Genomic DNA, 109559 nt, shown 5'->3' with positions numbered 1-109559 from the left:
AAAAAGTAATGCTGAATATATTGTGAACTGCAACGTCACCATTAATCAAAGCACCAAGTCTCATAAAGTGCCTAACACTGTTTAAGTTATAGCCCTTTAAGTTGTCCACAGTTAATGACTAGGTTGGAGAGCTAAGGCTTTCTTTAATAAATCCACATTGGTCTTTGGGAGTACATTTCGTTACACTTCTCCTGCAGTAATTAAGGTGTTCCGCCCTGTTCATCAGCACTTTTCTCTTGGGCTCATTTGGGTTGCCGCCAACACACCCATGGGGGTTGTGTACAACAGGCATGTGTTTTTTATAAGAGGGCGTGTGTCTGTGAGTGGAAGTGTGTGGGCACTGGGCAAGCTGCACGGCACGCACACTTACTAGTGACTTGTTATTCCGACTTAGGTCATACAAGGAAATAAGCATATTTACTTTCTCTTTCTGATTATACTTCTCTGTAATGCGTGTGTGTGTCTGTATGTGTGTTTGTGTGTGTGTGTATGTGTGTGTGTGTATGTGATTCTTGCGACCAACAATCGTTTTTTGTGGATAATTTGTATTATCAAATTAAGAAAACTGAATAAATTATAAGCATAGCAAGGTTTTACATAGGATGGTATAGTTGCATTATGAAACTTTCACTTTTTTTCACAGGACAAAACGTCTGGGTAGATGTAGCAGTGGATTAGAAGTTAAATACATTTGTAATTAAATTACAGGCTACAGCGACAAAGAAATATATTTTTATATAAACAAATGAGAATATGGGAAATAGTTCACTTTTCTTTCATCTTACTCTTAACCAAAATGTGGTAAACGGTAAACCAATACATTTAAACTCAATAGCTTTTTCTTACTTAGTCCTAAATTCCTAACCCTAGTATTATAACAGTTAGCTGGAGGCAAAGTTTCAGAGACACCAAAACCTCTCTGTTCCGGGGATGGACTTTTTAGGGATTTCAGTGAAAAATGATACTAAATTATTAACATTTAAAAAGCTGTTTCCTGAATCTCTCTCTCTCTCTCAGGATTAGGGATGAGATGCTTTCACACCTCGGGGTTCTCCCAATCTCACTGTTTTATCCGACATGTTAATGAGGTCCACACTCCTCTGCCTTGTGATTGTCCTGCAAAGTGATCCTTTTGCCACACCGCTCTCACCACATACATAAACAAGCAGGCTAGTTTCAGCTAATCCACGGACACACCTCACACACCTGTTTCAGATCCCTCAGCCAATCAGAGCGCAGTGAGTGAAGTTACCTGACGGCTTGAAATAAATCTGGGCCTCCCGATCTGCAGGAATCATAACACTTGACTCATCCACCGTGTGTGTGTGATTCTGCTCTCCTCTGCTAGACTTCTAGACATACTCATATGTGAAGAGAGAGAGAGAGAGAGACACACATTTAAACTCAAGGAACCTACCCTGTTGACCCGGACTGGAGACATGACAAAAGAGACTGAGTAAGTTTATCTATTGATATTTTATCTTTTTGGTTTTAAATTTTCTTTAATTGTTATAGAAATTTTTTTTTTTTTTTTGAATGGTTTCCCACGTAAGCACAAAGGTATATTTGTTTATTTAATGGTGGTGTATTTTTTAGTGGAATGACGCTTACATAGCAGAAGTAGCTTAATATTTTTAGGACTGATGATGTATGGTACTGAGTGTGTTGCAGTAGTAACAGACTGTGAGATACAAGGCCCCCTGCTTCTATTTGCAATGAGACCACCATGTGAAAACTCTGCTGACTAAAGGTTCTCCCTTTGCATGAGAAACTGATACGGACAGAATCTCAGATGGACTTGCACACGCACACACACACAAATGCACACAAATGCACAGACTTACACACACACACACATGGACACAAACACACATAGGTTCGGGGTTCGCGGCTGCAGTAGTTTTTGTTTCAGCTTGCGTTGACACCCACCTAGGGGGCTAGTGAGCACAAAAGGAGCAGGGGAAACATGGATCTCCTCCCGAGGTGTGGAAGGGGAGGAAACGAGGGGCTATGACAGCATGTGCTGCATTGAGTTACACAATGGAGAAACTCTAGACCAAGTTTCCCCCTCCGTCTCTGTCGCTGTCTGTGTGTCTGCCTCTGCACAGCCCTTTCGGAGACAGGCACATGGAGGGAGAGGGGGGAGGGGGGGGGGGGGGAGAGAGAGAGATATTAATCTGAAAGCAGGTTGCTGGCATTAGCGATTACTGTTCAAATAGTTTTAATTACGATCAGTTTGTGTAATAATGTTCAGAGAAAACATGGAGCAAATGTGTGTGATCAAATGTGTGTGTGCGTGTATTCATACGTGTGTTTGTCTGTGTGTGTGTGTGTGTGTGTGTGTGTGTGTGTGTGTGTGTGTGTGTGTGTGTGTGTGTGTGTGTGTGTGTGTGTGTGTGTGTGTGTGTGTGTGTGTGTGTGTGTGTGTGTGTATATTCATGCATGTATGTCTGTGTGTGTGTGTGTGTGTGTGAGTGTGTGTGTGTATTCATGCATGTGTGTTTGTGTGTGTGTGTGTGTGTGTGTGTGTGTGTGTGTGTGTGTGTGTGTGTGTGTGTGTGTGTGTGTGTGTGTGTGTGTGTGTGTGTGTGTGTGTGTGTGTGTGTGTGTGTGTGTGTGTGTGTGTGTGTGAGTTTGTGTGTGTGTGTGTGTGTGCTTGTGTGTGTTTGTGTATTCATGCATGTATGTGTGTGTGTGTGTGTCTGTGACTGTGTGTGCGGGTGTGTGTGTTGGGAATGAGCATGCCGAATGCCTGTGGTCTGCAGCTGCTGTCAGCACATCTCATGAGCTGTTTATCCAGAGTAACAGAGTAAAGCTAAAGCTGTATTTGCTCTGTTCCAACTTCAGTCAGACTCCCGGGGGGTTAGTGAGGTAGCCAGGCTGTTTACACACAGACCCCTGCCCCGCTTCTTATCTGCTTCGCTCGCTTTAATTGAATTGGTCCCTTCAGCGTAAATACCACCCTAAGTTTTTTCATTGATGGCTTTTTAATGTAATATTAAATGTTATGGTAATTTAATTGCGAGCATGGGATATGTGTGTGTGTGTGTGTGTGTGTGTGTGTGTGTGTGTGTGTGTGTGTGTGTGTGTGTGTGTGTGTGTGTGTGTGTGCGCGTGTTGGTGTGTGGCATTTTTCAATTTTTTCAGCTCTGTGGTTTTGCAATCGAAACCCTCTTGCTTTGGAGCAAGTTAGTGCAATGCTACAAGGCTCATAGAGCCTGCCAATAAATCTCAGCTGATCTCTCATTCATAAGCCCCTTACCCGAAAGTAATGATTCGGGTAAGGGGCAAAAATAAAAATAAGCACAATCAAATTCATTGAAAAATAAGAATGTTTTCTGTATAGGGAAATATCATTAAAGAATGTGTGTGATTTTCTGTGTACAGGACTTTGGGGCTGGTTCTGCAGAACGAAAACTTCATCTATAACCGTTACACCAACCACATCATGGACTCCTGGTCCTACATGGACACCCCCATATCCAAACCCAGACTCAACCCAGGAGACGACCTCACAGCTATCACCATGCTGTATGAACAGTGCAAGGTAGCAAACGCCTTGAATCAAAACCCCCAACAGACGATCAGCAGAATGAGCAGGATACCTTTCGACCACTTTGTGTTTTGAATCCTATATATTGATCTCAATCTCCTATTTGTTTCCCCAGAACCAGAAGGAGCAGAAGATGCCTGCCAGTAACTGCAACAATGCCATGTTTAAATCACTTGAGAGGTAAGTGTCTGAGCGGGAACCTGGTTCTCCAGTCTCTCAATGTCCCCAGAAGTGACATGATGAAATACTTAACATTTGTCCAACCCTCCACCTATCCCTTGAAATGTTCCACAAACGGGTCACTTGCTGAGTGCAAATCTCCCCATCACCTCTTTGTCAGTCTCCCCTCTCCTGGCTTTTCTGCCTAACCCCTTTGTTGGCTTGAGGGTGAGAAATGGCCATTGTTGGGGGGCCCTCTGTTGTCCCCTCAAACCTTTTAAACAACCCAGAGAGAAACTCAAACAAAACTAAAAAAAAAATGGATTAGGTGACAAACAGTTCCCACCCAAAACCGTGCCCCTGTCTCTCTCTACACTGGAAGGGAGACTGGCATTAACTCTGGGCCTGTGCGTTTCTGTTTGTGTGTGTGTACTTGTGTGCACGTGTATGCATGTGTCTCTTCAGGGAGACAAAAGAGCTGAACTGATTTTATTGGCCGTCGCATGTTTGCAACCTCTTTGTAACGCCTTCTGTAAGGCCTACTGTAGAAACAACACGGCAGTCAATCACCCAGATAGACTCTTGGCAGTTTGTTTGTCTACAAATCCTGAGAAATAACTGGAAGTTAGTCCAGTATGGTCCATTGCCCCTTTGCTAATACCAATGTCACTTAACAAGTCTTTATATGTACCCCTCACGCTTCAAGGCTTCCAATCAGCCCGTCTCCAGAGCTGGTCTCCATGGAAATGCCCGCCAACCTCATGAAGATGCTGTCCGACAACATTCCCTGCAGTAACCCCCAGGAGGTGCCGCCGTCGTCCATGTGCTCGGCCGTCAAGCTCACCTCGCTGCCCATCTCGTCGGCCCCGGACACCTATGCCACCCTGACCACCGCCAGCATCCCGGCCGACAGCTACGACAAGCAGGACCTCAGCAACATCTTCGACTCCCTGCTGCAGAAGTGGCCCGCGGAGACGTTCCAGGAGACCAGCGCAGAGGTGAGACCCTCGGAGATATGGATGTTTTGTCTCTCGTTTGGCGCTTCTTTGTCCTTTATCCTGTTGTTGTTGTTGTTGTCGTCAACTCCCGGGATTCCTTATTGATCCATCGACGTGGTTTATGGTCTTAACCCTTTATTAAATCCCAGGCCTGTGTCTCTCTGGTGTCCCAGGCTCTTCCCTACTCCGACCCCTTCTGTGAGGAGCAGTACATCTCCTCAGACTCCTACAGCAGCTCCCCTGCGGAGCGGCACCGCAGCGACTTCCAGTTCGCCCTCGGAGCTCCAGTGGCCTCCCCCTACAAGTCTACAGAGCTGCCCATGGTGTACCTGAACAAGGGACAGTTCTACCCCATCACGCTGCAGGGCGTAGACGGCTCCGCCAACCTCACCGCCAGCAAAGTCAAGGTGAGCTTGTGGTTTGGATTGCGTTACTAAGACGAAAAACTAGACCTAGGCTAATAGTTTGATAATATAGAGAAAAAATACATGTCACAGGTAGCTAAATAAATACAAAAATACACTATACAAAATATATTGAACTTAACAAGAAATGTGACACGTTGACAGATAACAACAATTAAGCACACAGATTCCTCCCCAATAGATAAAATCTCCCTGGTTCCAATTTTTCGCTTCCTCCTGCGTAATTTCCCTTCGTGCGTCAGTAAATGCATCTGCTCCTCTAGGCTAAAGTCGTGGAAAGTGTAGAAAGTTTGCGTGACAATGGGCTAACCCTTCCCTAAATCTGGGTCCCTCCCTGGGAGACGGCTCCTTGCTGACTAATACCCACGGCTGAGCTGTTCATACTGAGCTAAGAGCAGTGACACATTGACCTATTGCTTGTCTTATATATTATGGTGGTGGTGGGTGGTGGTGGTGGTGGTGGTGGTGGAGAGGGCGTAAAGTGCAAGAGGCTGAACTATAGAACAAATTCTCTGGCCGTGGTTTGAATGGAGGAAGGAGGGGACATTGAGAAGGTGTGGTTTGATTTTGGTTTTAGAGACGCAGGCGACACTCCCGTTCTTTGTCAGGTGTATAAGCGGATAAGCATATAAACAAATAGGCAGCCTCCCGCCGGGCAGGAGCAGATGACAGAGAGAAAAGGGTGGATTTGGAGTGATGAGTGAAGGGGAGACCGCTCAAAGAGGAGGATTGGCGATCGGGCGAATTCTAAAAAGAATCAACTGTTACCGCCCACACATAAGCAACCAACAAAACCGACAATAACAATAATAACACGTTGTCTTTACGACCTTGTTCTCCACCTCCCCATGCGTTTTGGTTCTTACTTCATCCAACCCTGACCCTGATCTCCCTCCTCTCTCCACACCAGACAGTGGTGATGGCTGTGTTCGAGCACGACAAGAGCCCCGAGATCCAGCTGCGCTGCTGGAACCACTGGCACGGCCGCCAGCCCACCGTCAAGCAGAGGGTCATCGACATAGGTAGGTCCACCTCCAGCCCGGACCCCCGGACCCCCTGCTCCACACACACACAGTTATGACAGGAGAAAGACCTCTTGTGTTGTGAACCATGTTCTGAACCCTGAACCCTCTCTCTCTCTTTCTCTCTCTCTCTCTCTCTCTCTCTCTCTCTGTGTAGCTGACTACAAAGAGGTGTTCAGTGGAATAAGCAACGTGGAGGAGGTGGCCTTCAACGCACTGTCCTTTATATGGAATCCTAATGAAGAGGCTAAGGTAAACACGTAACCACACACACACACACACACAGAAGTTGAGCACACACACACACAGACACAGACACAGACACACACACACACACACACACACACACACACACACACACACACACACACACACACACACACACACACACACACAAGCATAGAGAAGTGCCAGCATTCACAAACCCCCACACACACAAACACACAAACACAAACACATAAACCCCCACACACACAAACACAAACACATAAACACACACACACACACACACACACACACACACACACACACACACACACACACACACACACACACACACACACACACACACACACACACACACACACACACACACACACACACACACACACACAAAAAGTTACGTGCATGCATACACACACACGCTGGCTTTCAAGGCGTGCACTGACTTAGGAGAAAGAAGGACGGTAGAGTGGGAAGGCGTGGTGGAACAGGGAGGAGAAGAATCCTAGATATGTGTTGAGCCCTGGGGCTTCTGGCACAGCCAGTGCACGGCACGACTTCCTCCAACCTCAGAGTCCCCAGGCCTCCAGGGTGGGGCCTCAGAGCTCCTGGAGACGGAGGGAAGGGCCACACAAGCCACCAATAAACGGCGGAATACCTCGCAATAGAAAATATGAATAGAGAGGGGATAAGAACAACGTTTTGGAAGGAAAGGGGAGACAAAGGGGCAGAAACCGACTTGATTTAGAGACAGGAGGACGGAGACACATGGTAATGTGGGAGAACAGGGGAAGGAGACAGAGGCCACGGAGGTTTTATCTCATCAATAGATAAGATTTAGCACTAGAGACAGGAAAACGAGAGCAATAAGTTGGAAGCATTGGTTGGGTGACCTACCACCACTGAGTATCACTCCATCATCAACTGTCACTCAGCTCTTTAAACACTCCAGCTCACGTCGTTCTGCTGTTGACCTGGCAGCGCCACTACCGCTGGCTTGTTTTTGTTTGGCATACGCTCCCGTTTCTCTTCTACAGGCAACAGGCTCGCCACTGTGTCTCACACAGAACAAAGGCTTGCCAGAGCATTAGCTTTAGGTCTAAAAAAACCCCTATTCTCGCATAATGCATGAAATCATATGCCTCGCAACGATTAAAAACAGATGCGATAAACCTCAGGCCTAAGGGGTTACAATACAATGTGAGTCAACGATAGCGGAACCCCTATACTCAATCCCTCGACCTCCCTGTTGCTTCTCCTCTCTAGGTGTACATTGGCATCAACTCCCTGAGCACAGACTTCTCCTCTCAGAAGGGAGTGAAGGGCCTGCCGCTGAACCTGCAGATCGACACGTATGACTTCAGCACGGGCACCAACCGGCTCATCCACAGAGCCGCCTGCCAGATCAAGATCTTCTGCGATAAGGTACGTCGCCTGCCGCCCCGCCGCCCCCCTTGAATCAAAATTGAATCGATTTGAAATTTGAGTCGCGCACCTAAAAAGCTAATTTTAACTTGGACCCGTTGTCATGAGTCGCCCGCTCAATGTTCCTCTTTTATGCGCATGCTCACCTGCAGGGGGCCGAGAGGAAGATGAGAGACGAGGAGAGGAAGAGGACTAAGAGGAGAGGCAAGAACACCAGCGATGCCAGTGGTGAGTCACACAAAGGGGGACGATAGTAGCCGGCTTTGGGCTGTTTCTGAGTGTCGAGTAATCGCAAAACACTTGTCCTAATCCCAACAGCCCCCCCCCCCCTAAAACCTAAAACCCTAATCTGGTGGTTTCCTCTGTTTCCCTTTTAGCTAACAAGGGTTTAGTGAGCAGCTCCATAGCCACTGAATGCACCTTCTTCAAGAGCTTGGAGGACCACATCACCCAGCCCGTGCTGTTCATCCCAGAGACACACCTGTCCACCTTGCAGCGTGGAGGCCTGGTAAGACCCCACACCTGACCCTCGACCCCCAGGCTTACCTCTTCTCTCCAACCCCTCACCCCTTCTCTCCTCACCTCTCTTCTGCTTTATTTGCTTTCCTAACACCTTACATAATTCCCTCTCTTGTCCTCTGACCCGCCTCTCTCTCTCTCTCTCTCTCTCTCTCTCTCTCTCTCTCTCTCTCTCTCTCTCTCTCTCTCTCTCTCTCTCTCTCTCTCTCTCCCTCCCTCCCTCCCTCCCTCCTTCACTCCCTCCCTCCCTCCTTCACTCCGGCGTGTCCCTCCCGGTGCAGGAGTTTCTAGTAGCAGCAGGTGTAGTCGCAACACGATATCTTGAGGCTATGAGAGAGAGGGAGAGGGAGGGAAAATTAGGGAAAAGTGTGGGAAACTATGTATGGGGGGGGGGGGGGGGGGTCAGAGAGCTGTCATTTCAAGCAAGAGGAGTCCCTTAACCCAGATCAGATGAAACTCTGCAAGAGTACGGGCCAACACTGACATTATTCCATGAGGGCTTACCCAAAGCCACAGCACCCCCCCCCCCCTCCACACACACACACACACACAAAAACACACACACACACAGGGTACATGCACACAGTGGTGTGGGGTTCAGGTTGTTGCCATAACGATGTGGGGGTAGTAAGGGATCTATCCATGTAGGTCATTTTTCCCTTGCCGCTCAGTATACATGTACCGAGGTGATTGCATGCAAATGCAAGAGTGAAGAAAAATTTGGTTCAACTCCAGTAAAGCTGAATCTTTCAAATAGTGAACGTTTCCCTAGTTATGCAACACCAGATTCCATCGGCCAACGTCTATGAGTCGGTTATCTCTGATGGAGCAGCCTGATAAAAGACAAGGATGTAGCTGGAGCCCGTATTTAGGGCTGACATCTTGAAACCGATACAAAGACACAAGGGGACATTAGGCAATGTACTTCATCACTCAAGGATTCTGTAAGCACATCAATAATCTAAAGCTTCTCATCTTTTTCCTATTCTCTTCCAGACCACGCCCTTAACCACACTCGACGAGATCGAAAGGTAAGCGACGGTTTCCCTTCATGCCAACTGTGGCCATTTAAAACAGGACAAAAATACAAACACAAATAATAAATCAATGCCAATATTGGGCGAGGCTTCAATGTGACTATGGCCTTTGGTTCTGCTTGTTCAGGATTTCCTTGAAGAGATCTTACCAAGAGACGGGAGACCAGGATAGCCCCCCACCGGGCAAAATCCCCCGGCGAGATGAATCACAGAGAGGTAAACAGATTAACAAACAGGATCATGAATGCGTTTTTTTTGCTTTGCGGGATGGAGCATTTTTGAAGCTCTCCACAAACATGAGTCTCACGAGCGTTTGTCTTCCTATTGTTCAACAGTTCTGTTGTACGTGAGAACGGAGAGCGAAGAAGTGTTCGATGCGCTCATGCTCAACACGCCGACACTGACCAGTCTCCGTGAAGCTGTAAGTCCTGACAAGAGATGTACACACACAGACAGACACACAAAAAGCATGCACGCACGCACGCACACAGGCACGCACACACGGACGCACACACGCACGGACACACGGACACACGCTCACATACACAAACATAGAATCAACTTTAGCAAGTGTCCACGTTAGCATGTATAGCAGAATTAACTTTGCACTCTTGTTGTTCTCAGATTTCTGAAAAGTACGGCATTCAGAAGGACAACATCGGGAAGATGTACAAGAAATGCAAAAGAGGGTGAGTACCTCTTCTTCATAAAAGGCTCCTTTCTCAGTGTCACAATTTGAAGAGCATACAATAAATGGCAGGCTTGGTTGAGGGGTTAAAAGTGGCTCTCTTTGAAGCAAATGTTGTCGGACAGGCTAGGCCAGTTAGCCCTGCGCTCCTCCTTCCGGAATGTGCTAATTGGAGCTCATCCGATCGAAAGACACATGATTGAGAGGATGGAAAACTTTTTCAGAAGAACATACAGGTGACTCATTCATGAGTCGCGTCTTTTCCTTATTTATGTTTTCATAATCTGATGCTTGTCATGATGCTACACCCATTTTTCCTTTATTGATAATGAAAGAGATGACATGTCCGATAACTCTTTTGTTGCTATAGTTTTTGTATTTACTACCAGTACACCACAAGTATTTAAAGATAAGATGCCCTTATTGGCTGTTTGCCTGGCTTTATTTTTAAGAAAGAATAACATCAAACGTAGTTATTGTTACAAGCGACACGACAAAGCTGTTGCACCACAGAGACGTCAATTGTAACCTTAAACCTATTTTTTCCACTAACAAAAGCTTTGAAAATGGGTTGGTTAGAGTTTAAAAACAAGTTATTTTAAGTCAGTTTAAGAATGCTCTTTGTCTCGTACGCTTGGCTTGAAATGTCGGTAAGGGGCAGACATACCCACAGGATGTTCTTCTAGGGACGCGAGCGAACGCTGAAGGCTTAGTGGCGTGTTAGTGGCTAGGCGCTAGGCAACAGGTCGAGTAGCATTCTTTCCTGGGATTGCCCCATTTTATTTTTTTGCCTTTGTCTTCAATCAGCTCTGTCCCCGCAGGCACACAGTGTGACTTGTCGGTTCAGTCATTATCAATTTAAAGATAATTTAGTGTTCAGGTGGCTGACAGTAAAATAATATACAACAGGGCTTAGTTAATACCTTTCAGGAATTCAGGAATATTTAACTTTTCTTCTACAAATTCTTCAGTGTTCTGAATTGGGCCATTATGCAAAACAAGAAACACACCAAGAAACAAAATGGATGTGCTGGTTTAATGGAGCCCTTGTGTGCCAGATGATACAAGTTAAAATCACTACAATGTGACCCATTTCAACTCATTTCAAAACCGTTGTAGCTCTCCGAGTACATTCAATACAACCAGGGATGATTGTATTGATGGTCACTCATGATGCTAACATAATTTTCTCTCTTTTGTTCAGGATTTTTGTCAACATGGACGACAACATAATCAAACACTATAGCAACCAGTCGGCCTTCCTGATCGAGACGACACAGGTCAGCGCTGGACAGTTCCAGATCACTCTCACGGAGCTATGAGGTCGTCCAAGCTATGAGGTCGTCCAATCACAGAAGCTGACGATTTTACACAACCTCTTTCTATTAGCACTGCCTGATCATAAACATTGTCGATTAGATCAGGACCAGGACTTAAATCAAACCTTTCAGGGGGAATTGGATTGGATTCATTGGATTTATTAAATGTCCCCTTTTCAGCTTAAAAGTCCTTTACCCGTTCACTGCCTCTGGGAATATCAGTGATTTATTTCCATATTTCTTTTTAAGTATAAACATTAGAGCAATTATAATTGATATTCTGTAAATATGTATTGTAAATAGAAATTAAGATGAAAAATGTTTTACTGTTTAATGAAACCAGTGGTTTGGATATTGTTATATATTTGCCATGAATTGCTACATATTTCAATCTACAATGTATAGTATAGCATTTTGCTATTTTCAGAAGGTGCCGTTTTTGCTGCTTTAAAACATTTAAAATGTACAGACCATTTTCCATTCTTTTCATATATTTTCTCTAACCTAGAAACCACCATTGACCTTTCTCACTTGTGGCACAGCTCTCTGTCCCTGTGACTTCTCGCTCTCTCCAGACATTGTATTATACCAAACCAACGTGTGTTGCTGTTTGATGCCGCCAAGAGTTTAATTCTGTCTATTATTTCTATAACTATAACGACCCCACCGCGGGTTGTGGTTGTAACTGAATGTCACACATTTCTCCTTTTTGACACAAAGCAGCCTTTGGGGTGGCCATCATTTCTTCAACTGTATTTAATAACCCTTGAGCTGGCGTTCAGTGAGGTTCCGTGGAAGTTTTCATTTGATTTGTTTGCGTAATAACTTTTTTGTTGTTGCGTTATTTCAAGGCTTACATTATCCCTGGAATATTTAAGCTACCATTGCGATTCTGGTTGTATTATTTGTACTTTGCCTTTTTACGGAAAATAAAGAAAATTCAAAATACATGGCATTGTTCAGTTCAGTCATTCCCAATGCATTTTCTGCTCAATTCCGTTTGTGTGTGTGTGTGTGTGCGTGCCCGTGCGCGTGCGCATGCGTGTGCGTGTACAAGTCATAAATTAGTCCTGAATGAGGTATATATATACATGCCAGAGTACCTTTTGGTGTAAATGTGTGAGTGCGTTATGTATGCATTAAACAAATGTATATTACACATGACAAAAAAGTATCATACTTTTTTGCATCATGTTTGTTCAATACAAGGCTCCATTGTGAATATTGTATTCAATAACAACCTTCTGGTGTTATGTTCAAACATGGTTTGTGATGCTTCCTCCTGTGAACTCGATCCCACCTGATATGATTACCTCCGCGTGGAGGTTTCATCATGCAGGAGCAATATATTAACACGCTGATGGTGAAGCAATAGTTTGGTTGTGCAAAGGCACAACCAAATGAAAAACAAGGAAGCAAAAAGACATCAATAGGGGAAGCCCCCCTGCATGAGGTCCAGCACCGACACCATGCCAATACACACACACACACACACACACACAGATTTAGCATCTACACGTTGAGCTGAGTCCAAAGACACCAAGCATGACACTAGCAAATGGTAACATGTATTTTACATGGTACACCTATGGTCTAGGACATGATCTCGGTGTAGCAAGAGGGCGAGCTTGATCTCATTGGACTCAGCTTAACATGTAGATGCTAAATAACATGTAATTTGTCAGAAATCTCCATCGGGAAGCAAATCTATAGCTGGTCATTATCGATAAAGGCCTCCAAAATCGACAGCTAATTACTACCCCGAAACATATTCAAATATGATCATGTGTGGCACTGTTGCAATTGCCTCAAAACGTAGATGTCAAAGCACACCTTGTTTGCCCCGTTACGCCACCGGGAAGAAATTTTCATACTTCTAATGGATTGATTCATATTTTAAGGTTCTCGGAGTGAGACTAAGTGGCTGCAGCAGAAGTGTTGAGACGAAAGATGATATCAAGACATTTATAGAATATTCCCATTCACATGATTCTTCGCACGACCTGCAGGTTGGAGACTGAAATAACCCCCAAAATGAGTAATAATGTAAAAGCAGCCAAGTCCCACAAATTGCGTGAACTATTTATTTCATTCCATTGTTTTGTTGATATGCATCATTGAAAAGTTTCAAGCATATGGATTTAATGCAATATCCAAAAACAGTTCAAAATGGTACCATGATATGCGGTCACAGGTACATAGTTATCACCTGACAAACATGTCACGGGTTGAAATCAAAGGCAGTACAAATAGATAAAAATGTAGCTGAAGTTTCAAATGTCTTGTTTATTGTATCAACCAGTTCATTTCTCTTTTGTGAAAGTCACCAAAAGTCCAAAAAAGTTAAACGCAAGGTCACAGGCTAACAGTGGAGCTGTGTTGGGAACCAGCAGCCAAGAGCTTCCGTGGAAACTTTCTACCCATGTTAAATAGATTTAGTCAGCAGTTCCTTTTCTGCCCATTCTTTTTTAAACTTGTGGAAGCACTTTGCAGTACTGGGAGACACCATTTCTAACGGCAATGGAGCTAGATTCTAAAAATATCAAAAGATGCCCAAACCAAATACCTTCAACCCATAGTTGTGTTTTATCAAATTAAAAAAATTGAGTTTCATTGACCACAAATTGAGCAGAAATATGTTGCATACAAATCTTTAAATAGTTTAACCACATTAAGAAAAATACATTCGTTAATTTTTTTTATTAGTGAAGCCACAAGTTTTGCACATTATCCAAACAGAATACCTGAAATGTTGATATTTTCAGCCCTTTCGGGTTAAAACAAGAGAAAAGGACAACCTAACAAGAGTGAAAAGTTTGGGTTAGGTGACCTATAGTTCAAAGATGTCCCTGGTCAGGTAGACTAAATAAAAGTGTATTCCCAATTGCTCCAGGACATTCGTGTAATTTACTTGTGAGCTCTCCCTCAAGCCTAGAGAGACATCAGTGTTGAACCACCAACTGAAAGGGGGTATTTGCCATTGGTATGAGTGACAACATTTCATGGCTATTAATTTAGTTCATTATATTTAGCCGATTTGAATAGACTTTTCTAGCAGGTGAGGCTGTCAAAGAACTAAATATGGAGCAACTACAAAAAGTAAATTTGCAGCATGACCAAATTATACAAAAAGTATAGGAACTGTTCTAGCAGATGTGTTTTAGAAGTCTCTTTTGATAGGAGGGGAATAATTGTCTTTGTCACCCTGTAGTCATGCCATCAAATCTGTTGGGCAAAATACCGCTACTGATTAATCCAGTAGACTCAGTCAAGTCCCCCTAGTTAGAAAATGGAAGAAACCCAGTTAGTCATGTTAATTATTCTGTCGTTACAAATGAAGACTAACACATTCCACATATTGCGATCCAAGTTACTGGCTGCAGTCTTGGATTTTATAGTTCTATATGAATAGATTCAATTTACTAAACTATTAATCATGCTTCAGAAGAATTAACCTTTCTTGGATGGCAGATCTACCACAAGCCTCCATTGCCACAACCTCCAGATGGCTTACGACCTACGGCAACTCCTCGAGTACTGCAAGCCAACAAATTGGCTCTTGCACACCAGACACGCATTTTTCTTTATTTTAGGTTTTCAAGCATCTTAAAATACCCAAATCATCGCTCCAATACACAAGTCAGCTAATGGCCTACAAGGAAATGCTGAAGCTAGTGTTAGCGATGGCGATAGAAATGGACAAGCTTGCGTGTACAAATATGCAACTAGAATTGCAAGGTTCACAGCCCAGTTGCATAAGTGGTTGCAACCGTTGGATTGTAAGCAAGGGTAAAAAAAGAAAAACTTCCCACAAACTAGTCAACATGGTCAATTGAAAGCCTGTACAAAACGACCCTGGAATAGTCAAATGCAGCTTTACAGCGGATGAATTAAGCCAAATTGCATAAACATCCAATGGTAAACAGTATACAAATGCAATCAAGGTTGCACTCACACTAGGCCATCTGGCCGTCGCAACTGTGGCCTGGCCACGGTAGGCTCTTGTACATACGCCATCACGTCGCTAGCATCCAAACAATTCTACCAAACCTTAACCAACTAGTGAAAAATGGAACAAAACTTTAGCACACACCCAGTGACTAATCACCTTGTCCAGGGGTGTTCCAACGTGGTTTACCAGAGGGCCTTGTGGACTTAAAGTAAGCCACACATTTGACAGACAGCACCGAATGACGTTAAACTAACCTAATCTACAGGTTACCAGTGCTAGTGCAATTACATGAGCATTTTGCACAATATTTGTACTCCAATGCTACGTAAAGCAGGCTTCTTCAGAAACCCTGAGCCTGCTACATTGAAGGGCAACTGTAACAAATCCTGACCAAGACCGAATGATGGCTCTGGAAGCCACTACGGCCCACGCAGCAGATTACTGCGTGGACCGTGGTGGCTTCCAGATCAACCCTTCGGTGGACCAATCATACACATGTATTCCGAGGATGTTTTGAAGACACTGGAGTCCCATGGCACTAGATTCCTTTGAAGACTAAGTTGGTATGGGGGGGCCCAAAGGGGGCCCCCCCATAGATCTTGTCAGTCATCTAACACCTGTTAAGAAAAACACACACACACATCACAAGATACAAATCAGCAAAGCTAGGTTAACAAACAGCGGTGACATGCATGTCAAGGTGCAAAGACCAGGGATACTGATGGCTTGTGTCTGAGGAGACAGCCCAAAAACGTCAACATTTAATAAAGGAAAATAACTTTTACTCACTGCGGTGGTCTGTTTCGAAGTGCCATGTTGGTAGCAATATTTGTCTGGGCTGTTCAGTCAAATGCCCACACAAACAAACACGCAACAACGCATACTTTCAGTTTGTATAAAGTGACAATAGTGATCTGCAATCTAGATCGAAAACTTTCAACCCTCACTAAACTCAACCTCGATTGACACAGGCCGATGCGAAAAGTAAACCAAACACATTGGGTTCACCTATAATAAAGGGGTGCGTGACAGGTGATCTCAATTAAGAGCTAATCAGAAAGAACACACTGATCGGCCATGAGTGACCCGGGGATTCCACCGGACGCGTTACGGCAGCGCAACGCTGCCTTGCGAGCCAGCCGTATTCCCGCGAGATCACGAGATCCCGCGATAATCCTAAACCTAATGTACTCACCTTCCACTCCCAAAACTACTGCAATTAAATGCCAGGCTTTGTCCTTTCTGACATTGTTTTTATAAAAAGGATGATTTGAGACCCTTTGATTGATTGACTGCTGACCTGGTGCCACCGGTCATGGCGTAATAATGTTGGTGTTTTATTTATTGTGTTTTATTTTGAAAATTGACCGGAATGCTCTATGGCTTTTACTTTTTCACTTCCTGCCCTGATCGATCTGCTCTGTTGAAATTGACGCGGTTCAGCAACGGCTTGCGGCAAAAATAGAAATGCTACGGAATGATAGCGCTGCGGCACGGCGAGCCGCTCCTGGGACGTTGCTGAGACGTTCCACAGCCGCGCCCTGTGGAAATGGTCTCATTGATTAGAGTGGAACCTATCTGCTGCGGTGACCGCGGCAGATAGTTTGGATTCGCAAACAAAACTTTTGGATTTGCAAACAAAACTTTTGGGTTTGCAAACAAAACTTTTGGATTCCCATTAATATTTTTTTTATCACATTAATTTATCTTGCAATAAAACATTTTTTGATTGCAGTGTCGATAGTTTTGCTCTCAAATCTATTTTTTGATTGCAGTGTGCAAAGTTTTGCTCTCAAACCATCAAATTATTTTTGTTTGCATAATAAAGACACAAATCTACCTCCGTAGGCCTACTCGCCGTGCCCCAGCGCTATCATTCCGTAGCATTTCTATTTTTGCCGCAAGCCGTTGCTGAACCGCGTCAATTTCAACAGAGCAGATCGATCAGGGCAGGAAGTGAAAAAGTAAAAGCCATAGAGCATTCCGGTCAATTTTCAAAATAAAACACAATAAATAAAACACCAACATTATTACGTCATGACCGGTGGCACCAGGTCAGCAGTCAATCAATCAAAGCGTCTCAAATCATCCTTTTTATAAGCACAATGTCAGAAAAGACAAAGCCTGGCATTTAATTGCAGTAGTTTTGGGAGTGGAAGGTGAGTACATTAGGTTTAGGATTATCGCGGGATCTCGTGGGAATACGGCTGGCTCGCAAGGCAGCGTTGCGCTGCCGTAACGCGTCCGGTGGAATCCCCGGGTCACTCATGGCCGATCAGTGTGTTCTTTCCATGGTCATAATAAAGGATGGACCACGGACTGGCCGCCCATTCACTCCTATGCAAACTGCTCAGTGGCGCATGGTAACATACAGGAGCGATTTGCTTCCGCGTTATGTGGCCAGGACCTCTATGGCCAGGACAAGTGACCTAGTCCGTGACGTACCGGATGCAGAGATCTTCTTCTTCTTCTAGTTTAGTGGCGGATCATAGTTTTTCCCCATATAGGCCTACCGCGACCTACTGGACTACTACACAGGAGTTTGTGACAAGGACGTTGACAAGGACAAGGACGTTGGCAAATCATACTTTAAATCATACAAATAAATTCAAAGAAAAAACCAAACTAACGAAACAAAATAAACAAAATAAAACAAACTAACAAAAGAAATGAATAAAAAAAAAAAATATATATAAAATTCTTCTAATTAGGTTAGTATCTTTTATCTAATTTATCAGCAATTTCATTGCCATATATTCCATGGTGGGCTGGAATCCAACAGAACTGAATAACTAAACCAAGGCTTATAATATTTAAAAGAAGATGCTTTACCTCTATCACCAAATCTTCACGTATTGAATTATTTGTTATAAAACTTAGTATCTACAACCCATAACCAAGAGCGGTTATTATTGTGGCCATCTCAATTGAGTATACTGATAAAGTCACCCACTCTATATCCAAATCCTTTTTCAAATTCTGGAATATATATGCCAATACCACATTGTCCTTTGGGATCTTTAGAACCATCTGTAAATATTTTCAGATATCCATAGAATGAAGTGTTTGAATAACTTGAGCAGGCATTAGCAAAACTTTGCTTGGTGAGATGCTCGCTTTTTCGAAATGGAATAAGATGCAGCTGGGTAGGCGCTGAGAGGTGATGCATGAGGCATGATGGTGGCACGGCAGACAAGTAGAGGAGCATGATGGACTGGGATCTGATGAGGAAACAAAAAAAGATTATCTAACTTAAGATAAAATATACTCTGAAGTTTCCATTTTCTGCAAACAGAAGAGAAGGGGTTTAATTAAGGCTTTGTATCATTAAAAAGATAGACTGTGAATAACAAACGAAAAAATATAAAAGGCCTGGCTTAGTTTAAAGCCCACTCACCACGTCAAGGTGCAGGCCAAGAGTGGGAACATAGAACAAAGACTCACATCACAAACTCAGACAGTCACAACATGTAAAAAACATAAATACATGAAACATGCATATAAATACGAGACCAAAGACTCACATCACAAACTCAGACAGTCACAACATGTAAAAAACATATGAATACATGAAACATGTATATACAAGACCATAGACTCACATCACAAACTCAGACAGTCAAAACATGTATATGAATACGAGACACAATAGAACAAAGACTCACATCACAAACTCAGACAGTCACAACATGTAAAAAGCATAAATACATGAAACATGCGTGCCTGTTCCAGCTATTTCAATGATATGTGTGTTATATATCCGTGTTCAACGCCATTCATGTCAAGTAAAGGACAAATCTCAGACTTTGGAAGTTAATGGAAGTTAATTCGGAATTTAATTTAATTCGGAAGTTAATGGAGCCGTGGACTTCAAAATAGGATCATAGCAAGGAGCCGTTTGTTTCAGTACGGCTCCTTTCAGCTGCGTACCCAAAGTAAACTGCTAATAAAACGCTTGAGGAGGCGTTTTGAAAAGAAAAAACTTACATTTTTTTAGAACAGGGTAGATATATAATTATGAGCCTTTGATTGATAGCCAGACATTTCTTGCGGAGACACAATCCTGTTCCCCACTTGTATTGGAGTGGACGGCGATATCTACTTCTGGGCCGCATGAAATGACGGACCCCCGTCCACTCCCAGCTAAACAGCTGCAATACCAGGCTTGGCCTCTGAGCACGGGTGGATTGCGGAAGTATATGCCTATCCTGGGGGCCTGGTTCTTTCTGATTAGCTCTTAATTGAGATCACCTGTCACGCACCCCTTTATTATAGGTGAACCCAATGTGTTTGTTTTACTTTTCGCATCGGCCTGTGTCAATCGAGGTTGAGTTTAGTGAGGGTTGAAAGTTTTTGATCTAGATTGCAGGTCACTATTGTCACTTTATACAAACTGAAAGTATGCGTTGTTGCGTGTTTGTTTTTGTGGGCATTTGACTGAACAGCCCAGACAAATATTGCTACCAACATGGCACTTTGAAACAGACCACCGCAGTGAGTAAAAGTTATTTTCCTTTATTAAATGTTGACGTTTTTGGGCTGTCTCCTCAGACACAAGCCATCAGTATCCCTGGTCTTTGCACCTTGACATGCATGTCACAGCTGTTTGTTAACCTAGCTTTGCTGTTTTGTATCTTGTGATGTGTGTGTGTGTTTTTCTTAACAGGTGTTAGATGACTGACAAGATCTATGGGGGGGCCCCCTTTGGGCCCCCCCATACCAACTTAGTCTTCAAAGGAATCTAGTGCCATGGGACTCCAGTGTCTTCAAAACATCCTCGGAATACATGTGTATGATTGGTCCACCGAAGGGTTGATCTGGAAGCCACCACGGTCCACGCAGTAATCTGCTGCGTGGGCCGTAGTGGCTTCCAGAGCCATCTTTCGGTCTTGGTCAGGATTTTTTACAGTTGCCCTTCAATGTAGCAGGCTCAGGGTTTCTGAAGAAGCCTGCTTTACGTAGCATTGGAGTACAAATATTGTGCAAAATGCTCATGTAATTGCACTAGCACTGGTAACCTGTAGATTAGTTTAGTTTAACGTCATTCGGTACTGTCTGTCAAATGTGTGGCTTACTTTAAGTCCACAAGGCCCTCTGGTAAACCACGTTGGAACACCCCTGGACAAGGTGATTAGTCACTGGGTGTGTGCTAAAGTTTTGTTCCATTTTTCACTAGTTGGTTAAGGTTTGGTAGAATTGTTTGGATGCTAGCGACGTGATGGCGTATGTACAAGAGCCTACCGTGGCCAGGCCACAGTTGCGACGGCCACGGCCAGATGGCCTAGTGTGAGTGCAACCTTGATTGCATTTGTATACTGTTTACCATTGGATGTTTATGCAATTTGGCTTAATTCATCCGCTGTAAAGCTGCATTTGACTATTCCAGGGTTGTTTTGTACAGGCTTTCAATTGACCATGTTGACTAGTTTGTGGGAAGTTTTTTTTTTTTTTACCCTTGCTTACAATCCAACGGTTGCGACCACTTATGCAACTGGGCTGTGAACCTTTCAATTCTAGTTGCATATTTGTACACGCAAGTTTGTCCATTTCTATCGCCATCACTAGCTTCAGCATTTCCTTGTAGGCCATTAGCTGACTTGTGTATTGGAGCGATGATTTGGGTATTTTAAGATGCTTGAAAACCTAAAATAAAGAAAAATGCGTGTCTGGTGTGCAAGAGCCAATTTGTTGGCTTGCAGTAGTCGAGGAGTTGCCGTAGGTCGTAAGCCATCTGGAGGTTGTGGCAAAGGAGGCTTGTGGTAGATCTGCCATCCAAGAAAGGTTAATTCTTCTGAAGCATGATTAATAGTTTAGTAAATTGAATCTATTCATATAGAACTATAAAATCCAAGACTGCAGCCAGTAACTTGGATCGCAATATGTGGAAAGTATTAGTCTTCATTTGTAACAACAGAATAATTAACATGACTAACTGGGTTTCTTCCATTTTCTAACTAGGGGGACTTGACTGAGTCTACTGGATTAATCAGTAGCGGTACTTTGCCCAACAGATTTGATGGCATGACTACAGGGTGACGAAGACAATTATTCCGTGCCTATCAAAAGAGACTTCTAAAACACGTCTGCTAGAACAGTTCCTATACTTTTTGTATAATTTGGTCATGCTGCAAATTTACTTTTTGTAGTTGCTCCATATTTAGTTCTTTGACAGCCTCACCTGCTAGAAAAGTCTATTCAAATCGGCTAAATATAATGAACTAAATTAATAGCCATGAAATGTTGTCAATCATACTAATGGCAAATACCCCCTTTCAGTTGGTGGTTCAACACTGATGTCTCTAGGCTTGAGGGAGAGCTCACAAGTAAATTACACGAATGTCCTGGAGCAATTGGGAATACACTTTTATTTAGTCTAGCTGACCAGGGACATCTTTGAACTATAGGTCACCTAACCCAAACTTTTCACTCTTGTTAGGTTGTCCTTTTCTCTTGTTTTAACCCGAAAGGGCTGAAAATATCAACATTTCAGGTATTCTGTTTGGATAATGTGCAAAACTTGTGGCTTCACTAATAAAAAAAATTAACGAATATTTTTCTTAATGTGGTTAAACTATTTAAAGATTTGTATGCAACATATTTCTGCTCAATTTGTGGTCAATGAAACTCAAATTTTTTAATTTGATAAAACACAACTATGGGTTGAAGGTATTTGGTTTGGGAATCTTTTGATATTTTTAGAATCTAGCTCCATTGCCGTTAGAAATGGTGTCTCCCAGTACTGCAAAGTGCTTCCACAAGTTTAAAAAAGAATGGGCAGAAAAGGAACTGCCAACTAAATCTATTTAACATGGGTAGAAAGTTTCCATGGAAGCTCTTGGCTGCTGGTTCCCAACACAGCTCCACTGTTAGCCTGTGACCTTGCATTTAACTTTTTTGGACTTTTGGTGACTTTCACAAAAGAGAAATGAACTGGTTAATACAATAAACAAGACATTTGAAACTTCAGCTACATTTTTATCTATTTGTACTGCCTTTGATTTCAACCCGTGACATGTTTGTCAGGTGATAACTATGTACCTGTGACCGCATATCATGGTACCATTTTGAAGCGGAGTGTTTGGAGTGTTTGAAGCGACGTGTGTGGATTGGTCGTTGAAAATCAAGCTCTGGCCAGCAGAGGCGCTATAGAGTATGGACTAAACACTCACACACTTTCAGGTCCCCTCTTGGCGAAAGTTGTGAAAATGCGTCAAAATATTTTAGGCATGTTTTTAGGTTGATTTAAGGCATGACCAAAAGGGGACCTGAAAAATGTCCCCTCTTGGCTCGGAGGTCCCCTGTTGGTGAAGGTGTTACGACGCCGAAGTCCACTGTTGGATAGTTAGGCGAGTACACAGACACAGACACACACACACGCACACACACACCACACACACAGCAGAAAGAGAGAGAGAGAGAGAGAGGCGGTGGAACCATCTGCTGCTCCACAGAGGGAGTGATGTGCTGCTTCGTCCAGAGCAGAGCACGGAGCAGTCGTCACCAGGGCCCCCACCAGCCTCGCGCCAGCACAGCCCCCTGGCAACCCCCCTCCAGCCGGCCCTCTCCCGACAGCGGCAAACAGCTCCCCCACCGTGCACGCTGCTGTCCTTGCGATTGCAAATGTAAATGTTTTGTTCTTGGCTGGAGTAGCATGCACAACTGAATAGCAAACAGTGTGTATATATATATATATATATATATATGTATGTATGTGTGTGTGACTGTTTGTGTGGTGTGTGTGTGTTTATTTGTGTGTGTGATTATATACCTGTGTGTGTGTATGTGTGTGTGCGTATGTGTTTGCGTGAGTTTATTTGTGTGTGTGTTTACATACCTGTTTGTGTGTGTGTGCGTGCATGCGTGCGTGTGTGTGTGTTTTCATACCTGTATGTGTGTGTGTGCGTGTGTGTATGCGCGCGCGTGTGTGTGTGTACGTGCGGGTGTGTGTGCGCGTGTGTGTGTGCGCGTGTGTACGTGCGGGTGTGTGTGCGCGTGTGTACGTGCGGGTGTGTGTGTGTGTGTGTGCTGGAGGCCGTGTGTGGTGCTCCATTTGTTGTTGGTTGATGACACTGTGACATTGGAGAGAATGAGTCTGATGGTGTTTGGGTGGTCCACAGTCTGCACGCAGACACTCCGTCTCTTCCTGTGTGTGAGAGAGAGGGAAGCGCTCCCTGTGATGGAGTCAGCCGCTCCGCTCCACCTCTGTCAGACTAGTCTCAGTCCAGGCTGCTGTATCCTAGCAACAGGAACAAGCATCTCAAGGCTCCGTCTGTTTTTCTTCCTTTTTCTCCGTCCGGCAGCGGGAGCACTGCCGCCAGAGCCACACCTCCCCGTGTTCTCTACCGCCGATCTCGTCATCTCGTCGCTCTCTCGCTTCCCCTCTCTTAAGCTCTCCCAATCTGGATCGTTCTCCCGCTCTCTCGCTCTCTCTCTCTGTATCCCTCTGTCTGTCTGTCTGTCTTCGGTCTGTCCATGTTGGCGTTCCCTCGGCTGAACTTGGCCAGATATGATACTGCCTGGCCATTTCTTGGTGTGCCTCTCTCTTTTCATCGCTCTGAAGTGAAGAGCGTTGAGCTACAACAGACGTCAGTCGTGATGAGGATGAGGTGAACAGGTACGGCCCACACACACACACACACACACACACACACACACACACACACACACACACACACACGTTACACCATTGTCCATTGAATGCTATCGATTGATTCGATCGATTCGGTCTCAGACTATCCTGTTTGTTTTTCCTCTTCTCTAGGGCTTCTCTAGAAACATGTGACATGCAGTGACTTACATAAGTAACTTACTGCATTCAGGATAACCTATATTAATAGCGGCATCTGGTCTGCATACAGAGTAGAGCGGAGATGAACCGTTCCTTCTATCCTTCGAGGATCTCCTACACACACTTTTCGGAATATATATATCTCCTTCAGCAGTCTGCATGCTTCAAGACATCGATCTAAAAACAGCTCTCCCCCGTCAGCGGCTGCGTCTCGACTTTGATCGCACTGTTGTTGTTGTTGTTGTTGTTGTTGTTGTGACGTCTGATCCGCCCAGAGAGCCACCCAGGAGGGACCCCCGCTCGAACCACCCCCCCCCCCCCCCCCGCCGTCATGCACACCCCAGCCACCATGGTGATGGGGATCGTGTTCGCCCCGCTCGGGCTGGTCCTGGTCCTCACCGCCTCCATCACGCCCCAGTGGAGGGAGGGACAAGCCCGCCTGGGCCTGACGGGGCCGGGCTCCCCGCCCCGCTCCAAGGCGCGGGGCGGCGGGGGCCCCCCGGGGCCCCTGGCGGCCGTGGAGACGCTGCTCCTGCTGCGCTCCGACGGCCTGTGGGAGAGCTGCCTGCAGGTGGTCCAGTCGGAGCTGAAGCAGTGCTGGCCCGTCACGGGGGCCTACCGGCGGGACCCCCGGCTGAGGCTGGCCCGAGGCCTGGTGCTGAGCTCCTTGTTCCTGTGCGGCACGGGCATCGTGCTGGCCGGCGTCGGCGTGCGCTGCTGGAGCGACGTGCCCCTGAGGGGCGTGGCCGCCCTGGGGGGCTTCCTGGTGGTGCTGGCGGGGCTGCTGAGTCTGACCGCGCTGGGGGTCTACACACACAACCTGGGGAGGCTGGGCGTGGATAACCCCGGGGAGGGCCCCGGGAGCGGCGGCGGCGGCGGCGGCGGGGGGGCCCCGCGCTACCCTCACCTCACCCTGCGCCCGGCCGGGTCGCTGTACTTCGGGTGGCTGGGCTCCTGCATCCAGGTGCTCGGGGGGGGCGCCTTACTGCTGAGCTTCAAGAGGCCCTGGTGCCCGGCGACGCAGGCCTGCCCCGAGCTGCCCGCCTGCCCCGCCTGCCGGTCCTGCCCCGAGCTCAGCAGCAGTCCGGAGACGGAGGTGTATGAGATGAGCTGCTAGGGAGGACCAGCGCGGCCGGGGCATAACGTCCTCTAACAGGGGACTGTCGGGGTCAATGAGGATCATACTCAATACTTTCCAATCGTTTACAACGGGACCAAATTTATAATGACATTTAAGACCAAATTTTACAAAACTATGAATTACGAAAGAAATACAACAGAGATGTGTTCAACATAGATTTCGATGACGTATTGGATGGGGGATGTATGAAATGCTGAAAGCCCGAACTGAATGCAGTGGTCTGCAGAGACACCTCTAAATGGACTTGCTACCTTAACTGCGAAATTGATATTGTGTATTAGGTTGGCCAAGAGCAGTCTGCCATGAGTTCTGATCTGTACCCGCTTTCGTTTTTGAATGGTTGTTTCTGTTCTTGTTGTGATTGTTTCGGTTAAGAAGAAACTCTGTTCATTGAAAAAAAATAAAAATATTTAGACTAGATGAGTAGATGTTGAAATACGGTGTTGAAATATTGCCCTTAAATGGAATGAAATGTGACTACCTTTTAAATAAATGTAGACATTGCGATGTAAATGTGTGTTAATGATCCATATTACACATCTTCAATTACAACTGTTGTGTTGTTTTATGTGAGCGAATTGCAATTGCACATAATACTCCTTACATAATTATTACTTATTTAATATGCTTATGCAAGTTTTTGTCCCTTTTGGATAAGCAGCAGCGTTTCCAGAATAAAACCGTTTTTTTCACATTAGCTCCATTGTCTCTCAATGAAAAGATATTTCTTCTGCTCTCTGGTCTAGACATGATTTGAGACTATTTGTTATATTGATGAGAAAATTAGAAGAATGTGTTAGCGGTTTGGTTTTGTTGTTAGTAACTCAATTGTCCCCTGCCTTTTCAGTCTTTCGTAATCTGCCAAACATGACAAGTATATGGCAAAAAAAAATAATAGAAAAGCGTTCTGGGACATTATCTCACAAAACTGCTTTATAAAGAATGGGGGCTTCACTTCAACAAAGGCCTTATCTTTCAGAAGAGAGTGACTACATTTCGGTTAGAAATAATGAGTAAAATAATGAAGTGTAAATGTGTGTGAAACTGGCATCAAAAAAGGAATAGCATTTTAGCATTCTTATGGCTAATGAATGTGTTGTTTGAAAGAGGCAGAATGGTCCCTTATAACTAAGAGATCGAAGAGTTTACCGTCTAAATGTCAATGAAGTTTAATGAATTATCTGGGCGATTGCAGTTAAAGGACATTTTAAGATGGCCTTGCAGTCTGTACAATCTTCAGCTTTGAATTTGTGTATTATCATGTTAGGCGCCAGTTGTCGATAACAAAGTACGGGGTTAGGGTTAGGGAAAAAAACACTACATTATTAACTTCTTCTTGGGGGGTTAGTGCTTATGAGTACTTATTAGCGCTCATAAAGCTGCACAAATATAGGCATTAATACCACCCACAGCAGCTTTGTAACCAAGCAGTCGAATTAAGGCCTCAATTAAAAATGATATGTGTTGTGTGAGAGAACTGTATAGGACTGTATAGTGAACGGATGAGGTACAAAGATTTATAGCAGCTTATTCAGACAAGAGCCTGGAAACTGACAACAGACGAGAAGTGTACATGAATTTATTACCATCAACACAATTTGTAATCTCACTTTTACCCAACATTACATTGTTGTAAAATTGTATTTACATTAGAAGAATACAATATAAGACAACCCCATTGTAATCCAATTGGAAGAGCAGTGTACTCATAGTTTCAGTAGATCAGAAGGACAACATTAATACTCTATTTATAAAAAATGAATTCCACTTGGCAATACTAATTCTTAAAAAAGGTAGACAACCAATTTGCGGCATGGTGCTTAAGATGTGTATCTCTATATTATTTAAAGAGAAGATACACACTTCACCCCTCCTGTGAGCTTTCTGACATCCATCACCCTTGGCTACAGTGAATAGCGGTCATTGTATACAAAGTTGACATTTATTTCTGAGTAAAAAAAAAAGCATAATATATCTTTATAACTATCTAGAACTACTTTTCCTTTTTCTCATAAAAAAAAAATAGATTTATCAAAGAAATACTTTTAAATAATCTGTAGTACAAACAATAGTATATCTATACTATTGAATAATTATATGGTATATATGGTATAACTTATTACACTGAGTGACCTTGGGTGTAAGTTACCTTATAAAAATACATTTGAGTCGGAAGGTTTTTAACCTTAAGAGCAGGAGGGACTCACTGATATGATTCAGTGTGTAGCTCCTTATTGAAGTTGATCACATCAATCCCCAATGTCGCAAAACAACAAAAGAGAACGGGAGAAATGTTTGCCAGTCTTCCCACTTAATCTTTGCTCATCTGTTTATGTCAAGTGGGATAGTGATGTGTGTAAAAAAAATACAATAAATGGTAAATGGACTGCATTTATACGGCGCTCTTCTAACCACTGGCCACTCGAAGCGCTTTACAGTATTGCCTAGCACTCACCCATTCAGGCGGAGTCAGCCATGCGAGGCGACAGCCAGCTCAGTCAGGAGCCTTTGGGGTTAGGTTGCCTCGCTCAGGGACACCTCGACCCGCTAGGAGGAGCCGGGGATCGGACTGGCAGCCGTCCAGTAAAAACACCAGCCCACCGGCTCTACCTCCTGGGCCACACGCCGAACCCACTAACGACCCCGGGCGACGCCAGCGTGAGATCCGCCGCCGCCGCCGCTCAGATGTAGAAGTAGTTGTCGGCGGCGGCCGCGTCGTCGTCTCCGCCCGCTAGCATGTCCATCTCGGACCGCTCCGTCTCAGCGACCCCCTGCGGGGACCCCAGGAACAGCTCCATCATGGGGGGGTACTCCCCCCCCCGGTCGCCGGCCATGGCGGGGAACCCGAGGTCGATCTCCAGCAGGCTGTCGTCCACCAGCTGCTCGCCGTCGCTGAGACTCAGCCGTGGCGCGGCCGCGCCCTCCGCGTGATGGGCGACGGACGACCCGTTGTCAGGTTCCACGGCGACCGTTGCCGCCTTGACGTCTGCGGTTACCGTGGCGCCCCGCGGTTCCGCGCCGTCGCCGTCGTCAGGGGCGGGGGGCGCTGCCGCGGCGGGGGACCCCCGGGCGAGGGCAGCCTTCCCGATCTCCAGACAGAGCTCCTCGTTCCGCTCCTTCCACTGGTGGAACTTGGTGGCGGTGAGGTCAGAGTCGTCCAGGATCTTGTTGATCAGCAGCAGCTCGGCCTCTTTGGCCTGCAGAGCAGACAAGGGGGATCACGTGATTGGACGTGTGTTTAATAACAGGTCTTTGTGGTGGTACCCAGCAACCCAGGTCTGAACACTAGGGCCAGGTGAGAATGGTAAAGATTGGGGAGGACTGCGTGGTCGCAGTTGCCCTGGCCTATTGCACTGTGTGTGAGGGCTATGTACGGGTGGACGAGGAAGGTGGAATAGGTGTTACGATGAATGTGTATGGTTAGGGTTCGGGTTAGGCTAACCCTCACTTTATCTAAGGATAATAGGGGATATCATTCAATAGAGAATTCACTCATTAGTAGAACATGTGGGACAAAAGGCCACCTATAAAGGTTCTTAAACTGTTAACCGTATTTTTAACAACGCATTTATAAGAAATACAATTTATTAACATTAACATTAAAAAGAAAAGTGAAAGTATATTCGGCAGAAACCTATTTGTTGTTGAATGGGTCCCGTTGCACCGTTATGAGACAGCCCTCATCAGCGATCAGCCTTTTATTGGTTTCCTGCTCACCTTGAGTGTGCTGTGCAGCGCGCGCAGCGTGTGCACCTTCTCGTTGATCACCGGGTTCTTGTTGCGTTTTATGAACGACCGTCTGAACTGGTCCTGGGTGAAGGGCTGGTCCTGGCCGGTCATGGACACCCCGCCTTCCTTAAGCCCCTTGATCATCACGCCCATCTCGTCGTCCTGGGGCACTGGAGGACCAGAGGGACAGAGACACACAGAGGCCGGGGTTAGACCGTGGCAAAGAGTGGACACCCCCAGGCAAAATAAAAGCTGGCAGGCCAAAAAAAAAAAACACCCGGGGAGGCAGTAGCTCAGGAGGTAGAGCGGGTTGGCTGGTAACCGCAAGGTTGCTAGTTCGATTCCCCGGCTCCTCCTAGCTCCTGAGCATCGAGGTGTCCCTGAGCAAGGCACCTCACCCTAACTGCCCCCGTCGAGCTGGCTGTCGCCCTGCGTTGTTGACTCCGCCGTCGGTGTGTGATTGTTGTATAAATGGGTGAATGTCAGGAATGCAGGCAATTTACCATTCACCTGGGGCAGAACTGGGACATAAGAGCTGTAACAGATGAGCCTGTCCTGGGGAGAGGCCCAGCATGCTGCCAGGGACCGACTGCAGTGGAGAGTGCTCACTGAAGCCGTATGTCCCATAGGGGACCAGAAGGAGCGATGAAAGAGTCTAATGGTTAGGGGGTTGGACTCATAGGACAATAGGTTCTGGGTTGGGTCCCCAATGTCCTCACACACTACTTATCCTTGTGCCACATGTTTAACCTATCCTCTAGAACCTGTATCTGTATTCACTTGTGAGTCATATTGGATAAGAAAGTATTCTAAATGACTAAATTGTAATTAACTGAATTCAGGCACAACATCTAGAGGGGGACAAATAACAAATAGCATCACGTGTTTAGGGAGTGTTTTAAAACGTACTTTAGTGATGACGCAACATTTTGAGACGAGTGTTGTTGATCAGCATGAAATAAAATAGTAGGAATTTCCTTTGTGTTAAGATGGATCGAATACAGAGGGAGGAATGTTGCCTAATGGGTACGGGTCTAAGGGGACAGGGGGGGGGGGGAATGCAGCTGTCTGGTTACCTCCTGCTTTGCTGCCCTCTGGTGGAGGAGTTGGTATAGGCATCTTGGACTTCTTGGGTCGAGGCAACGTGTTGGACTGCATTTTCTAAGATAGCAGAGACGCATTAAAAATACAATGATTCAATGTTGTACAAAACATTTCTTATATGAGTGCCCAGAGTGTTTGTATGTGTAGCATTTGTATTTTTATGTGCAAATGCCGGCTATCTGTAAAACAATGTGTTTGCCTTTGATGTGTGTGTGTGTGTGTGTGTGTGTGTGTGTGCCTGTAGTGTGTTTGTGTGCCAGTGGTGTGTGTGTGTGTGTGTGTTTGCCTGTGGTGTTTGTGTGTGTGTGTGTGGGTTTGTTTGTGTGTGTGTGACTGTGGTGCTTGTGTGTGTGTGCCTGCAGTGTGTTTGTGTTTCCATTTCATGTGTTTCTGTGCCTGTGGTGTTTGTGTGTGTTTGTGTTTGCCTGTGGTGTTTGTGTGTGTGTGTGTGTGAGTGTTTGCGTGTGCGTGCCTGTGGTTAGTGTGTGTGTGTGTGTGTGTGTGTTTGTTTGTCTTATTGAAGCCCTAACCTTATTTCTCCTGCGTTGCGATGGGGAGCCCTCCTCCTCTGAATCGGTCTCACTGCAGCAATCTGTTGAATGAACACACAAAACATCCACCTCAGAATACAACTGAATTTCAGCCACATTACTGCATAAAACTATATATACCACCTAGTGTATTCACATGTAATTGATTGTTTGTGATTGCATTACTTGAACACATGGCACTTACCGGCCTCGCTGTCAGGAAACCCTGTATGGAACTTCCTGTGCTTCTGTATGCCTATGATCAGACAGTTGATCCATCTGGACGATAACAATAATGCAGGTAAAACACATCAGTAATACTCAATTTTTATTTAGCTCAAATTGATTTGAACTCAACTTGATTTAAGAAGAAATGGAAAAAAAGGTTTGCGTCATTTAACTTTTGCTACACACGTCACAAAAATAACCGCCATTGCGTTAACTTTCAAACAAGAGGATTTTGGTCATTTTGTTTCGGAATAAAGGGAGAATTGTTTCCATCATTTTAGCGATGGAAGCCCCTTACAGTTGCTAGGTTGACTTTATAACGTAAATCGGCCTCTAGGGGGCAGTGTAGACTGATATATTCTATAACAGACAACCCATCCATCTGATGCTAGCATACCACTCAGACCTTCTCAGTGTCACAAACTACTTTCACCTATAGACAAATATATAAATAATAATATAATAAATATAATTATCTAGGTCATAATAATTACTCACTTGCTCATGTCATTAAGGTTTTCAGCAGCAAAGATGAACTTTTGAAATCGTTGGTGACACATTTTGAACACACTGTTGAGAATGATAGAGAGAGAGAGAGAGAGAGAGAGAGAGAGAGAGAGAGAAAAATAGGAAAACTTTAAAGGTATCATATGTAATAACAAGCATGAGCATAAAAAGCAAACAAGCATAAAAAAAAAAATCTTCACCACCGTTGACAGTCAAAATACATCTGCCCTTCTCAGAAATCATGTTCAAAGGCAAATTATTGGATTAAAGTTTTATCGACTAAACATTTAGTTTAGTTTATTCAATTTGTTTGATTACATTATAATGAAATAGCAGCATTTCGACGATGTATTACATTAAAGATTTAGGTATTTCTGGCAAACCCCCTCACACTGATTCGTGACCCCCGGATTAATTCTATAAATGAATTCTTCCAGCTGTCTTCTCTGTGGGGAATAGCCATCAACAATCCTTCCTCCCACGCATCATCAAGTTTGATTCAGAGTGTGCAGGGAGGCTAGGGGCCATTTACAGATGGCCCTTTTGTTTACTGTGTGCACATGTTTCATTATGCATTCAAGCTAGCAGGGTCTGCCCCCCAGTCTGTTCTTTATCTGCCAGTTGAGGTATATGTACAGTCTGTTTTCTTAGTTTTCTCTTTATATTTATGTTTGTGTGCCTGTCCCTGCTATTTCCTAAAACATCCAGAAGGGGGCAGTGCAACCCAGTCCTGAGCTGAGCTGAGAAGCTGCCAAATGTGAGTTCCTTACTATTTCCTCTTGTGTTCTCCGGCGCTCTCTATGCTATAGGTGGGAATCTGAACTAGGCCCTCTGCCTTCTCCTCCTGTTCAGACGCAAAACACAGAGATCACAACATCAGTCAGAACAGGAAGTGAAGGGTGGCGGAAATTATAAAATATAAACGTTACAATTATCGGAAAATTGGTGATTAATGTATACCGATGGGTTGTTACAAAATACTAATAGCAACCATACATTTTCCTGTCTAGCAGGAAACCTTTTACAAAAAGACCAACAAATTCATTACATATTACATTACACATTGACCAATTGTCCCCTCTAGCTTAAAGGTGACATATTATTACACCAGGTGTGAATAAGGTGTGATTAGTCGTTATAAGCCATTTTGAAAATTGTCATATCATAAAGGGGTGTGTCCACCTTTTATTGTCTTTACGTAGCTCATAGCCAATCTTATCAATTACACCAGATGACGTATGTAGAGCGACAGAAATTCGATGAGGAAGAAGACGATGAGTGTGTAGTGTAGACGTCGTCATCATCCTGCCGTCCCTCCCCGTTCTGTGATTGGTTCCCCATCTCAGGCGAAATTCGGATCCATGGAAGCAATGCTGCCTAGCAAGGCAACATGGGTATACCCAGGCTACACACCTACTGGGCTAATAACACTCACACCTGGTGGTATATATGTCACCTTTGAGGCGGTCTGGTGCAGCTCGCCCGGTAGAGCAGGGATACGGTCAAGGGATGGACTGCCAACTGAGACCGACCACACACACACAACAACCAACAGTGTGTCTCCCCCTACCTGCGGGCTGTTGTACCAGTAGAGGGACGGTCCTTTGAGCACGAACCAGAGGCGCTGCCACTTATGGGCCAGGAAGACGTTGGTGTCCTTCCTCTTCTTCCACAGCCAGCCGTCGCAGTCAGGCCGGCCCAGCTCGCGACAGGACACCCGCCGCCGGCTCAGAGCGGTGGTTATGCCTGGGGGAGTCCCGACGTGGCATTAGGTGGTAGTGTAAAGATGGGCTATTTACGGCCGAGACTTTAAAGGGGACATGTTTTACCAACAGGTGGGAGTTTGATTAGCCGTTACAAGCCATTTTGAACATCTGCCTCTTCTGACATCACAAGTGGGCGTGTCCCTCTAGATGTGTGACGGATAGTTGAGCAACGTTTGCTACAGTCCACTGGGTCGACTGGTAGACTGATCTATCTGGCACACATCTAGGTGGACACGCCCAATTGTGATGTCAGAAAAGGCTGATTTTCCAAAAAGGCTTGCTACGACTTCAAGAGTGACTCACAGTGTGTTTTTTTATAAGATTATTTAAAAACAATTCTTTACCCTTTGTCGAAGTCTTTTTCGTTTCTTTGTTAGCCTGTGAAAAAAATAGACCAAGGAGATGTTCTATGTCATTGTGTACAGCAGCCGAAGTGCAGTACAGTAAAACACATATGCATGATCCAAAAGATGCCTTTTGATGTTTCCGAACCATTTCGGGACAGGAGCTAACACTGGCTCGGTCGTGGGGGGGGAACATTCTGGAACCCAAAGGGGACGTCGACCGGTCGATCCGGGGGTCCGGGGAGAGTCTGGAAGAACCTACAGGACAACCAGAGTCCCCTGGGTGACACACACATCACCCCCCACACACACACATCATCCCAGGTCAAACCTGCCTTACTGGAGATCTACTGGGACCAGGACCAGTCTATGGACCAGGACCAGGATTCCTTTTATGGCAACGTTGAGAAAAATCGTCAAACATTCAAATCGAATCATTGAAAGCCCTCCAGCGTGCTGCCCTGCAGTATCTACGCCAACACTAAAATTGAGACATTTATTTTCTAGCCAATAGTGCGGAAAGTGGAATTGCAATTAATTTTATTCCCAATAAGTAATTAACCCTATAAAATATTTTTGACCAATGGCCCCAAAAGGTATTGCTTATGCAATCAGCCATTTTAATAAGTCAATTGACATATGAATGAATTATACAACAATCAAACACGAATGATTGGATTTGAACTGTTCTTGCTAATCATTAATCATCTCACCTGAATTGGGGAGAGGTGACAGCCTCCCCTGCTGGTCATTCTGTGAAGTGTTGGTCAGAGTCCCCTCCAGGCCGCGGTCAGAGGAAAGCTCAGACTCCTCCTGGCCCATAGGCCTCGGCTGAACCTCAGGCCCGTGGATGGCCTTCCTGGATGACATTTAACCGAACAGAGACGCATTTCTTCATAATGTCATCGCAGTACACACACCCACAGATAAGGTTACAGCACAGAAATACAAAGGCTTTACGCCGACATCCCAGAACCTGTGAAATCGCATCAAAAGAACAATACGATGAATAAGAACAAAATATTATTCTGAAAATTTATTTCAGATAGAGGAAAAGAGGAGAGCAGTTTTAAGATATGGCAGAGTCGCTGGCTTCGCTGTTTAAGATATCGGCTTTTTAGACATTTTAGAACACAATCAATAGGGAAGCTCTCCTCCAACAGTTAATCATCAGCCCAAAATAATGGTGGGCTATTTCTCCAGCTAGGTCATTTACATGTTCATAATGTTTCTATTGCTCTGCGTGTGTCTTTACTGTTCTGAACTGAAACTCCCATTCTCTGGAACCGTAAGCTTCTTCTTCCCCTCCCTCATCCTAGCTATCCTGTCCGGCCCACACCCGCTTTATCACTCTAAAACCACCACAGATCTCTTTGTCGGCCTGTCTCTCTCTTTATTGGGTCTGTCTCTCGATTGTCTGTCGCCAGTCTCTCTCTCTCTCTCTCTCTCTCTCTCTCTCTCTCTCTGTCTCTGACGCACGGCATATCAATGACACGCCCTCAGGGATATGTCATGGGGACCACGGAGTGGGGAGGTGTGGGCCAGAGAGAATGACATCAGAAGTACGATGCGGTCATCACATTTCTGTCGAGAATGAGATGTTTGTATTGATTTGTATGAATGTACACGTGATGATGACATGGGCACGATAATGACATTTATTTATTAAAGATGCCGGTGGCTTATCGTTGTATGAATGTATGTGTACTTACCTAAAAGATAAAGACCGAACAGATGCAGCCACCCTCTCAAAAATGGAATGTCTCGGATTCCCTTCCTCTTCTTCTTCCTCCTCTTCTTCTTTCTAGAGAGATAATCATGGACATTAAACGTGTGTGCGTGCATGCGTGCGTGCGTGCGTGCGTGCGTGCGTGCGTGCGTGCGTGCGTGCGTGCGTGCGTGCGTGCGTGTGTGCAACTAACCAACTAACTAACCCCTTCACAAACATACAGTCATTTATAAATCTGCTCTGTCAGGCATCTGTGTGTTCTCCCTGCAGGACAAAAACACACTTCTGGTCATGAGGGGCTGGGAACGAAACACACTGCGGTGCCTTTACGGTTCAGCAGCAGCCCAGGGTCGACGCGGTCTGAGAACGTGGTGTACTGAGTGCGTCATGGCAACAACGAAACACAAGCAGGAAGTATAGTGGAGGGGAACCTGCTGAACAAACGTTGTGCTTGGTCGTGCACATTACAGCAACCAGTTAATCTGACTTCATGGGATGAGCTTATCCCAAGGGTATGGTTGGGAGTCAGGGGGAGCCATTAACACACAACACAACAAAACACAACCACGCACAAACACGCTCACATCTCTCAGAATCACAGCAGGCAGCATTTCTGTTAATCAAAATTGCAATGTGTAACATTTCAACTAGCTCTGAGCTTAAAATAACCTGGACATATCTGTAGACTGATCGATAGTGATTTCAATAATGGATTCAATAAAATCACAAATAAAGGATATATTTTTTGAATAAAAAATGCCAGCCAGGTATTGAACAAAAAAAACACCCAAACAGACAGCCAGCCGAGCAACGCTAGTCTATGACACACAGTTGCTGAAAAACTTCTGCCTACTATATTGGAGGGCCTAATCTTACATATCACGTCTTTACCCCCAAACTAATGGAAATGGCAGGAAAAGGGAATTTCAAAAAAGAACAATAGAAAATTGAAATGAAATGAATGACCAAACTTTAACTGTGACGCTTGGGTCATTCTGATTAACATCACAGTAAGCCATTAGCCCGTGAGATGACGGTGAGTTAAAGATCTGAGTGATGTCGGACCTGTGTTGCTGCGGATAAGGAGGACTCAGAGATGCGCTGTTTCCGTCTCGCCGACCCAGGCACCTTCTTCAAAACCAGGGTCACCCCACTCTGGTTCTCCAGCAGCTTCTTCACCAGGTTCTCTCGGCTCCAACCAACCTGATGCAGTCACGACAGTAAAGTCACATGTGTGAGGCCATCAATCGCTGTCGCGGTATCAAACATAATGGAAGCGTAACAAGCAACCATTTGAAGTTTCAGTAACATTGTCAGGAATAGATGAGGTTGTGTGGCCAGGAGTTCAATCATAGTTGTTAGGTAGGTTCAACATGACTACAGACCTGGATGATGCTGTGCAAGTAATATTTTGACCGTGACTTCGATTTATAATCGAAAAACAAAAAAATACAATTGTTTTTCTTCTAAGTATATATTTTTTATTAATTGAATGTTTAATAGAAATTGCAAAACAGCTGGATACATATGTGTACATTATTCCAATTCAAATATTTTCTACTTGAAAATGTTTATTTTTTTAAGGGGAAAGTTCTCAGTTAAAAAGTGTCCTTAAAGATCAACCGAGTAAACCTGTGTATTTTCCTTTTGTCGTTAGAGAGGGGGTTTAGACGTTAACCACAGCGTTTGGAAAACCATACAGCAGATGACATATTTATTGGGCTCGGTGCTAGGGTCATCACTCACCACTATTTGGTCGTTGACCTGAATCACCTCATCCCCAGCAAGGATTTTCTCACAGATATCCGCAGGGGACTGGAAGAAACAGAATTCATCTATCCGTCAAAGTAGCTAACAAACAAACAAATACACACAAGTAATATAATGTAATATGCAATGGTGTGTGCATGTTTGTTGCCCAAACAAAAGTTGGAGAAGACAAGATGAAACCCTTTGGCATTGGCTGTCTGTTTTCAAGGGCTTTGATGTCTCTGACTTTTGGGATGCCTTCAAGTCCAATACCCTGGTAAGAACTCTTGTTCTTACCAGCCTGTAATAATCCTGTCATCATTATAATCCTATCTCTGTGTCATTATTGCTATCATGCCACACAATGGCAATTTATCGTTGTTAGACTGGAGGTTTGCACTTTGTCTGTATGTTCGGTCTAAGTGTGTTGAAAAAAGCCTTTATGTTATATTTTTCCCTTAGAGATTGTTCAGTGTGCGTGTTCTACATCCTCCCTCTTTCTCTCATACATCATTAGCAGTCAGACATATGTATGTGAGAGAGTCTACTGAAAATGACATCATGGATAGGTCTCTGTCTCTCTCTGTCTCTCTCTCTTATCTTTCTCCCTCCCTCCCTCTCTCCCTCAATTAACCTCTCTCCATCGAGCTCTCATCGAATTTTCTCTGCATCTCCCTCAACCCCGCTCCCTCCATCCCTCCTCTCTCTGTGTCCATCAACCCCTCACTTTATCCATCTATATACTCCCCTCCACACTCTTCCTCATTCCCTCTTACGGCCACATTTTGATGGCCGCATATATTTTAATGGTGACATCGTGACTAAATTACAGCTGAATACAAACAACCATTTGTATGGGTGACTTAGTTGCAAGAGGGAGTGAGTGGGAGTGTGTGCCAAAGTGTTTGTTCAACAAGGGCTCTGAGTTGAATTTCATTACGTTGTGAGTGGGCAGAGATAGCAGCGGTGAACGGCAATGCTTTCATAAGAAAAGCAGAGGGATGGCCTATAACATTTCTCCCCACACACTACCCTTCCTCTATTGCTCAGGCCAGATGGAAACGGTTGGACGACGTTCAGGTCAAAGCAGATCTGTCTCAGACTGAGTAGACATAAGGCTAGTGCTGTAGGGCATGTAGACAGCACCATACAGATAACAGCAAAATGTATTAGTCATCATAAGAGTCTGACCTCGGCAACGGTCCCAGTGACAAAGTGGCTGCTGGATCCCGTTGATGCAATGTGAATGCCCTTAGAGGAAGAAGAAGAAGAAGAAGAAGAAGAAGAAGAGGGAGAACAAATATCATGGTTACATATTCAGTCAGAAATACATAGTTAAACAGCCCTGGGAATAGAAACATTGTTTCGGGAATAAAATCTACTTAAAGACACAATGTTGCCTCTGTCAAGCAACACTTCCTTGGATTATTATCTTCTGTTGGCAGTTATGTCAGTAACTGATATACTTCTAGAAAGTTATATATTAACATCCCCTCCATTGTAAAGCTTGACAAAAGGCACCATGCCAGATTGAATAGTCACACAGACAGTACGAAAACAATCAATAAACATATCATGTGAGAAATTACAACTATGAATTAGTTGTGAGTTGTGAAAGACAACAGTTCCTCGCTCATTATATTTCTATAGCTTGCAAAAAAAAACAACATATGCATAGAATTATATCTGACCCGTTTAACTTAAAACTGACATATACATTCACGGTTGCATTATGGCTTTACCAGTTATTCACAATCAATACGCAAACACCACATTGAATGCTTGTATGCAGAAGAAGATCCCTCAATAGAAAAAGGACACAAAGGAAGAAGAGTGGAGGGGGAGAAAGGATAAGATGAGAAGGGAAGACAATATGTCTGTTTAAAGGTCAAATAATAAATCATATCAGATGAATTGCTGAATTACATTGCTCATGAAAAGCGAGCCCAAATCTGCTACCACGCCCGTACAATGACAGACACACACACACACACACACACACACACACACACACACACACACACACACACACACACACACACACACACACACACACACACACACACACACACACACACACACACACACACACAATCACACAATCACAAGAACAAGAACACAATCCCTCTCACACACACAGTTACACCCACACACACACACAGACAATCACATATGATAATGACCACACAGACACACAAGTGTGTAAGTGGGTTTGGGAGGAGAGCAGAACTGGTCCGTAGCACTGGATATTGTGGAATTCACAATAATTGCAGTGGACTAGAAAATGACAAACGATGCAAAGGGAGAGACAGATCAATACACGAGGCTCATGTACACTCCGTGCCCACATTGTGAGCTGTTATTAACACCCAGGTCCTTCAGAGGGAGAGAAAGACAGATCACAATTCCGCAGGGAAAGTTACTCATCAGAACTAGTTGACGACAGCAGAAAGATAGCAGAGGAGACGAGACGAGACAGAAGAGGGTGACTACAATGGTACTTTGATCCTGTGTGGATGGTGATGGCCTCACTTGTGTGAACGTGTGTGTCTGATGGAGAAAGAGATGTCAGTGAAACTGGAGGGGTCTAAAAGGTTTTTTGAGGAGGGTAAAGTGGAGGAACACCTTGTGATGTGAAACTCATATGGTGTCAGTGCCACATAATACTAGTCAACTAGTAGCTTCCTACATGATCTCGGGATACAGACGGGAAATAGGAAATAGTGAAAACAGAAAAGAGTGGGAGATGGTAGACATTTGGAAGGTGAAAAAAACTGCCAAGCCGATTTGCTAGGTTGAAGCAGAGGAAAGAAAGAAGAGAAAATAAGGAATGAAGGAAACATATCCCTCCAAAGTGAGGGAACATCAAAAACAGATTGCTCACACAGTTTGGACAAAGAATAACAGATGGTGTTGAAGTGTGAACAGGTCAAACAGTAGATGGAAAGCGCAAATAACAGCCACTACAAATAAAACAAATATGGTCAATAGTAGTTGACCCTATGAGACCCTGTCTGTTTTGTAGAACTTGATAAAAAACTAACTGTTGCCGTTATTGGAATGTCCTGTTAAGATGGTTTGCATGTAGTAGCCTTCAGAACGATGAGGTTTGAAAACATTGCAGTAAGATTGTAGCCAATCATAATTCAGAACAAGGAGGTTAAAAAACGATGCAGTACAAAAGTAGCCAATCCCAATGGAAAACAATGACGCCTGATTACCAGGTGATCGGCAGGTGAAGCAGGGACCAGGTCGACGGTCTCTAGCTGCACTGAGTTGTTCAGAATCTCTGAAGGGCTTGACTCCAAAATCTCATCACACACTGCCACCAGCTGACGACACTGTAGCATAAAAACGCATAACGTTAGAAAGGTTAATTTATATTCCATTTATGGCATCTGGTTATTAGCAAACTCCTTTTAAAACGCATAAGGCAATATTATAACCGTAATAATAATCTTCTGCAAAAACCATGATGACTGAAGGGTTTAGAGACTAATGAAACTAATGTTATTAACAACGATACAGCATTTTAACCTGTACTTACAATTGGGATGATGTCTTTCTCTTTCTCGTAAACGCTGTTGTTCTGTTGGAGGGGAGACACACACCGCACAGGGGTTTGAGGCGTAGATCACAACAGAAGTATCACGCAATGCAAACGTTCACAGTCATAGAGAAAACAGTAATGAGAATAAACTCCAGCTAACCTGTGCTAACCTCTTTAGCCCAAAATTCAACCATAACGTTTTTGATGTTGTTGTCGATCCACGTCGTTGGTGCGCTTCTTAAAGGATTGCCTTCTTGCCGAACAACATTTAACAAATTATCTTCTTCTACTGAGTGAGTTACTCAGTAAGCCCTCTTACAGTGTATGTGTGTGAGATCTGTGGGCTCAGGCTAATCCACAAGTACACACACACACACACACACACACACACACACACGCACATGCACAGACAGAGACAGAGACAGAGAGGTTTACACGGCAGAACTCCTGCCAACGGGGAGAACCGAGACATCTCCGAGGCGTCGTTTAGTAATGGGATCGATGAGGGGCGGAGGGGTGGAGTTAGAGAAGGGTCAGAGAACCCCGCTTGTGATAGGAATGTTGGACCGGTGAAATCTAGCATGGTAGAATCACATAACAGCGCTGAATTCAAGGGGTATATAAGTGCTATGATGTAAGACTATTAAGAGGTGTAGGACATGTGTGTGAGGGAGAAAGAGAGTGTAGTTGAAAAATGTTTACCGTCAACAAAACACACCAGAAACACCTAAATATAGCCTGCCCTCTAACCTTGATCCCCTCATGATCCAAAGCACTCCTGGCATTGCTCACTAGGGACTTACAGCACACGCACACACACACACACACACACACACACACACACACACACGAACACACACACACACACACACACACACACACACACACACACACACACACACACACACACACACCCGCACACACACACACACACACACACACACACACACACACACACACACACACACACACACACACACACACACACACACACACACACACACACACACACACACACACACGCACACAATCTAAAATTAAACACAAGGGACTGATTCACACCAGCAGATATCAATAGATAGCAACAACCTGGTGAGATTGGGTTCATTCAATGTCATAAAGAAAAGGAAACGTTACACCAAACACAATCCATATTAAACCTACTATTTCAATATAATCTTTTTTTCCATCCAGAGAGAATGCGCTCAATGGTGAAGCTGTAGAAGTTTATCATGGTTTTGGTGACAAGCCAAATTTAGCAAATGTATCCTCAGGAAGTACAGGGGCTTTTGGGAACTGCTTGCCTGGTCTAGGTGAGGCATCTTTGAAGAACACTCACCAAAGCACTCCTTTTGTCGATTAGCCACCCCCAGTTTTGAAGTCCAGTTTGCAGCTGGACTTATGGACAGTATTGCAGCCCGGAGGGGCTCAAGTATTCAGGGTCAGTGCGGAGGAGGTGGGGCGGCCCATTCTCATCACCCCGGGCCTGCCTTTCAGGTTCATCTTTTGGTACAGAGACAATGGTGATCCGTTTGAAGAAGACGTAGGCTAAATACTGAATCGTGGAGAGGAGTGAGGGGCAATATGGAGTAGGTGACAGGTATAATACTTTGCTTCTACATAAAATGGCACTGAGATCCAATATCCCACACCGTGTTTCTACTACATGTTTTACAATTCACGTATCCTGAGGCATTTCCTTTGAAAAGCAAACAATATAACTTCATATTTTTAATGTCCAACAGCATCGAAACAGCATATTACGACAACCAACTTTTTCTTACTGCAGCCATTGCCCTACAAGTACAGAAGTACCAAATAACATGAATAATTGAAGGGGAAGTCCACCACAATATCATTTAACTTTCCAATATAATTTGTAATAAAAAAAGTGTTAAACTTCCACACCTTTTTTTATTTTAAATTTTGCAGCGTCATTGGTATAAGGAAGTAAGACTGCAGAATGATTTTTCTGCAGCTCTGCCCGTACTAGGATTTATGCCAGCATAGACCACGATGCTGCAGTGTACTAAAACTTATATAAACATAACAAAACGCATAACTTATTCAACATATGGTAGCGCATTCGCCACATTTTTCATAAAGTTTTCCAAACCGTCAAGGTGTGACAGAGGCATAACGTGAAACTTAAGCTCAACTTCGTTTGGCTTAGCAAGAGGTACTGATTTTTTCAAAATCTATTTCTACATTCATAGCACCCTGGTCAAATACTTAGATATATGAAATAATCATATTTATTGGTGGATTCTTCTTTAAATACTGTATCAATACAACCGATAGGAAACCCATGGATTCAGAGATACATCCTCCACAAACACAGCCACCCCCCCCTCCCTAATATTGCTAAGTTACTTATTTTTGACATTGCAGTACAACTAATAGCCGCTCAGAAGGTGAATCAGAGCTACCTGTGCGGTAACTACCATGAAGCTAAAAACAGACCAAACACTTTTGCTATGTTTTAAGAAGTTTCAACGATTCCTTATGAATGACTTGACCTCCTCGCCTTACCGTTCAGGTCAGATCAGGTCTAGCTGGATATTGAGGAAATGAGAAGAGAGGAATGGAGAAGAGGGGAATGGAGGGCGGGAAGGAGGGGAGAAAATCCTCAACGTTAGGCTAGGTGCTTTTTCGCAGAAACAATAACCAACTAACAGCCTCAGGAAAATACATGGCCCAATTCCATCACTTAGATAACTCTTCTCCCTAAAATATGAACAAAACCACTGAAGTCAACAAGCATTTCCACTGTAATTAATGAGGCTTTAAATATTTGAATGCAGCATTCATATCGATATAGTATGTCTGCCATGGTCGTTTTTTTTGCATCTGTGTTAGAGTTCCATTGCATCAGTGACTGGATCAAATCTTGAATTAACTCCTCAGTGCACTATTTATGAACTAAACGCTGTTCTCTTGTTGTCTAGGGAACGAAGACAATCTGCTGAGTGCACAACATATTCTCTCTCTCTCTCTCTCTCTCTCTCTCTCTCTCTCTCTCTCTCTCTCTCTCTCTCTCTCTCTCTCTCTGGTTCTAGGGGGAGGGGGGGGGAGGGGGGGAGCATGGTAACCATGCCCTCCTAGCTAGTATTCATGTTACTGCATTTACTGCATGTACTATTAAAAGAATCAGAATCAGTTATGACTTATCATAAATGTCTTTCCAAGCGCACACAAACACACAGCACACACACACACAGCACACACACACACACACACAAACACACACACACACACACACACACACACACACACACACACACACACACACACACACACACACACACACACACACACACACACACACACACACACACACAGCACACACACACACACCCACAAGCAAACAAATAAACAAACACACACGCACACCAAACACACAGCTAGTATCTTATTATTAGACAGAACAAACAGACATAATACACACGTTCAAAGATTATCCTTAACGCTTGCATTGCATTCAAATATTGATACAAATTGTTGCAATATGTTCTTAGATTTAACTTCAAAAGCAAATGAAGCAGTCCCAAAAACAAAGAGATCCTAACATATTTATGAACATGAAAAGTTTACCTCACGCAGAGCTGCGGGACACGCTTGTTTATATGAGTTTACTCATAGTAACAGTACACAAACCTTACTCGCTCTCTGCCTTATCGCTTCCTCTTGCTCACTGTCCCTCTACCACAGTCCCTTTCCCTCCTGTGGACTTTGCTTGCCTGTGGTTGTGCAAGCTGAGTTGTGTAAAGTAGGCGAGGCCGACGAGTTCAGTACGGGATCCAAGAGACATCAGCTGACTACTGACCTCCCCTGTCCCAAGGGGAGCATGGAAACCACAGACACACAAATGTGCACTCCCACAAGCAAGCAAAACATACGCTCTCACACACACACAAACATATCTATATCTCTTAGGATTAGAGTTGGAGCCAGTGAGAAACACATCATTATGATTTTTTACAAGTTGGCCGACAACACCATGACTAACTAGAAAAGCTCCAATCCTATCCCCAGGCGGGTAGGCTTCGGGCTTGATGGTCTGCAGACAGGTCCTACATGGGTCTCTGTTTTATAATTCACTTGGGCTTACGAGAAGTGAATGTGTGCAGTGTTTTTCGTATTTTGCCGTGAATACAATGTATGGATGCATGAAGTTCAACACTGACAAAAAGGGAGCATTGTAAGGAAGGTCATTTAATTCTTCTTAAAATAATTAAAATGTTCATTCATCAATCACATACATTCATTAAGGGATTCACTACCAAAAAAACACATATCCTGCCCCAGAGAAAAGAAAACAGGAAGTGAATAAACAATACCCAGAAATGTGAGCACCCACCACAAAGCGGTCAGTCATCACCTCACTATTCTCACACTGCAGCTTGCGGCTACTCATTTACACCAACTTCCTAGCTTCAGTCGCTACTGGGCAACCAACAAAAACAACAGCAACCGTTGACAAGACTAACTTCTGAATCACGAAAAACCAAGGCAAAGAATATCAACATCCTATAGGAATCATTGTTCTTCCAAAGGGTCTGACTGTTTCTTCCACTCCTTAACTCCTTAACTCCTTCATTCTAGTCTAATCTGTATAAAACATAACTGTTCTATTTTACATCTACAACACGAGTTTCCTTCAGTCGGATCGATAACTCTCAGCTACCCTCATGAATAGCAGTCCAGAGTTCTAAAGATTTGGTTGAGTTCATGCAGTTTTGTACAATGTCATCATGGACCATCATCATGAATTATCACAGCTGATATTAACCGTGTTCAACAAGACAACTTATGATCCATCTAACACTGCTCTAATTAATTTATTAACTATAAACCAACGTATCCAAAACACCTCAGTAATAATAAAATAAGTTAGCCTATTTCGAAGGCAAAAAGCAGTTAGGCATTTTTTAAATTGAAAAACAAAAGTCCCCTTAGTGTGAAATGGCAAACCGATGAGCACCTTACCTGGTCCAGCTCTATAAATTAACTCCTGATCTGAATGCAGACTATCTTAGTGTCCTCTTTGGTACTCGCTGCCACTCTGGTCATCCTTTACCAGCCCCTCTGTGTGGCTCTCTATGAAATCACTTGATCAGAGACTCCGTTAACTCACTACAGCTCACACAACTCTCTTTCTCGTCATCTCTCTTGCGTGTTCAGCACATTGCCAGAAGTTGCAGAGCAAAGCGGACCTCCCGCTCTAAATCTCCTCCTCTTTCTCTATCTTCCTCCTCTCTCTCTGTGTTGACTCCCCTCTCCCACATCGCCTCCCCCTGCCCCCGCAATGGATCTCCTCAATCAAAACACTGAAACATATTAAGACTCCCGATACTAATCACCTTTTCTTTTTCGAAATGTAACAAAATTCGACCATGTGTGAAACTACCTCGTCCAGAGTCTGTTGCGTTGCAGTATGTTACAGTGAATGTTTGATAAAGTTGAGTGTCTCATCCCGACCCATATGTTTGAGTCGAGACTCTTGCAGAGGCAGGGACAAAACAAAACAGGCAAGGAATGTAAACATGGAGAATGCGATGGCTACAAACCCAGCTGTGTGTATGCGTGCGCGTGTGTGCGCGCGTGCATGCTTGTGTGCGTGCGTGCGCGTGCATGCGTGTGTGTGTGTGTGTGTGTGTGTGTGTGTAGACGCCCTTTTAGGCCAAGCAAACAACAGGTTGTGGTTCCTCTTTGGAAATGACAACACACTGGATAAATGTGGTTCCTCTTAAGCAGAGGTGGCCAACACGGTGCATGCTGGCGTACGGTTTCCCGCAGAACCTCTCGAGTCGCCCACAGGTAGGGATGCACCGATTCCTCTTTTTCTCAGACAAGAACCAGTTCTTACATTTGCGTGCCCCCCGATAGCGAGCACCACTATAAATATAAAAACCTTACCGTGTTCACAATTTTTCCGAGCTCTTGACAGTGATCGATAATGCTCCGGCTGGCTGTGTATCCGCTCAGCTGAAAGAATTGGTACCTGAACACAGCAAATCAGTCAGCAATTACAGAGTGGGAACCCTGTGAACACTGTTTGTTCTTACATTGTTAATTAGAGTGATTCAATACATTGCATCTCAGAAACGGAAGCCAGTAAGAACGCAAAGGAGAGAGGGAGTGGGTCTTTAAAAGCCCATAGCGTTATCATCAATATTTTAAACAATATCAAACACCTCAGCAGAACACACCTTGTGTCTATACCAAAACATCACAACAACAAAACGCTCAACCTCTACATTTCTCACAAAATCCATGCTGAACCAAAGATATTGCAAAACAAAAAAGTTGATCTAGCCCTACCTCTAGAAAAGTTGATCATTCTAGCCCAACCTCTTCCCTAAAACCGATCCAAAACCATGAAGCCCTTTGTGAATTTGAAACCCATAACAAAAGACATACTCTTTTATCGACTCACAAGCCATCACACAACATCCCCTACACGCAAACCTGTTGAGCAGAGAGAAGAGTCCCTTGGCCGCGACGATGAGCTCCACCACCAGCTGCAGTACTCCCGCCGGCAGCTTGGTGGCGCCCTGCCCATCATAGGTGTTGATGCACCAGCGGTCCTGGATGCCCTTCTGCAGGCTCAGGCTGACCGCTCCCAGCTTCTTTGTCGACACGCTCAGGTTCTCCCCGTCCATGCCGTAAGTCTGGGAGGAGGGAGGGAGGAGAGTTTAAGGCCTGATTATGGTTCCAGTTTGCAACGCAAGGGGGTGTACGGACCCATTACGTCCTTGCGGACCCTCCTTGCAGACCCTCCTTGCGTCCACTGCAAGGGCCTGACGTGTGCCTATGAAAAAATGATACCCAAGCAGCAAGGGCTGTGATTGGTCTGCTCACTAAAACCCGACACAGAACCAAAACAGGTTCACGACTGCGTCGAAGCGTCTGTGGGGTCATTGCGTTGCATCGTTGTGGAACCATAACTGAGCCTTAAGGTGCTAGACTCCCAAGCAGGTAGGTAAGATACTATGTTTGATCTCCCCATGTCCAGCAGGTACACTGGAGCGAGATGCCTCAATTCAACCTGCTTAATATTTAACTGAAGGTAAACCCCCGTTTTAGAAGGAGAACTTCTGCCTACGAGTTTCCATAAATGCAGTCTTGAAAGAAACCTTGGGTTCCTGAGGAGGAAGTAGGAGTTGTGTGGTCAAAACCCACGTCGCGCACGCTTCAACTAGGGTGCCGAAAAGAAAACGACCACTCTAGAAAAAAGCTTTTAGAAGTCTTGCGCATTCACATTTTACAGCTCAACAGTGGGACATATGATTTTTGAGACAAACATAGATTTGCTAAAACCAGTTAAACTTGTTTACATGAGTCTTAATCTTCTTTCACTTTCTCGGATACTTTCTTCTGTCTCTAAATCATTCATCATGTTGTATCAGCTGTAAATATTATTACAGTTACTAAAACTTTCTCCCAAACAAACAGATAACATGCAGTTTCAAGTGGCCTGAACAAGGACTCTCCCAACAGTCAACGCATTAGCTGTTGTGTCCGACTTGTTGGTTGGAAACTCCCTGGTACCGTTGCACTCAAATGAATCCTCCAAACGAAACAATGACCGTTCCAGAAGAAGTCCCCCTCGGCAATAACAAAAACAAGCATGCCGTTTACATGAGTGTTCTCAGAATCTGTCGGCTTGGAAAGGATAAGGTGAGAGAAATAAAGTAAGCCAATAATACAAGAAGGATGCCTTGGGTGAGAGCAGCTAATTAAAATCCAGACAGAGGAGTGAATGGCCAAAGGCAAACGATAAAGGCATGAAAAGTTTCAAAGGGAAAGTTTTAGTAATGTCTCTAAACAGGCTTTGGCTGCCGCTGATGCCTTTGATGTCATCTAAAAATCTTTGAAATAATAGCTATATTTAGAATATTAAATAAATGACTGTAAGGGCAGACTGAAATTCTTCACGCCAAAGTAAATGTCTGAATTGAGGGGATCCCAAAATAGTGCAGCGTGTTTTAAAAGCCAGGACATTTATGGCAGCAAGAGCTCTTGGTGTTTTAGCTAGCTGGATACAAGGAGTCCTACAGCCCACGGGGTGGCATGTTGCTCAGGAGGTAGAGCGGGTTGACTGGTAACCGGAAGGTTGCTAAGTAGATCCCCAGCTCCCCCTAGCAGAGTGTCGAGGTGTCCCTGAGCGAGACGCCTCACCCTAACTGCTCCCAACAAGCCGGCTGTTAGCTTGCATGGATGACACCGTCATCAGTGTGTGAATGCTAGGAAATATTGTAAAGCACTTTGAGTGGCCACTGGTTAGAAAAGTGCTATATAAATAAATGCAGTCCGTTAACCACTTACCCATGGTGTTGATATGCCAACCAGACAAGTTCCTGAATTGAATTACAATTTTTAAAATACAATGGTTGGTAAGAAATAACTGCCTCTGTTCTGTTGTTTTAAGTCAAAAAACAAAAACACATATCTGCGCGGACACATAAACACAAACGCACTCTCCCATCCCCCAAATTCTCATCATATGCACACAACACACAAACATACTCAGCACAATCAACTCCTCACATCTCTAGCACACTAACACACACGCACGCACGCACACGCACACACACACGCACACACACAAGCTTTCCCTCACCAGCGAGCAGAGTTTCTCCACTGCTTCCAGGATGAGTTCCTGGTGTCCGATCTTGTCGACCCCTAGTCTCTGCAAGTCATCAGAGGTCAGCTGGAGCAGGTCGTCCCCTGACAGCTCCCAGTCAGAGAAAAGGTACTGCTGGAGTGGGGCATCCAGACCTACACACACACACACACACACACACACACACACACACACACACACACACACACACACACACACACACACACACACACACACACACACACACACACACACACACACACACACACAGACACACAATACATACATTTGTCAAATAATGCAAATTCTGAGGATTCTGAGGATTAATCTGAATTATCTTGCTAGCATTCCCTCATTCTGCACACTGGAATTAATGAAAGTGGGCCTAAAGTGACAGTTTTAATTATATCATTCACCCTCATTATTAGAAAACATTCTTAATGACCAATTTATGCTGTTCCATACTTTATGAATCGGAAGTACTTCCTATTCTTGTTACAGTAGTAGTGCAGGGCTAGGCATAACAAATAACATTAATAACTTCCTACAGTAGCAGATGATGTGCTATAAATGTTTTATTACACGTAGCATCTTCCAATCTTTAAATATACAATATTAGTCTATTTATTCTTATTTAGTTTGGTATTTGCTCAGAACTATGTGCAACGCCACTGTGCCTCAGTACCTGATACAGGTGATCTTGTTTCTACTCGCTATTTATGACCCAGCTCTCAGTAAAATGGCTATAAATCCTCAAAGCCCCTTACACAACTAATACAAAATGTCTACTAAGCAAGCTTTACCCTAGAACTGAAGGTTCTCATTCTTAAGTGTGGTTTTGGAAGCAAATTTGTTTCGCTTGTTTACACTTTTGGTTGACCTATAATACGATTTGTTAGCGGCACAATAAGCCATTTCCTCATTCCACCTGAACTTTCCAAGAGGATTTGCGAGGCTACTATTTACGACTCGCCCCCGTACGGCCCAAAATACACCCGCAAATCGATCAAACCCGTAAGCCAAAGCACCTCACCTTTGAGCCATTCGTCGACTCTCTCCTTGCTCCAAGACATTATCGACTCCATGCTCGGAGTCCTTCTGGAGACTGTGGTAGTTCAATTCCAAGCCGTCCTCACCGAGTTCTACTTGTCGGGATCGCTGGATGTAGGAAAAGTTGTTTCTGATTTCGACGATGACGAAACGCACTCTACCTTCTTCCACCACCAGGTAAGCGTCAGCCAATAGTGGCTGTCAAGGAGAGCCATGACACCCCTTCAATAGGGGCCACACACCTGAGGGTCTGTTGGAACAGGACTGTAGCCTCAGGTTGGGTATTTATGCACATTTAGTCGTTTAAAAGCTCATGTTTGAGCTTTAAAGAGCTGTTATTATTTCATTTATTTCCATATGGAAATAATGTAAGGTCTGATTCCCACATGATGATAATAACCCAGCCACCCTCTAAATACTACTTGTCATAAAGGAACTGAATCAATATTATGTATTTGATAAAGCAGGCTCTCTATTATCATCAACATCAACTTTTTTTTTCGAATTAAAATGACAATATAATCCATGTCCATATTTATTGGCCTGTTGACTATCAAACTGTGGCGTTACTCACCAAAACTAGTCTAGTCCTCGATGTGCCCTTAAAACACCGTTAAAGACCAAAGCCTGTCGGAAAGGTCGGATCTTTTAGTGCGACCCTTTCATATCTAGCACCCCCTGCTGTTGCTGCCTTTCAACCGACCCTGGATGGCAGGTAGCGGTAGAACGAACGCGGGCAGATATAGACGTCTATGTGAACTGGATAAATGGCAGTGCTTCATACAAAATAAAAAACACCCTCTTTTGACCTAACATCTGCAGTGTTTTGTTTTTTTAAATTATAATTCTACATAAAATACCAACAGTGTTTCAGGTTTTCTGGAGTTGCATATTTGAGGTTTTCAAAACGTGTCCCTTCTAGCAGTTTTGGCGGATGTCACACACACACATCCACCCAATCTATAGCCCTATAGCCATAGACGCCTATAGCCGCCTAATAAGGTGGAACAAAGGCGTTTAGAGACTGTGATTTATGATAGTGACAGGGTCACGGTGCCTTCTCGAGTTTGCAGTAGAGATGAAACGAGAGAACATAACTAGAGCACATAGATACACAATGACCATCAACCGGTCCATAGGCCAACTACAATAGTCCTACCCTACTTTTCCAATCAGATTTGAGTGCAAACTGAGTAAGGCTAGCCTATATTGTTATCATCCTCTAAAATACTAAAAGCATTTATTTAGAAGACATATTTATACGAACGATAACAAAACTAATACTGTCATGTTATAGCTCCATTCAATCCTTAACTGTTTGCATCAGTGAGACCCCACACACAACTACACTTTCCTTTCGTTTAGCCAACATTTTCGGCCATTGACTTAGCCGTACGATTGAACCTCCAATAGAAAATCAATAACATGATGTATTAGTTAAATTTACCATGTGTAACTGCTGTAGGCTCTGTTGTTAGACCTTGGCCCAGCCCAAATACCGAGTAAGCTGATGCCAGTCTTAACATGTTGTTCTGAGCAAACTGCATATCTCCTTGAGAACTGTACATTCTTCTGACTTCCTTAAGAAGTGGTTGACTGCATCAAATTTGGTGTCTTAAAGTGTAGCAAGTTTGTTTTTTTCCACTTGTGCTTCTAGAACATACTGTCCTTCCCTTATACCCATTTTGTATCATAATGATACAATGATGCATGTCATCCTGGTAGATTTAACCTTTGTGGCTATAGATATTTATCTAGAATATCAAGGTATTTAGTGAGATTAGATGATATTGGCAAAGGGCAAGCATGTACTAATATGATCGGGTCGTCCAAAACAATTTTAGTAGCTCAGAGTAAAACAAGTTTTCAGCAATAGCCAAGTCATTTGGTTTTTAATTTTTAACATATTGTTTGGAAGATATTGTTTAATTCTTTGAAGGATCATGATATTTTAATGTTTATTAAAAACAAACGTATCTCTGATTGAAAAACCATGTTTGCCTCAGCGTGAACATATCTTATATTCATGCAGTTTGCCTGTGTAGGGCCTAATGCTTCCTGGAGAATCCCTGCTGTGTAGAACAAACCAAATCCGTTCGCACAGTTTTACACAACAAGGTTTTTTTCTATCATGTGACCCCAGAGGGGTTCCGATTCGTCATAATGTGCTCTGTGCTTTTGGTTATGGATTTGCATTTTAATAATGTGTTGTCTATCTTCAGAAGGCTGCTCTGCTGGACTTCTGCTACTTCTGTGTAAATAGGAATTTAAAATAAATCTGTGTGCGATGCCATTCTTTATCATTTGCCTTTTAAGTGGTTGTCATCTATATATTTTCAGCTAAGCTGAAAGCCTAGCCTGTGTGCTCTCTTTCTCTGTCTCTGTCTCTCTCTCTCTCTCTCTCTCTCTCTCTCTCTCTCTCTCTCTCTCTCTCTCTCTCTCTCTCTCTCTCTCTCTCTCTCTCTCTCTCTCTCTCTCTCTCTCTCTCTCTCTCTCACACACTCACACACTCACTCACTCACTCACTCACTCACTCACTCACTCACTCACTCACTCACTCACTCACTCACTCACTCACTCACATAACAGCATCCAGGTCTAGGCACTTATGCATGCTCACTCTCTCATAAACACACAAGCACCAACCCCAACCCACACACACACACACACACACACACACACACACACACACACACACACACACACACACACACACACACACACACACACACACACACACACACACACACACAACTTTGTCAGCCAATAGCCAAAAACCAAGAAGGACTAGCTGTGACAGCCAGGGGTGGTAACTTGCTGGGCTGAGTCACCTTACCCATAATCCTTCACTTCTCCGCTCGAGGCACAACAGGATGTCCCACCCCCAAGCCACTATTGCCGAATGGAGTATACCTGACTCACGTCTGTCACCTATATATTTATTGTAAGAGTAAGAGATGAGGTAGAGACTCCTTGTCTTAAATCAAGCATCATTGTTTGTAATATAAATGATCCCATTACGGTATACAGTACTGTATTGTTATAGATTGAGATTATCTGATTTTGTTAATTGATATTCTTGCAATCTCGCTCTTGTGTGTTCCCGTATTTTGCTGGATATGTAATATGCTTTATCGTTCACTCACTGCATTGATTTTTGAACAACATAGACAAAGAGCAACAAAGTTGTCATCCATCTTAGCAGCAATATATCAGAATCAGAATCAGAAAAGGTTTATTGCCAAATACATTTACACATATGAGGAATTTGTCTTGGCATTCGTATTCGTTGCGCACAATCTTAACAAACAATAAACAATAAACAATGAACAATAAGCAAGTTTTGAATAATAAGTACAGAAAAAGATAAGAGTAAATAAAAAATATAGTAAATAAAAAATATAAATAAATAATTAGAGATACTCTATATACATATACATATGCACCGTAATAAGATAAGAAGATAATAAAATAAAATAAAATAAAATAAAATAAAATAAAATAAAATAATATATGTACAATTGTGCGTGATGGTGAAAGTAGTGCAAAACTTGTTGTCATCACAGGCAGATGACTGTGGGTGTTGATGGGGGAAGGGGGGTAGTGTGCGTGTCAGTGTTGGTGGGGGTCCGGGGCCGTTGTTGATGAGGCCAGTTGCAGACGGGAAGAAACTGTTTTTGTGGCGGGAGGTTTTGGTCTTGAGAGACCTCAACCTCTTACCAGAGGGCAGTGTTTTAAAGAGTATATGTCCGGGGTGGGAGGGATCCAACATGATCTTCCTTGCACGCCTCAGTGTCCTGGAGGCATGCATGTCCTGGAGGGACGGCAGGTTGCAGCCGATCACCTTTTCAGCCATAACAATTTCACTCTTTATTTCTGTAGCCCAGAGAGACATAGAGCCACACAGCTATTTACCACACCCATATATATATGAGAGTACATAGGGGAACACAGGAGAAGTCCATTGTAAAGAAAATTAGTGGGGAGCGAACGGGAAAGAAGAGAAAAATTAAAAAGAGAAATTAATAAAAGAGGAGAGGAGAAGAGGAGAGAGGAGAGGAAAATAGGACGTAAGGGAGAAGAGAAGAGGGCGATGAAGAGAAGAGCAAAAGATGAATGAGGCTGCGGTTTTGTCACATTCAATCACCGAGACCATCGCTGAGTAATGGGCTACTGCAGGGTTACTATGGTTACGCGGTAACACTGCTTATCCATCAAAAAAAGAAGAAAGACAACCCTAGGGTTAATTGGAGCTTTGGGATATCATTGACCTCCAAATGTGCTGTATGTATTGATAATGTGTCCCTGAGGTGGCATTCCCTCTCCCTTTGACTCCCGTCCTCCGGCGCTTAGTCAACTTGTATGGGTTCCTCAGAAACAGCACACTAAAGAATCTGCTTTTTTGTTTTTAAAGAGACATCATAAGGAGTAAAGAATCCAGCAGCCCATTTATTACCAGTTTGTGTCTTGAAAAAAATGCCCCACTGAATACAAAACTAGACGGTTGAGTAAATAGCAGTGTGGCTCTTGTCTCTCTGGGCTACAGAAATGAAGAGAGTGAAATTGTAATGGGTCTGACAAACATTGCTAATGAAAGATACTGGGAGCCGAAATAATGTCTTACTACTTAATTGAGAATAACTTGATATATTAATCACAAGGGGAAATATGCGAGAGGAAAAGGGAAAAACATTGATATCGCTTCAGAGCTGTGGACATATTTGAATGCAAACACTGACTTAGGTAAGTTCTTCAATGCATAGGAGTGGATGAGCAAAATGTAGCCTACATTCAGTGTTGAGGTTTCTATGAGCAAGACACATAACCGGCTTAATGGCTCCTGATGAGCTGCCTGTTGCTTTGTATGAATGACGGTGTATGTGGATGAATTGTTGCTTTGGAAATAAGCGTAAGCTAAATGTCTATCCTTGACAGACACTATTAGCTGACGCTTACCTGGTGGTGGAAGAAGATGGAGTGCGTTTTGTCATCGTCGAAATCAGAAAAACTTTTCCTTCTTCCACCGATCCCGACAAGTAGAGCTCGGTGAGGACGAACTACCACAGTCTTCCGGAAGGACTCCAAGCATGGAGTGACCGTCGATAACGTCTTGGAGCAAGGAGAGTCGACTTTATATCCAAAATGCAATGACGGTTCAGATTGCTTTGGATAATAGCATTTCCCTGACGAGCAAATACAACGCAAAAATATCTTTAATCACACCAATTTATAGATGAAGCAACATTTCCACTGCATCCTTTCATCTATGGCTTTCATCCTAGCTGGGATGGTTTGATGCACTCCAGTTGCCCATGGTAACCAAAGCCAGTCCAGTGTGCAAGATATTTATCAATGAATTGTATTGAAGTGGTGGTGGTGGGGGGGGTGTTCAATATTTCATCACCAAGCCTTAGAGATAAAGAGATTATTGAAGTGGCATCATGTGTGGCTAAATTTGACCTCCTTTGTGTTTTAGTATACCATATGAACACAATAGTGATTTTTGGTAAGAGTTCTTCTTTTATTCGATGTCAATCCTCAACAGGATATGGTGCATCTATTGGCCCCATATGCAGAATTATCATTACAATGATCTGCATTACGTAGTCGCAATTATAGCATCCACCAGGCGATGGCGTAGCAGGCCGAATTGGTCCGACCACTGAAGTGGGCTGGATAAAATCACGCCGCAGTCTGCCAATAGCAGCTCGAGCCCGTCTCCTTCTCGTACTTGGCGCTCGCCTCAGACCCCTTAGCTCGCCGAACACAGTGCAGGGGAATCTCGTGTAGCAGTCGACGTTCCCTGCATTAAAATATACAAACACCAAGAACGAAACAAGAGGGAATATTCCGTCTGCTGCACGGAGAAGTGCTGTTTATTCAACATCAACGAGACAACACGATTTTGACAACAGTGTTCGTGACTGCTCTCTTGTCAAACCGGAGTACTCGCATACCTGCAAAGCCGGGCTTTATTTGTTTGTGCCCCTTTTTGTAGTGGATCGCCAGTCGTCGTATATTTCCAAGACTGTGCCTCGTCGACGACATCCTTCATACAGGAATGTTTGTAAAGCCCCGCTTTCCCTGGCTGCTATAGTAAGGAGGTGCTTGTACATTCTGCACGCTTGGACTTGTGACCTAATTAGGATCTTCCGAGAACCGCACTTGACAGGAGAAATCTGGGCTGATTCAAACCGCATTTCTTAAGCCGAGGGAGAAATTCTGCAAACATGCCCCTTGCACAGATTTCCGAGCCATGGCCTACGATGGAACTTGTACAGCTGGAAACGGAGGTAATATGAGGTGAAATGAGTATACGTATTTCATTGAATGATCTTTCTTAGGCTAACTAAGTTTCATTGGGACTTTATGCCCGATCGTTGCGTTATAAGGAAAGGATCCAGAAACATATTTTGGTCCAGGTGATTTCCCTTGAGATTTGTGTCTTTTTTTTTTTTTTTTTTTTTTTAACCTTAGTCTTATTAGCAAGTCAAATATCCCCACCCAAACATTATGGTCCGTCTCTCTCGAAGTTGATCTTCGACACACATTCGTTTACAAACCTGTGTAGGCCTATAATTTTTCGCGTGGTTATTGCTAACCGGAAGTGTGTGTGTGTGTGTGTGTGTGTGTGTGTGTGTGTGTGTGTGTGTGTGTGTGTGTGTGTGTGTGTGTGTGTGTGTGTGTGTGTGTGTGTGTGTGTGTGTGTGTGTGTGTGTGTGTGTGTGTGTGTGTGTGTGTGTGTGTGTGTGTGTGTCCTTAATGCTCAATACGGGATAGCAAGAGCTGACGTCCCGCATCTGTGTGTCTTTAATCCGTTATGCGCATTGATTACCATTCAATCGATTTACTTCTACAAAGCCTAGACCTTTGGTGTAGCTTTACTAGGATATTTTCTTTCTATAGTTTTGTTTAGCCGGCAATCACAATTTCTAACCCATACCTCGAAAGAATTTACAACAGGGGAAGACTGATGTATTGCTGTCAACCTGTTGCTTGAGTTAAAACCATGCTCGGTTTTAGTCATGTCTCTGACTAGCTCATAATCGTTCATAGAGCCCGTGTTTTGTTTAAAAAGGTACATAAGATGCATATATTTCTGCATTTGTATTTTGAGATTAATTGCACTGGAATTCTAAATCAAATCCTAATTTGAATAACATTTTATGAGTTGCTCTCTCTCTTCCTCCACCCAATCAGACAGTAGAATGCCTTGTTGGTCTGCCCGGTTTAAAGTCATCCCAGGATGTCTATATTAAATTAAATGCACCTTCCCTTGGAGTGGCCGCCTAAGCGCATTCACTGAAACCTGATTCAGTGCAGACTGAGATTGAATCTCTTTGTGCTCACTCGATATCTGAAAAAGGTCTATAGATGTGGTGGAGCTTCCTTCCACATTGTCTTTCACTCAGAATAAAGTGGAGCCGGCATCTGATGAACAGTGTTATGTATGCATCTCTGGCTTCTTTGATACCTGGTGTTCCTCATCCTTAATCACTCCTTCTGATTGGAGTGGAGGATTCATGCATGCACATCACTCAAGTGAAGTGTGCTACGGGTGCAACTACTACTCATCGTGCTTTTGGCGCACTTTACAAAAATAGAGGACTTTGAATCACTGAGATCTTCATACCGTTACGAGTAGGGAAGTCCAAGTAGTACCGGTCTACTCAGAGTTGTGCGTGTTGTGGTGAAGTGTCAGTTAGTGCCTGCATCTGTCATGGATGGATACAAGCTTGGATCACTGCAGTGGTTGTCACACCATGACAGGTGTCAATTGGCTCGAATGGTCCTCTGTGCAAGGCATTCCCTGGCTGTCATTTCTGAGTCAATACCACTGGCAGCCAGCGGCAGTTATCAGATTAGCCATGCGTCACGCCATGCGCCATGTGTGTGTGATCTGATTTAACATTTTGAACTTCGCACCCACCTACCACACAAGTGTGTTATTTTTCCATTGGTTGTTTTGTTGTAGTTTTCCAATGCAGGTAAGCTTTCATTGGGAAACAACTATCCCTTCCACAGCCTACCTACTTAAATGCTTCCTTCAGCCTGTATAGAAAGAAAAAAGAGTTTGCAGGATTTACTTGTAGGTCTAGTCAGACATTGGTTTTATTGCCTTCTGTAACAATGACTTGTATTCATGAATGTCATTAGCCAATTTTCTCTTCTGATATTCCTCTGCAGCTGCCGTGTTTAAAATAAGTCTTTCGGAATTCTGTTCTCTATGAACCGCTGGGCAGGACTGTACAAGTATATAAGTGAAAGGGGTGGGGGTGTGTGTGATAGATAGGTAAGGGTTAACAAAAACTAAACATGTGCCATTGTGGAGTGCGGAGTGTGTACTTATGCATAGTGTGTGTGTGTGTGTGTATTTGCATGCACACTAGTGCATTGGCATGGTGAAGGGCGGCTAATCTTGGGTGTGAGCTGGAGAACACCTGGGAATGTACACTGGGGTGTGTGAGTAATGATAACGTGTGTGTGTGTGTGTGTGTGTGTGTGTGTGTGTGTGTGTGTGTGTGTGTGTGTGTGTGTGTGTGTGTGTGTGTGTGTGTGTGTGTGTGTGTGTGTGTGTGTGTGTGTGTGTGTGAGAAATCTGCGAAATCTGCACACCTAAAAACAAGTTAAGGCTGACCACTAACCAGATGTGGCCAAGTTACATTCTAGTGTCACCAGTCATCTTCGGAGCTACATCTTTTTTTTTTTCTTTTTTTTCCTTCATCCACGTTACCTCAACATGTTTAAATGGTCCCAAATTACACAGTGGTGCTATGGATGTCAACTAAATCACACGCGCGTTTGTTTAATTGTTGTGTCTATAAATATTTACAGTAAGCCTGGCACCAGTAAGCGTCAGGGCATCTATGTGTGTGTGAGATGTGTACAACCACATTCACAATGAACACACATTTAAAGGGATTGGGGAAAGTGCTCGTGTCTGTGCATGCCTTTTGAGCTCAGGTCAGAGAGCCATGCAGAGTGATAGACTTATTCTGGTAGCTCAGGGGAGGGAATGTGTGGTTATACTGGGCTTCTTGGAGCAGCCAGGCACATAATGAAGCAGAAACATGTTGAACAGTAACCTCAGGATGCACGCCTTAAACATTCCAACCACCTATTCACCCATGAACACATCCACTAGAAAAGGCTTGCCATCCGCATGCCAACCCTTTCTATGATTTTTTTTAGATTAAAACCACGCATACACCGGCAAACAAACATTAACCACTCAATATAGGAGGAGAGTGGAGTGAAATGCGTATGAAAGGCCAATAATGTTCAAAAGATGGAATTACTCGAAATATCTGTAATTTTTGGGATTTGTAGTTCATAAATGGTCATTTTCAATGGTCAGCCATTAACCCAGCCACCTTCCCAAGAGGGGCTTAATACTGCCTGTCCTCACCATGTTGACGTAATGGTATTTTCAAACGTTTATGACCGACAAAAGCCAAGGCACCAAGCTGTGAGAGCAGCACTGCAGTCAGACTGCAACACAAGCTAAGTTCATTGTGTGTGTGTGTGTGTGTGTGTGTGTGTGTGTGTGTGTGTGTGTGTGTGTGTGTGTGTGTGTGTGTGTGTGTGTGTGTGTGTGTGTGTGTGTGTGTGTGTGTGTGTGTGTGTGTGTGTGTGTGTGTGTGGTTACCTCATTAAGTAGACCAACACGCTGAATCAGTGCCCTTAACTGGAGTGGTGTGGTAGTGTTAAGTATTTCTCATTAAAATTCCGCTTGCCATATTGCGCCCACAGCTTGAATTTTAACCATAAAATACATGTTTTTCCAACAAAAAAAATTCCATCCAGAACACATCTTTGGAACCAACATGTTACATCAAACATGTAAACAGGGTTGCATAGTACCTTTTTTGATATCGCTTATGTTTGCAATCAAAGCCAAAATAAAACGAAAAGGGGAATCCCTTTGCTGTGCCACAAGTACTGGCATCTCTCATCTTGAATGCATTCCCGTAGCTATATCTGGTACAGCCATGGTAGATGTCCACCGAGATACAAGTAAATGAAATCTGTGGCCACAACCAAACTTTTGTTTACGCAAAATGTAGCGTGAACGTATGGCAAGCTGGTGTGATTTTATACACGCCGCAAAATTCTCCTTTTTTTTCTTTGATAGACTAACCTACTCGGCGATGGCTCAAGAGTGGCCATTGGTGTGTCAGCCTAGTATTACTGCGTCTGCCAGCACACTGGAGCCTTGGAAGAGATGAACCACCCACAATTTTCTCTCCTCTTTCTGACTGTGTGTTGTTGCGCTCACTTGCTCACCCTCTGCAGTATCTTTTATAAACACACACTCGTACAGACTGTATACGTGTCTCTCGCTGACGCTTCGCTTGGTGTATTAATAAACACACACACTACTCTAACACAGACTGTTATGTGTGTTTTCCCTGCAGAACGGCCAGAGCACTACTGAGGATGGAGACACGCCCGCAGTCAAGGTAAGCGCACGCAGGCACGCACACACACAATCCGCTCTTCATTGGGGCATATATTAGTCATAATATTGGATAATATTGTTTGGTGTCCCTTGTGGGGACGAGCCGGCTGTGGTTTAAGGTTTTCAGCGTGATGGGCCAGATGCAACGGCTCTGGTAGCTGTTTACAATGTCCGTCTCAATCGAAGAAGAGGCCTGCCAAAGGTCACCCATTGCATGCACTTCTCTCTGTCTGGTCAACCGGTTAACAAACGTTGTTTGTTCATTTTTTAAAGGAGAATTATTTACGTTAAAAGAAGATATACGAGTGAACAGTTATTTTTTTTTTTTATACAATCCGTATGGTCCCCCCGCTGACCCTCAAAATATCAACAAGTGTCTCTAACTCGCCTTCGTTCTCTCTCTGATCATGGATCACAAGGGGCCTGAATGGGCCCTATTGTGCAGCTTGCCTTTTTGACTCGCATCTGGCCGGCTGGAGAAGTGGCTTGTAACCTCCAGTGGTCCACACCAAAAATATAGATGGATAGATGTATTGTAAAGATAGATGGATGAATAATACAGGTAATCGTATTGACATTTCTTTTTTATAAGCAGTTATGCAAAATAACGGTAAACAACAAGACTAATGTTTAGGCTCCAATGTTTTCGAGTCCCAGGGAATTGCAGTATTTTTTCCTGTTAGAGGTATCGGACTTGGTGTTGCTAATTCCACTGATCCGATGTTATGTCAAACGACCTCCCCAGGTTAACAATCTGGTGGTTGAATACATATCCTATATACTATTCTACACCATGGATTTGAGACTGAATAGAAGGGATTAAATCAGGCACTGGGTGTTGGTGTTATCTAGAGGCGTGTCAGGACTCTTTAAATAGCATGATGAATAATAGATCACAGCATGTCCAGGGATCAGATGGTACTGATTTCAGTGAGTAGTGGTGGTGGGTGTCGCAAGTGCTATGGGGGGGGTCTGCAGATATCGCTGGCTCCAGGCGGCCACCGGGCTGCTAGAGTGATCAATGCCGGCGGCGCTAATCCTCCTTTGCTGTGAATCTGATAATGCTAGTCTTGTGGTTATTAGGCAGATGAGGTGGAGGGCTGGGATTAGCTAGATACCACAAGGGTAGTGTTGAGCATTCAGGGTTTCAAAGCCCATAAATAGGGCCATCTATAACAATCATATTTCCAATCAATTAATAATTTCAGCGCCAGTGAAACAAGAAATGCCATAACCGTTTAAGCTTCACATTGTGTTTCTACTAGGTTAAATATTAATGTTGGGCTAGGCTCCGCAGCGTCTGAAATGGTCAGCCACTTGAGGATCGCCACTTTGGGCTAGAGCGGTTGGAATTCTCATGCTCAATGGTACCAATGGAAGATGTACAAGGCGGGTTTAACTATGATGATTTTGTTAAACCTTGAACGAAGGCTCAGAGAATGTACGGACGGCTCTGCCATTCCTCCTATTGACTTCCATTCTAACATTTATATTTTAAAAGTAAATAGCTTAAAGTATTAAAAAAAATTCTGTTGAGAATAATAAAGAATAAAGCGGAAGGACGACAATAGTTGAGCGCCGCTTGCCGCAGCCTCCTAATAATGTCTCGGCCGTCTGGCCAGGCGGGTGTCACCACAGCCTTTACATTGTTAAACTGGGGTGGGTGGGGGGTTCTCGTAATGACATGGAGGGGGGCTTTTATTGGGCAGGAGAAAAGGGACCAGAGAACAAGTGGTAGGTGTATGGTCCCTGTGCCCAGGAGATAACGGCCACGGCTAATGAGCATCCCTCCCTCTCGCTCGCTCTCGCCGCAGCTCGCGCTTGCTCCCGGTCATTGTCCTCTCTTCTCTCGCTGTAATTCTACTGTCACGGAGCCCCTCTTTCAAACCATCATCCTCTCGTCAGATTAGGTTCAGGTTCTGCGTACAGTACCTCTGTTTAATTTGGCCCCAGGTTTTGCAATCACATGTTTTTAGAGGGCACTTGCATATAATGACCCAGAGTATTTGTCTGAACCTTCCTCTTGATGCATTAAAGTGTTTTACCCATGGTTAGCTAGAAGGGTCATTTTAGATCAGGGGCATTGTTATTTCCAGAAGAAAACACAAATGTGTGGACCTAAAAGTATTTTTTAAACTTTTTTCTATTTGTGAGCGCACTGAAGAGTTCTGTGACTTTGAGTCTACACAGGTTTTAGAATTAGAATTTTATTTAGTATTTTTCCCCCCAGTGTGATCATTCCAAATGCAAATGGCCCGTGCTGGTGGGATTTGAGGCTGAAGCGCTGAGCAGATTGTGTTAACATGCAGTCCCCAGAGGCCGGCTGACACTCCACCCGACAGGCCTGTGTGAGAGGATGATGTTATTCCATAATGCGCCCCCTGGGGACCCAGAGCCCCATCAGCGGGGGCTCTATGCAGACACGAGCCATTCCTCTAATCGCTCATCATACCAACATGGTGGCCTAGGATGCAAATGTGCAGATTTCATTCCTCCTGTGTAAAAGGTTGTGTCAAGACGTATGAAACTGAATTTTGAAAGCCCATTTTTTTTTTATCTGTCCAACATGAACTAGCTTTTTTTATTTTTTATATTAGCTCAGGTTTCTCTTTTCTTTTTAACCAAAGGATTATTTGACAGTGAAATCAAGTTAATGCAATATATTCACATTCAAGTGCATCATATTCAGATACAAAATGTCCTATGTGGCAGGACTCTCAAAGCTTTAGTGGTTAAGCCTTGAGATACTAATTCAAGATCATGTTGAGCTATTAAAGTGATATTCTTTGTTTCGTTGGCTCAGAAAAAAAAGAGGCTTGTGTCAAGATCCTCTCTGACTGTGCTAAGCATACACGCGCACACAAATTGTGTGCACACAAATTGTGTGCGTACAAATTGTGTGCGAGTGTGCATAATCTATAATCAAATTGTGATTATTCTACTCAGTGCCGTTGAGGTGTTTTTAGGATGCTCTGGGCTGATGGGCAGTCTTCAATTTGTAGAGAGCTCATCTGCTGGGTTTCATAATACTGTTGCTTTTGTACTACACAATCAAATGGGCCGGCTAGTCACTATTAATAAGTCACTTGTTGTACTTGCTATTCGACTTTATACCTATTATATATATTTATTCAAAAGGAATACATGAGCTAATGCCACCTACAGCAGAATAATGTATTCTTCTTTATCCTAACATGGTATAATGGCAATATATATATTCATATATAACCTTTGTTATACGAATACATTTTTGCACGGCTGTTTGCCGTAGTGCTTGTCTCCAGCAGCCGCACTGCGCCACTTCAGATGCATATAAGGGGAAATACTGGATTGTCATTGTTTCTCGTCAAGTTCCTTGACGAGAACTCGTACAGCATCCTACATAAAAGCCACGGGAGGGGGGATGTTGCATGTGAGATTTGATTACATTGTCGAATTTAACACTGCCAGTCGTATGAGGATGAGCCACTCGGTCCGTGTTCTCTGTATTTCTACTAAAACTGTTGTGGGAAATTCCTCCTTCCCTAATGCACCACTTCATCTTTATATGCCTTGTGGTGTATAGGGCTTTCCGACAACATGGTAGCTTGACATCTGAAGTACCACTCACTACTCCAGCTCCGGATTGTCTTCTGATCACCAGCCAGCATGTGACGGTGAATAAAGAAAAAGTACCTGTATCAACTTGCGTTGGTTCTGTTTGGGTATTTTTCCAGTGAGCAGGATAGTCTAGTGGACTGAACCTCTGATCCGACATGTTCTTGGTTGGAATTCAAAACCTCCCCAGTATACTTGAGCAAGATGCTTGATCCGTCCCTTCTCATCCATCATCTTCCTTTCTTTAAAAATAATGAGAATGTAATGAGTGCCAAGTGTATAATTTATAAAGTATAATCGTAATAAGAGTTTTGTCTCGGAGAGGGAGAGTGTGAGATGACCTTCTCTTGTTGACCTTTGGGACGCGTGGTAGTTTCCAAAGGTTCTCTAAACCGATAAAATAACAGCTTCTCTGTTATTTTATTTATACGATGGCGAAGTCAGCCGCATTTATCCTAGCGTTTGGGGGCAGGGCTGGGTAAGCATTTTCAGCCTCTCTGAATGCATGTTGTGTACACAACACACACTCACACAGACAGAAATATGATAAATATATTAGCTCCACTCCCCGTATCTTCTTTATTCTCACTTAATACATCCTTTGCAAGCCATGTGCTGCTGAATGCACTGTTGAGGTCATGCATGCAGGCTTGTATTGGTTTATGAAAAGTTCTTTCCTTGCGTTTGTGTGTTGTGAGGTGCTTCTCCAGTACACGACTCGCTACATTGTTCCTGTCAGAAGCATAAATGAAGGCGTAGTATAGACGAATGTGTTACAGTATCTTGGTAATAATAATAATTATAATTCAAGAGGGATATGGCAGAGGACTCTCCACTGATTCACATGGCCGAATGCATTATCCCATTGTTGTCATCGTCTGCATCGTGCTCTCTTGGCAAGGAGGGAGACAGCCTTTTTCACCGCATGTGTTTTCAGAGCTAGTTGCTAGTCTAATTATTAGTATTGGCTGGTTAGTTGCTAGGTAACTGTCAACGGCGCTAAAGGATTGAAAAAAAATTAAAGGCGGGTAAACAACACACTGTATAGCGGAAGCCAAGGGAGAGAGAAGGAAACCTGAGGCAGCAGTGAGAGGAGAGGAGAGGGGAGTGAGGGAGACTGGCCAGAAAGACTGCATGCACACAACACAAGGATGTGAGTTCAGGCCAGGGCAAGGCTTGCTGTCAACTCTCATTAATCATTATTTAACTAGCCATCTTCAGACCCAGGCTCTGTTACATGGGGAAATATGGCCAGCGTTTTGAGAGTTGTAGTCGAGTACTCAATTAGTGTATTAAGAGCTTTGGGTTATTCTTGGTCTTCTTAAGGCCATCACAGTAGGGTTAGGTTCACTCTCCACACAGCCTGATGACACAAAGGAAAAAAGAGGCACACACACTTTCCAGCACAAGCATCGCCTCTGCTCTCTACTTTCTTTAACGTTATCGTTTTGGCTTTCCTGGGATACCACAAATCTGGTTCAAGGCAAACTGGGATGTTTTTTTTCCCATTGGTCTAAGTGAAGTTCATTATCATAGTTATCTTGAGAAAGGGAGATTCTTAAAGATTGATTTGGCAGACACTGTACGTCAATCAACACTTTCGGTAAACGCCTTAATGTATGTGACGGTTACGCAAGAGGCAAATCTACTTCTGTAGTCCCCGCGGGGGTGAGGCCAGAAATGGGTGTGTAATGTTTGTGTCTCCATGTTTGCTCCATGCGTGTTACAGCATGGCTTCCTGGGCTCTCCACATTAGTTGGATCGCCCACCATTAACCTGCTGCTCATATTCAGGTTTTCATCTCTTATTTAACCTGGTCCAAGCTCTTTCAAAGCTCTTTATGTTCAATGCTGGAGAAAACTGTTTTCTACCTGTATTCATTTCATGAACATGTTGTGCATACTTTTTTTGGCTGCAGCAACAGCTGTTAATGTGTTGCATGCAGTGTATCCCCCAGCACTGTATGGTTACGGTGGCCGCCTTAACAACAATAGGGCCCCGCCTTGACTACCAATGTTTAAAAAAATTGATATATACATAAAAAACTTTTTTTTGATATATTTATGCATTAACAAAGTACAAAACTCTTGTAGGGTAAGGAGACATACTTCCATCAGGTACATTGAATAAAGATAAATAATGCATTGGTAATACAGTTCAATACTTGTGCCATAAAGCTTTTTGAATGGAATTGAAATGGCAGCCCAACCCACTCCTCGACCACCTTGACTCAGACATTTCCAGGGGGAAACACTGGTTGCATGTTAATTTTCTTCCCTGAATATATGCATACAATGATGCAGTTTAAACATCATACATGCAGCTTTTTGTTCCAGCTTCTACTTGCCAAGATGGGTTCAGTGGCTGCAGACCCAACCAGTTTGATTAGAGGGATCTTTCGACTGATCAGTTGACGGCTTCCTTATCCGTCCCAGAGGGAAAATGAAGGTGTGCATATCCGATGTAACCTATCTTTGTTAGCTGCAGATCAATCCATTAAACCCTGGCTAGCTAAATAAATGTTGTTGTTCTGGACACCAGAGGTTTGCAGCATTGACTCCTCCTGACTCCTGGCTGGGGGGGTGTCCTTGCTTTTGCTCACGGTGGAGTGCGTTCTCTTACCGCCGTTGCCATAGCAAACAATAAGGTGCTCTTTGGACCTGTGGACCAGACGGTTCCCACTTCCTTCCCATACATGCCATACAATGCTCCACTCTCTTGTTATGAATCAGTGAGCTTCACCGCAGTTTCACCTGGCTCAATAAGGTTAAAGAAATACCACAAATCCTTCCTAACTGGAAACCGGGGTAACATTTCTGCCAAGTCAATCCAGCTCGCGCCCATCTCCTGTCTGATCCTACCGCTTCCTTAAACAACCTCTGGTCTGGAAAGTGTCAAACACCAACCCCCCCCCCCCCCCCAACACACACACGCACCGTGTAGATTTCAAATTCCTTCTCCTACTATCTTGCAACAGAGTGTGAAATGGGTCCTACAGTACTATACCCTACCTCAGCCTGCTGTGAAAAGCCTGTGCTAACAGAGGAATGGGACATACATCGGAATACCGCACCACTGAACATTCAACTGCAGGGTTTAGAAGGGAGGGCCTCATTTAGTGGAGAGCAAGGGGACTGCTGGCGGGATGGTGGAGGGCGAGAGGAAATGCGGCATTTGGCGACCAGATCGTCTCTGGTTTCAGCATGTAGTACTATGGTTTTTGTATATAGGCCTCTGATTTTAGCTTGTAGGATAGCAGCCTTTATGCATCACCGCACCGGTGTTCAAGCTCATTGGAAACACGACACACTGCTGCTGCTTTAAATTTATGGGGGTACTTAAAATGATCATAAGACTAAAATGGTGGTTGGCAGTGGCACATTCTGAAACGTTTCAATTAAATTGCACTGCAGCACCAGCAATATTCACTAGCATGCAAAGAAATGGACGGAGAAAACAGGAAAGGTTCAAGTATATAACCGGAGCAGCCTGTTATAAGTAGGTGGGGCTTTTTATATTGGGGAAGCGTGAATAGTTGACTTGCGTGGAAAGAGAATTTCGTGGCACTGGCGGTAGAAAAAATACACGTTACTTGAACCGGTAGTCTCTTTCCAACAAGGCTAACATTTTCTACAAACCATTTCATTTGGTGGCATCCTAACGAAATTGGTTCCGCACTTTTTCACACATCGTTCAAAACCGAACAATACAAGCATGACCCGAACCCTGAAGAGCAAATCAATATATATTTTTATTACTTGAACACATCCATCACCTGTTAACATTGTCAGTGTGTCCCTACCTGGATCGTTGTAGTGCTGTGTCTTGCTGAGGATTAATACAACGTGTGGCACTGGATTACGAAAACGATAAATTACTTCCACTTCCTGTTTTCACCCTTGATTTCTGTTGGTCATGTGTTATGCTTCCGTCTTGGCTATGCTACATTTTTTGTTGATTAGGGTTTCGTAGACGATGCACAACATGGCGGACATCCTATTTAATTTGTACACTGAAATAAGTAACTGCTGGGGGAATTTTGTTTATTTTTTTTCTTGTCACCACCGAGAAATATATCACAAGAAAACGTATCACAAAGGCAAACTGTCCGTTTGACGTGGACATGTAAATTCCTGTTTGGAATTGATATGAACAGATCAATATCATATTTTGATGACGAAAGCCTTGTTGAAGATAGTTGCAACAAGATCCCAACATTATTGCAGACATGTCTGCCTTTTTAAATCTGGCCTCCTTGTGCCTCCTGGGTTTTTTTTTTGTACACACACAGACTCACACACTGTCACTTAGAGGTGCTGTTCATCTCTCTCTCGGTCTGTCTCTTGCTGCTCATTCATCTTCACACTTGTAGCACCTTTCCATCGGACCAGCTGTCCTCCTGCGCTCAATGGAGGTCCTTTGAATAAATACATCAGTACTTGTTGAAACGGTGAGATTCATTCATTATGCTGCTTCAATCTGTAAGGAGGACCAGCGCTGCAGTTGACGACAAAGACAATATCAAGGAGGTTAGATCAGTGATGTGTTTCGTATTGGAGAATGAAGGGGATGCAAATGACACAGAACTAATAGACCGCTATGGTCTTGTGGTTCGTATATTAACACATTTGTGCCATTGCTCTTTGTGTGGTTATCCAAATGGCGTCACATGCTTTACAGTTGCTTAATAATGGTGGAACAGGCCAGGGGCAGTTATTTTTGATGCTGCTGAATTTTGGATTAATTTCATTAATGCCATGGTCCTGAGCCTCGTTGTTCATTCTCCGCTTGAATGATGTACTGCTTTAGTGCTAATGAAGCAACAACTTCCTCAGGACTGCAGGGGCTCGGCCCCCAGCTGATGGATTAAGGTAGCGTACATCTCGCAAAGCTCACGGTAGCCTTCATCTCACAAGAAAGGGCTTTCTTTGAGTCTGTGAGATCTTTAAATCACTATGCCTTACTGTTGAGACAGGGACTACGAGCATAAGGTGCTGACATTTAAAGTGTCTCTTTTCTCACTCCCTCCTTAGAGAGGGGGACCCCTCTCTCTTTTCTCCCTTTCTTGCTCTATTTGCTCTTTCCGTATATTCTCCTTCCCTCTATATGGGTCTCTCTGCATTATACCCGGAGGGGCTGTATGTGTGTACGGAAATGTCAGAGTCCGCCCCTCTGTAGTTTACCCTGCCAGGACCCTAGAGTAAAGTGTCGGAGAGCCGGAGAATTCACAACGAGTGAGTGGGCGTGTTACCGGCGTGTGGGTGACGTTTCTAACTGCCGGGAAACCCGGGAGCACGGAGTGTAGTAGCTTGGCGCTTTTCTCGCCTGTGTTTTGCGTTCCTCTCTGCTTTCCACTCTTTTGTTGATATCGCGGGTACATCTGATTTGATATCGGCCCAAAAAGTGTCTGAGTTCAGAGTTGGAAGCCTGATCAACGTGACGTAAACTAGACACTGCGACTGCCGCGGGCATACTTATTGCATCAAGGCCTGCCTCCTACAAGCTCTACTCAGGTGCCAACCCTCGCCTAAAGGGGCTTTCAAACCGCCTACACTCAAACCAGCTGCCTTTATCCGGCCACTCCTTTGCCTCTTGACTTACCTGTTCGGCAGAAAAGTTGCATTGAAACATACCCCGAAAAATACTGCCAACTATACGGTACGTTCTCCGCTTGCGTGATTTGGTGGAGCCTAGTCTCGTGGCACTGGTGCTAGCAGCACATAACCAGCGAATCAGCGTAATCAGCGTCGGTGTGCTAGCAGCACACAACTAATCAAGAGTGTCCGATGGCTCAAATCCTAACCTGTCATTGCTGATCACACAGAACAGATTTGTTTCCGAACTCGTCCGATTCTCCCCAAAAGTTTCAGATGGCCAATGGTTGGGCCAGTGTGTAGCAGCCTTGGTGGCGTATCTCCATTATGTGTGAACATGTCTGATGCGTCTTGTCTCCTGCTGTGTGTTGCGTGTTTGAAAGGGAAACTCTGGGTCATCTCCGGACACTTTTTATTTTCCGGAGAAGATCCGGAAGTTCATGTGTGAAAGGTGTTTCAATCACATTTTTCAAATGGATTTTAATAACCTTTACACCGCAACCGCTTTTGCTTTTATTCTGTTAGATAATGTGTATTCAATTCATTATAAAAGAAAATAATTTGAAGGAATTTTCTTTGTAAAACCTTGACTGTGTTGACCGAAAGAAACTGGACTTGTTCCTTTCAGACTTTCAAACATTTCAGTACAGACGATAGTATTTAAACGCCAAGAGTTTTGGCTTACTTTTCTTAATATGATTATAAAATATAGTGCTGTTCTTCTTCACACACAGTTCCGATCACTGCATCAATTGCCCTGCTCGATTATTAATGATTCGTACAGCTATTGAATACCTTTTTTAAATTGGAAACATAACTGAATTTCTGGCACAGTGCACACAAACTTAAACACATTGTGACTAACCGTATTCACTGCGTTCTGACAGACTTTAGCCCTTACATTGTACCTAATTGGCCATCGTCATTCATCTCTGCAAATGCACATGGAAGCATAGCCACACCCACTTGCATGCATCAACGCATGCACGCACGCATGCATGCACACGGAAGGTATAAAGGAGGAAAGGCAGAGAGGTGGGAAGGTCCTCCTTGGCTCCCTTTTTATGAATCACGTCCTAGACATTCTCTTGTTTGTAACTCTTATTGTAGTTGTAACATGGTGTTAGCTTCGGCTGAAAGCGCAATTTCCTGAGGGATTAATAAAGTTCCTATCTATCTCTCTTCCGTTCTCGCCGCGGCCCTGTTCTCTTCTCCTTCTGCATTCTCTCCATCGTGTTCTCCCGAGGTCTAATCCGTCATCCTGTCCTGTAGTCCTGATAAAGCCAAGCTGTTTAACCATTTGCTAAGCAGGCCGTCCTTGAACCACATTATTTTGGTGTCTGTGAGATGCCTCATACACAGTCACGTTTGTCTCTGTGAGTCATTGGCTAGTCATTGTTTTTGTTAGCTACATTAGCCTCTTTAGCAAACCCGTTAGAAAACAAACACAATTTTAGATTGTATTGCATGCACAGCAAGACAATGCATGCAATGCATGCAATGCATAAATTGGTGACTGGATTAAAGCAGCAATGTAATCAAGTGTGTAAGAGCTTTTAGGGCATTAAAACGACCAACGTGGCACAAATGCAAAGAAACTACATCTCACTATGGGTATAGCAATCTTTGTTTGTCGAGTCGTACGGTCAACTTCACTGAACTCGGTGGAGCCTCAGAGTCTCGAGATATGACGGCCAAAGGGGGCGTGCCTCGGTGAAATGTCACAAGAAAGCTGGGAGATTTCCCACTTTGCAACTAGTGCGGGTGGTGTACGAGGCATCTCGAGCACACCATTTGTTTCCTTTTGTTCTTTCTCGCTCCGTCCGGTTTTTGAGAGGGCCACTTTCTAAGATCCTTGTCAGGGCAACTGGCGTGTGTTGTCTTTTCAAAAGTTCAGCATTTTTTTTCTTGGGATGTTTTATGTTTCAGTGGAATTTAATGACACACGACTGGTTGGTCTATCTGTTCCACGAGAAGTCATGAGGTTCTCCTGCCTGTGTTACTTCCAATTGGCAGTTTAACTAGTGGTGTCATGGAAAATACACTTACTTACAACAGCTAACCAGGTGAACCTTAACCCGATGGAAAATAAGCCCACAATCTTCCCTGCTCTTGTTCAATGCTGCCCACTGTCTGTGTGGAAGGGCTTTAGGAACGAATTTCTGGAGTCGAATATTAGTAGTAAAAATAGTAGACAGAATTTGACAAAATTTGAATTTAATATAAAACGAATGAAGAATGATATTCAAATGGGATAATGGCAGAGTGTGAGGTTGAGTGTGGTTTTATTACACCTTGATAAAATGCTTGATGGGGAAAAGATGCAGCATGAATATGTATATATTAGGAGGGTGTGTGTCAATAACCCATTAACAGTGAGTGTATGTCATCACCCAAACCTGATTTGCAATGCCACTACATGAGTGGTCTTGAGATGTCTTTTTATCACATGGACATACACACGTACAAGTGGATGGTTTACAGCCTAGTAATTACCCAGCCTGCCACTGAGGTGGGACAGGGCTTTAAATCTCTTGCTCCTATTGTGCAATATAACACTCACTCACTCACACACAGACATCATTTTATTGTAAGTCTGTCTGAACAGGCTTGTATGCCGAGACCACAAAGGCTCTGCAAGAGCTGTGTACATTGGCCCTCTCCGGTGGAAGGGAGCGGTCCTGCGATACTTATTACAACCAGGAACTGCTCTCTCGCTGCATTATGTACCACCACCACAGTATATTGTTGTCGATTCTCACGTGTTTGCAGAGCCACCTGGCTATTGAAACTCATCAAAGCTCAAAGTACACCAAGTTATTGGTGTATAACCTGCATTCAGTGGCTGGGTTGGTTGGCGAACCCATTAAAACATCTTCAATAACGCCCTCATGAGAAGCCCGCTATAGTATGGCAGACTTGTTAAGCGAGATACTTAATTCATCTGTGCATCCCCCTCCTTCTCCTCTTACCACCATCCATCCATCGCGTTGCTGGGCCTTGTTGTCATGGTTACTGCATCCGCAGCGTCCCTCGGTCCTCAACGAGTGATGGTGCATGCGCTGGCCGTGTTCCCATTTATCTTGCTGTCCATGCGGCCGCTCATTCATGTCGAATGCACACCAACAGTTAATTTTTCTTTCCATTGTACGGCTGGGTCTCAGCACTTCGGCCCCTGTTTTCCCTGCCACCATCCCTTCTGCAACGTGGAGTATTCTGGGAGGCGGAAAAGGGAAAGAAGGCACGGTTGCTATAGTTGCACACTTCTCTCGGAGTCTCTCCTCGGTTGATCGACCATGAAACCTTTCCCCAACAAGTGGCTCTCATCTTTCTTTGCGAGTGATGTTTGTTTTTCGTGTTCGCTCTTTTGTATTTTAATGAATGCTATCCATTAAATGCGGCAATTTGTGTGAACGTTTACTCACCACTTGAGATTTGTGTGTGCCGGGGTCTTTCTATCGCTGCATTTCTCTAATCTCCATTTCTCCATCTCTCTCTCTCACTCCCACCCTTCCCTCCCTCCTTGTCTCGCTCTGGAATAAATCGTTCCCTGCAGCGACGCATGACCTCTGACCCCGCGCACCAGCAAAAGCGTAGCCGCTCGCGGGGCAGTGAATGGAGAGTAGCACTGGACCAACGTCCCTTTCTATCAGTCTATTAAAACACCCCGTTTTCTGTTGCTCCCCGCTAACGGACGCTACAGAAGGATTTCGGCGCCACGCATTGGAAGTGGACGGCTCATTTGGAATGTTTTGTTTTTGGTTGACATTTTTGTTTGGTTGACATGACTAGTCTCTCGCTGACCCGATAAGAACGGCTTGCAACGGCTTATCACACGCACACCTGGTGGTTTAATAAGTCTTTAACATGCCAGCTCCATGTGTGAAGAATAATGTTCCCCCACAGACCAGATCAGATCAACAACCCCCATGTTGTCTGTGGGGGAACATTATTCCTCACACATGAAGCTGGTATGTTAATGTCCCCAGTTTTGCAGTTTTGAAAATGTCCCACTTCTGACATCACAAGTGGGCGTGTCCACCTAGATGTGTGACGGATAGCTGAGCAACGTTTGCTACATTCCACTGGGTAGGCTGGTAGACTGATTTATCCAGCACACATCTAGACACGCCCACTTGTGATGTCAGAAGAGGCCGATTTTCAAAACTGCTTGTAACGGCTAATCACACTCACACATGGTGGTATAATATGTCACCTATTAACACAAAGGAGTACAGGGCTCAGAATAGGAGTTGGAAGACGAATGGGTTTGCTTTTGTTTTTCCGTTGGTTGTTGATTCTGTTGGTGGACTTCGCTCTTCCGTCAGACCACTCAGACGGTCTGAAGGAAACCTCTACAATGCGTCAATGTGTGTGTGCACCTTTTTTTAGTTCAAGGAATTTATGATCTGTTCAAACATTAAGGCCAATGGCTTTGTTGATGTCACCGTCTACTTTCTCCTTATCTCGTCTATTGTCTCTCGCTATCTTTTTACAATCAATTTCTCTGAGTCATCCTTTGTTTCTCTGCTACTCTCACTACCTCGCCCTGCCTTCCCCTCGCTATGTCTGAGGCAATTTCCCACTATTGCTTCCAGTGTCTTTATGGATGGTCAAGCCGCTTCCAGGCCGACAAGTGTAAGCTGAAGGAGACCTACCATGCTGTTACAGCTAGTTTGTTCAGTTATTAGTGTTTAGCTATTTGTCTAACAATAAAAAAATAGCAGATTATATATTTTCTGTGGTTTAGCTTGCGAATATTTTACCGCTGGGAAAAATGCTGATAAAGTAATGCAAAGGAGTAAGCCTACTTGGTATTTAGCTTAGCCATAGTAACACCAACCAACACGTCTGTACGGTTACTGTTTGCTACGTCTTGTCTTGTGTTCAAGTGCCATGCCTTGTTAATGTTGGAAGGCGAAGAGAGTTCTTGGTAAGACAAGGATATTTAGGAAAGGAGAGAAGGATTATGGGATTTAAACAGGGTGTCCAACCCTTTATAGCAAAGCACAGGCCCCTTACGGCTTCTGTTTTTACTCCTGAATCCTGTGGAAGTCCACCCTAGTTCTCTTCAGTGTAGTTTAGTTTGAGCCTGCAGTCGACTGCTGTTTGTTCCTATGTTTGAACTACCACTCTCTAGGCTTTTCAGTTGCTCAGCTACAAAGTATTCCCTATCCTACATATTGGCTCACCCTTTATGTTATCATTTGGCAAGTTACATTATTTACTCCCAGACCTTCCAGATGTCCACGTCAAGCACCGAGTTACACGGTCGGGTACACGGAGGTAGATAACGGCACGCCCAGTTCTACTCCCTAGCCGGTGCCATTTTAGATGAGTGTGGGGAACCTGAGCCCTCACTCTGCTGAATCTGAAGGTCCACTTCCAAAAACCTACCATCCCACTCATTGTATGTGATACGATATAGATTTTGTATAGAGTATTATTTACCATTTAGTATGCGAGACAAATCTTTTCATCCAGGGCAAATGTTATTTGGGGTATATGTCATAAAGGTGCAGCTAGGAGTCGGGTATCTGGCTGAAGGAGGTAGATTGGCGGACATTAAGGTTTCGAACCCAAAACCCTTTAGCTGGTAGTCAAAAACCCTGACCACTAGATTGTCCTTCCTCCATTATTATGTTGAGGGAGTTAAAGAGACTGAGGAGATGAGGCTTTGGTGGAGGAAAGTCAAAGTGAAGAGGGACGGTTGGGCAGGGATGCGTTGGAATGGGAAGAGTGGAGAGATAGAGTGACCTCTTCTCTGTTGGAATGACACACACACACACACACACACACACACACACACACACACACACACACACACACACACCCCTTTGCTGTTATGTCGTACCATAGCTTTTTGCAAGACTACAGGCAGGCCTGTAATCCAAACTCCAAGAAACATGATAGTTGCAATGTCTGTTACTACCACCTTTAGGGTGGTAGACATTGCTGCAATCATGTTTCTTGGAGGTTGTGGTGGTGATGAAATCCGGTTTATTATAGAAGTTTTTCGATACTACTGATCCATGTTGCCAAGCAGGAGATCTCTCCCTGAGTGTGTGTGAGGTGATGGCTGACTTAACCTGTGTGATTATTCAATGCCCAACAGGTGTGAAGCCTTACCCAGGCTCGATGAGGCTGCTTAAACCAGCCATCAGCCCCAACACACCCCCACAATGAGGCCACTGTATTACTTTCTAAATTTGGTGTGCTGATTCTCAGGTGAAATGATTTTTGAATTGTTTTTTTATCGCAACCATATTAGTGAATAATGGCTAGGATGCACATTGTCTTTCTTTTAAATTGAAGAACAATCTGGTCTGCTTTGAGCTCTTACCTTAAGGGCCACAAAGACGCATCTGCAGTCTCTCCTGGTTGCTGTAATTCTAATGCTCTCTAGGCAAGGCACATTCATTTATATAGCTCATATCCTACCAAAAAGGAACCCAACGTGCTTCAGAGTACACAGGCAAAACTAATAAAAACTAATTACAATAATCAGCAAACGTTAATAATCAGCAAAATAAACAGTTTGCCTTTTTGTTTACTTTAAGGGACTCCGACTAACTTCATTGAGCATTCAAAAGATCAACATGAATATTAATATCACAAGTAATAATTAGCCGGTCAATGACGGTAGTTGTACCAAATAATACTTGTTTGCAGAAGAACACATCTTTGAATATAATTGCTTCTCCACCTCCTCTTCTTCCTGCCCTAACTAAATCCAGGATATTAAAGTTAGCTTATACGATAAGTGCCGCCAACCTGTTTCATTCATGGCTCATCGAGTTTATGATCTGTTGTACAATATTACTCAACGATTTGCCTTCGAGGGATCTTGCATTCAGCATAGCCAAATGCATTTTCAGGACGAGATAATTGTCTGCAAAAAGGTTTGATAATTGTGGGAGTTGGATACACCCTGTTACCTCTATCGCTAAAAAGGACAGGAACTTTCGAAATGACGATCATCAGAATGATCTCAAATTATGTCGTGCTTTGAGAACAACCAGGTTCCTGTTTATAAAGGTATCATGGGAGTCAGGAGACTTTACTTGATTCACACAAGCAGTCTTACAAAGGTGTGTGTTGAGCATGGATTAATGTCTTGGAGGACCTTTTGTTTTCACAATGGTGCTTCTTGCGACCACAGCTGGATGGGTGTCCTTCTAGGAAAGACTCCTTCTCCCTGCCCTCTTTCTGTAGATTCCCTCGCCCTTTCCCCGCACATCTGTTATTCTCTCTCAAGGATGTCAGTGTGTGCACGAGCCTGCCTTCGGCACTTCAGTCCTCACTCAAATCCTCATTGGACTGTAACTTCAAAGTTCCACTTTGAACTTGAAACTTGGTGCACTTTTGCTCTCTAACCCTTGCTTCCTTTTTCCTTCCCTCAACTCAATGTAAAGCTCTCTCAATCCCTCCACCTGGTGGTAAAATTGAATTTTGTTAAAAATGTTCTGATACAAATGTGAATACATATATTTCTTACACACTATGGCTTAACTTTATAGCCCTAATAAGAGTATCCACAGTTAATTTAACATCGGAACTTAAAAAATGTCTGGGTTTAAACCTTCCTTTTTCACTACAGTTGAGCATGTGCTGTTAGCCAATTTGTTCTTGTCACAGCCTGTTTCTCCTCAACTATAATTCTTTTTGTCTATTGCTGGATTGCCTGTTTAGTCAAAAGAGAGATTCTTATCTTTTAGTGGAGTCTTTTATTGGATTTTCTTCATAACCATCCTGGCATCATGTTATACTGTTATCTATTGCTGTGTGTATTGAATATGTTTAACTTTTCAGCCATCCTGTGCCTAGCTAAACATCTTGCCAAAGGACTACAGTTTAAATGTGGCTGCTTACAAACACAGAAATGTAGATGAATGTGTCCTTTAAATACATAAATGAAAATCCAGCTAGGTCATCAAACTAGTCAACACTAAACAGCACACTGAAGAGTCACACTGACATCTAGTGTATTTTTTATATCCGCTGTCTCCTGAGTCAAGCTCTTGCAAGAAGGTTGCGATTGGAGGAGACGACTTAAACATTGTATAACACCACTTGAAGAAGTAGCACATGTATTCTTTATTAAGCTTTTTTTTTTTACTTGTCTGATTCTTGGAACTGCATAATGAAAGGATATGCATTCAAGATTGAGTTTTTATTGTCGTCTCTGCCCTCGTATTTGTTGTTGTGCCAGCTCTTAATGGAGCTCAGCCAGTCCGACGGCATCCTGAAGGAAATAAGCCTCTTCAAATAAGCCTGCTTTCCATTTCTCTGGGTGGGAATCAAGGGCATTCTCCTCACAAATTGATTTCTGAGCATGCAGTCTTTTCAAAGGTATCAGTAGTCATGCAAGAAAAATGCCCTAGCTTTTTCCAAATGTAAATGCTTTGAAAACAATGCTCACTCACTCTCTCTCGGAAATGCATCTTGCCTGAAAAGTATTTTTTACTCCTGTAAGCAACTACATTTTATCTATAAAGCACATTTACACACAGCATAAACACATTGGATCAATAGTCATAATTATATAAAACATAAATAAAAGGAAACCTTCAATTTCAGGGTACTCGACACAGAAATACAGAAAATTAGCACGAGTACAAAGTTAGAGAATTGTATCATTGCGCTTCTGTTTTTTTTTTGGTCTGAAACTCCTTTCACACTTCCTATTTCATGTAGGGTTACCACTGCAACATATATCAAGCATCAGTGTGGAAGCAGGCTAGTGCTTATTCACAGCGTTGCCTATCAAGCCTGTCTGGTGTGAGTGTGTAGTAAGACTAGTTAGTTGGAGATGTGTAGGGCGGACAGTTGTGGAGGGAGACGTTTTTGATGGCATGCCCAGCTCTTTTCTGAGCTACAAACATGTGGAGACCTTGGTTTCATACCAAAATCCGTTCAACCGTGGCAAGTTTATCCTTTTTGTTTGCTTGTGTTTCTACCAGTGTCCGTATGTTGACTCGAATGCTAAATTAGCCTGTGTAGTGGAATTTGTGTTGCCGTTTATTGATTGATTGTACGTGCGTATATCTGCGTACCCGTTTGCATGTGTGGTTGTCTGTTTGTGTGAGTGAGTGGAGGAAGGGTTTTTCCTAGGTGACGGAAGTTGGGGGGTGGCTCAGATTGTTGGAGTGGAGAGGAAATGCATATAGGAAACGCATGGGGGTCCTTATTTTGAATACCCTTCTCCCCAGACCTCACAACACTCCTGAGCTCTTAAACCACGTATCCTAGCTACAATGTTACCGTATGACTCTGAGAAGCAACCTTGGCTTGGCATCCTGTTTGGCACTCATGACTAAACGTAGAGTAGCACGCCCTTATTTGCTTTGCTAAGTGATTAAAAGTAAAGGCAACTTTTTTTCCAACGCTAGCAAAAGAGAAATCGTGTATATGATGCTCTAACTCTGTAACATAACGCGTGTTTGCTGATCATTCACGGTCTTCTGCTGAATGGTAATCATGCTTGCAATTGCCTCCAACTGAGCATACTGAAGTTGGCAAGCAGGAAATTACATCTACTGCAGAGAACAGGAAGTGAAGAAGAAAAAAAAGAAGTTTAGGAGGGGAGTAGTAGGTCTGTTTCCTGTCACCACAAAAACCCTTACCATCGTCCCTGTGTGTGCGTGTATGTGTGTGTGTGTGTGTGTGTGTGTGTGTCCCAATTGTGACTATCTCGATATATTCATTCTATTCATGTTCTTCCTTATCCAATCAGCGTAAGTCCCATATCAACTGGATAGAGAAGGACTTTGCCAAAATTAAAGCCCAGGTGAGTTCTTAGCCTCTGGCAACAGCCGCTAGTCCACACCCAATAATACACCCACGTTCATCTTTATCCGCGGCCGTTTACACTGCCAGTATCAGCGGTGATGCTTGTGAACGTCCACGTTTATTTTCTGTCTGTAGCTCAGTTGACTGAGCATTACATCAACGCTGCCAGGGTTTTGGGGGGATTTGATCTACAATGGTTCCAACACATGCGTCCAAGAAATGCTTACACTCACAGGTTTTGGAGGAAAAGGTCGACCAACTGCCATCCATGCTATTATTGCCAGACACTGTGCTGTCACAGCTTGGAGGAGACTCTGGCAGCCTATATGGACTCCTGCTCTATGCTTGGCTGCATGTCTGCTGGACAGCCTGAGAGTGATGTGTGTCGTCATGAGGGAAGTTGAGTCAGGGTCTGTCGGCCGTGAAATTGCCGCAGAGCAGAGCGTTGTCCGTAAGGCAGTGAATGTGTCACTTCCGTCGTACGGATTCAAGGTAACCCTCCTTAGTGGTTAAGATGACTCGAAGCGCTCTCCTGTCAGTGTTATCCCCAACTCCCTTCCCTGCTCAACGTGTGTTTGTGTGCGTGTGTGTGGTCCCTTTGTATGCCTGCGTTTGTTTCTGTGTGCTTTCGTTTGTTTGTATGTTTTGTCTTTTGTATGTGTGCGTTCGCGCATGCATGTGCGTGTTCATTCATGCATGCACGTGTGGCTGTGTGCGTGTGCAAGGATCCTGTGTGGCGCAGGTTGACAAAAAAAGGGAGAGCGGGCCCTTCCTTCCTGTCGGTCCAGATCATCTGCTGCAGTCAGAGCTCACTGAGGAGGATGCACTCCGCCTGACGCACAGAGGGAGAGCGAGAAAGTAGAGACAGCCCACCAGAAGAAAAGAAGGCAGGGCTTTGTTAAGCGAGACTAAGACCGAGTGTAGCTTTGTTTTTCATCGGTTCTTGCCTGCAGTTGACAGGACTGTGACCATCCTAAACCAATGTGTTGATTTGCATCCTCGCTCTACTCGTCTACAGCCACTGATGTCTCAGTGATGCACTGAGGGCGACGTCAGCGGCAGGGGGTGTGTGCAGTGTCTAGGGCGGCAGTTAACCATAGGTGTGTGTACCGTACTCTAACCATGGCGTGTGGACCGTGGGGTTGAGGCCATGAGGTCATGGGTTGGGCGATCGTGACCATGGAAAAGGACAAGCGGCGGTTCAAGCTGGGCCGTCTGTTGGCTCTGTACAGCCCCAGAAAGCAGCAGCACAAGGCCAGCCTTGTCGCTATGGCGAGCACCGGTTCACCTGCAGGAAGGAACGGCCGCAGGGTAAAGTCTCCCATTGTTTGTTTCTTGGTGACTTGATGACTGCAACAAGGCTGTTGTGTTGTTGTTGTTTTTTTTAAAGCTTATGTTGGCGTTTCCTTGAATCAGGAGATGGCTAAAGTTGAGTTGGGACCAGACCCACAGAACAGTAGGTCTTGTGTTATTGGAACCTGGACCGACCACAATCATTTTTGGTTTCTTCTTATTTTACTTTTACCAGATTTAGACTCATTGAGTTTACCTCATCGACCGAGACAAGACACCTGTTGAATGTCTGCAGAACAGCAGAACATTAAAACAGACAAATTCTAAAATGTAAAGATAACGGGTATAATAAGGTGGATAATACTGTTGTCTCCTAGATATGGGACAGGAAATGAGCAATGCCGAAAATACGACTCGCAGGCTTTAAATGTATATTTGAGGCTTTTGTCAAGGCTTCTTTTGCTGCATATTGCTTATTATTCCGAGTTCAGAATGTGGTGGTTGGAATCAGTAATTCCCACTTGTTCTTCAAGAATAATAGGAATATGTTTTTCCTGAAAATTGTGAAGTGGCATTATTTGTTACTGTTGTGACTCTCCCCATACTATGTATACTAAAATAGTTGCCCGCAGAAAGTTTAAAAGGATTACGAGGGTGGTCAAGATGTATTCATAGGAAGGATTCTGCTTACCTCAAGAAATCTTGCCACCCACCCTCAGTTTACAAACCTTTTTTTCCATGTTCCTCTTTAAGCGGTATTATGACACAGCCTTTCTGTCGTACTCTGACGTGTGTGGGCCAAACTATTGCGAGATGCTGTGTTGGAAAGTCCCACCCAATGTCTGTCACTTGCACTAATCAAGCTCCGAATTAACCCCTGTGTCCTCTAACAGCAAAAACGCACAAAACATCCTCAATATGCTCGCAGACTAAATTTAGCCGTCTCCTCATTAGTTGTTGGATAGAAAAACCCATTACTCTCTCCCCCTCCCTCTCTCCTAGGAGGAAACGGAGATCAAGGAGATCAACATCACCCATGTGGTCAAGGAAGGCTCGGAAAAGGCAGATGCCTCCCAGTTTGAGCTGCTCAAAGTCCTCGGACAAGGATCCTTTGGCAAGGTAGCCTTCCACTCACTCACACATGCATGAGTACACTGGCGTGCTGACACTCACTCACTCATGCTTGCATAAATACACACACACTCACTCAGGCATGCATAAACCATGCACGCTTTCAGTCATGAATAGTATGTCGATTTTTTTCCCTTTCTCCCTCTCCCATTAAATACTACTACAAAAGCTCCCCTCTCACACAAGTACGCATGTACACACACACGCGTGTAAATACAAACGCGCGTATACACACACACACACACACACACGTACCTTGCCCCAATGAGGTCGGCACTAAGGCGTCACTTTGTACCTCCTCAGGTCTTCCTGGTGCGGAAGGTGACCCCCCCAGACGACAACCAGCTGTACGCCATGAAGGTTCTTAAGAAGGCCACGCTCAAAGGTACGCAAACGCCCTCCACCCCACATCCAGTTTCACAAGGTCTAGCGCTTTGCTTTCACCGAGAGGGGATCGGTGAGGACAGATGGGAGCCCCACCCTCAGTGGTGAAGGGGGGTTCACACGCACAACGCAGGTGCTTTGGTCTTAACCCTTGGGTGGCAGTATCACGCTCTTTGTTTTCACTATTGCAACCCAATCTCAGTGTTTCGTCGTAGCACACGAGCAGATGGTTTGTCGGCAGATTAAGTTTCACAAAATGTGACTCCCCGTCCGTGCTCTACCCGACGTGTATAACATGAATGCCAGGATCGAACACACACACACACAAACGGCCGGCGCTGGCCGTTTCGGTGCCCTAGGCGTCTCGACATTAAATTGCGCCCTGTGGACAGGGCTTCCGAGCGGGCCTAGGCGATCGCCTAGGTCGCCTATGCCGAGCGCTGGCCCTGCACACGCACACGCACACTCTTACATGGTGTATTCTCCTCTCCCACAGTCAGGGATCGTGTGAGGACAAAGATGGAGAGGAACATCCTCGCGGACGTGAACCACCCGTTTGTAGTCAAGCTCCACTATGGTAAACGACCTTCCCCATTGGTTAACGATAAACACGTTAAACATGATGATATACCTATGCCTACTACCGCTGCTGGGTGTCAATGTTGTGCGTATGTGACAGCGTTTCAGACGGAGGGGAAGTTGTACCTCATCCTGGACTTCCTCAGAGGAGGGGATCTCTTCACTCGGTTGTCAAAGGAGGTGCGACGTTTCCGTGGTTACACGCTGCCGCATCTCAAGGCCGTCGTTGTAAACAAACAAACACACAGGCTGACTCTGCTTCTTTCGCTGCTTGTCTCGGTCTGTCCCTCGCCCATCCCTCTCTCCTCCCCCAGGTGATGTTCACAGAGGAGGACGTGAAGTTCTACCTGGCAGAGCTGGCCCTGGGTCTAGACCACCTGCACGGCCTGGGCATCATCTACAGAGACCTCAAGCCGGAAAAGTAAGAGCGTGCGTGTGTGAAAACGCCAACGCACACACGGAAAACACATTCTAGGCGAACACAAACACACACACACACACACATACACATCCATACACACGCACTCTTGCACACTCACACACTAACACACTTGCACACATTGACACACACACTTGTACACTTGCACGCTTGCATACTTTCACACATTGACACACACACACATACACTTGCAACAATTGACACACCAATGTGTAAAAAAATGACAAACTCTGACTCATCGTATTTAGGTCCTTACGTGTCTTGATATGTTCTGTACGATCATTTATTGACTAATTTACTGAAAATCCTTTGGCTTGTAAAATGGTGAACTTCCATATTACTGTGACGCAAATAAAGCCTATACACACATTTTTCGGAGAAATGTCTGTTGTGCAGCCTATATACGAGTGCAGCCTATATACAAAGACTATATTCTGCCTCTGTGATCAAAATGTGTCGCTGACGATTTTGCTGCACAGCGATTTCACTCTCTGGGGATTATTCCCGGTGTTCTATACACATACCTTCTTTCAAAAAGTTTGTGAAGCAGTCAATATTCGCTTAATGGTAATCCCCCACTGGCACAAACAAGTTGAACAAGTTACTTACTATAATAACAGCCAACTTATTCGATAATATACCCCAATTCCAAGAATAGTGCATTTATTCGCACTCTTCTGAATAGTGCTAGTGCTGAGGTGTAATTTCGTTGAAACTTTGCACAATATACCAACCAACTTTTTAGTTTTATGATCAAAGGCAGTGCTTCATTGGAACATTAAGTGGGTCATGTTTCCAAATGTAGCGCAGCACAGTCAACATCTGCAATTTTCAGCAACACTTGGGTGCCTTCGGATATGTTCTGATGTACTTTTAATTGGGCATTGGTTACGGCAGGCTTAACCTCAGTGTGGCCTTTCTACAGGTTTCTTATTTTCAAGCACGGGTTGTTTGAAAGTGCGGCTTATGTTTGATGCGGTCTTGTTCACGGTATGTGTTTTTAATGATATGATTCTTACCACTTTCAGCATTCTACTGGATGAAGAGGGACACATTAAACTCACAGGTGACTCATTCTCTCACTCTCGTGTGTGTGTGTGTGTGTGTGTGTGTGTGTGTTATCTTCTGCTACCATTTGTACCATGTTGACCTTCATTGTGGAGGGAATAAAGTGGTTTTATCTTGTGTGCTTCAGATATCTGCATGCGGGTGCTTGTTTGTGTTAATTATTACAGCCTTACTCTATCATTCCTTCATAATCACTGCCATTTGTCTACCGCCAACGTAGGAGCCTGAATCAAAGGTGACCTAAAACACATAGAATCTACTGCGACGGTGCCTCAACATCAGTTATCATGACTACAGTTAAATAGTGCTGTGAATATACAGTGGTGTGGAAAAAACGAAATGCTAATAATGTACAGGCCAATGGTTCTATCTATACATGGTGTGTTTATTGTGTGTTCCAGATTTTGGCCTTTTTAAAAGTGGTGTTCAAATAACGAAATGCTGATAATGTATGGACCAATGGTATACTAGTCTGCAATAGACACGTCCATCTATAAGCGGTGTGTTTGTGTGTGTGTGTTCCAGATTTCGGCCTGTGTAAAGAGGCCATTGACCATGAGAAGGCCTACTCCTTCTGCGGCACGGTGGAGTACATGGCCCCCGAGGTGGTCAACAGACAGGGACACATCCAGAGTGCTGACTGGTGGTCCTTCGGAGTCCTCATGGTGATGAGCGTTCATACGAGTAGTCTTAGGCCCAATTCCATTTCTACCCCTTACCCCTTCAAAACAAGGGGGAGGGGTAAGGGGAAGGGGTAAGGGGTAGAAATGGGTTTGGGCCCATTTCTACCCCTTACGCCTTCCCCTTACCCCTTCCCCTTATCCCTTCCCCTTACCCCTTTAAAACAAGGGGGAGGGGTAAGGGTAAGGGGTAGAAATGGGATTGGGCCTAAGTGTTAATAGTATTAGCCGGTAGAAGTTCCTGTACTATTCATTTGATGTACACAGTACAATGATACAAAAAGTAGCATTTTGCATCTTTAGTAGCACTAAACCAGGGTTTATTGGCTTACTTTGGATTTTTTGTTTTTGTCTCTTCCTCCTCCAGTTCGAGATGTTGACGGGAGCGCTGCCGTTTCAGGGCAAGGACCGCAAAGAAACCATGAACCTGATTCTGAAGTAGGAATCCTCTGGAACACATTGGTGTTTGGTAGCAGTATTGTTAACATGAACCAGTTTCCATGTTACTGGTTGTACATCTCGTCCTACTACAGAGTATGTTCTTACTGTGCTGTGTCTCCCCCTGCAGGGCGCGCCTGGGAATGCCTCAGTTCCTGAGCACAGAAGCCCAGTCACTCCTCAGGGCTCTGTTCAAGAGGAACCCAGCCAACCGACTAGGTCTGTATCAACAGCTCAACACGTGGTCTGATTTCCCAGTCTCGGACACAAGCATGTTGCGTTGTTGTTTATTTCTATTTCTAATTTCACGTTATTGTGGTCTCCAGGATCTGGGGCCGATGGTGCAGAAGAGATCAAGAGGCATACATTCTTCTCCACCATAGACTGGAATGTGAGTGTCTGATGGAGGAATGAGAACATTCCGCTGACTCAGCCTAAAATAGTCTATAAAAGTCTGTACAAGGGTATCCAAATACTGTATGTCCAATAGTCTTATTGGGTATCAATGTGTGCGTGTTTGTCTTATTTTCTTTCCCATTTGAAATTATATTGTTGTCCTGAAGCCATTCCAAATAAGATCCTGAGCAGGATTGAACATACAAACTTGAACTCCAGAGATGAATGGCCTCAGAGTTTAAAGTTAATTCAAACTGCTCTCTTGGCAAGATCCGTGTCACTACCTGTGTTTCAGAAACTCTTCCGGAGAGAGATAAACCCCCCGTTCAAACCTGCCGTGGCTCGCCCCGACGACACCTTCTACTTTGACACCGAGTTCACCTCACGCACCCCCAAAGGTCAGACATGTGACAAGCAAACCATCGTGTCAATCCATGACTCGACGTATGTTAGGATACTAGGGATGCACCGATCCGATACATCGCTGTCAGGCTGATAGTAAATATAAGCTATCTGTTTAAGGACTGTAGCCTATGCATAGCTACAATACTCATCTTTTTTTTAATGTCTATTTCAAAGCTGTTCATTTATATATTTTAAGTTAATTATCCATTCAAAACCTACTTTACAACGTGGGGCAGATCTATAGGATGACTACTGCTACATACACATATACATAATGTCATGTATGATTAAGATAAGATAAGATAGTCCTTTATTAATCCCCCTTGGAAGAAATTCACTGGTGACCAGCTGTACAGTGGGAAAAGAAGTGCGAAAAACAGTATATATACAATCAATTTACTAATTAAAAATAAAATTATAGTACAAAACTATTTGAATAAGATAAAATAAACATACTATATACATGTAACTGTCCGTTTGTAGGTGACCTGTGTGTTAAGTAAATAAATAAATATGATGAAAAAAAAAATAAAAAAATAACAAGGTTAACAATAGTCAATCCTTAGGTGTGGGGTTTAGTCCTTAAGTCCATTAAGGTCAGTGGACTGTTATGGTTGTTGACGGCGCTGTCGTTCACTCGTCGTGACAGACTCCCCAGGTGTGCCCCCCAGCGCTGGAGCCCACCAGCTCTTCAGGGGCTTCAGCTTCGTAGCCGCCGCCATGCTGGAGGAGGAGGGGTCTGAGGAGGCCAGCCAGCCCAAACCCCACCCGGTGGTCCAGGTCAGCGGTCACAACCAACACCCAATAGGGAGAGAGCCTCTCTGCTGTGTGAACGATAAGGAGCTACCTGTACATGGTGGAGTTGGATTCATGGTCAAAACAACATGGTTCAAATGTTACAAAAATAAAAGATGATAGCGTCTCAATTTAATAAAAAAAGAAGAAAAAAAAAGCAACTAAATAACTAATGATGATTTTTTCGATAGTGTTTCCCCACAGGAGTTGTTGAGACTATGTTGGCACCCTCTAGGGGGCTCCGGGGGCGTGCTCCTCCGGAAGGAAATGTTGTACTTTTTGAAGTAAATCTGCAGCATTTTTAGAGCTAATTAAAGAAGCTAAGATCTAAGAGCTAAGATCGGAGGGAAAGCTTTCTAATGCAAACCACTCTACACGTGGTATATGTATCTGCTATGACATTCAATGTGTTTTTGATTTATTGAAAAGTTAACTTGAGTACTCAGTTCTTCATAGATCTAACCTCTTAATGTTGCACCAGATGATGCATTTATTTTTTCTAAACATCTTCTTCTGCGGGAGCATGCACCTGGAGCCCCCCCCCCCCCCCCCCCCCCCCCCTTACCCGCCAGAGTATCCGAGGCCCACGCACCACCGTAGTCTCACAACATCCTGTGGGGGGAAGCACCACTGTACCTTTTCCTCTCTCTCTCTTCTCTGTCTCATACGTGTATGCATCTCCTCCCGGCCTGCAGCAGCTGCACGGGAAGAACCTGTTGTTCAGCGACGGCTACGTGTTGAAGGAGGACATCGGCATGGGCTCCTTCTCTGTGTGCAAGCGCTGCATCCACAAGGCCACCAACACAGAGTACGCTGTCAAGGTGACTGTCGCACGCACACGACGTTAATAACCCTGATGTCTGTGAGACATCAGCCTATATCGCCGTACGTGTTCACATCAATAGCCAGATCTTTTTCCATCAATAGCACTGAGACGCCACTGATTCCAACAGTCAAAACCATATCACTGTGACTTAAAGGCACAGAACTAGAGGAAAGAATAACCTTTTTCTAGTTACAACTAAAGATTATGTCTTACCTTTGTTGTTTTGGTCGTCAAAGTTGTGTTTGATTCGATGAAACGACCATTAACAGGTTTTGTAGTGTGCAGGTACCATTTTTCAACAAAACATTGTTTACAAATCAATGTATAGTAGCCAAGAGAGGTTTTCAGGTAAATGGGATTCAATCAGAACTGAATTGCCATCTAGTGGCCATAATGTGAAATTGCGCAATTGTTTTCTACCTGACCTTTCAATAGAGGGTTCATTTTCCAATTTTATCTCTTGAGATAGTGTACAACATATGAAAAATATCTGTTGGTAGTCCCATTGTGTACGGCCCCAAAAACTCCTGAACTCCTTGCCTGTAGTTTCTGATTGGTTGTTCTGTGATTGAAAGATGATTGACAAGACCAACACAGACGCCTCTGAGGAGATTGAGATTCTGCTCCGGTACGGCCAGCATCCCAACATCATCACTCTGAAGGATGTGAGTACATGCATACATACACACACTCTCTGTCTCTCTCACTCACACTCTCTCACTCACTTATTCTCTCTCTCACTCTCTCTCTCTCTCTCTCTCTCAATCCCTCGCACTCTATCACTCTCTTTCTCACTCACTCACTCACTCACTCACTCACTCACTCACTCACTCACTCACTCACTCACTCACTCACTCACTCACTCACTCACTCACTCACTCACTCACTCACTCACTATGGGGATATCGCTCCATGGTAGCTCTGCCTGTGTTCATGTAGCCATGTGTGGGTTCCAGGTGTACGACACCGGGAAGCAGGTGTACCTGGTGACAGAGCTGATGCGTGGGGGCGAGCTGTTGGACCGGATCCTCAAGCAGAAGTCCTTCTCCGAGAGGGAGGCCAGCGCAGTGCTGCACACCATCACCAAGACCGTGGAGTACCTCCACGCACAGGGGGTGAGCAGGATGCCTGGGAGTAGTCCTGGGGGAGTTGTAGTCCTGGGGCAGGTGTAGCTCTACGGGAGGTGGAGTTCTGGTCAGTTGGAATTATTTGGGAGTTGTAGTTTTTTGGCATGATAGGCTTTTATTTATTTTTATTTATTTTTTTTACACTTTTTTTTAATCTTCTATGCTTTTTTTAATTTAACAACTCTCAGGTGTTCACGTTTTGGAGTGGTTGATTTTAGTATTTTTGATTCACTCATCCTCTCATTCACTTTCAATAACAGTACTATTAAGTTGAATACAAAAATTCCGCTTTGCTCTATTAAAGTTGATACGTACTGCATTCATATATGGCCTGCATTGTTAGATAATATCTCAGAATTAGGATGAAGAAGGATAAAAAAAATGTGAATAAAACCCATGAAGCTTGCTTTGCAACCACACTAATAAGACTCATGTTAAAAATAGTACCGTATGTCTTGCAACCACACTTACTATATTTCTCTAATTGTTTCTCTCTCTTCCCACACTTGTCTCTCTTTCTCTGTGTCTCTTTCCAGGTGGTGCACAGAGACCTAAAGCCCAGTAACATTCTGTACGTTGACGAGTCGGGAAACCCAGAGTCCATCAGGATCTGTGACTTTGGCTTCGCTAAGCAGCTACGCGCTAACAACGGCTTGCTGATGACACCGTGCTACACCGCTAACTTTGTAGCGCCGGAGGTGAGCAGCCATTGGCTGGTCTTGCCATAAGGATCCTCTTGTTCAGTTTGAATCGTTATTATTTAGGAAGCAGGTCATCAGGGTGTAACATTATTTATGTGCACAGCAATTTCCTTGCAAACACAGGAAGAACAACCATAGACCAGCACAGTAATACAGCTTGATTAATATTAACATGTAAATATTTAAGCTATAATCATGTTTGATGACGGTAAAGTTTGCCATACTATTAAAGGCTAGCCTGGCTATTGCCAGACCAAGCACCATCGTAGATTGCACGTTGGTCTGGGGAAGCTGCTGTCATTTTCTTCAGCACAAGAGGCGTGATCAATGGGCCTAGTTCAAATGACTCTGTACGCAATTGGCTGCTTGCCGTCGCTTCCCTGTCGTCATTGTGTTAAACCAGCCAATAGCGCTCCAGGGGGTAAAGCCAGCATGGTGATTGGCTCATGCAAAAAACACATCGAAACTAGAAAGAAATGTATTGCTCTTCTCCAGACCCTTCTGCAGGGCGAACTCGAATCGCCGGTAGAACGGGCGGGGCTACCCAGTCTTAACTAAAGGCTGTCTTGGTGTTTCAGATTATCTGGAAAACTATAATGAGTGTATTTCCTCCCTGTTCTGCAGGTGTTGAAGCGACAGGGCTACGATGAAGGCTGCGACATCTGGAGTCTAGGGATCTTACTGTACACTATGCTCGCTGGGTGAGTCCCCCAGGCAGACGCACACACACACACACACACACTCAAGCACCGGCATTCTTCCTTTTAATCTCATTCTTCGGTTAATCAGCCAGCCTTGTCCTTCTTTTTTTTTTTTTTTTTCATTCAGTCTCCTAAACCCACCACACATTCGCAATCTTTCGCTGACGCAGGAGTTCTCATTCATAACAGACCCACAAACTCTACGTAACACAGCACTGAGTGTTTTCACAACTCATTCACACGGCGTCTTCCTCTCTGCTGCTCCCACCCATAGTTTCACTCCATTCGCCAATGGCCCAGAGGACACGCCCGATGAGATCCTGAGCAGGATAGGAAGCGGCCACTTCAGTCTGAGCGGAGGGAACTGGGACGACGTGTCCAGCGCGGCCAAGGTAGGCTACTCGCAACCCTCCTCCGTGAGTCACACAGATAATCGACGTATCAAACCTGCCGCAACCTTTTCTACTGCAGCTATTTACGACATTAAATATATCTCCGTTCAGGGCTCCCCGGGAGCTCCCCGGGTACAGGGCGTAACGTATAGGCTGGGTTCTGTCCGTGGTCCTTTGCTGCTTGTCCTCCCCTCTTATCTTCTAGGGGTGGGAAAAAATTATCGATTCTTCAATGTATCGCGATTCTCTCTAGAACGATTCCGTCTCGATGCAGATAAATTAATAATCAGAATTTTAAGTAAAAAAAAAAGTTTATTTTCTTTTCATCTGTTCGCCTTTCTGTTTTTTATTCTGTTCGCTAGAGAGGGATAATTTTAGTGATTTTAAAATTATTTAATTTATCTTCAGTGTGTATTGGCCAATCTGATTTGTCCTGACACGATTGCGATTCAGCCTATGCATAGCATGCACGCAAACTCACAGCCGACACAAGGACGACAAACAAGTTCTTATTCTTAGAATTGACTAAGAGCAGTTTTTCTTTAATGACATAGAAAATAAAGATTAGAAAGAAAAGAAAACGGAACCCTATTTTTTTTACATACTTCCATATTGTTTTGTAATGCAAGCTGCATTGATTATTGCATTATTCATAGAAAGTCATATTTGTGACCAAAGCTTTTTCTCTAATAAAATATTAGATAAGTTAATTCATCTGTTTATGTCTTTAATGATCATCACAAAAGTAGGAAGTGATTAGCAAACTTTGAGTAGCAAACTGAAAGATGTATATATATATATTTGAAAATCACGTATGGTGATGTACATACATTTTTTTGTTGCATCGATAATCGTTTTAGAGTCGAATCGTGAGGTGCCAAGAGATTCCCACCCCTATTACCTCCCCTACCATACCTTCCTGTCTATCTCACATCCATGAGTCAATCCATTGGGGGGATTGTTCTCTTTAAATTGTTTTATTCTGGTAAATCCCCCCCCCCCCCATATCACTGAGAATAATGGTGTTTGAAAATTGGTCCAATGATGTCGGGCTCGGATTGAGCCAATGCACAGGTTTCCTTCAGAAAAAAATCCCAACAGCTCGTTGTGATTTTCACATTTTATAGCTCAGTTCTACTTCAGTTTTTACGTGGAAACGGTTTTGCTTCCTATTCCTTTATCTATTCTATCATTTATTTTTGTAGGACCTGGTGTCCAAGATGCTGCACGTGGACCCCCACCAGAGGCTCACCGCCAAGCAGGTGCTGAAGCACCCGTGGATCCTCCAGAGGGACAGCCTGCCCAACAGCCAGCTCCCGCACCAGGACCTCAAGCTGGTCAAGGTACCGTCTCTCCGTTAGGGATCGACCGATACCGATTTTTTAGGGCCGATACGATACCGATATTTTTTTAACAGCCTTAGCCGATACTCCGATACGCCGATACCGATATTTAGAGCCGATATTTAGAGCCGATACTGCTTTTGCTCCCTCAATCATAAAAAATTACACTGATAACAAATGTTACAAGTCTCAATTTAAAAAAAGGAACATTTATTGAACTTCAATATAAAAAACAATATTTAACAAATAGTAAAAACAGGTGAGGTAAAACAAGTAAGAAAAATTAGATGAGCAATATTTAACAAATATTAAAAACAGGTGAGGTAGAACAAGTAAAAAAATAAAAAAATAAATAAAAAAAAAAGCGAAAAGATATCGGCGAAAATCAGCCGCGTATCGGCCGATACCGATACACGTAAAAAACGCGAATATCGGCCGATAGTATCGGCCGACCGATATATCGGTCGATCCCTACTCTCCGTAGACCCTCTCTAGACGGTCGCCATGGTCATATGTGTCACTGATGGAACGATCACGTGGTGTCTCATGTACACAAGATAATTTGACCCACATTTTTTTGGGGTACTTGGATAAGTCTATTTATTCTCAAGATGTTGTGGAGTGTGTGGATGATGGCTGGTTTAAGCAGCCTCGCCTTTGCCCGAGTCAGACTGCTTACATTCGGGGGCTGGTGTGAGCCTGCTTAATCCATCCGTCATCCACACACAAACTCTTTATATGTATGCGTCAATCCCGATCACAAAACGTTGCTTGACGACTCTTTCTCCCTACAGGGTGCGATGGCCGCCACCTATTCGGCCCTCAAGAACTCCCAGCCCACGCCGGAGTTGAAGCCCATCGAGAGCTCCTTCCTGGCCCAGCGACGCGTTAAGAAGCTGCCCTCCACCTCACTGTAGAGACTCTCAAGCATTCATTGGCTGAACCGGTGACCAAACCAAATCCCCAAGCTCCGCCTCCGCCTCCCCCTCCACTACCCAAGCTCCTCCCCCTCACTGGCTTTAACCAAACAAGTCAGCGTCTTTCGAGCACTCCACCGTCGTCTAACCAGCCAAGAAACAGTGACACTGTGGTTCTGTGCAACGCCCCCCTACTTGTCTCTTGTGCCCTCCTTGCTGTTAACTTTCAATGGGCAAAAGTGTGTGTGTGTGTGTGTGTGAACGTGTGTGAACGTGCGTGCTTGACTGTCTTCGTGACCCCCGCCGCAGTACAGCAGCACAGATTCGTCGTCCTCCTCTTCTTATTACTATTATTGTTTTCACTATTGACACTGGAAGTGTTTTCCCCCCCCGCTCTTGGCCTCGCTCTTCTTGATTGTTGGTCCAGCCTGTTGCACGCCTGGCCTGTCGTCCCGCTCCCGGCTCTCTCTCTCTCTCTCTCTCTCTCTCTTCTGATCACGACAAGCTTTATATACACAACATGCCAGTGGATGCGCTTCACAAGTGAACCCACATCCACTTGTGACGACGGCGCGGAAACCAACGCCGTACTGTCCAACTGCCCCAAAAATAAAAGAATCAGTGGTTATTGTAGAAAAATAACAATTCTACCATGAATGTCTTTTTAGGTTTTTGGGACGGCTGGAATATGGTGTTTAGGGAACAACAACAGTGGAATGTAAATGTTTCGGCCCACGTTAATCAACGCTAAGTACTTTGTTTGACACCGAATGTGTGCGTGTGTGAGCTCACGAGTGTGTCCGTTGCACGACTTGGAGGTGTGTGTGTGTGTGTGCGTCGTCTTGTGGGTCCGCTGCAGGGTTGTGTGCATGGTCCCGTGCAGTGATGTAATGTGGCTTCCTCTCCCTCCAAAATCCTTTGATCTGATTGGTCTACCTGCTGCAAAAATCTGTTTTTTGAGATTACGTGTCTTGTTATATATTTTTTTATAATTATTACTTAAGGATACAAAAAAAGGAATCTAGGGCGGTTTCTGTGAAAGAAACTTGTCTTTGGACATTGTGGCATGTTAATCTGTTTTCTTGTTCCGTGGAGTTATTTTTGACACTTTTGTCCGTGTTGCTTGGGTTATCCGTATAGACTGCCGTTTTCCTGTGTTTTGCCGCTTTTGTAGTTTATTTTTTTGTTTTTCTTCTTGGTCAAAAAGAAAGTTGTGAATTAAATGGTGAAAGATGTTCAGCACATTGCAGGAAGGTGAACACCAAGCTCTGTATATGTCGAAAAACTGACTGTTCTATACTGTTCTCCACCACCCCCCCATCTCCCTCCTGGGTCACTTGACAGTTGCATTTTGTTCCTCAATCCACTATTCACCATGGAAACACTTCTTCAATGGCTTCCACTCTATTGGCAAATCTACTGATCTCATGATCTGTGATTCTTTTCATTCTGTTTTCTTTTAGGTTACCGGTTATTATATTGCTGGTATTTAACCATTATATGAAACATTTGAGGAAAAAATTATTGTTTCATGAAATGCTTGATGTGTCTCATTAGTAGCTTCATGGGATGGGTTCTTGCTGAAAGTTCTGTGCCTAGACCCGCAGGTGAAGCAGAATGTCTTTACATGAGAAACACATTATGGCCGCTGGCCCAGGATAACCCATCTGCTCGATGAAAGAGCAGTCCTACATGATTTACTAGTTGCCTCTGTCCACCAAGCATCGGAATTATGTCATTCTCGACGGTCGCAAATCGTTCCCCAATTTTATGGCAGTAAGTGCATATCAATGATAAAGAAAATATTGCATCGTAAAGATTTTTATATCTTAAAAATATTGAAATAAAAATACTGTTGCTATGACAAAATGTTTTGTTTATTTTCCACTGCCAATTACTATTGAACAATTACTTTATTAGGCAGACCCTTTTTTTTTTTTTTGGGACGTAGGCCTAATCTGTCTTGAAATTTACAGTTTAGTCACGTTTTCTTTTTAAAGTGTCAAAAATAGGCCTAATTCTAATGTAATAATGTTGGACTTTAACCTTGAGATTGTCTCAAATGATACAGTAAAAACACTTGATTGTGGGTAAGTGTATGGTCAGTCCTGATCAGAGCCTGGCTGATATATCGGTTGGCCCTTGTAATTGACCGATATTGGCCTATACCAGAATATTCGTAATCTGTGTACATTTCTGCCGATAATCAACTATGAATATTTTTGATTTATAATTGTCATTAGGCCTACCTCTTTAAAAATCCAATATACTTAAATACACCCCCCCCCCCCCCCCCCCCCCCCCATATGTAAAAAGAAAAAAAAAACTGCGCATCTTCCCTGACTGCAGCACCTCATTCCTTCTGCTCGCACTGCAGCGTCATGTTTCACCACCAATCTTCATGACAAGGCTCCACGCTGACGTTAGCAGCAGCAGTGACCCCTCCTGTCCCTGTGCGTGTTCGCAATCTAACAATATCACTGCGCCATTGGGTTCACCTGACCGTCGGATCTTTTGTTTTCAAGAGTGGAGCTGCGCCAGACTGGCTCTGACGTCATTGCCCGCCACCGCCAGCAAAGGGCATCGTGCGTCTCAGAACGCACTAACATTGAGAGCAGATACTCAGTCTCTGTTGTGCACAGAAACACGGATTAAAGTAATCCGGAGCAGAGAGGGGCCACTAGGGGTGGATGAGAGACGAGGGATGTGGGATGAACGGGAACAATAACTGTAAGCCGTGATGTATTTTTGCATTATAGCATTATGTAATGTGCACATTCCAACAGTGTAGGCCTAAGTTTTTGCTTACATTTGGTCATTTAATAGAATCATATTAAATTTCACTTGGATAAAGGCTAAATCTGTTCGGGTTGGGGGAATGGGGGCAGTTTATGCTACAAAATTACTCAAAAACTATTATATCAAAGTTATTTCAAAGGGTTTGGAAACACAACTGTTGCATAACGAACAGATTCCTCCAGATTTTACCCACCCATTCACTTTCTTTTAGAAGCCTAAAATCTGATCATAACCCTGCAAAAAAAATGTAAATTAACTTGCAGGCCACAAAACCAAGTAACAACTATCAGGTTACAACCACACACACACACACACACACACACACACACACACACACAACCTCTTGCAGGCAGACTCAGAATCTTGAGCCCATTTATTAGGGAACAGGTGTTATCGGGATTCCATCACTGCATTCCCAGAATCCTGCATTGTGAAAGTCTTCCCTTTTTTTTTTAAATGTATTTTTCAGGAGTCCACGACCACCCTGCCCGTTTTGACACACAAAAGTAATTTGACACTTCTGGGATGAGCCAATGATTCATCTGTTTGGAAGGTTTTGTTGGAGACAAACAAAGAATCTTCAGGCAACAGATGTGACAGCTGTGACTGCTCTCTCTCTCCTTCGTCTGCTGGGTCCTCTGTGTTTGCCTACCTGCTACAGGTAGCCAGTGGGCGGGGCTGAGAGGCTTGTCAGCTGATGAGGTGCACCTGTGCAGGTCTGCCACGCAGGCTTTAGCCAGTCTCTCTCTCTTTCCACAGAGGCAGGTGGGCTTGGGTTCTGTTTAGGGTGGTTCCTTAAGGGTTTGGACCTTTGGATTGGTTCCATGTTTTGTTTTATGTTAACACTATTCAACATCCCCACAGCACACTTTCCACAGCCCATATACATAGGCTAGTCGAAAGAATTGTGTGTTTGGTCAGTAGTTCAGTTGGTTGGTCACATATGTTGGTTTGCTGTTCAGGTTTGGTTTGTTGCATTTTGTTTGGGTATTTCCAACATGGTAAAGATGGTTTGTTGTTCCCAGTATTTGTTTTGTCTGTCTGGGTAAGTTTCCTCCGTTCTGGCTCGGTCGGTCCTTGTGATTTTGGTACTGGTTTTCTGTCCAAACCATATAATCGCACATTTTCTAATCTTCCATACGCTACACTAATCCCTTTACAGATTTCATGATACTTACTTTATTCTAATAAATAACTTTATCCCTTATCATGTGTGGATCCCGATCTTTGCTCTGACCCGAGCCTCGTCTTAATGCAGCCAAGGAGATGGAAGAGCGTTATGAATAATTATTAGATGATTGTGTTGTACAATGAAAGACAGTAAAGATTCAATATGAATGGCAAAATAAGGATGGGATTTTATTTGAACAATAAAATATGTGTTGGGCAAATTATAGAGAGGCTGAGATTATAGATTTCATATTCAAAAGGCGAAGGGGTGAAAAAATGTAAGAAATATATTTAAGAAATATAGGCCTACTCAAAGCCCAAATCATTGATATCATACCCTATCCAATAATAAAGATATTTGAATTTGAATGGTAACAATGCCGCTAAATCCTCCTCGTCGTTTTGAACGTCTCACTCATGGCAGATCAGTGTGTTCTTTCTGATTAGCTCTTAATTGAGATCACCTGTCACGCACCCCTCTATAAAAGGTGAACACACTGGGTTTGATTTACTTTTCGCATCGGCCTCTGTCGATCGAGGTTGAGTTTAGTGAGGGTTGAAAGTTTTCGATCTAGATTGCAGATCACTATTGGCACTTTATACAAACTGTAAGTATGCGTTGTTGCGTGTTTGTTTTTGTGGGCATTTGACTGAACAGCCCAGTCAAATATTGCTACAAACATGGCACTTCGAAACAGACCACCGCAGTGAGTAAAAGTTATTTTCCTTTATTAATTGTTGACGTTTTTGGGCTGTCTCCTCAGACACAAGCCATCAGTATCCCTGCTCTTTGCACCTTGACATGCATGTTGCTGCTGTTTGTTAACCTAGCTTTGCTGATTTGTATCTTGTGATGTGTGTGTGTGTGTTTTTCTTAACAGGTTAGTTGACTGGCAAGATCTATGGGGGGGCCCCCTTTGGGCCCCCCCATACCAACTTAGTCTTCAATCTAGTGCCATGGGACTCCAGTGTCTTCAAAACATCCTCGGAATACATGTGTATGAATGGTCCACCAAAGGGTTGATCTGGAAGCCACCACGGTCCACGCAGTAATCTGCTGCGTGGGCCGTAGTGGCTTCCAGAGCCATCTTTCGGTCTTGGTCAGGATTTGTTACAGTTGCCCTTCTATGTAGCAGGCTACGGGTTTCTGAAGAGGCCTGCTTTACGTAGCATTGGAGTACAAATATTGTGCAAAATGCTCATGTAATTGCACTAGCACTAGTAACCTGTAGATTAGCTTAGTTTAACGTCATTCCGTGCTGTCTCTGTCAAATGTGTGGCTTACTTTAAGTCCACAAGGCCCTCTGGTAAACCACGTTGGAACACCCCTGGACAAGGTGATTAGTCACTGGGTGTGTGCTAAAGTTTTGTTCCATTTTTCACTAGTTGGTTAAGGTTTGTTAGAATTGTTTGGATGCTAGCGACGTGATGGCGTATGTACAAGAGCCTACCGTGGCCAGGCCACAGTTGCGACGGCCAGATGGCCTAGTGTGAGTGCAACCTTGATTGCATTTGTATACTGTTTACCATTGGATGTTTATGCAATTTGGCTTAATTCATCCGCAGTAAAGCTGCATTTGACTATTCCAGAGTCGTTTTGTACACTTTCAAATGACCATGTTGACTAGTTTGTGGGAAGTTTTTATTTTATTTTTTACCCTTGCTTAGAATCCAACGGTTGTGACCACTTTTGCAACTGGGCTGTGAACCTTGCAATTCTAGTTGCATATTTGTACACGCAAGCTTGTCCATTTCTATCACCATCACTAACACTAGCTTCAGCATTTCCTTGTAGGCCATTAGCTGACTTGTGTATTGGAGCGATGATTTGGGTATTTTAACATGCTTGAAAACCTAAAATAAAGCAAAATGCGTGTCTGGTGTGCAAGAGCCAATTTGTTGGCTTGCAGTACTCGAGGAGTTGCCGTAGGTCGTAAGTCATCTGGAGGTTGTGGCAATGGAGGCTTGTGGTAGATCTGCCATCCAAGAAAGGTTAATTCTTCTGAAGCATGATTAATAGTTTAGTAAATTTAATCTATTCATATAGGACTATAAAATCCAAGACTGCAGCCAGTAACTTGGATCGCAATATGTGGAAAGTATTAGTCTTCATTTGTAACAACAGAATAATTAACATGACTAACTGGGTTTCTTCCATTTTCTAACTAGGGGGACTTGACTGGTGAGTCTACTGGATTAATCAGTAGCGGTACTTTGCCCAACAGATTTGATGGCATGACTACAGGGTGACAAAGACAATTATTCCCTGCCTATCAAAAGAGACTTCTAAAACATATCTGCTAGAACAGTTCCTATACTTTTTGTATAATTTGGTCATGCTGCAAATTTACTTTTTGTAGTTGCTCCATATCTAGTTCTTTGACAGCCTCACCTGCTAGAAAAGTCTATTCAAATCGGCTAAATATAATGAACTAAATTAATAGCCATGAAATGTTGTCACTCATACTAATGGCAAATACCCTCTTTCAGTTGGTGGTTCAACACTGATGTCTCTCTAGGCATGAGGGAGAGCTCACAAGTAAATTACACCAATGTCCTGGAGCAATTGGGAATACACTTTTATTTAGTCTACCTGACCAGGGACATCTTTGAACTATAGGTCACCTAACCCAAACTTTTCACTCTTGTTAGGTTGTCCTTTTCTCTTGTTTTAACCCGAAAGGGCTGAAATATCAACATTTCAGGTATTCTGTTTGGATGATGTGCAAAACTTGTGGCTTCACTAATAAAAAAAAATGCAAAATATTTCTGCTCAATGAAACTCTGAAATTTTTTAATTTGTTAAAACACAACTATGGGTTAAATGTATTTGCTTTGGGCATCTTTTGATATTTTTAGAATCTAGCTCCATGGCCGTTAGAAATGGTGTCTCCCAGTACTGCAAAGTGCTTCCACAAGTTTAAAAAAGAGTGGGCAGAAAAGGAACTGCCAACTAAATCTATTTAACATGGGTAGAAAGTTTCCATGGAAGCTCTTGACTGCTGGTTCCCAACACAGCTCCACTGTTAGCCTGTGACCTTGCGTTTAACTTTTTTTGACTTTTGGTGACTTGCACAAAATAGAAATGAACTGGTTAATACAATAAACAAGACATTTCATGGTACCATTTTGAACAGTTTGTGGATATTGCATTAAATCCATATGCTTGAAACTTTTTTATAATGCATATCAACGAAACGATGGAATGAAATAAATAGTTTAAACAAAGTGTGGGACTTTTACACTACTCATTTTGGGGGTTATTTCAGTCTCTCCAACCTGCAGGTCATGCGACGAATCATGTGAATGGGAATATTCTATAAATGTCTTGATATCATCTTTCGTCTCAACACTAGCACGCAATCGCGTGATAGCGGGGTTGCAGGTTAACCATTTATGCTTGCAAGGCAACTAGAGTGAATGTAGTTTCACATATTCGGTCCCCATCGTAACTGCATTCAACCGCAGACCGTTTGATCACCCTTGTTATTCTGATCTACATACCGGCACCGGCACGGAGGCTTTGTCCAATGGGAACAGAGGATTACAGATGGAAGGTTCAACCTATATTCCTACAGGTAAACGTCTCTTGATTCTTGTCTGCCCCCACTCTCTTGTGTTATCAAGTTAGTATTTTTTTATAACCCACATTCAGAACTAACCTCTGAGTGCATACACTAAAGTGTCAAAAACATGAGGTGCATCTGTTGGAAAACTATTGTTGTTCCATTCTTAATACATTTAGGCAGACAGCAAGGGTGCCATTATTCTGGAAACAGTCCAAGTTTGCAAGTTGAGTGCAGATTCATTTTGTAATGTTTGTGCTCTTCGACCAATGGCTTCCAAGGATGTAGCTCCAATGTTTGGGACAGTGAAACAATATATATGTAGGCCTACAACCCACATGTAAAACAATTAGAATACGCTTGTAATCAAAACTGTAATGTTGATGCATGAGCCTAATCCAACCAACCTCTCTTTTTTTGGTATTTAAATGATTAACAATATTATGACTTATCATATTTTCTCTTGGGCTCTTTCAAACAAATCACTTTACCCATTAGTGATCATATTCTGTGAAAAACCGCAGCAAAAGACGGCTATGTTAATGTGTAGTATGTTGTCTTTTAGATGTGTAGCTGTCGTATTTCTGTGACGTTTAGCATTTTTCTTTCAGTGCATCAGTCGCGCGGCACAACAGCATATTTAATTTGTCGCGTCTTTCAGGGGGCAGGATTCATCTCCTCCAATGAGAGCTTGGTTTGAACGATGTGAATAATTAGGCCCCCTGAGATCACAGGGTCCACAAGGTGTCGTGAGAAGCTCTCCATATTTGGCCTATTTACAAACATATGAGTGCTTCATTTGTGAGATCTATTATAATGTTTTATTACTTCATGCTTTTACGATACCTGCATCGTACGATGGTGTAAAATAAAAGCAGTCAGTGGCTTGCAGATAGCTTTTAAGCATATGCAGTCGACATATTGTGACACACATAATGTGTCACAATTGTATATAAAAGCAATATCTATGTGAAACAATGATTAAACATACATGGCTGCATATTGATATATATTGACAATCTATAGTTGTATTGTTTGCCAGAATAAACGTACCATGTAATTTGATGCACACAGCCAGTTCAATCAGACAGACATTGATAATTTAAGATTATTTCTCCGTTTGTTCTTTCAGCCCCCTCACGAGAAACAGAGTCGGTAATGAATGAATGGAACGGTGATGTAAGTGCATGGAAAGGAGTGATAAAGAGTGCTGCTCGAAGGAGAGAAAACGATCAACTGAAGCATTGCCCCCCCCCCCCCCTCCCCTCTTGCTTCAGCCATCTGATGTCATGCCTGCGTTTCCAAGGGCAACCGGGCCAGTGACGAGCACTCGCTGGTGAGAGGAGATCAGAGTGCACATGAACAAGATGGACAGAGAGAGAACAAAAGGTTCTGCGCTTCTACATTGTGATGCCTCACTCGAAGAGTGAAGCGCTCTCTTTGCGAGACAGCAGTGCTTCGGTTTCATGCGGATTACCAGGAGGAGGAGGACACGACATGACTGCCTGCTATCAGCAGCTATCAGCATCATCGCAGGGAGGCAGCCCGGGCCAATCCCCTTGCTCACACACTCATGAGTCAGGCAGCCAATGAGCTGGCGGCATGCTGCTCCCCACCACGGCGGCAAAGGACGCGGAGGGAGCAGAAGGCAGTCTCCGATCTCTTATTAATGAATGGAGTGTATTCCACACTGCACACTCCGCTGCCTCTTGCTCACACGGCTTTAGTCGCTCTCCGCAATGATTCAGGACAGCTGAAAACCATCCACAAGAGCAGCAGCAGCAGCAGCAGCAGCAGCAGCAGCAGCAGCAGCGGTAAGGACGGCAGGAGGCAAGCTCAGGCTCGGCTAACAACAAAGCAATGAGTGAGGAAGAGGACGACACCAGGATGGACGTTGTCAGGGAACCAACGAGGCACGCCGACACTGATTCCGACGAAGAAACGATGGAGGACGAGGGCGCCCCCGTGTGCATCGTGGACCCCCACCCACACATCACCCCGCCGGAGGCCCCTTGTGCCTCTTCGATGTCCTCCGCCTCCACCTCGCACCAGGTGGAGGACGCTCTCCTCACCCTGCCGCCGTCCGTCTCGGCCACCGCCCTGCTGGGCATGGTGTCCCCGGCCACCCGGCGCTCCATCTCCATGGGCGACTTCCGGCGGGTGTCGGCGGCGCTGCTGTCCCGGTCGGAGCCCCCCTCCGCCTCGGCCACGGCGCCCTCCTCCAAGCTGGTCACCCCCAGCTCCAGCATGGAGTTCCAGGCGGCGCGGCGGCGGCTGCTGGAGGTGGAGGAGCGCCAGCGGGTCATCCACGAGATGGAGCGCCGGCTGGAGGAGCTGAGGCAGGTGTTTGTGCGGTCCGAGCAGGAGGTGGTGGTGCACGGGGAGGTGGTGTCCCGCATCTCCGGCGCCGCCCAGCAGGGGGAGCTGTGTGTGACGGAGAACACCCAGCGGGTGAAGAAGGGCCTGAGGTTCAAGAAGCACCGGCCCACCATCATCTTCTCCTCCATGCTGGGGCTGCGCACGTGCCTTCCGTGGCCCGCCAAACTCAAATAAAGCGGGAGAGGCGGGAGATGGTGTCTCTCACTGTGCCCTACAGTGCTCGCGCCCCACCTCTGAGGGGCTTTACAGATCAAATGAATGCGTCCCACCATTACTTGCTTGGCTCCACGCTCATGGACATGGCTGCTGCTTTTTTCTCTTCCACCCTCCTTGCTCTCCTAGGCTGGGGCTGGCCCCTGGGCGTCTCTTGTAGTGCCTCCTACAACTACTGCTGTTGCTTGCTAGTGAGCAGCTGCCTTATCAGCACACGGGCGTCATGGTGCATCTCATTGAAAATGCACTGACCTGACGTGCCATCTGACAAAGTGACCAAACGTCAATGTCTTCAATGTCCTCACTGGGTTTTTGTTTGTTTTTTGTTTTCCTTGCATACACTGCTATTTAGCTCCTTGAATGTGTGACTGCAAGTGATTGCAACGTGTTTTCGATGTTTATTTTGCGTTATGTTGGTATCATTGATATTCACCGATGAATAGGTGACCCAAAAAAGTAGGATTTCGTTAAGGATGACATGACGGAGGGATTCTGAATTGGTTTTAAGAAAGAGAGGCTCTGTATTGAATGGACGCCCCTCCTCTGATGCACAATGGTTTAGGTTAAAAGAAAAGGAACACAGGGCCGGCACAATGAAGTTACATGCTGCATTGTTACATAAACCCAGGAGGACAGAGGGCAAGGCTTGATGAACGAGGAAACAACAGAGTGGGATTGTGTAGGAGGGATGCAGCAGGAACAAGATGTCCTGACTTTTAAATGTAAAAAAGTGCCTAGGCTCAGATTTCCCTCGTTTATTTTAGAGCCCTTGCTGGAGACCACTACAGTCCCGCGGGAGTGAGAGAAAAGAGAGAGTGCACACAGCTCCACCGGAGGCCTCTTAGTCTCTCATTTGGTTCGCTACGTATCTCGCAAGCAACTCTCTTTGAAGGCCGTTTAGAATGGGCAAGCAAACATTACTAGATGAATATAAAGGTCTCCAATTTGTTGTTGGGGAAAAAATCTGCAAAGGAATAATGCTGCATTTGTGTTAAGATCTTAGGAGTTTGGATAAGTAGGTAAGTTAAGGTAAGGTAAGATGATGAAGCTCAGGTTGAGGTTGGAGGTGGCTGGGCGATGTGTTGTTGCTTGGGGACCAATTGAGAATCCTTTGCTTGTGTCCATTATAGGGATCGACCGATTATCGGCTGGGCCGATTATCGGCTACAAATATCGGTTGTCGGCCCCCTTGACTACTAATAATCGGTATCGGTATCGGCCCTGAAAAAAACATATCGGTCTATCTCTAGTCCATTAGTCACATCCTTTGGGTGGTCAAATTGTTCAGGGATTAAACTGGGATAGGGTTTAGGTTCTCCAATCATACATCATACAAGACATACCAAGCTGTTCCCATTCAAAAGGTTTATTTTGCAACATAATGGACTGTGAATATGTTTGTCTGCATGGAATAGTTTTCTTATATTGACACTTCAAATATGTATTTGATGCAAAGCAAAAAGTTGATATTTCAAAGTTATACCAGCTGCCTTGTGTTTAGATCAGTGTATTACTGCCACTTCTTTGTATGATAACATAAAGCTTCAATAGGCGGTGTACACTGATCAATAACTTCTGGCTGATGCGCAGTGATTGGTAACATGGTACTGATGTAGGTGACCTGGTTACCACTTATAGATTCTACTCATGGGATTAGTATTAATATCCCTGCTCCATTCACCCATTTCTGTCAACGTTGAAAATAATTGTCTCTCCTGTTCATCTGTGTCGACCTGCCTCTCCTGTGACTTTGTGTGTGTGTGCGTGTGTAGAAAGCCAAACCAATGCACCATGGGGATCTATTTTTGGAAATCATTGGCCACACAACCATCGAGAGGCACTCAGTATCAACAGGAAGTGTGCTTGTGCACACGGTGCTCTGCTGTGTCATCAGTATCCTTCCTTTAAAAACGTCTGTGTTCAAACGACCAGGGAGGCGGGCGTAGTCTTGGGGGTGATCTGCCACTCGTTGGCTTGAAAGGAGCTTCATTGCAAAAGCGCCTCACTGCATTTCGTGCTTATTAAGATACACCTTTTATTTCAGTGTTCATTTAACATTATTTACCATTTGAATGATGCAAGCAGAGCTTTCAGTTGAATGTAAGATACTAGCTTATGCTGCTTCACATTTATTGACAGTGATTTATCACAAATTCAATAGGCTTCTAGTGTAATTGACCTCTTCACTATTGATTGTTGATTCGTTATTTAAGGTGACATTCATCACAACCAGGGAATACTCCGTTTGACGTCTTTGTGCAAATACCAAATCATAGTTGGCCGAGAGAGTTGACAGCATGACATTTGTACAAAAGTAAAACTAAAGGATAGAGACCTTACACATGATGATCGTATGGAGTGTGTGCTAAAACTGAATCAATTGTTGTATATTTTTCCACAATGCCTTATGTGGTTTCTGTTCATTGGTGAGGTTGACAACGATGGTGAACTCAAGACTCTCAGAAGTCTCAGAGCAAGTTGATCAATCGTCTGGTTCAAAGAAAAGCCTCATGCACTGACACATTTCCTATAGAAACGAGATATCTCTGGGTCCACTTGCAGAATGAATGTAATGTTTCTGTTCTGGCACTTGTTACCGTATGGAAGACTTATTTAACCTTTGGGAAAAATGTAGGTTCAAAATACACCGACTTCCTCTGCTAAACCCATTCAACTTTTTTCCATGGTTAAATAATATTGTGAAAAAATGTAAATGTTACAAATGTTTTGGATAACATGGTATTTCAACCAAAATATTACACCCTTATATACATACCAACTAATGAAATGGGGAAGAGAAAGCTCCTTTATGGATGCACATACTAGCTCGCCATAGGTATAAAACACACTTTATGAAGCCTATTTATCAATTGAATGTATTTATGTATTTGTAATTGTTTGTGTGCTATGGCAGAAGAAACTATTGAACTAAGCACATTTTTCAACCGTTTAAAATAATTATTGCTGAAATATTTACTTCAAACTATTTTGTTAATGAAAGTTTGTATTATTATATAACCAAGATCGATACAAAGTTAAAATCAAGGGTTTTACATAATATACATTAAGTACACAGGGTTGAAGTAGGTACACATTCATCATATATGTCAATACAAATTGTGATTCAATGGTAAAAATTTAAAAACCTCAGCCTTTTTAAAATTGGATTTGAGAACATATTACATTTACATTTAGCAGACACTTTTATCCAAAGCAACTTACAATAAGTACATTTGTCAATAGAAAGAGAAACAATATTAGTGTCTGTACTAATATATATATATATATATTAATTACGGTAAAATCTAATATATATATTAATGCCGTAAGCATGATAAATGACAAGCTAATGTGATGAATGTGTATAATTTACCTCAACTCCAAATTAGATTGCAATGTTTATTTTTAAAAGTTCTTGCTTTCATATCTTGCTTACCATGTAGTAAGCAATTTATGTTTTTTTCCAAAGTTTATGTGCAATCCTCTTTGTGTATCCTTTACTTGAGCACAGATATATAATGTATGACAGTAGTAAATGTTTCAGGGCAACATTTTCATGTACGCCTTGTAAGGCAAAACTCAAATAAATACATTTAAACTTCTACTAGCGCAACTTGTGAATGAATTGGTTGGCTGAAGGGAAAAGCCAGTTTGATGGCAACATGAATGCGCATATTTTTTAATTCAAAATACTATGATTCATTTTTTTCTGGTTTAGGGATCGGAGTGAAACCTATACTTGGGCGTACTTATGCCTCAATTTCTCACAATGATTTACGTATCATGTTGAAAATGGGTCAAACATTGTCCTCAGAAGAACTCTAGAACAAAGCACTTCTCTTATTTGCAGTCAGCACCTGAGCGGCTAGAGGAACAGCTGTGGGCTGTGGCAGCACCTGCTCAGCTCAAAACAGATGCTTCAAGGAAGTAGTTGCTACAGACTCCAAGCACATAGCATACAAAAATAATCTTTATGTGGATTGAGTTGTGTACAAATACACTTTGTTGCATTAAAACAAAAGTAGCATATTATATTCCTTTAGGCCTGCCTCGTCCTAAACTAAGATTTGGGAATATAATAGATGATAAAGTAGGCAAAGTAGATGCATTGTTAATCATTTGTAATTATTCATCTGAATATGTTTTGTGATACTTTATAACATTCACAAAACTAAAGATTGCGAAATATAGAACAAAAACTGCCCTTCATTCCCATACAGTACTGTGTATGGGCATTTCCGGGTGCTGCTTTAAGAGCCTCTTTTAATTGTGCATTTTATTAAAAGGGGTGAGATAATCAGAGCAGCTCCACTGGTGATGTGGTTTATTGCAAATAAATCCCACTTGACTTGGCTTAAGTATCCATTATTGAGGGACGGATTTGTGGCAAAGTTACATTAGGCTGATGAATTCACTGTTGCTCACTTAAAAACCCAGAGCTAAAGCATTAATCCTTTTAAAACGCTGCACAGCTGAGTCTATGTAATACACCGTCAATGAAGCAACACATACATGTATATCTATTTAAGTGTACACTTACACATAACACACACGGCATAATGTACAAGGATGGCCCCCAAATCCTCTTATTAACCCAGGTTTCTGGGTTTAGCATTGGGGCTGATACAGTCGGTAAAGTACGGTAGAGGGCTGTAAAATGAAAGCTGATGCGTGGAAATCCACTGGTTTGAAACGGTATCTCTTACAGCAGTGGCGACTGTGGAACTCCACGCGCAGGGATGAGGGGATAATGGTCTTGATGCAAATGAATACACAGAGAGCCCAGAAAGTCACTCCATCCATTTGCCCTCCAGTCTGTTGCGTAAGTGACCGTCTGGAATGACGTTACCTTGGATTCAGGACGCTGGGATCAGGGAGAAGAAGGCACAGAGAGGGACCGAGGCTAGTGGGGAAGGACAAAGGGAAAGAGATGGTTTAGAGGCGGGGGTTGAGGAGCTAAGGGGACAGAGACTGGCAGGCCGAGAAGCTGGACAGGTGGATTGAGGAAGGAAGAAGTGACATCTGAGACAATGAGAGTACAGACTACAGACTTCCTACATGATACGGCGTCCAGCTATCTGATATCACTTTCTGCGTTTAAACCTTGAACATTCGGTGCGGTTGTAACCATGGCTGCAAGCTTTAGCACAAAAAAATGGCAGCAACTTGGTTTGAATGTCACAGAACATGCATTGTAGAACAAGCAAGTAGAACGTTTTCTGTCTACTACTGGAGTGTGTATAGCAGTCTTTAGTACAAGACATTATCTCAAATTAAATTAATTATTTAGACATCTCCTGCCCACATTGAACTTAAAGGGCATTAGCTAACCATTAGCTCTCTGCAGCTATTGGACGACACATTGGGGCACCAGCCAGGGCAATAGGAATTTCCTCTGTACATTATACACTAATGGATTCATGCAACATTGATTTTATAGCACTTCACCCAAGTAAGACCTGCAAATATCAATTTGATTGTTTCGATGTCTTTAAATATCCTTAAACATGGGCAAACAAAGAGCACATCTGAAACTGTCATTAAGGACAACGATACCATGACAAACATAAAAACATTATGGAAACATGAACAACAAATGGTAAGACCTGCTGCAAAAATATTTGAAGCAGTAAATTAAATCACAAACATCAGGAGCTCAAATTCATTGTACTTTGACGTATCCAGCATCCCTCAATCATACAAAAGATTGTGTTTACAATAAATGTTTTAAGAGACAGGGAATATATAATACAACAGTGCTATGTACAAAAGGCATGTTGTTGTTAACCGTAACACTTTTTATATCTACATATATATAAAAATAAATGTATCAAAGGACAGGGTAAATAAGTACCATATGTATATTAAGAGCAAAGAATAATTGTGCCAATAGGTCTGATGAATGTGATTGCATTAGTTATGAACATACTGTAAAGTGTACCACCTAAACAGAGTTTACTGAACACATTGATGTGTGTGGCATGCTGGGTCTATGGCTGCCCGGCCTTTTGTAAGTGCTACAGAGTGGAGAGACGCCGTCGATCCTTCCACAACTCTCTCCTGATACTCTCTGGAGGAGGCCTCGAGAAACCAGATCCTTCAGACAATCCTCCAATCAGACCAGCGCCACACTGCGCACTGGCAGTGTGCCCGGACTCAAGCTAGACTCCTGGTGGGGGGCTAAGGTTTCACCTGGAGACTCGTCCGGA

General features: G+C 43.8%; 5 protein-coding genes across 10 annotated transcripts; 4 read left to right on the top strand and 1 right to left on the bottom strand.

The window, feature by feature from the left end:
* The first annotated feature begins 1228 nt into the window (after positions 1–1228).
* grhl3 (grainyhead-like transcription factor 3) lies at positions 1229–12324 on the top strand. Of its 2 annotated transcripts, none has more exons than XM_056591359.1 (15): positions 1229–1456; positions 3388–3547; positions 3669–3733; positions 4419–4710; positions 4884–5117; positions 6046–6157; positions 6315–6409; positions 7646–7804; positions 7957–8032; positions 8182–8312; positions 9320–9354; positions 9488–9576; positions 9696–9781; positions 9985–10049; positions 11253–12324. In XM_056591359.1, the coding sequence occupies exons 1-15, from the start codon at positions 1440–1442 to the stop codon at positions 11368–11370; spliced, it is 1734 nt and encodes a 577-aa protein (XP_056447334.1). In that variant the 5' UTR covers positions 1229–1439; the 3' UTR covers positions 11371–12324. The 2 variants fall into 2 exon arrangements, with proteins under 2 accessions (XP_056447334.1, XP_056447333.1); XM_056591358.1 differs by having other exon boundaries at positions 4860–5117.
* A 12114-nt stretch (positions 12325–24438) lies between these two features.
* cldn23l (claudin 23-like) lies at positions 24439–25266 on the top strand. The gene has a single exon (XM_056591232.1). It carries the CDS (start codon positions 24439–24441, stop codon positions 25222–25224), a length of 786 nt encoding a protein of 261 aa, XP_056447207.1. The 3' UTR covers positions 25225–25266.
* cnksr1 (connector enhancer of kinase suppressor of Ras 1) lies at positions 25156–50387 on the bottom strand. Of its 2 annotated transcripts, none has more exons than XM_056591227.1 (21): positions 50147–50387; positions 49111–49268; positions 46956–47158; positions 46404–46488; positions 40482–40523; positions 40156–40275; positions 38126–38185; positions 36932–37000; positions 36251–36388; positions 35169–35260; positions 34170–34315; positions 33605–33714; positions 33457–33490; positions 32917–33092; positions 32117–32190; positions 31338–31409; positions 30817–30890; positions 30612–30673; positions 30054–30138; positions 28966–29147; positions 25156–28445 (listed from the first exon to the last, which is right to left on the bottom strand). In XM_056591227.1, the coding sequence occupies exons 1-21, from the start codon at positions 50196–50198 to the stop codon at positions 27930–27932; spliced, it is 2550 nt and encodes an 849-aa protein (XP_056447202.1). In that variant the 5' UTR covers positions 50199–50387; the 3' UTR covers positions 25156–27929. The 2 variants fall into 2 exon arrangements, with proteins under 2 accessions (XP_056447202.1, XP_056447201.1); XM_056591226.1 differs by having other exon boundaries at positions 25157–28445; positions 33605–33735; positions 50147–50385.
* Positions 50182–95107, top strand: LOC130383162 (ribosomal protein S6 kinase alpha-1). 4 transcript variants are annotated; one of them, XM_056591228.1, is made up of 22 exons: positions 50182–50340; positions 60582–60626; positions 81904–82020; positions 82336–82417; positions 82913–82993; positions 83096–83175; positions 83310–83416; positions 84463–84500; positions 85028–85167; positions 85550–85620; positions 85751–85839; positions 85947–86011; positions 86312–86414; positions 87071–87201; positions 87912–88037; positions 88618–88707; positions 88999–89157; positions 89706–89867; positions 90495–90571; positions 90846–90963; positions 92169–92306; positions 93101–95107. In XM_056591228.1, exons 1-22 carry the CDS (start codon positions 50197–50199, stop codon positions 93221–93223), a joined length of 2286 nt encoding a protein of 761 aa, XP_056447203.1. In that variant the 5' UTR covers positions 50182–50196; the 3' UTR covers positions 93224–95107. The 4 variants fall into 4 exon arrangements, with proteins under 4 accessions (XP_056447203.1, XP_056447205.1, XP_056447206.1 ...); XM_056591230.1 differs by lacking the exon at positions 50182–50340 and adding an exon at positions 55872–56456; XM_056591231.1 differs by lacking the exons at positions 50182–50340; positions 60582–60626 and adding exons at positions 77099–78741; positions 79553–79606.
* A 7511-nt stretch (positions 95108–102618) lies between these two features.
* On the top strand, positions 102619–103311 carry LOC130382145 (TMF-regulated nuclear protein 1-like). Its single transcript, XM_056589755.1, has one exon. The coding sequence runs from the start codon at positions 102619–102621 to the stop codon at positions 103309–103311; it is 693 nt and encodes a 230-aa protein (XP_056445730.1).
* Positions 103312–109559: the final 6248 nt, after the last annotated feature.

The sequence above is a fragment of the Gadus chalcogrammus genome, chromosome 5 (genome assembly GCF_026213295.1).
Source record: "Gadus chalcogrammus isolate NIFS_2021 chromosome 5, NIFS_Gcha_1.0, whole genome shotgun sequence".
Lineage (NCBI taxonomy): Eukaryota > Metazoa > Chordata > Actinopteri > Gadiformes > Gadidae > Gadus > Gadus chalcogrammus.
Note: the sequence above shows the minus strand (reverse complement) of the source record. Positions and strands in the feature narration are given on the sequence as shown.

Bases quoted from the DNA above. Each gene is read 5' to 3' on its own strand.
- grhl3 (XM_056591358.1), top strand. The intron at 3,734-4,418 runs GTAAGTGTCTGA...TCACGCTTCAAG, and splicing joins ATGTTTAAATCACTTGAGAG to GCTTCCAATCAGCCCGTCTC. The intron at 8,313-9,319 runs GTAAGACCCCAC...ATTCTCTTCCAG, and splicing joins CCTTGCAGCGTGGAGGCCTG to ACCACGCCCTTAACCACACT.
- cldn23l (XM_056591232.1), top strand. From the start codon at position 24,439: ATGCACACCCCAGCCACCATGGTGATGGGGATCGTGTTCGCCCCGCTC.
- LOC130383162 (XM_056591228.1), top strand. From the start codon at position 50,197: ATGCTCGGAGTCCTTCTGGAGACTGTGGTAGTTCAATTCCAAGCCGTC. The intron at 83,176-83,309 runs GTGCGACGTTTC...CTCCTCCCCCAG, and splicing joins TCACTCGGTTGTCAAAGGAG to GTGATGTTCACAGAGGAGGA. The intron at 85,840-85,946 runs GTCTGTATCAAC...TGTGGTCTCCAG, and splicing joins GAACCCAGCCAACCGACTAG to GATCTGGGGCCGATGGTGCA.
- cnksr1 (XM_056591226.1), bottom strand. From the start codon at position 50,198: ATGGAGTCGATAATGTCTTGGAGCAAGGAGAGAGTCGACGAATGGCTC. The intron at 37,001-38,125 runs GTCAGACTCTTA...TGTTTCTTCCAG, and splicing joins TCACTGGGACCGTTGCCGAG to TCCCCTGCGGATATCTGTGA. The intron at 34,316-35,168 runs GTAAGTACACAT...AATGTCATCCAG, and splicing joins GTTCGGTCTTTATCTTTTAG to GAAGGCCATCCACGGGCCTG.
- LOC130382145 (XM_056589755.1), top strand. From the start codon at position 102,619: ATGAGTGAGGAAGAGGACGACACCAGGATGGACGTTGTCAGGGAACCA.